We start from the raw sequence: 144,179 nt of genomic DNA on the forward strand, positions 1-144,179 counted from the left end.
TAGACAAATAGTATAACTTTAACACAAAAGGATGTAGTGTTGATCTTATTTGCAAATACATTTTCATTCATATTGCACATAAATAAAAAGACTTACTTTGTAGTTTGAATGAGCTAAAACATGCAGAGCCACTGATACGGTCTTAATGTGGAAGTGAGCTGCTGTCATTATAAATGGACTTTCAAGACAGAGCTGCCAACATAAACATTATGTACCCAAACAATGCCCTGCATTAAAGAGCCAAAGTAAATAAAAGTCACTGGATTCACAGAAAGATTAGGTGCCCCTAATCACATATGGAGCCCTTGGTGACTTGCTGTAAACAGATTTAGTTTTGTTATGATTACTGGAAAATGGCTGCATGCAATGTGAAGTGATTGAAATTTCATGCAACAAGAGTAAACAGAATATTTTGATTACTGGAAACCAAACTGCTACTGATGTTTTGACACATCACGCCCACTTCATATACCACCATGACAAACTGAAAATTATACGATCAACGTCAAACTTTGAGGCAACTTTAATGCTATTATAAAGGTAAAGACTAAAGTAGCCTTTTTTTGGCATATATTGTATACGCACAATGATGGACACTAGACTCCAGAATCTATAAAGGAGACATGAGAACGGAAACAGTGGTTTGTCCTGAGCAGCTGTGCGGAAAATAAGAAAGGCAAGCACAATGACTACTTGAACAGATGAATGTGTTTGATCAGTCAAGCAATTGCAAGTGTCTGGAACTCACAGGAAGAGCAGATAAGACTCCAGTAGAAATCAATAAAGGTGTACACAAGAATTACACTTGTTCATTTAATGAAAAACTGAATACTATTCTGACATTGAAGTGTGCTGGTTTCTTAACAATCAAGCAGAGAAAACAGAAGAAACACCAATAACTTTGAGTACTGAAGGTGAGAGAGAGAGAGAGAGAAACTTTTTGTTCCGTCAGTATTTTATTTCAGACCGTTCTCACAGACCAAATTGAAACAAATGGTAAAGTAATAGAAAGAGCAATCACTCCTGTATAAGAAGAGGGTTCTTCTTAGAAGAAAACACCTCTTGGGTCATGAGTATTCCTATGGGGATTTTGTGATTCAGTAGGTGATTCACCAGATTTATATCTCTTCTTTAAAAGGAATTGACAGCTCACTTCTTAAAATAACAAAAATACACAGACATGCCGAAAATACACAATCCCACTTTAGCCTTGTTGAAACCGTTTTAGCCGAGAGGCAATTTCTGCTGAAGCCAACCCCCAACGATCAAGAAGAGCGGATTGTGGAAACCTGTGGGGAACCCAAACAGGTCTAATACCAGCGATTATGATTTAAAAAAAAGCTACTGCTGTAGAAAATTGGATAAAAATAGACAAGGGTCTAAAAAATAAGAAAAGACCTCTAACAAAAGAGAGGGTGCAAGTATGTGGCCTTATTTTCTGCGGCACAATCATAACAGACAGCAGGTCAATATCTACAATATAAAAATAAATTACAGATATTGCCCGTGCAGCTAAAGTTTATGATTGTTGCAAGTACAACCGACGTATAAAATCTCACTTCATCGCTCTTCTCCTCCCCTCTTTCTTTCCCTACCCCCGCGCTCCCAATCTCTACTGCAGGGCTTCACCAAGCCAGTGGGCAGCGCTGTCACCGTCACCCATGGGTGCCTTCGGGCATGGCGGGGTCGGAGATGGCGTGTGCAGGGTCGCAGGTGAAGGACACGGTGATGGCGTATCTCGTCCCCCATGTCACCTTTTCTACGCGGTGGAGGTTCTCCGAGCCGGAAGAGAAGAAAGAGACTCGTCCTGGGAAGGGAGGGAAAGGAGGGAATGGATAGGAAAAGAGGAGAGAAAAATGTTTCAACAGGAATAGTTTAATGTTGTGGGAAGTATTTGCTTTATTTCCATAAATGAGATAAAAAGATTGATATTAATCTGATATAATCTGTGTATTGTACAGAGCTGGAGCCAGGATGTTTTATATATTGTTTAACTCATACATGAACATAAATGTAAAAAAGACCATTAGAAGTTATGTGTTGAAGCTATTTACAACAGTCAATAAATCAAGCTACTGTTTTTATGTTTGTATTTGTGTATCACTGAATGAGGAAATTTGGCATTTAAATTGAGTTTAGTTGTGTTAGAAGGCATATTTTTGGACTTTTGTCAGAACCTGCCTAGCTTTTCCCCTGCTTCTACTTTTTATGCTAAGCTACACTTCGCACGTACTGACTACAGCTAAACTTTTGTCTGTCATGAACATAACTCCCCTTAAAATAAAAACATAAAAAAGGTACATTTACATTCCTGACTTCATAATATTCTACAACATTAACAACTTTAACAGAGCCAAACTAAACGTTTACTTTTTCCACTTTCCATGCTAAGCTAAGCTAAGCTAACCATGCCCTGACTCCTGCTCTGTACTTAGTGCACAAACATAAGATTTTAAAAAGGAAGAAAGAAAAGAGAGTAAATAAGAATTTTTCCCAAAATGTGTGAAAGCAATTTGTAGAGACAGCGTGACAAAGAAAAAGAAAGAAGCTGGAACCATGAAGAGATGAAGTTGATATAAGGACACGCTCGATTCATTCCAGGACAGTATTTTAGCAAGTGCTGAAATGCATTCCTTTGACTGTCTGATTTTAAATGTTCTTTTCCTTGGATCTACACACAGTGTGAGTTTGGTGAAGTTGCCTCGGGGGGTAAATTCTCTTCATTTATGAGAGAGTTTTCTTCGCTGGGCCAGCTAATGAGCTATTGCCATTAAACAGCCAGCCTGGTTCCTTCTAAACAAAACCTGCTCAGTCTTAAATAGACATTTTCATTTATGTTTACATAGCTAGTCTGCAGCTGTATCCTATAATGAAGAGATTTATATTTGAAAAGTTTTCAGACACTTGTTTCGTTATAAAAGTTCTACTTTCTTTGCCTTTTGAAGGGGTTATCTCATTATGTGAATATGAATAAAAAGTTGGAATTATTGTGCCCCAATCTCTGTGTGTGCGTGTGTGTAAATCCCCCCGGTGAGGCATTAGTTGAGGATGTCAGGGGAAATCAATGCTCAGAGTTAAACAATGGAATTTACACTGAAAACCCAAAGAATGGGTAAAACGAAGAATTAATGCACAAACAAAAGAGTGTGAACAGCAAGACAATAAGTGGTGGTCTGCTTGTTTTCTGTCATTGAAAAAGAGGGCATTTTCAAGTGCTCAAATTAGCCACACGGCTTTAGATAACTGCACAATGAAATAATCTCTGAAAATAATCCCTTGCACTTGTCAGTGTAAGCGTTCCAAGTGTTTACTGTGAAGGACCCAGCAGATTCACTACATTCGGCAGAGCAGATTAGTTGCAACACAATGGAGTGTTATTCACAGAGGAATTCACAGGGTTCACACTAATTAAAATCACTTATTTCCAGGGCATTTACAGGACATTGTTCACAGATTCAACATTTTATCTCAGTATCAGTAGTCTATGCTACCGATAAGACCAGCCCTCATATGTTTGGATATTTTGTTTTTTTACCAACCCCAGATACAAATTTTTCATATATTAATATGTTATATATGAAAACTCTCAACAAAATATAAACCAAAGAATGATGCTAAAAAAAAGAACTCTTAAAAGGCCCCCTGCACTAAAAAATGTATTGTTACTTCACTTGGGTGCTGTCCTTGTCACTGTGAAGAATGATGTACACATTACACACATGCCTGCTGAAGGAGGAAAGTTTCTCCACGTTCATCTTAAATCTTAATGCAAGTACCTATGATCATACTGGTTTGGAGCCAATCGTGGTCCAGTATACAACTTATACAAGTGAGTAAATCTGAAAACCTCCTGTACTCATACTTCAGATTCTGGATTTTTCAAAGATGTAGAAAGAGGAGAAAAATTAAATTTTGAGAATTTTTTAACTACGTAATTGACCTTTTGTGTGAAAACAACATTCCAAGCACAATATTTGTATGAGTGTTAAAATATTGCCTGAATCAATCAATCAAATCAATTATATTTACTCCTTAAACACAAATTTGGACATACATTTCTAAGGTATTTCTATGGAGATACCATATTAGTAGGATTTCATGTATACTCTGCCATGAATTGGTGTGGTTTATTTTTTTTACGACAGGGAGCTCTATTTTTTAAAAAAAAGCCACACAACAAATAGTCAAACTTATCAATACATACATTTCATGCAACTTTTCATAGTTCTAGCAGGTCATATAAGCTGTAGCTCTATGGCAACGGTAAAAGCTTTACAATATCTACAGGATATTGAGGGATTTCAACCATCACTGTTGCAACAACATTGCTTCTCTCATTTAATCCCCACTCCAGACCTACAATAGCCGTGTGCCCAAAGGGAAAAAGGAAAAAAAAAGAAATACCTGATGATTGAGAAAATAATGTGGTAAATTATGTCTATTTCCTCCAGACAACAGCAGTATCTGATCATTATCTCTTCAAATGGAAAATATAAACTGTGTAACTGCTGTCACACAAGTAGTTATCTTATGTACCCAACTGTAATTTACCAAATAATGCCTGAAGTCGTTTCAATATATATTTGAGGGGTCTAGATTGCGTGAGAAGATAAACAATCTTACTGAGACTATATATGAAAGTATTTTCTTGAGTCATGTAGAAGTGGGAATTTTATTCCCCTAAGCCATGGCAATGTTTCCAGGAATCAAGGCTGTTTTAATAAACTCTGCCTCTTATCAAATGGCAGAGGGGAGCAGTTTGCTCGCAGTATAAGTCTAGAGGAGAAAAATCTATGAACCCTTGATTCCCAGTAATGGTTTTAGTTCATTTCCAAACATGTGTACAAGAGTCATTGTCTCAATTTTGCATCTGAGGCATGAGTTGTGCTGCTCATCTCATGGAGTCCTCCTGGTATAATAAAAAAAAAAAAAAAAAAACTGATGTTAGGTTAGGGGGACCATTTTAAAAGACTGAATACCAATATCAGCCACTAAAATACCTCTGGAGAGTTTTAACTTTTGGCATTTCATTTGTTAGTGGCATTTTAGCTGAGACGAACCTCTGTAGTACCCTGCAGTGCATCTGACTATAGGCACTTCATGTAATGAGTTGAAGCTCATTTGGATTTGTGAAGCAAATATTTTATTATTGTATGGATTTCTGATATGTGCCACTGCTCCATTAGCTTTCTGAAAGTGGTGGTGGGTGTCAGGATTTCTTAACCTACCCAAATGAGTAAACAAAGAGTACATTTCGTAAAGCAATAACTCCATTAAAATGGTCATTGCTGTTTAAATTTAGCTAACCAGATGTGGCAATTGTTGCAGTCTTTCTTTACATACACTTGTCATAGTTGCTTGCTTTACTTTATTGTATTCTGCACTGATGGGTAAGTGTTTACCCGTCACATTTCTGTCTCAATCAGTGTTGCACCAGTTACTTGAAAAATGTAATCACCGACTTATGTATGGTATGGTATATATAGTACTTCATTGTTGTTTTTCATGTTTCCTATTGTATGTGCTAGAGTCTTGTAGTGTATTTATCATATTCTTGTTTTTTTTAAGGTTACACATCTACAGTTGGAGAAATATATGAAATGCAGATGGTTGTGTGCATCAGGGATCTCTGAATGGTTTGGTTACTATGAAAATTATATAAATAAAAGACAGGAGCCTTTACAGTCACCAGATCTCAACTGAACTGAAGACCAAATAAAAATGTTGGACCAACATGTAAGACAATGCTTTCTACCACCATCTCCATTATACCATTAAATATAAACTTTAATCTTTAAATTGATTTAGTGATGTCGGTGAATGTCTCTGAAGCTCCATGTCCTTTTGTTGTGTCTGGCTACATTTGTTTTTCTTTCCATCAGCCGTGCTTTGGTCTCTCTTGCAAAAGACATATTGATCGTAATGAGATTACCTGATTAAATTAAAGTTGTTTATATAAATGAGGGAATGTCTTGTGAAAGAATGGTGTCCATCCTTTCAGTAGAGTTCCACAGACTTGGCTAGGTGCACCGAAGCTGTTCTGGAGGTTTGTGGTGGCCTGAGTCCATACTATGTTGGTTTTTGCCTTAATTTTTCTGTGGAAAAGAAAAAAAAAAAAAAAAGGTCTGACGAAACCTCTCAACTCCCCCCACTCCCCTTTCTCATTTAAGTGTCTGCCCTGCTAATGGTTCCTCTCATCACCAACACAGAAGTGGACGAATTTAGATTTGACAAGACGTAAGCCAATTCTGAAGATGTGATAGAAAAGCAATGTCATGACAAAGATAACCAACCACCGCCATGAGTGGATTTCAAAAAGTCTAATTTACTTTTGAAATGTGGAACAAGTGGTATATAATGGCTCTCTATGTAACATGGAAGACGTAACGTAGAGTGAAAAACAGATTACACAATATGAACTTGGGTGGCCCAGGCCCATTTTGCAGAGTATTTTAGTTAAAAGTAGCCAACTTATTTGTTTGTTTCAGAAATTCTCATGCCAAAAAAGCTATCTTGTTCCCAGAAAATTGTGGTAATGCACTCTTTTATCAACCTTAATAGGAAATTTCCAAAAACATGAATTGCTTAAGCTATTTTTAAGTAATTGAAAAAGTGGCCTGATTTTTTTACATTAGGTTTTTATTGACATTTGCAGAAGAGCTAATGCATTTTACATTTTTAGTTTGTATTGAGTGAACAGAATAATAGCTGGGAAGCAGCCACAGCTCAGAGACAGAGAGACAAGAGACAGAGAAAGACACAAAAGTCACCTACAGAAAATCTAATTAACAGGAATTGATGACAAACACGCCTTGAATCACTGATTGATGGATGTGATCTATGGGAAACGCACTGCAGAAATAGTATACTACTTTATTTGGAGCACTAAATCAAAGAGGTTTTTAAAATGTGAGTTTTTTCTTTCCTTCAAGTATAAACCGTGGTTAAGAATCATAGCTTCTAAGTTTTAATTCACTGTTAATCTAGTTGCTATCATTGAACAACTACTTCACTTTGTCATCAAAAAGACTCCTGCTTCCTGGTTCATGCCTCCAGTCTATTTTAGTTTTTAATAAAAGCTGCACATCACTGATTTGAACCTTCATGTTTCCGCTGGAGCAAAATACTCATTAACACTACAAGCACAGTCACAACATGTACAATATGGATGCACTGTCCAGTCATAGATTACTCCCACAGATTCATAATTAGTGGAGGATGAATCACACAGGCTGTGAGGCATCTCTAGGGAGGGTGGAATGAGGTTCTAAGAGAATCTCTCAAGAACATTAGGAAACACATGTTAAAAACTTAAAAGTAGATGACACAGCGTGACGTTGACATTAAAAGCCAGTTTAAAAATAGCATTCCCTGATTTATCTACCTGGTTGACTGTGTGACTTAACCCGTAGCTACAATTTAAAACCCTAGAGAGGGCTGATAATTATATAAGCCTGTAGAGGCTGGCGCTGTTCTCATCAGTGGTGTCACATGTTTACAATATTTATGCTTATGTATAAAATGAATATATACAATCAATTATCGGTTCACAAACACTACCTCAACAAACATCAAGAAGACAGATACAGTTTTATGAAATCGAAATTTGACATTTCGGTAAAAGAGCAGAGGTGCTATTATACAGGTAAAGCCAGCATGTTTAGTGGGCGTCATCTATCATCATCAAGATGACATCTATCAATTAAAGGGGACCTATTGTGCTAATTTCCAGCTCCATATTTCTATTTTGGGACCCCACTGGAGGGAGTAGCTTTGTGTGACTCACAGTTCAGTTGCATGCTTTATGCAGCCTGTCAGTTCAGCCTCTGTCTCTTAACAGGCAGTCTTAGCTCCTGTTTAATTCCAGTGAGCCCATGTGTTTTATATATTTATTGAATTGGGATGATTGTGTAAGGGTGTGTATTTATTACAGTCTATTTTATATTTCTCATATTCAGGCATGGCACAGGATGACAAAGTCTATTCTATTCTATTGAGTTACTGCCGAAGCAAACCCAATATTTCCTGCTTTACTGCTTCAGATTAAAAGCTTTTAAATGACTTTTATTGTGACAAATTTACATGATTACCCCCAAGACATTGGAAAAATGCCATAATAATAGCAGAGTGGTAGTGAACTTTTGCACTGTGTGTGGATTAGATGACCATTTAAACAAATTCTGTCACAAGCTGACATCAAGTAAGGCTAAAAGTAGAAAAAAACAGCATTGAGGGCAGTCTGAAGTCGATACTTTTTGCTTATGGGGATTCTACATATGTTGACTTCATTATTTGATATGTTGGCCACGTTTAATATAAAATGAATGAATCCAACATTGTAACATTTGATCATGAGACGAGAAGAGATCTGGGAGGCTTACCAACAAAGCAACTCAACTGAAGTCAGTCTCACTTTTTTGTGTTTAACATTTTGAATTTAATAGCTTTGCATTATAGTCTGTCGGTCGGTTAAACGAGGAAGCAATGTGAAGGAATGTGAAGACACCCTTTCAGTAATTTATGCCATTTTAAATGATTAAAGGGCAACTCCACCTATATATTTTTTAATAAGGTCAGTTTACCAATCATTAGGAGTAGTCACAGTTTGATATGTCTTCTGTGGTCTGAAGAAATAACCCTGGTGTGTCATCAGTTAACTTTGCTTGGATTGGATACTACAAATTTATAACAGAAAGCCTGAAGCGTCTATAGAGTTTGAAAGAAATTGATGTTTGACAAAGGGGCTAACAACAAAGAAGCTACAGGTTTCATAATAGAGAATGTGGAATGCTTTTTGAGAGGGACTCATAATATGGTTTGAAAGTCATGATTTCATGATGTAAATTTGCCTGTAATTTGATCATTCAAACTAATCAAAGCCTCTTGAGAGTTATCCAAACTGCATGGAAGTGCAGTAGTCCAGCACTTACGCTCTTAAAATAACTGCGAGATCAAGCGATAATGAAAATAACTCTTAGTTAGCGACCCTTATTTAATATCACATGTAGATGCAAGAGCATTACAATGTGAATCAGCCCTATTATGCACCATGAAGCAGTCCAGACACATTCCCACTGTAATCAGTTTCTGTATGCTTGCAGAGGCGCCGCCGCCAAGGTCAAGCTGGTGGTTTTAGCCCTGCTGAGGTTATCTAATCCCCCTGTGGTTCTCTAAGCTGGCAAGTTAACCCATATTGGCTCTCTTGACTGGCAGATGTGCCTTTTTTCGCTCTTTGCCCTTCTGTTGCTCCGCTTGTATCAGCCATTCCCAGCCAAACACCATATCTCTCTATCACATATCTACTCGTCGTTTATCTCCTGGCCATTTTCTGTCTTTGCCCACCCTTTACCCCATCTCTCTCCTTTCCCTATGGGGCACGCTTTTACATTCAGCAAAATCCATAAGTCATCTGTCTCCCTGTCCCCCTCCTCTCCTCTTATCCTCCACTCTTTTTCCTCCTCCATCCGCCTGATGCTCACTGTCATTAATTTCTCGACTTTTGCTCTTCCTGATAGCCAAGTCCTGATTGTCTTCCTGGAGTTATAATTACACCTTATTCGTCACTGTTACCTGGAAAGAGCTGTGATTATCTCAGTGAACTAATCAACTGTCCAGATATGAGGATCAGAATCTCAACAAGTCTTAACCTGTCAATCAACTGCCCAGCATGCAACAGCAAGAGATTGTCAATGAGGCAAAGGTGTGTTTTAGCAGAGCAAAATAAATGCTCTTGGCCATTGATGTATTATGCATGGCCTTTTTTTTTGCTGTGCCTCCTCCTTGATGCATCTCTTTAAATAAAAATCACAGTGACAGTGGATGGGTTCTTTGACAGGTCTGTCATATTTAGATTCTTTTAAATGCTCCACTGAGAATTAGAAAGAACTCGTTCTGCTCCCCTCTTGTCAAATCCCTTCCATTCTTCTTCTTCTTCTTCATCATCATTGGGTTTGGGACCAGCCTGTCACCATTCTCTCTGCTGTGTGGAGGTTATTCTCACTCCACTGATGCAAGCTGGCTACGCAATTCACACAAACCTGTCACGGGAGGTGAGGCGCCAGGCAAGTTGCAGTCACTCTTCATTACCGTATGTCCTTCAGTCAACATCCCTCACCAATCCTTCATAGGACACTGTGAGTTGCCCAAACTCTTGCTCACTGACTGAGTGAGGAGCTTGTGTCTGACTGGCACATGGGGAGTTAGATGGAGTGGATTGATTAAAAGTGGCAGAGGAACTGGATAAGAAGGTAAGAGCTGATGAACAAGAGGGTGAGATGAGGACAAGAAAGCAAGAGCATGGAAGGAAAGTGGAGGAAGGGACAAGGTAAAGGGAGATGTCAGAGGATGGTTTACTGTCAGATATGACAGGGAGGAAATAACACTCCAGGAAGAGGTAACATCCTTGGGAGGAGAGGTGCAATACTGTTTTCAGAGAACAGGGCAGGAGATATGATCAAGGACGGGTTATTTCATATTATACTTCTATTTATACAATGCTGACATCTTCTCTGAAAATCTTTAAAGGCTCAGTCACATCAGCATTTAAAAGAGTTGCATTTCTAAGTGTTTCCCTGAACATGTAAATTTGTGCCACTGACAAGTAGAAAACAGTATTGACAGAGCCGACATTCCACTTTCATACAACCCTCCACTTTTGTATAAACTGCTCCACAAAAGGAAGGCCCTCACCCAGAAAAAACATTGTAATTTAAAACAAATTTCATGCATTTCTACATCACATAATCTCTTAGATTTAATCAAGGAAACGGCCATTTCTACTAGTCTAGATTAGCTAGATTGAGGGTGCTATGAAAACCAAGAATGCATCAAGAACAGTATAGCATTGGTTGGATAAGGAGAGGAAATGGTTATTAGAAGAATGGTTATTTCATATTTGAAATTATATTTATAAAAACATTGTGCAGCCTAAAATGGTAGTAGGTTGCAGGTTACTTGGTTATTCAAGGTTAAACAATCACAATATAATTAGGATAATTATACCTGGCTTTTCTTAATACATAAAATCTGGATGAAAAGGCCTCACAAAAGCTCTCATGCCAGTCCCATCTGTTTATTTTACACACAGGTTCTAGTTTTTGATATTCTCAATAGCAGTACCAGCTGAAGTAGTTCAAAAGCAGATCATTATAACCTACGTGATCTCAAATCAAGGACTATTTTAATGCTCAACTCAAGTGACTTAAAAGACTTAACTTGTGCCTCTCTACCCTGTATGAGAAAATGACAGAATAACCATAATAATGAAAGCACAGTGCAGAGTGGCTGGGTGAAACATTATTATACAGAGTGATGCTTCCTTGTACAGAAAAATGCTTCCATTCAAAGTCTGACAAAAACTTAAACTAAAACAAAGTGGTCTGTTGAAGTCTAAGTAAGTCACTTCCCATCACTGAACATTTTACTGTTTCTTAATTCAGACACAAGCGCTGCTCTGTCTCTCACTGCACTGTCAGTCTAAAACATCTGTTTTTTCATAACTTGTTTTTATCAGTTGCTGCATAGAGTAGAATAACCATTGATGCAGGCTGCTTAAATATAATCTCGTAATTGCAGGGCCTGTATGATGATAAGTTTATTTTTTAAAAGACAGTGGTAGCAAGTGTGGTAGCAAAACCAGAACTTTGCTTCCACTAATTGAATAATGGAGATGCATTTGCTCCACTTGTTCCATTGCTCAGACACATATGATTACACTGATTTATGGTCCCCCTCCACTCAAAAATGCCTTTGTTTATAGTTCCTACAGCTGGATGTTTGACCTTGTTTTCACATTCATCTGCTGAAGGAGAAAAGTTTCTCTGTGCTCACCTTAAATCTGCTGTACATACAGCGTGATTTGTGACATTACAATTAGTTTGGAGCTAATCGTGGTCCAATATGCAACTTATACAAGTGTGATATGGAAACTTCACAAAGCCTCTAGTGCACACACACTGAGAATGGACTTGAGAGTTGAAGGAGTTTACCAGTTACACTTGTGAAATGAAAAATATTTGCATATTCTGGACTTTTAAGCAGAAGGGGGAGATGTAATTTTAGCATTTTAATGAGGACTTGAACTTGAGGAAAATACACATTGCACTCAAATTATTATTCATATTTTCATATACAGTACCAGTTAAAAGGGTTAGACAGACCTTTCCATACTCTTGAGTAAGAAATTGTGTCCAAAGGCTTGACTGCTACTGTATCTTAAAACATATCTGCAGAGGACCTTCATTAATATTATTATGATAAATACATGTTTACATTGTCATTCTGTTTCTGTACATTGTAATTTGACTATTGTAATTATTCTGTCTACTCTCATTAAAGTAATTTTGTGGATTTTTTTCTTTTTCCCCTCAATCAAGCATAGAAGGATAAAGCGTGTCGTATGTTATTCAGACTGTAAAACCCACATAGAAAATGTTATGATTTTAGGCTACAGTAAATGCATGAAATTGACTAGACACGAGTTATACAGAGGATTTCCAGCTTGGCCCTCATGTGAAATTCCACATCTTTTCTTTGACATTCAGTAAGTAAACCAGAATGCTTCCCAGATCTCTCTGTGTTGGTTTTGAGCTCAGAGACATTGCAGAGGTGTGCGTGATCTGTGTATCAACTGGCTGCTAGACAGACTTTCCACACCGAGGACAATAACGTTGAAAAGTTAGACCGGATCGCGTGGTGAAATTGGCATAGCAAAAAGGGCTGAAAATTAACCATTCAATTCCACGGTCATCTTAAAGAAGTTCGCAAACTCAGTCTGGCACATTCCTTTAAAATGACCAGAACGGAAACTTTCCTGATTTCCCACAAGCTCACCGGAGAACTGGTCCAATTCTCTTGGTTTTTAATACCTCACATTTACCTCTGAAGTTCCACGGTACTCCAGGAAATTGTCCCTAAAACTCTGTATGACTTCTTTTGTCATGACCTTTTTGCATAAGAAACTTTAAAATGTCCATTTACTCACACATTTTCTTTACGCTCTCTCTCTATATATAGACTGTATTAACAGACACAGACCACTGTATTTCCTTACAGATCAAAATATGGTTATGTCTAACCCTCCGGGTACTATAAGAGAGGTTTAGCCTAATCCCCTGCACCTCCACAGTGCAGTAGTCCATGCTGCTGATTACCCACTTACAGAGGATTACACCCACTTTGCTACACATGTGTGCACTAAAACCACCTCCAGATTCCCTAATGCAGCTGAATAAAGCTATTACAATTTTAAACCTCACTGTGTTCATGAAATCCGTTATCTGTCCTGCATCAGTTACTTTAAGTGTAGTTTAATAGATTTATACAGCCTATGCAACGGGTTACAAGATGTCACCACCTATAGACTGGATTTACTATACCTGGCTTTACACCAGGTCAAGCATCACTGTCTAAAGCTGAGGCTGGAAACAGTTTTACTTGTCTATTTGATCAGCTTTACTCTTTAACAGCTGGTAGTTACCTGCCCGTGGTTCCACTGTCCGGTTGGCGTTTTGGTCCATGAAGATAAATCTTCCTCCAGTGAAGTCAGAGCCATAGTCAGACAGGTAGAGGAGGGAGGTGTAGTCAAAAGAGCCATAAGTCACCTAACAGAAAATGAACAATAACAGTGTTAACATGTGCATGTTTAGCAGGTAGACTATTTACTATGTTTGACATTTTACTTAAGTGTGTTAGCATAACACACTATAAACAAAGCATAGCTGAGGCTGATTGTAATATCAAGTATTGGACAAATTCGGGTTTTGACCTAATTATGGTGCTAGAAAAGAGACAGGTTCAACAAAGTGATTGCAATTCATCCTGAGAGGATACAAATGTCTGCACCAAATTTCATGGCAATATATCCAGTATTTGTCAAATTTCACTCAAAACCACAAATGTGAATCTCATCATGGCAGTAGAGGGAAAAATCATCATGATACATCGTCTGGAATAATGAATGTGTGTGTATACAAATGTTGTGCCAATGCATCAAATAGATGTCAGGATAAGTGAAAACGGATGGAAAAGTAAGGGGATCACCAAAGTCCAGAGACCAGAAATGTCAAATTTCATTGCAATTCATTTCATAGTCGTCAAGATATATTTCAGTCTGGACCAACGTGGTGGACCATCCAATCAACGGACAAACATTGCTTTAACATATTTAAAACTTAAAAATGAACACTGGCAGAAAATTCATGACCACCAATTTAATCAACATTTGATACAACACAACTATTTTAAATAGAGTAATGTTTGGTTATTGGAATCTCTCAGAGGATACCTACTGCTCACTCCATACTTGAACCTGAACTGTTCTTCTCAATATACCATTGGGATTGATTAAATACAAGAAGGTGGTTTATTTGAAAAAGAAAATCAGCAGTTAGCTGCTGCACTAACAAGAACCTTGTGATAGCCAAACATAACATAAAATGGGAATATACTTGACTGTTGCACTTGTGCAACCATTTTATGCAACTAAATGGATTGTAGTCTCAAGGCAGCAGTGTAAGCTGGATCCTTAAGCTGTAGCAAAATGCATTCATGCAAAATTAACTCTTCTGTGGCCCGTTTATTCTGCACAAGCTACAACAGCACTAATAAGAGAAGCTTAGATCCATGAAAGCCCAGAAAGTTCCAATATACAGTGTGTAGTGTTAGTAATGAAACATCAAAGAATACGTTGACAGGAAACCAGGAGTGGCTTTATGCGAGTCAGAATGTAATTTTAGACTTTCACTTGATGGAACCTCAAAGAAAGAAAAACAAAGTGAACTGCAGAGAGTTTGATGAATCACCAAAACAACTTCAAAACCACCAAGTTTGAAGGTTCAGCCAACACACTGTGTTTCCAATTGAGTTCTAAAATTTCAATATGCAATTTTTTACATAAAATCATGATTAATACAAATTATCATTGGGCATCTGTCTGGAAGTCCATGCCTTTCTAAATGTCTTAATTAGCTGCAGCTGCGTTTTCGGCAATTACTGGGATTCCTTAGGTTGTATAGGCATGGGAAGCAATAAACTGGCTCATGGTTTACAATGTAAGACAGCAAGTGGGAGTCATACCAACAACAATTACGGAAATGAGTGAGAAACTTAAGTACTGAGGGTTGAGAAACTGCAGGGTTAGCTTCAAAACTGGTAGACAGCTAACATGATATGATTTTTGCCCTCTTGGGGAAACAGTGGAATTAGCTAGAATCACAACACTGACCCTACAAAGTCATTAATGCGAACATGTTAGCAAACAGCCAGCAGACAGCAACATTAGCATTAATTTGGAGTCATGTTCCAGGTCTAATGTTATTTTAAAATCGCCATTTTAGCACTGTTTTGGTCACCTGAAGGAAATGTTTGGATTTTTAAATACTACACTCTCTTTATAGTAGGCTGTTTACAATGTAAAGCAACGAAACATTAGTAAGTTAGCAAGTTGCTAACTTTGTCATTTGGTGCTAGTGAGAAAAAGGAGCTGAAACGAGCTGAGGGAAATTAAAGCGTCAGATGATAACCCTCATCGGGTTTGTCTCTGCAAGCAACTATTGAACGCCAAATGGTTCATTAATCGCCTTGTGTTTTTGCAGTCACCAGGCATGTTTTCCTTTAAAAAAAAAAAGCATTTAATAGCACCATACACCAAGTGGTGTTGTATACATCTGCAGCAATTTCACTCTTTGTCCTCCCTTCCCAAATGGCATTGCTTGGCCTCTACAGTGCCTCAGGTAGTATAATTTGTCTGAAAGTTGGGGCTTTCATGGTAGAGGCTTTTGCATTTAGACATTTGGCTTCATCTAAGTTTCTTTTGCTGCTTCAGTCCTGCAGCAGTGCTTCATCCTTTAACTGAACAGGGGGAATCGAAGCCACCCAATAACCACGTTCAGGTGTCTCATGTGCCACTTACAGTCTGCTGAAAAGCACTAGGTTACGGAACAAAATCAGATGTCAAAAATCAGTTTTTTGTCATTTGACAGATTAATACTAATGGTATCTTCTTTTACAGCAAGTATACTGTAAGCATGGCAAGCACTACAGTAAATCAGCCTTAAACCACAGAGGTCCAGTTCAGAGTGCAAAGGTATTTTGAACTAGGAATAATATGTGAGGCTATCCTAAAATTGATTAATTTCTAAGGAAAACATCTGCTTGTAAACCTTTGGATCAATTTAACACCCTAATCCCTGCTTAAATCTGTTGAGTTAAGTGTGAAATATTACAGGAGAGTACACCGTCACATATTTGATTAAGGAATTGATTTGACTGACCTAAAGGTAAACTTTGATAACATGCCTCTGTCTCTGCTATACCTCTAGACCAGAGAGACATTAGGGATTTCATTCACATTCAATTAAATAGACAATTTAAAAAAAGGCCTTGTTTGTTGGTGTAAGGCAAGCAACTTCGATGATATTTAATAGATAAAGTAACGTTAGGAGCCAGTGTTTACTTCAGCACATAATTTGTAGGTATGTATATGTCAGCTGAAAGTGTGGGATGGTTGTTTATGTGTACAAATTTAATAGCTTGCAATTTCTAAATGTAGCAGCATCCACCCACTGGAAAGGTGTAACAATACTGTATTGAGAATTGCCTCTTTCCTTACAGACATTAAGTGCAAGAGGTAAATTGCCACAACAATTGTCAGAGTGATTTGTAGCATTTGTGTTTTCAGTGCTAACTCTCTTGTCTGCAATAAGTATTTAAGGCTTATTAAAATGAATCAAAATTAAAATGGACAAATAAAAATCATGCCAGAAGAGAAATTGAGGTGTTCAGCAGCAGATTGGGATTTGGTACAGGATTAGTGCCTAATAAGTCAAACATTAAGACAAAAATTAATTAAACAAAGTGAACATAAAAGCACAAAAAACACAAGAGAAGAGGTGATAAGAGAGGAGATTTGGCAGGGAAGAGGTAAGAAGATCATCTTAGGCTCTCCTGGACCACTTCAATGAGTTTTCAACAAACACGAACACATGTAATGTTACATCCATGTCCATTGTATGCTGTTTTTTAACAAAGACAGCCAAAAAACAAGGCGATAAATTACCCAATTGGCTTTTGATAAGCAACCCCTTCCACAGTTCATGGAGATGTGGAGATACAAAACTTAACACAAGGTAAGACTTTGGGGGATAGACCATTACATGTTTTGGCAAATTGATTCAAGGTCAGCAGTTCCAATCAACCCATCAGAAAGCTAAAATTTCAATCCAAATCAATCGGGTCTAGAGGCTGATGATCGCCATATCGGCAAGCTGATGGATTTCTTTACATCAGAACCAAGACAAACCAAGGTCATGAATTAAACATCCACAATTTCACATTAGTGCCTCCACCTCTAATTCAGTTTCATAATGTATTGGAGTTTATTCCTGCCATGAACGAGATAAAAATCACTTTCAATGCTGTCATACTACAACTGGTGCTGTGGCACTGTAACAACAATATGATCGATGGGGAGAAAAAAAAATCACCACCAAAGACGTCATAGGCCATTTACATTTAAATGAGTGTTGGGTTGGCCAATTAGCCCCAAAATGGCGGCAGAAACAGATGGGGAAGAGAAGTGGGTCCTTCCAGATTAAATTATTCCAGCTGTCGAGGGCCAGCGGGAGAAGATGAGGTGACAAATATTAATATGACCGTGAAACCCATATGAGATGATAGTGAAAACAAAGGACAAAGCAACAGCACACAAGCTATGCTCTGAGGAATACTAAAAGCAAAGTAAAGTAATGTTGGTTTCTCTCTCTCCCCTTTTTCTGTTTTCTCATTTAACAACAGAGGAATATAGATACTGAGATGTTTCACTTTTATGACTGATGCCAGTAAATAAAGCCTCCAAGCCTATGTCTACGCCTCCTAACTTCCTTCAATCAATTCTGGGGTTGCCCCCTATTATAAGCTGTCTTTTTGAACTAAATAACTTGTCAAGTATTAAAACTTTTTCTCCCCAAACCAGACAACCCATATGTTTAAAACATGCCTCAAGGTCTTCTCTCAATCCCACAGCAACTTTAACGTCTCATGACAATAAACAAAGTAAAAAGCGAACAACTAAGATTAAAAGCAGGGACAAAAAAGCAGAGCTTAATGAATATTTATAAATTATGAGCGGTGTATGACGTCAAGAGTTTACATAACCAAACAGAGGCATGGGCTACAGTAAATTAAGAAGCTGCCTTGAAGGGGAACACCAGTTATATTAAGAATTTATGTAAAAATGGCTGTTTCACGGTTCAGAAACATCTGAAACTTGCAGGAGCTCCTTGTTTGAACTGATGGCAAAAGTGAATGTGAGAAGACCAAAGGGGTTTACTGTGTGCAAAGGTATAAGTATGTGTGTATTCAGTGGGAATTTCTGAGGCTTGAATCTGAAAATCAGGTAATACTGTCTACACTACTACGACTATTCTTCAGAGGGTGCTAATTAGACACCATGTAAAATTCATATCAAGATAACCTTTTAAAAAGATATCAAAGCATATCATTCATCCTTTTTCTGCTGTTATCCGGGTTCTGGTCCCAGTGGTAGCAGGCTTACGGTCAGGTTATATTTGAAATTTGTATGATGTGTGGTCTGACCACACCTGTTCTGAATGGCCACACTTGAAGGCGAGGTGAAAACCTGCTGTCTAACAGATTAGGGAACTTTGAGACGGTCTCTCCTTGAAGAAGACGTTGACGTGTTGCTGTGCTGGGTTGAACACGTGAAAAATGACGGAAGTAACAGTGTGAGGGATGAAAAAGGAGACCCCCAGAGAGAAGTTTAAATCCTGCCTTCTTTTACACCTCTGCAGACATCCCAAATCACTGCATGAAGTGGCTGTACTCATCAGATTGACAGTTTCGGAACGTTAAAAGAAATAGTGTTGGACTCAAACTGCCTACGATCCGACAGGCACTTCTTTAAACACACTGACACCAAAAATAAATCAGCCTACAAGCTCTTCTCCAAAGCCAAGTCCTCCCACGTGATCCCAAGGAGTTCCCAGGCCATATGGGATATACACAGTAATTCCTCAGGCAATTCCAGATGTTACATGGTTATGCCTGAAAAACCACCACACTAGCATCCTAAGCAAACACCAGTAACACATCAACTTTAATTGCAAATTCTGTTTTATTCCAAGCTCCTTCTTGATGTCCATCTGAGTTTTAAGAATGAGCCTAGCCATCTTGTGAAGGTAACTAATTTCAGGCACCTGTATCTACAACCTAATTTATCTTGGTCAATATTCAAAAGGTCATAACCATAGGTGAAAGCTGAAATGTACCTCGTGCATCAAACTCAACAATCCATCAAATAATCCATCGGTCAATTAATAGTGAGCAGATGACCAATCTCCTTCTTTTTTTTTTTTTCCCTGCTTTTCCTCCGAATACCAATTCAACATCTAAACTAACGCCAACATACACCATGCATTTTTTGAAGTCAGTACGGTATCAGCACTTTTATAATCCAGTGCGACAGACTGGTGCATGACTACATGTTATCCGTTACCTTATCTATGTGTGGGTGCCAGTACTCGTCATGCTGGGTCTTGGCTTCCGTGCTGTTGATTCTGGAGAAGAAGGTGGGCTTGGTGAGGTACATCAGAGTTGGGTCCAAATCAAATGTCTCGGCAATAGCTGCTTGAATTCGCTTGCGTACATTCCTGGCGGTGGGAAAGACACATAAGATAATTAGTTAAGAAAGTATGATTTATGGATGTGATACTATGAGGGGCTTTGGGCGGCATTGTCAAAGCAATGCTCGTCAAGAGGATGTCTCAACTGCAGCTAAGAGTTTATGAGGATCAATACAAACCCTTTAGATTGAACCTGCTATAATAACGTAATTTTTTAACAATATTGGATATCTTTTCCACAATGATAAGCAAAGGAATGACTGAACAGGTGTATATCAAAAATCCAAACATTCATTTTGTAGACCAACAGCATCATTATACAATATTACTCATTTAATGCCTCATCAAATATAGAAGAATGCTGCCAAAGGCGTTATAATAAGGATAGTATTTACTGTAATTTTTCTGTTTTTTTTAAAGAACGCGTGTCACTTTTTCAAAAACTGTCTGTGTTTTGGCACTGAACTCTTAGAAAGTACAATACACGCATGGCTGGTTTTTAATTAAGCTTCCTTAGTCACCTGTAAAGCTGGAAATCCTCCTGAGTGAACACCTCCCCGATCTGATCCCCAAAGTACCTAAAACCACATCCCCACAGCACATTCACAGACAGGCAATTCCACACACAGACAAAGCCAATCAGAGGCACAAGAGCAGACAGATAAAAACACAAGCACAGTCACAGCGGTGGGGAGAAAAGAGAGCAGAGGAGATGGGCTCTGTTAGCATAAATTAAACGTTGGCAGCACGGCACAATGCACCCGTAGGTGTGTGCCACCCAGCCTTCCAAACATAGCAGGCAGTAAACTTCTAACTGCTACGTTTGAGGAAGACCCCCAGTGGAGAGTGGAGGGTGGGAAGCGGTAGCAGAAGTGCTATCATCATCATTTCCTGATTAATATCAGCCAGATGGTCCCTGAGGATCCAGTGTCAACCACCTGCTCAGTGGAACGAGAGAAAGAGATGGTAGGAAACTGAGGGAGACGTGAATGGAGGGGGTAGATGTGTAAAGGTGGGAGAAGGAGAGACAGGAGCAGATGATCCAAACAAAACTGAGTTCGGCTGGCAGTGATAAATGAGGGCCATATGGGTCACTGGACCTGTAGAGGACAGCTTACAAGAACTGACTAAGATTGATGAGTAACTCAATTTTTGGCAAATATATTTCTGGAAATGATACATTTTTTGCAAGATGTTCAGCTGAACATACAATAGATGCACCAGGCACTGCAAGAAGGAGGCAAGGAGAATCATTAAGGATCCCAACCACCTAGATAGCCTTTTCTCCCTGCTGCAGTCGGGAAAAAAGGTACCGGATACACCAGTTCAGAACTGAGAGGCTCAGCAAGAGCTTCTACCTTCAGGCCACTAGGATCCTTAATGAGGTCAGCCCAAAAATGCCCTCCCCCACCCTTAAAATATGAATTACACATATATTAACACTATACCAATTCTATTTAAACTCTTTTCAATGGAAAAGTTGAAGGAAATAGTGGGATTACATTTCACTTTACCTTATATGATCACATGGGACACATAAACTTTATCTATTGATAGAATGATTGATTGAGGCACAGGAAGAACACAGAGAAGATCAAATACAACAAGATGCATTCTCCCACCTGTAGATGTTGACAAACTGTTTTCCCATTGACAACGCTCCAGAGTGCAAATCCAGTATGGAGGCCTAAAGGGGTCAAAAGACAAAAATAGGACTTAGTGCAAAAGACAAGTAAAAAAAGTAAGGACAAATAAGTGCTGGCTGTTCGATGCAGGTCAGAGCATGCATGGTATAGTCATTGTTTCGAGGCTCTGCGCCGTTCCCTCGGTGGCCTTTCATAGTGTGCTCACTCTGCCCTTTACTTGTTATTGCTTGTCAACTCTGTTGGGACACTGCTCTGTTTTTCGCAAGCCAGAAAAAAAAGAAGTCATTTTCTTAGAAGTTCCCCTGTTGGTTCCCCTCCCTCCACTTAAATGTCTTAACACTTCGTAAACAGCTCCTTCATTGGCTGAGGACCAGGCCTGCTGGGAATGGAGAGCAGGGGTAGGGCATGCCAGGGACATCCAGACGTCTTAGGACAAGAATATGATTTATCTGCCAGAGCGGCTCCTCAAGCCAGGTCTGTGCTTATTGTACCAGCCTGCCCTCTAGTGTCAAGATAGGTCAATTACAGCAGCAAGTCTAAATAAGGGAACAAACTGTCATGTAACAAAATATAATATGGACAAATAGATTAGAATAGATTTCTATTCTGTATTTTCCTATTGTCATCAAATCCCATGAAGACCAAATGCAATAACTGAATGGTCCTTTTCACAAACATTGTTTGTGTATCCAAAGCCTGATATATCTCATCCCTCTGTGCTGTACACCTCTGCTGTTTTCCACAAACAATTAAAAACACATCAATGAGCAGCACTGTTGCACCAGGTGACATGTTCCTTCATCACGATGAACGTGGGCACTGTTGTTTATTCTGACTCAGTTGCACAAACTCTGTCCTGCTGCTGTAAATACTCACAAGAGTAGCAGTTGTTATTAATCCACAGCTGAAAATAGAGTCCAAACAAATACACTGTTTACTGTTTGAGTAACATTTGCTAAAAGCTGCACAGCCCAGCTGTCTTATGAAATTACTGAGCCATATGTATATGCCATATGTATATAAATGTATATATATATATATATGAAAAATAAATAAAGTGCCACAGATAGGGGTTGAGATACATATTAACTTTATTTTGGTTCTCATGAGATTTGTTAAAAATATATTGACCTTATCTTGTATAAAAAATTGTTTATAGATCAATTAATTATGTATTTATGTCAAAGCTCTGGCAGAGACTATTTTTTAAAAACTTTCAGTGTTGGCAGGTTCAAGGGTGATTTTACATCTGAGAGTCCACAAACTTGTAAGAAATAAAATTTTAAAAAATCCTTTCAACACGTGTGTATCATCTGGACTCTAATATAATGTTTCTCAGCACCACTAGTTCATGAAGGTCTTCTTGACTATGATATAATGATAATGAACAAACAACAAAAGGCTATGAACATTTTTTTTCCTGTAGACAATAACCCATGTCAGGCAAGTTTAAAGTCTCTACAAGTTTAATTTCATTAAGAACTGACATGACTGAAAGCTGTACAATGATTGGTTAATGGGTAAAATTAGCAGAAAAACAAATACGGACTCTTTAAAATACAGTTGAGAAAAGAAAAATGAAATGAAAAGTATTTGGAGATATACTCACTCCTCCCCCTGAGCCAGCCAGCGCAAGCCCCCTCTCAGCCAGCCTGCGTATCAGATAGACAGAAAGTATTAAAAATGATTCACATCAACCACACAGAGAGAAGACACTGAATGGAAAAACAAGAGAGGAAAATGACACACTCTGTACTCTTGTTTCACAGTTTTTACCTCCTGAGGACCTGAGCTTCCTCCTTTGTTACCACGTTGTCTGTAACTGCACGACCACACTTCAGAGGGGTGCATCCTGGGAGAGAGATAAATATTAGAGCTTCTAGAGGAAGTATCTCTAGTTTTTGAGGCTTTGGGTAGAGTGACAAAGTGGCTGGTAAACAGACAGAGTGCAAGGTAAGGAGTTCATGGGAGTTCTATTCATTAATGCCACAAAATGCAGGGTTCCCCTCCAACTTCTTGACAATGATAATTTATTGGGCTAATCCTGAGACACCCACAGTGTTTTCTTTAGACACTGGAGATGCACAGTTTGAACTCCAAGCAGCCCACATGTTTAATAAGATAAACTGCCAATTTGTACTTTTATTTCTGCCAACAGTTTCTTCAAAGGGTTTCAAATTGTATTATTTCACAGGAGATTTGGCAGGCGGGTTTATCCTGTAATTCTAGATGGGTCTGCATTAAAATAAGTTGTGTTTGGAATTCTATGATTTTTTTTTTCTTTCATATTATTCATTCACTATTTCTGTTTATTTCCAGCACATTGGGGATGTATTGCGTATGTATGTCAAAATAACCGGCCAACAAAAACTGCCTCTGTCAGCCATCGGCAGTCTTACCCCATGGTCAAAAAATCTGAAAGACGTCACCTTTGGCTTCAGGAAGCCTTAATGGATATTTTGACTATTTCTAAGGTTTAATAAATAAATGATTGTTCACTAATTGAGAAAATATTTGGTTGCTCAGTAAGCCCCACTCACCCATTAGCTTTGTTCAGTGCATTCAGACCAGTTTCAAAAAGTGTTAGTGATAGAAAATAAAAGGAATCAGAAGTGTTAGGGCTGCAACTAAAGGATATTTTTGTCACTGATTAGTCTTCTGGGGTTTTCTCCATAAATCAAGTAATCGTTTAGTCTACGATATGTCAAGAAGTACCGGTAGTAAAAAATGCCCAACCCTTTCTTGTCTTGTTTTGTCTGACAAACAGTCCAAACCCCAAAGGTATTATATTTACAAGTAAAAATGAGACAGAAAACAGAAAATAGGTTAAAAATCCTCACATTAGAAAAGCTGGATCCAACACATTTGGGCTTTTTGCTTGGAAAATGACTTAAATGATTAATCGATTTTGCAAAACAGTTCTAGATTAAGATCATTCAAACAATCAACTTTAACATTCGATCGTTGTAGCTCTAGGCTGATCGTTAGGTGCACTTTTTTATAGCTGCAGTGAGGTTGAGCACAGTTACACAAGTTATTTTATTATAAAATGCACAGATAAGTTTAAGTTTACTTTTTAAGTATTATAATAAGGGTTATTTTATCTGCACTTTTTCAGTTAGTTACGCATCCTAAACTATGTCAGGATTTAATTTTAGAATTCATTTTTCTATGTCACCATTTTTATTTGAAGGTACCTCATCTAGTTCTTGCCCATTAAAAGCTTTTTTTTCATGAGCAGGTTTACCAAAAATACACTCAATGTGTTGTTCAGTCTTCAGTGACACACACACACAATACATTATAATGAGAAAAACTGAATGTACTCCGACAAACAGGAAGAGAGTTATCAGCTGTCTGCAGGTGTACAATCGAAACATAAAAGCACCATGAACAAACAGGATAAATCAGACCCCTTCGCCACACAATATATCCAAAATTACCCCACTGATGGGAAGTTCTGGACTATTGACCTCACAAGCAGTGATCTGGTTTGTCAATTAGCTTGAAGTCAACATGGCAATTACTCTTTTATCAATAATGCGAGCCATTATTGAACCATTATTGTTTTGTACGCACCATTTCAAAGTATTTACCATTATTTACTGTCATTTCCTGCCTTTGCTCTATTTCTAGATGTGTCAGAATAAACCTCTTGATGCTGCCTGAGGTAGAGCACCAAGGATTCCTGGAAACATAACTCCTGTTTACATACAGAAAAACTCCGCAGGGCTCCTTTAACTTCAAACCCTTCAGCTCTTACGGGCTTTTTTTTAAGCTTTCTGAACTGCACACACTGTTTTCAATCAGCTGATGGAGCTTGCTCTGGTCTCATGGAAATGGATCTGTTGGCACACATTCTCTGCTGATTTTTTGATTTAATCTGTAGCATTTTTAGGATATCCTAAAGTCATGCCTCTACATGACAACAGAGCGAACTCCATCTGCCAATGAGGCTCCGAAAAAAGGTAGTAAGTAGATTTTGAGGTAGGATTGTTTGTCAGACAACTATTTTCAAGGACAAGCATGATGCTTAAGTTGATTTTTTTTTTTCATAACCTTATTTAAGTTTAGTTTTAAGATTAAGTCATGCCACAGTACATTGTGATTGCAGGTTATCTCACACTACCTTGTAGACATCCTCACTTCATCAAATAAAGTCATTGGTACTGCCTCGTTCGTCTTATACTCTTCTCACTGCTATGTACATGGTAACTTTATATGAGTGTCTCTCTTCAGCAGCTTTGAACAAATCTTCAACAGGTCAAGCACTCCTAGAGTACAAGTCATATTATGATAGGCCTGTGTAATATTGCCATCTAGTGGCTTTCTTAAGTTGCTGCGTCACACTGTAACTCTTCCACAGTTTAAGAGGAAATATTTTTAATTTCATTTTAAAACATTATTTGAAACATATTTTCCTCTTTAGGTTCCAGTTTTAGTTTTTGTTATAATATCATATCTCACCTTGACTCCCTGTCTCTCAAAACTAAGAGCCAGGCTAGAAATATTGGTGTTATCCAAATCTAAATTGTATTTGTCATATTAAATCAGTAACCTCATCAGCTCACTTCCATATAAAGAATATTGCAAGAGACACACAATGTCAAAAGAAGGCCTGGAAAGCCTTACCCATACCTTTAATTCCAGCAGACTGGATTATTGTAATGGTCTATTTACACTGGCTACCAGTCACCCAGAGAATTGATTTCAAAATGTTATTGCTTGTTTATGAATCACTTTGTGGCTCTGAGACCATGCTTATGCCATGTAACCCTTCTAGAACCCTGAGGTCATCTGGGGCCTGCTGGTTGTTCCAAGGGTTAGAACAAAAAATGGTAAAGCAGCATTCTGTTATCATAAAACACGGACCTGGAATAACCTTCCAGCTGAAATTAAACAAGCCTCGACTCTACTGCTTTTAAGTAAAAAACGAAAAACTTTTCTATTCTATATTGCCTACCTTTACTAGTTAAGTCGAAGCTTTTGTTGTGTTATTTTATTTAGCTTGTACACTTTTTTGTTTTAATCACTCTTTAAGGCACTTTGAATTGCCTTTGTGTACCAAACTTTATACAAATAAAGTTGCCTTGCCTTGCCTTGCCTATAATGACAATGGGCAAAGCAAAATCCAACACCATTAATGCAACAGTGAATTAACAAGTTACTTATAAAGTAGGTTTCATTTTGTACCAGTAGTGTTTACACAGCTGTGAGGTAACGCCTAACTGTCTAACTGTCTAAACTGCCTGACTGCCTGATCCAGAACTCAATCCAGAGCCTCACCTGGATAGCGTTGGTAGTTCTGATAGTCTTCAGAGCACTGGACACTGTAGACTCTGGGCTGCGGAGAGACCAGCTCACTCTTGCTGACCAATGTTTCTGTGATGTCACTGTCCAGAGAGGACACGTACAGCCACCCAGCCACCCCAAACACAGACAGAGCAACCAGCAGCAAGGCCATGAGGCCTCGGGAACTTCTCCATGTGGATCCCTGCCGTAGTGCGTTACCCCTGATGAGGACAGAAAATGAATTGATAAAAGCGACAGAGTGAAGTTACTGCCACCCACCTCATTAACACACAGAAACACAAAAACATAAAAACATAATGCATGAAGAAATCACAAAAATACAAAAATAAATTAATGTACAAATGTACAAATGTATAAATAAATAAATGCAACTGTTCAGAAATGTAGAAATAAGAATGTAAATGAATAGAAATTAATTATTTATATCCTGATTAACAATTATTATGTTGTGCTTATTGATCCTACAGTTGGATATTTGAGCTTCACTCTGCAGAATGATGTACAGTGTGTGCAGTGTTTGTTTTCACATTCATCTGCTGAAAGTTAAAAAAGTTTCTCTGTGCTCATTGAAAGTCAGATGCATAAAGCATGATTTGTGACATCACAACTAGTTTGGAGCCAATCCTGGTCCAGCATGCAATTTAGACAAGTGCAATGTAGAAACCTGAAACCTCCAGTACACAAACACTGAGAATAAACATTACACTGAAGTAGGAAACATCTTGTGTCCAGCTGTTAAACTTCTGGCATTAAATACAGTCACCACCCTCTTTATTAGGTATGCCTGTGTAATCTAATTCAATCCAATACAACAACTCTGCTTTAAATTCTACATTCATGAAAGTTTATACATTGTTTTAGTTTTTGTTGACATTGGCAAGAAGGTGATAATTTATTGTTGAGGTCATAGTGGGTGATAGTGATGTATTATGGTGCATTATATTGAATGGCGCTCCTAATATTTTGACCATTCCATTAACATACATGAGAGGGGCAAAATATTAGGAATACCATTCAATATAATGCTTAGTATGACCTCAGTTCTAAACATAAAGTAAAAGTAGAATCATCAACATGTCAACAAAAACTGAAACTTCAAAAAAGTTGAATATACAAGGAGTCAAGAGCAGAGCTGTTGCATTAGATGGAATTAGATGGAGTGGCCAGTGACTGTATATTTGCACATTCACTGTATATTTGCATATTCATGGTTTTCAAAATAAGGAAGAAGGAGCAGAGGTCATTTAAAAGGATTTGAATGTGGTCATCATTAATTTTCTGTGGAAAAAACATCATTCATGCATTCATGCATTACTGTTCTAAGCAGAGTAGTATCTTTACACATGTCTGGAGGTTATCTTGTATTTACATGTGCATTATTTTACTTTTTAAATGACCTTATATATCTATAGATATAACTATGGTCACTTTTCGTCCTCAACACTAACAGGAAAATGGGACACAGTATGTAATGTGCCAGTGAGTGGAAAATATTTTAAGCACCAAGTCACGACATAGTAAGCAAACACAACTGTAGCATTAGTATGTTTTACCTTCTCTCTGCGTTGCACCAGTTTGACATTCATTTCTAGATATATCCTGGTTTCCACCTCTTTGTTCTTAGTGATAGACCTAGCACTAACACACACTAACACACACACACACACACACACACACACACACACACACACACACACACACACACACACACACACACACACACACACACACACACATATATATATGTCACACCCTCGTTTTTTTGTTGACTCACCTTTTAATTTTCTTCTCTATCTCAGTTGCATTGGAGCCTTTCGCATTTCTCTGTCGCGGTAACGCCATTTCGACTCAAAACTTCTGCTCCGTAGCATTTAGAAAACCCAGTCCAGCACGTCTACTCCCTGCCTGCCTGCTAACCATATTATACACCCCGCCACCACCACCTGAACCGCTGCACTTCCTGGTGAACGCCTATCGGCCAATCCGATTAGCTGTCCTGAAGAGAAAGCGGCGTTTTCATTGGACCACGTCCAGGTACACGCTGCACGTACAAATGTAGGGTACAGTGTAGGGTGTCGTCATATAATGCTGTACTTGATGCTCTTTAACTAAACTACACAAAGGTTAAACATAACGCATGTAGCGTCATGGATTGTGGCATGCATTCTTCCATCCATTGCTCTGTGTGCTTAGACAGAAATAATCGATTACCTACACTATATTTTGGCGATCGTAGAGGCGGAGAATAGGTGATAGGCGACAACAACATCCTCCTCTCAGTCATTCCTCTGTAGTATCATTCCACTGGTTCTTGGTGTCTACTTTGTGGTGAGTCAAACAACTGATCCATGGTGCATTCACAAACATTAACACACACTTGTTTCTTATGTGGAGTTTTTATTTATGCTCACAGTCTGCAGGGCAGAATGAACTGCCCACCTTGGCCTAAGGGAAAGAAATTGGTTCACCTGGATTTAAAAGGTGCCCCTCCAAGAGTAGAATACCTTCACAAGGTAAGAGGACAGCTGCATCTGTGATCTGCTGCAGCACATGTTTAAAGTCTGTGTTTAAAGATATTCATGTTTGCTGTCCACTAATGTGTGTTTCCCTTTCCTCAGCTGATCGATTTGCTCTCCCAGCTGGGAGCCGATGGCCTGCTGGTGGAGTATGAGGACATGTTTCCTTATGAGGGGGAGCTGAAGCTGCTGCAGGCCACAGTGCAGCCGGCTTACAGGTGCAGTTCGGGATATAAACACCAGATCATGTTTATTCCTTATCGTTAGAAGCTGTAATAAAACTGTTATTCTTCCTTAGTGGGACAAAGATCAGATGTATGTTCCATAAAGATTCCTTTGTTAACTTCAGTAAGTTGTGTCTGTATATGGTATGTTCTGTTTGCAGCAAGGAGGAGATATTATCCATACAGGAAGTTGCCAAATGTAAAGGCATGGAGGTCATCCCACTCGTGCAGACTTTTGGCCACATGGAGGTGGGGCAAACATCCCAATCCCTCGTGTTTATAACTGTTTGTAAAAGTTACAAACACTCTATTTTTAGATGGAGATCAGTGCAGTGCAATGCTCTCTGTTGTAGTTCGTGTTGAAGCACCGACCCATGTGGAGCCTGAGGGAGTTGGCTCACTGTGTCGGCACCTTGAATCCCCACAAAGAGGAGGGGGTGAGGCTGGTGATAGAGATGCTGAGGCAGGTGGTGGAGCTGCATCCAGGTCTAAACACGCTGCACATAGGAGCAGATGAGGTAAAGACTAGTCTACTAATGATTAGTTGTGTTTTTAGTATTATAGCATCACTAATTCTCTCATTCCCCAAGGTGTACATGTTGGGTGAGGGTGAGGAGTCCAAACAGTGGTTGGCTTCACCTGGACGCACAGTGGAGCAACTTTTCCTGAGTCATGTGACCAAGGTGGCCAAGGCTATAAAGGATACATGGCCTCATATGACTGTCATAATGTGGGATGATATGATGAGAGGCATGAGCCAGGACACGCTGAAAGGTGAGAAGGAAATAGAGTTCTTCAATTTACTTTTCAAATTATATCATATATGTTTACAGTTCAGATGGGTGGATAGTAACGGTAGATGGAGCTAAAACTACAATAATAAAAGTCATACACCAGTTTTAGATTTACTTACACAACAGAAATATTATAAAAATGGATTGCTCAAGGATTCCTTACATAAATATGTATAAAAAGAAAAATAATGATAATCCCAGTATTAGAACACAAAATGAAGAGAGAATTTAAAGAAAAAGTACACATTATAAAAAAAGTTTAACAAAGAGATTCAAAAGATGATACTAGCTCAACTGGCCTAATGTCCTTATGCATGTTGCGTTTTGGTAAATTCGGATGTCTTCTGATTTAACAGTTTTCATTCCGTCTTCTGTTTTGTTATCCATGTGACAGCTAGTGGTCTGGTAGGACTCGTCCAACCTATGCTGTGGGACTACACACCTAATCTGGAGGTGGACAAAACTGGTAGGAACTGTGTATGATGGAAATCAATCTACAAAAAGAACATCTCCAGCAACATCTCCATTGTCTAAGTCTGAAGCTGCATCTCTGTAACATAATCGTGACGTGTACTGTATCTATCTTGTCCAGTGTCTCTGCTGGAGAAATACTGCAGTGCCGGTATGTCAGACCTGTGGGCAGCCAGCTCTTTCAAAGGTTCCACTAGTGTTTACACCAACATAACCAGTACACAGAGACACTTAGAGAACCATTTGCAGTGGCTGAACGTGGCAGCTTCTTTATCTGCTGGCATTAACCTGAAGGGCATCGCCATCACAGGCTGGCAAAGGTAAGACTCAGAGGATGTTTTTCCATGTCTTCATATGTGTTATTAGACAAACTAACACACATTACTGGGTGCAGGTATGTGGTAATGGGAGCCTAGAAGGTAGAAAAACCTCTTTTTTGCAGTTCAAGAATCTGGATTCAGTGTTAGTCAGTCAGTTGTTAACATGGTCCATTATTTTCTCATTGCCAGGTATGACCACCTGTCAGTACTGTGTGAGCTGATACCCGTGGCTCTTCCATCACTGGCAGCCTGTCTCCAAACTCTCATCCATGGCCAGTTAAGTGCTGAGGCTCAAAGCAAAGTGACAGAGACGCTGGGTGTCTCCTCTATGGAGGTAGAGGAAATGGGAAGGTGAGGCCCGGTACTGTTTTATGAACAAAACAGACACATACAGTATGTATCTCTAAGTTAACAGGATTTTGTTTCATGTGACCTTTAGCGCTGCTGATGGTACCTTGCTGTTCCCAGGAAGAAGGCTGGCTGAGTTAATTGTGGAGCTTAATTCACTCCTTAACTCAGATGACATAAGATTTTTTGAAAACAACATGTAAGTTGTTGGCAGCAATCCTAATATGTACCTACTTTAAAGGATCAGTTAAACAATCTGGGTAATACACTTGCTTTTTTTGTAGAGAGTTAGATGAGAACATTGATACCATTGTCACATCAGTGTGTAACTATGAAGCTAGAGCCAGGAGGTGATTATCTTAGCTTAGCATAAAGACTGTAAGCACAAGGAAACAGCTAACTAGGCTCTGTCTGAAGGCAATAAAATAAACCTACAAGCACTTCTAATCTCTATAAATAACACATGATATTTTGTTTGTTTAATATGTACAAAAACCAAAGGGGGTTATGTGCTAGACTACTTTTTGGCCAGGTGCAGTGACTTCTTTGAGTCTTGTCAGCACCATGAGGTTGCACTGTAAGCTTTAGAGAGGCTGGTAGGCAGAATGTGTTTTCAGTCTTTCTGCTAAGCTAGGCTAGTCAGCTGCTAGCTATAGTTTTATATTTACTGTACAGACATAAGAGTGATGTTAATCTTCTCAGCTAACTCTCAGCAAGAAAGCAAATAAGCACATTTTCCAAAATGGACACAACTTTTCTTAAATTTCAAACATAGCTGAATACCTCTGTATGTTACTGTAGGTTTGTAAGAGGATGGTTCAGCCCCTACCAAAGACAGAGGAAGATGGTAACCCCTCTCATCACCATGCAGATTCACAGTGAAGCATCAATGTGAGCATTTGTTTCTTACATTACAGCTACTCTTTCTGCTCAACATCTGTTCTTTGCAAGTGAATTTGTTCAAAACCCCCAATTTAGCTTCTTAAAGAAACCTCATCTGATCTCCTCAGGTATTTGACAATGTTGCAACAGAAGGGGGAGGAAGTGAGAGGAGAGATGTCCAACTTTACCCAGATTCAACAGCCCAGGAGTGGATAGAAGAGCATGTTAGCCCTGTAATGGCTCCTCTGCAGAGGATTATAGATGAAATTGCAGCCTGTGTGAAGGAGATGGTGCCATAGAAAAGTTTGCCAGATCAAGAATCTAAGTGCTTTTTTGATGACTTTCTGAAAACACTGATGTTTTAATGTGAAATTGTGTGATTTCAATAAGCTAACGAATGTATGTACTAATTGTAGCAAAGAAAGGAAGATGAGTTGAGTTGGGGTTTACATACAAAACTGTTTTATATGATTCCTGCAAATGTATCAAAGTAAACAAAAATAATTAAATCCAACAGTTAACCAAAAAAAAACTCTGATTTTCTTTTCAAGCAGCATTCACCGACATTTAACATTATCAGCCAATACTGACACAACCTGATTTAATACACTTTGCAGACAGAAAAAAAACTACATAGAAGTTTGACCGAAGCACCAAATGGTTTGCCTGAGATTCAATCTTTGGTTCACAAGAAGTATATAAATGTTTTAAAAAACAGAACAGCAATAGGCCAAAGCATTTCACACATAATTCACTCTTGAATACGCCATGAAAATCCCTCATGCTTGATTACAGTTTGCACATGCTTTCACCCGGATTGCCTTCTGCGTATGAATAAACATGCAAAAGGTGATTATCCAACGGGTGGTCTATGAAATGGTGGGAAAAGCACTTTCTATTGTCATAGGGCTAAACACATAAACACTTATTAGAGTTCAGTAGGAAGGCACGGTAAATCTGTAAGTCTGGAGTGTATTCTCAAACAGTAATTAGGTCAATAAAAGGTAAGACATGATATACATTTAGAGAAAGCTATATATACAGTACAACGCAGGAAAAAGTCTCAACATGTTGCCTGGAACCTTCTTTTTAAGAAAACTGATTAATCTATGAAACATTTGCATGGTAAAACACATAATCGGATGATGTTTTGTTGCAGATGACATGAAAATTAAATAAAAATGTAGTCTCCCAAGGCTACCTGACATATCACAGAGGGTAGAAGTCTGTAAGGAGACACAGAAGGAGGTGTCATCCTTGGTTTTACATGCACATGCTTGAAGTATACCATGTAAATGAAGGCATTGCAGAAACTGTACTCTCAGTCATGTTTTAGCAATGCCCCAATGCCCCAACTCCATCCACTCAAAGTTACAGTATGACTGAGGGTCACACAGAGATCAGAGTTCGCCTGCTTCACCCTCTGAACCACTGCTATCCATAGAATCGACTTCGTCCTCTCCATACTCTGCCTCTTCCTCCTGCTGCTGGCGTCGCTGCAGCTCCTCCAGTCCCAGGAAGCGCTTCAGCAGTACAGATATAGCTTCCACATCGCTGACAGGAGACAGATGGCATAAAAGGACAACAGGAATATTATCTTGTGTTATTTGCACCATGTATATTTATTTTGCTTTTTTGCTTCGAACTAGTGTTTGGCTTTAATAATTGATAGGGATGCACCGATCGTGAAATGCTGGGCCAATACCAAAGAATTTGGTCACTAACAAGGGCTGGGTATCTTTTAAAAAATGACGATACCAGTACCATTCCACATACCGTTAAAGTGATACTGATACCAATTGAGTACTTCATTAGATACCCATTCCACATTTTGTGCACTTGCTTTTATCAGGTGTAACATGCATGTAGTGTAGACACACTTTAGAGTGTTTAGGTGGCATCTTGGCTGTTGAACTGCTAAGCGTGCTAACTCAAATTCACCACGACTTCACCACCATAGACGAGTTGTAGCTATAGTGGCAGTGAACCAATCACATGTTGCCTTAAATCGAAGAACGCTTGCGTTGATTGGCTGTGAGCAAGTCCATACAAATGATTATTTTTTGTAGCTCTGGTTGCAAAAAGGATCGATTGCAGGTACTGTTTGACAGCAAACATTTCAATACTACTTGGTATCAATTCATTTCAGTTCATAGCTTAAACGCATCGAGTACCAATACCCAGCCCTACCAATAAGAGATATATACAGAAAACACATTTTTTTGGGATGATGTTATTATGTTTTGTTATTATTTATTCCACAGGGAAAGAAAGAAATCAGTAATTCACAAAACAAACTAAAACTAAGTAAAACAACTGCTTCAAAATCCCTTTAGCCTGCTATACGAGGAAGAAATAAACACACATTAGGTTTGCGTAAAGACTTGATAATCAAATGACGTCTGAGAACAGAACCTTAATCTTTCCTGCCCCCTGATGATTTTAACTATTGCTTAAGTACCACCTCCTGTTGTGGCCCTTCTCAGTTAACATTGACGTTTGACAGTCTAAGAGCCATCTTCCCCATTACAAAGATTGCCGTGGTTCCTGTCTGAATGCAAATGCCTTTCCTTCCTGTCTTTTGTTTCTTTTCACTTGCTGATTACTGCTGATTACTAATGTGACAACGGAAAGGGATCCAAATAAATGAAAAGCAGCACTCTTAAACCTGCATTCATTTATCTCTTATGTTTGTTGGAACATCATTTGGATCCCACGAAGGAGAGATGGAGCCTGATGTAACAATGACAACTGCTACATAAAGAGACTTGTTGAAAAAACGCAAGCGTGAAACAGTCTCAAGAAGCATTTGATATAACTAAAAACTTGAAGGTTATGTATTACATTATGTATTATAGGTTGGTACTGTCAGCAGCAGCAGATATCTACCTGCGTCCTCCCAGCGTGGCATTCTGAGTGAGGGGGTAGGAGAACCCTGTAGCCAGCCGCAACACCAGCACATAGCCTTTCCCCAAATAACGCACCCTCTCTTCCTGGACGGAGATATCACGTAGATGTGTCAGGTCCAACACAACTTGAGAGAGAAAGAGGACAAAAAACATAAGATTCTGACCTCTCAGATCATTTAATATGGACAACTGAACTGTGCTAACCCAATCTCTGTCACTGACTTTTCTCTTGGCCCTTCCGTCTTAATGTCAGGATTAAAGTGTACAAGCTTATGGTCTTGAGCTCGATCAAGTTCTTGGTTTTGTCAAACACAGCCTCCTCCCATTCCTCCATGTTCTGCATGGCCACAAAGAGACAGCCAGTAACGTAGAAAAGCTTCCATAAGATGCTGTCTGTGAAGTGGAAATCAAAAGGAGAAGTGGTATGAGATGCAGTGCAGTATGCAAATATGGACCGTTATGTCAATGGAAAGATGCAAATTGGTTAACAGATTATGAACATTCACTTTGTGTACCTGAGCTGTAGTATGCAGCTGCCAACCCAATAGAAGCTATACCTGAAATTAAAAAAGAAGCGTATCATTTTGGAGATAACACAAGGAGAGAGGAGATAGACTCATTTCACATTAAGTGGTATATGTGGTATGAGCAGCAGCCACACAGATATACACACACTTACCGACAAGAAGAGACCAGGAGCGAATGCCAGGGGCTCTCTTCAGGTGGAGCAAGGTGGAGGTGTTCACCTCTACTGTCATGTAACCCATCTGCACAGAAGGCAGAAATGTGAGTGAATCTAGCACTTTATATATTTACCTGTCAGACAGATATCAGATTACTGCTGATAAATAAAAGCCAAGGTTACCTGATGCTTATATAATTGCTACATTAAAAGGATCAATTCACCCAAATTACAACAAAATAAATGTTCTCACTTATCTGTGGTAGTACCATGCAGATAATTTTGGTTCATTTGAGACATCAACACAAGAGAGGTGCTCTCAAATAAAATATGGGGAAGTTGTGGTCTAACTGTGTATGTGTGTGTTGAAGAGACAGGGATTGTATCTAATTCTAGTTTTCAGACCTGTTTTGTTGCATAGGCTACTTGTGCTAAAATACAGTATATCTTACGTAAATATATATCTATACATACACATAAGAAGGATTGGAATTATTTTCTCTCATCCAGGGGTGGGGAGAAAGTGGGGAGTGGTGAGTACAATGCATTTTAGTAGGATTAGCTTTTGTTTTGTATACTTGGGTATGTTTGTATGTCATTATATAGAGTGCATGTGTGTCTATACATGAAAATGTATATAACTCCAATTTTACATATGTGGGACAGCTAATACATATGACCACTTATATGTATGTTTTTTTCCTTATTTAAAACAAAAATATTATTTCAATTTTGTGCTTATTCTGTATACTGCATATTTCTAAATGTTTAAATCAATTGTCAACAGCAAATCTGGGCCTAATCAATGGTCTAACATAAAAAAATGTGGGGTCAGTAGTAGTTTTCACCTAACAGGTTAATCCAGAAACAATGTCCTTTTTACACAAGATGATCTGCCACACCTTGCTGACAACATCTTACACTGGGACCATCTTCTACCAAGGAAATAGTCCCAAAACTATACAATGTTAACACAGTGTTCTTTGGATCAACCAGAGTGACCAATTACCTCAATAATAAAAACCCACGCCCTGATATCACTAGAGGAAAGACAGAGAAAAAACACATTCTCTTTAGTGATTTTGGTGAACTAAGCCTTTAATTTCTGCTGGACGCACAACAGGATGCCACTGTTGTTGTTACTGATGGGAGGAGACACACCACTGTCTCACCAGGACTGAGTAAATATAACCCATAGGAGACCATTTGGAGACACTTACCTTAAACTTGTTGGTCTTACTGCAAAGTCTTCGTATAGGAAATGTAGAAAAAGAGAATTTGTACGAAGAAACACGTGCAGTGAGTTATAAGGAAGTTCTGTTCATATTATTGCAACAACTGTCATGAATGGGGGATACTTCCTTCCTGGATGCCCCTGCTCTGATTGGAGGAGCACATTTTCAGACCGCCTTCGAAATAAAAGCTCAAAAGGCGCTAGGTGAAGAGGTAAAAAAAATCAATTTCGCAGCGTTGTCTGTTTATTACGTAAGAGGACTTTCCGTTTTTCATAACAGCTGTGTGCTAAATTAAAGATGTACGGAAGTAGGCCGGAAGTAGGCCGTTACGACAATAACCACGTTTTCTTCTTGATTTCACACATTCTCTGAAAAACTAATATCAACTTCATGCGGGATATTTAACCCTGTAAATATACAATGTATTAATTTTCATGCAGTGACAAAGTGTAAATAATTGTTTTAAGGGTTTTAAAAGGGCTTCTTTTTTTTTACTTAAGTCAATGATTTTTAACTGAAGTCAACGCTTCTGGAGCGTTCTTTCCCCGCATTCGGCCCTACTCTGCCTCTGATTGGGTAATATTCGTTGGCTCCTCGCAGAGCCCTATAGGACTCGTCTTTTCGCTTGCAGTAGGGCGGGTCTTCGAAGAATGCGGGTGGGGGGGAACAGAACGCCACCTATATGCGCATGCGTGTGGATTCACCGGGGTCCACAACACAATGGAGTCGGACATACATACATAACTAAAAAACGTAGAAATGACTGGTTTCAATACTAAAAGCCCCAGCTTTGAAAGCGCTGTTCTCTGTAGACTATGAAGTAGTAGCGGAGGATAGTTGCAGTGACGCCGTCCACAGGGGACTTGAGCGGGAACTGAAAGAGTGCTGAGTAACTTAGGTTAGCTTGCTGGGTTTCACCTGCTCTGACTGACTGTCCTCTACATGTTTTACATGTCTTTGTCTGAAAGAGCAGAGAAATACAAACCGTCCGGTGAGTTAACTCAAAATTCAACTTTGTAATTTAACCACAGGGACTGTCAGTTAAACATTTAAAGCGAACTGAGTAATTCTATTCACAGCTAACTAAAGAGAAAAGGCCTGTAGCGCACTAGCATAGTTTTAAATCACGTAGTTATAGCTCATAAAATCCTACGTAACAGTTAGCTCATTAACGTAACACACACGGGACTGTAATTATAGACAGCAGTGATCAAATGTTCACCACAGGAGGCTTTTACACCATTGGAGACGAATATATGCTGTTTAAACTATTGGTGTGTTTTTTACAGTATTATAACCTCTAGCCACACTTACCCCCCCATCCCCCTCCTCCTTATACAAACATGATGTGATGTAATGGGCTTTGTGGCTGTTTAGTGTTTCAATACAGTTCTCATTGTCATTATTGTGTCTATAATTAACGTCAGCCATTGGATTTTTAATGACAGCCTCCCTCCTTCCTAGCATGAGGCTGGTGTGTTTATGATAAGCGGGCTGCTTGTGATAGGACGTTGGAGGACAGTCAGAGGAGGGTGGAGTTGGCAAAGCAGTGACACAGCTGCATGCTGCAAGCTAGTCATCATGCCGGTGCTGCAGAGGGAACAAGCGATGTGAGGAGGTGCTGATGCTGTCTTGTGTTTGTCATCCACTATGTACAGACACCAACCGAGGAAAATGTCAGAGGTCAACATAGGGAAGCTCAAGGAGAAGTGTGAGAACTGCACCAAACAGGTGAATTTCTGTTATTATTGTTATTACTGTGATGTTGTGGAAAAAACCATATACACCAATGCTTAATTTTTTTATTTTTTTTTTAATCTACTCACAGTGCAACAAGAAACAGACTGATGATGGTGCCGGCTCACAACAGGAAGGGGATGAAGTCAATGGACAGGTAATGGCTGTTTACTCCATTGATCTTCAAAATCAATCTTCATTAGGATCACCTAACACTCACGTCTCCATTCCCTCAGGTGAATGAAGGACCGCAGCTGCTGCTGAGTGCTTGCCTGTCCTGTGATGGCTGTCTGTCAGAGGAGGAGAGCCTGAAGATCTCTCAGCAGAGCCTGGAGGAAGTGGAGCGAGTTCTAGCACTCAACAAGGTGCGATGCACGCTCAGTCAACCTGAGGAAGTCAGGGAGTTTGTCTTGTTGCACTTTGAGAAAAATAACTTACTTTATTTTTTTATCCGCCCCCGTCAGAAATGTGACGTAACGAAGCACAAGGTGCTGGTGGCGTCGGTGTGTCCACAGTCTCTTCCTTACTTTGCTGTGAAGTTGGGTCTGGACGTCAATGAGGCCGCCCACAAACTCTGCAGCTTCCTCAAGAGCCTGGGTGAGTTTCAGGAAGAAGTATTAAAGTGCATTCATCTGTTAGAGGTCATGAAGGTTGTTTTTGAGTGTATGTGGAGACATCATGAAGTTGAGATTTATCCAGATCAGATCGAGGAATAAGCAATATCCTACTTTTTCAAGTCAGAATTTGACCCGATTTCCTCCTGCTTTTATTACGTACAATTGATCTTAATTCACATTTTCTCATATAAACCTCTTTAATTTGTCTATCGGCCATCTTTAGATACATTCCTATATCGCTGGTGTGGAGAAACTGCCACCTACTCATTGGTATCTATCACAGATGCGCGAAATTTCTCCCCCATTACTTATGTCACCGTTTCTCTTTCCTCTTGCAGGAGTGCAATATGTGTTTGACACCACTCTGGCGGCAGGTTTTAGCATCTTGGAGTCTCAAAAGGAGTTCATCCAGAGGTATCGCAGGAGACACCATGACTCCCACGCCATGCCCATGTTTACCTCCTCCTGCCCAGGTAAAAAGCCTTCTTCTTCCTTCCACCTGTTCTCTTTTTCTTTTCATTACCCATCTGCCAGACTAATTTTCTAGCCAGCTGAACTACCCTCCACTCAAAGCTGCTGCTTGTCAGGTCAACAGAGCTTGTTTTAGAAGTAAAGATAGCACTGGAGTGCTGGTGGGGATAGATAGAAAGCTCTTTTTCCACCACTCCCTTCATCAGAGATATGAAGGTACAGAGTTACAAACTATCTTGACCTCTCTTCTTTTCACTTATCATTAACATCCATGAGTTCATTCAGTGTTTAGGAAGTGTGTTCAGGTGAATTGCAATAAATGTCAGGAAAGTATTTAGTTATCCATATGTTTGACAAATGTGTCTTTTTTTACAGGAATCTGCTAAAAATGCTTTATTTATAGTTTTCTGTGCTGATTCTCTGTTTGAGCTATTTAAATTCTATGGATAGGTTTTAAATTTGGCAACAGCCAATTACACATGCTGTGTATAAATGTTGTTATTTTGTGTGTGAGTGCGCTTTTCTATCCATGTAAATTTAACCTTACTAATATACACTCTCTTGTTGTAAACATTTGAAATTGGGACGCAATAAACCAGATGTTCCTCTAACAATATAAGTGTGTGTGTGTGTGTGTGTGTGTGTGTGTGTGTGTGTGTGTGTGTGTGTGTGTGTGTGTGTGTGTGTGTGTGTGTGTGTGTGTGTGTGTGTGTAAAGGGTGGATCCGCTATGCAGAGCGTGTACTGGGAAGTTTGGTCACCCCTCATATCTGCTCAGCCAGGTCTCCCCAGCAGATCATGGGCTGCCTGGTCAAAGACTTCTTCACTAAACAGCAGGTGAGAATTTATTGTACTTCACCTCTCACAGTCAAAGGTCTCCAGTTCTACAGCAGCACTGTTATTTTTGAGCCACGCCAAAGGCCAAAGCGTGGCCAGCACATACACGTTGCTTTTTTTAGCCTAGTCAGTTTCTACACAGATGTCATAAAGCTGTCATAAAATGGCGAGGACTGCTGAAAAGACAGAAGTGTGTAGAGGTCCTTGAACAAGTCATGAATGTGCACAAAAATGATCAGACTGACTGGTATGTGAGATTAGCTGTGGACTGATACACATGGTCCTCTCCAAGCTTACACCTGGCACAGACGACGACATCACAAATTATCATCAGAGCTAAATGTAATGCTATTTCACATCTGTATAGTTTCAGTTCACCATTGAGACCGAGCAGCCTGCAGACAAAACTAATCACATTAACTGAGTGCACTGGACGAGCACTGGGACCAGCATTAGCTTCCAATTTCCAAACATCTCTCCTGCACCATATGATTGACTAGTTTACCGTCATTTGATTCGTTCAGTAGCAGAACTCTGTCTCTGCATCCTGACCAGCAGATCTCCAGAGACAAGTCAGACACTGTCACAGCTGTCAGGTGGTGAGGTGGTGTGGTGGTGTGGTGGTGTGGTGGATTTTAATAACACATCAGCCACACCGCACTCAGTGTTGTGGTAGAGTACAATTATAACAGGAGTCTCTGACACTTGAGTGAACATTGTCCTCTAACAAGAAGTCCAAATCTGTTGACGGTACAAGTTTTTTAAAGTAGTTCAATTCTGCCATTGAAAAAATATAAAATCTCTGTTTACGTAGTTGGTGTATCAGTCACACACTGACGTACTCTGCTGTCAGGTTCTGGGAAACTGTCAACATCATTTTCTCTTGCGGTCAGCATTTGTCAGACAGCAGTGTTACTTGGCTGGTTGACAACTGATTTAGTCCATGGTCCATGTCCATGTCTACAGGTGCAAGACCCTTTGGACTTGTTCTCACTCATTGTGAATTTATGGGGTCCATTCCAGGAAAACCTTTAGAAACCTTTGCAGGTTTAACACAGCTGTTAAAACACTCTCATGCCTGACGAACTTTAAAAGATACACAACAAACAGACATGAAAACACTTGCTAGCAACATTAGGACTGCAAACAACCGTAATGAACCGATACTCAATACTCAGTCATCCAAAACAATACACAAGGTTCTGCACAAGATCTGCCACGTCATGTTGTTTTTCCTCCTACCTTGCAGAAGCTGAGTCCAGAGAAAGTCTATCATGTGGTGGTGGCTCCTTGCTTTGATAAGAAGCTGGAGGCGGTCAGAGAGGAGTTTTACAACAGTCTGCTGGAGAGCAGGGATGTGGACTGTGTCCTCACCTCAGGTTCAGTCCTCTTTATCTTGATGCACTGATTCCCTGTGCTTAATAGACATGCTAATACTTATTTGAGTTCATTTTGACCCATTGGTAACTTTTACTGCCCTGAGGTGTCATAGTGTAGGAAGATACTCATTACGAATCATTTCCAACCAGGCAGAGAACCTCCACGTTCCTGTACATAGAGGGTCTCTTCATGTTAAAATAAAGTTAGAAAATGAGTCTTTTGGATATGATAGCTTGTGTAATTTGTATTAATTGAAGCTCATAATCAAAGCCAACAAGCTGGACTAGCCAATAAAGTTGATAATGATGTGGAGATGTGACGGTAACAGTGATGTTTCATGGTTCAGGGGAGATCTACTACCTGATGGAGCAGAGGAAGGTTTCAGTGGAGAAGCTGGACTCAGTTCCGTTGGACCACGTGTGAGTAGTAAAAGACCATTTCTGCAATCATGAGGTATCGTATGAAAAATTAGATCTATGAGGACAAGAAAGGGTGTAATTATCAAAAGAGATTTAACGAGTCGAAAATCAAGCAGAAAGTCTTTTTATAATGGATCAACAGTTTGAGTCATTTTCCAGAAAAAGGGTCAAACATTTGTTAGATACTGAATGTCACTTTTTAAATTAATGATTTATCATGAAACTTGTTGACAGATTAATAGATAATGAAAATGATCCTTAGTTGTAGTTTGAGTCAGCAAGCTCAATGGCTAACAGTGAAGCAATAGACCGTAAGAAGCTTCATTATTCAGTTTATGTAGAAAGGACAACTTTGCATGTATTGATCATATTTGGTACTGCACATAAAAAACTACAGCTGTGTATATATAATACATTGCAAGAAGTTTATAAATTTCTGATACTTAAATTGTCTCCTCTTATTTAATCCGTCCTCTAAACAGCTGTTGTGGTTGTCTCTGCAGGCTGGGAGAGGCAGGGGATGCAGCTCTGGTGAGGCACGAGGGCCGCGGTTCAGAAGGCTTCCTGGAACACGTGTTCAAACACGCTGCCAAAGAGCTCTTTGGTCTGGACGTCCAAGAGATCACATACAAAACCCTCAAGTGAGAGACACTGAGACTATACAGCATCCAAGCAACTTCCAACATCCATATCACCCTATTTTTTTTCTCTTTTACTCACCTGTCTCATGTTGGTTTTGTAGGAACCGCGACTTCCAGGAAGTGACCCTGGAGCGGGACGGGGAAACGCTGCTGCAGTTTGCCGCCGTCTACGGTTTCAGAAACATCCAGACTCTCGTTCACCGCATGAGGAAAGGACGTGTGCCTTACCAGCTGGTGGAGGTGCTGTCCTGCCCAGGAGGTAACATCATCACAGTCATTTTCTCATGTCTTTTCTAATCTGAAATGTCTCCCATCAGTGGAAATCTGTCCGTGTTCATGCCTTCAGTTCACTTATGTGTCCATGTGTGTCTCTCTCAGGGTGCTTGAGCGGTCGCGGACAGGCAGAGAGCGAGGCGGGAGGACGGACGGATAAAACCCTGGTGCAGCAGATGGAGGAGGCCTACACCAGCATGCCGGTCTCTCTCCCAGAGGTCAACCCCACCATGCACACCCTTTATCAAGACTGGCTGCAGGGCCAGGACTCCCCACAGGCCAGCACACTGCTGCACACCCAGTACAAGAGTCAGACTCAGACCCACACACAGCCCCCACACATGCAGTGGTGAGAGAGAAGGACAACAGATTTTAGTTTTAAGACTTGATAGAGGCGGGAATAAAAGAAGCCTCCGCTTGGCTCCTGATTCTGCTCGGACCACATTTCATCGTTCCTGCTGGCACCATGAAGGACAAGTAGAGGACCACGATGCTCTACAGACCACTGAGTGACAACTGAAGTGTCAGTGGGTGCAATTCTTCCATTTGGCCACAAGGGGGTGACATCTGTAGATTGAAAAAGTGGTGGAGCCCATATTCCATATATGGGCCTGAGGAAGGAGTCAGTCTAGAAGAACAGACTTTTTATGATGCTAATGAGGACAGACACAATTAAGGTAGCAGGTGTACAGGATCTATATCATCCTGATTTGAGGAAGTGTGTCACAAGCATAAACTGTTTATCATGGCCAGTTTAAAGAGCAATAAACCACTAAAAAAAATAACTTTTTAGGTGATCTGAACTTGTGGATACTTAATGCACACTGGAGGAATCTAATGTATTCCAAATCCAAACTGTCCCAACATGTAACATGCTGTTTTTTTGTTTTGTGTCAAAGTTGTGTCCACTGTTCCTTGCTCAAAGACAAACCAATGTGGTATCACACAGGGACAGGTCTTGCTTTGAGGACTATGCAACAGTGTGATTGTGTAACAGTCAAAAACGAAACTGAGGTTGAAAGTTCAGACTTATCAAATGACGTAAGCTTATTACCGGCTCAGTGTTTATCCGTCCCAGTGAAGAATCAGAGTGAGTATTTTATTATTGGTACATATTTTCATTTGTCTTATTGCTTTAAGTCTTTTGATTCCATTCCTCAAAGACAACCAGGAATAGTATTTTTAAGTTATATGTTGTTTGCATTCTTTATTTTACAAGATCAAAACATACATGTCATACATGTTGAGCACTAAACTATTGTGACAAAGCAGTGAGCGCTGTCGTATCATTGGCCTTCATTGACCGTCTGCAAAGTGAATGACTTTGTTAATATGTGAACGTGTAATGTCTAAACCTTTCCAGTTAAAGGATGACGTGCAAGTCAAAAACAGCAGCCTGAATTTCAGAAGAAACTCATTAAAATCAACATTCAAAACAGCTTTTCATTGTGATGATCAGTCAGTAGATGTGTGGGTTTGTTTCTAGTCCCCTGATTTCATTTGAACTGTGAATTTGTGAAAGGTTGCATTTAGTATGTATGTAATGTTTCCAATGCTGTGAGTTCCTGCATGTTTAGATATCACTGGAGGTAAGTGAGAAAGTCTTTTGATGGTGAACTGACAGTTTAAAGGCTCATTTTCACCCACCAGTGCCAAAACGATTGATAAGCTGATCAACAGAAAACTGATCAACTATTATAAATTGCATATTTTGGCTCTGGGATACCCAACAAGCAATTGGGGTTTCTGGGAGTTTTCAGTTTTGTTATGTTTTTAACAAAATGATGAATTGACAATTAAAAAAATAAATCTGTAGTTATGTGTATATGCATCAACCTCTGCACAGTGGTTTCCAGTTGTTCTGAAGTCAACATAAAATAATGACAATAACAATTTTAACTAATTTGCAATGAAAAACTGTCAAACTAAATAATGACATGAAAATAATGAAAATTTATGACCTTGTTTATGCTTGTTTATCATATTTAAAGCCATATCAGCCAGTTATTATCAATACATTAACCTGGTTATGGATGAAATCTGATTTATGACCCTGTTTAGTCTGATTAGTATCTTGGACCATACACTGATTTGAGTTGACCTATATGCAGCTGCTGGAGAGCCGTGATCTGTTTGGAGAATGATCATAAGGAACATTAGAGAGAGAGAGATTTTTTTAACACTAGCCAACATCACATCCTGTACTTTATATTTTGTAGAAACATTCAGATATGATGGGTTATAGTGGGACTTACCCAGAGGAGGATTCTGAGTTTACCTGATATGTTTCATTCCTGTGATGGGAACCATCTTTTTAAAGTATGGTTTGTTATAAATGACATTTTATAACAGCAGTATATTTACAGTTGTAGCCCTTCATTCCTGTTGTTTTCTTTAGGCCTTTTTACATGGAATGACCTGAGATTGAATCCACAGCAGTACATGGGTTGGTATCACTTTCCACTAAACTTTCATCTGAATTCATTGATAAGTTTTATGATGGAAAATTACTCTTTTTATGAGTGTTTACTGTGGATGTTTATGGCGATAGTTTATGTTCCATTGATAACACACAACCTTTGACCCTGATTTATTTCCCGCCTTCTCATTTTACCTTTATTTCCTGTCCCTTGTTGTTCATTTGTGCAGTCTTCTCTACTGTCAGCCATCCTCTGAAATTCCTCTGCTGTGGTACCTGGATATAAAACTGGATTTATATTCATGTAAGCAGTCTACAAGGTAAGTTCCTCTCTTTCTAAAAAAGGTATTATAGATGTTATTACTCAGATTTAAGGACAGAGGATGTTGTATTGTTGTGTTGCTGCACACTTCATTGAAGACATGAAGTCATTTAGTGTCACTACTTATAGATTCTCTTTGTGGTCTCTTGAGGTTTGGGATTTTGTTTCAGGATCAACACAAAGTATTATGGACACGTAATGAATATAGTCATTAGTAAATAATGAAGAGTTCAAATATAGAGTTTGAATAGTTGCAGTTTAAAAAGTTACCAACTTATCACGAGGACACATCTGAGACTGACCATTGAGCTAAGCTAGTTGACTGTCGGCAGTAGCTTGTAGTTTACTGTGCAGATATTAAAGGTGCAATCAGAGGTGGAAAGTAACGAATTACATTTACTCGCATTACTGTAATTGAGTAGGTTTTTTGTGTATTTGTATTTTTTAAAGTAGTTTTAGAAATCTATAATTCGACTTTTACTTAAGTATGTTTTGTGTGAAGTATTGTACTTTGATACATTTTAAATCAGTAAAAAAATATTGACCAATATTTTTTTAAAGCAAAGGGGATCATAGATCATTAACCAGCATGATATAATAACTTAACATTCATAAAGTGTTGCAGCTTGTGACAACCTGGCAGCTAGCTCTTATAGCGCCATATAAACTGTAACAGGAACAGAACACAACTCACATGTTTATGGACGCATACTAAATGTCCACTAGACGTTGTGGCGTCATCTGTGTCACTCTGCAGTTAAAGGCATTGAGCATGATGCGTTCACGTGAAAAGGATAGTGTCTGAAATGAGATAATTGAGCGAATGGTGCACGGGGGCACAGCATTCTTAAAGGGGTACTGGAAAGTTTGTTCCTCTTTGGGTCATTTAAAGAAAAGTTATTGCTCTTGTGAACTTGAACTGTATTGATTTATAGATTTTCAGTATGGTTGTTGGTTTACAGCTGGGGCGATTGTAGGACTAGGATCAGACTTTTAGAGGGGCTCAGCTCCTAATAAGAATTTGGCATTCAATGCCCTGCAAGTGTTTAAAAAAACAAAAAACAATAATAATTCAGTGTTTCCCACAAATTTTTTAGACTATGGAGGGTTTATTATTTTTAGGGGTGCTGAGATAAAATTTAGGGGTGTTAGAGAGTCCCTAAAAAGGGTCTAAAATCGACCCTGGTTTACAGAATCAACAATTTATGCCACCTTCAATTCACTGGTTGTGTTTTTTTGGAAATATTTTATGAGAGGTCTTCACTAAAATGACACATATCTCCATAAATGTTTTAAATGTCGTGTGTCGCCATATTTCATGTTATCATTGAAGTTGAATTTGTAAATGTATACCTTTACCTTTAATTAAAACAACTAGTTAGAGAACAAGCTACTTTTTACTTTTACTTCAGTATATTTTTAGACCAGTACTTTTACGTGTACTAATTTCAAGTAGTGGTACTTTTACTTGAGTAGAATATTTCAGTACTCTTTCCACCTCTGGGTGCAATACATGACAGTCATCACTAGATGAAAATCCATGTGCCTTGTTTACTCAACAAAGTTGGGGAAAAAAAGAAAAGAAAGCAGACCCTGAACTAAACACAGATCAAACTGTCAATCTAAGCCGTGCTGATCACATACGGATGAAGATTGTGTTTTTGTATTGTCTGTTTCTCACCTCAAATGCTTTCAGAAACAAATATTTTAGTTTAGCTGTACTTTGTGAAAGTTTGTGATACGACCACTAAGCAGACGTAGAGGACACAGAGGGACTCACGTGCACGCTCACATGTAGTCTACTAACCACCTACCAAAACAATTAACAGAGAAGCTCAGATAACACACACAGAGTCAGTGTGACATCATTCACTACTATGTCTTTACATAGCAAAGAGACGTTTGCTGACAACTAGTGAGGCTGAATGTTATTTATTGCACCTTTAAGAGTTGCATCAATCTTCTCATTGGTTCTTCTACAAGAAAGTGAATAAGGATCAAATATCAAAGTATTCCTTTCATCATTTTGATCAGAACAGTGTGAGGAAGCAGGAGGACATATGTGTAAAATGTCATGAACTAGTTTGAACTCTGACAATTTTAGGTTATTTTAAGAAATATTTCACTTAAGACAAACAAACAAAACAAAAAAACTCTGTCCTAAAAGTTCTGTTTCTTTCTTTCTTTCTTTCTTTCTTTCTTTCTTTCTTTCTTTCTTTCTTTCTTTCTTTCTTTCTTTCTTTCTTTCTTTCTTTCTTTCTTTCTTCCAGTTTGTGACGACAGCAGAACTTCAGGATGTTTTCCATGTGGTCATGTTTCAGTCTGTTGTGTGCTGCTACTATTCTAAGCAGCAGTGCTTCAACTGATGGTATGTTTACATTGTTTGTACCAGAAATACATTTACAAATATATTGAAAATGCATTAAGTATAATTAATTATATCAATGATTGTCTTCTTTTCTCATTCAGAAGTGTCACTGAAGTGCAACGACACAGTGGTGGTTGATGCTGGAGAAGATGTGACACTGAACTGTAGTATAACTTACATTACTGGAGATAACTGTGAAGGTGTACAATATCAGTGGAGTAACTCACATGGTGTCATACAGTGTAACAGTGACATCTGTGGTTGGGACAAACTGACTTATGTGTATCTGACCATCTCAAATGTCATCAAAGAAGAGAATTACACTGTTACAGTACTTATAGACTGTGGGTTTATTTATCTATCTACAATCAAAGTACGAGTTCAGCCACGCCACGATAGCTTCCATGGTGAGTAGCTGTAAATGTCTTAAAATATTTTAGCAAATATATATAAATTAATGTATGTGTTCTTCATTTTCGTCATTTTTATGAAGTTCTTGTCCAGATATGTAGTTGGCTTAAACCCACATGTTAAGATAATAACTGATTAATTACATTTTATCTTGTCAGGTGCCACAGAACCATCACGCAGCCATGTACCAACCATACTGGGTATTCTTGTCACCACTGCTGCTGTTGTTGGTTTTTTGTGTTTCCTGTTTATTACTAACAGAGGCAGACAAATCATCAGCCGTATGAAAAAGGAAAATACTCAAAGAGGAGAAGATAATGAAGCAGAAAAGGAGAAATGTGCTGAATCACTGACACATTCTGATATGTGTGTATAAGTATCTGTGTATGTATGTGTTAGTCTTCACCCAGCTGACTGTGTAGCTTCCTGTCTCTGAAAAATCTAATAATAATGTTCATATTTTATTGAACTTCTTTTTTTTCTCCTACTGACATTTTCAGAGTTTGTGCTTATTGTGCCTTGTAAATGTCACACTTATTGTTCTTACTGAATGAGCCATGTAAATATTATATTTTGTCTTTGTAAGGCGTGAATCATGTGAATAATATGATTCATTTAATTAAAGGGTCACTCCACCAATTATACACATAAAGTTCAGTCTACTCATTATAAGAAGCTTTATTCCACTTGTGAAAACAGCATTATAATGTATTCTGTGGCTTTAGTTTCCATTCCACAAAGACAACCAGGACTAGTATTTTTAAGTTATATGTCTTTTCAGAATAAACTCATTCAAAACATTCAAAACAGCTTTTCATTCTGATGATCAGTCAGTAGATGTGTGTGGGTTTGTTTCTGATATGTATATATATATATGTAGTTATGTGTATATGCATCAGCCGCCACAAAGTGGTTTCCAGTTTTTCTGAAGTCAACATAAAATAATGCCAATAACAATTTAAACTTGCATACAAACATAAACATCTGGAAAATAAGTGAAACTAAAAATGTGTACAGTAGAAATTAGCAATAAAAACAAAAATCAAATTGACAAACTAAATAATGACAAGGACATGGAAATCATCAAAAAGCCAACAATAACATCTTTGTGGTATTCATCAGTATTTGTGTTGAATGTAGGTAAGCAACCAGTCAGAAGAGACTGTAGAGAATATATCATACATACATACATGTATATATTATAAATCCGAAGCGTTTAGATGGTGTAGACTTGTGCAGATTCATCATTCTATCAGTCATCAGTCATTCTATCACTGTGTAGTGAGTGATTACACAATGATGCCAGGTCTAACAACTTTCAGTTTGGCAAACATTGAGATGAATAGGACTGCTATTTCCTCTTCATTTTAACTGCTTAATGTGCCAGATGGCAGAATCATATTCATAGTCATATTGAATATATATTGATAATATTGAATCACATTGGTTGATGTATATTTTCCCACTTTTTGTTTTTTTGTTTTTGTTTTGTTATTTTATCATAAGAATATTTTCCTAACTCTGCCATATTATTGCGTTCAACCAGTTATTATCAATAAATGAACTTAGTTATGATTGCAGTATAGTAAGTGATAATAGATAAGACCTACCCTTTTTAAGTCACGTATCATGATGCAGCTATCTTAAACTACACACTGGTTTGAGCTGAGTTATATGCAGCTGCTGAACAGAGCTGTGATCTGTTTGGAGAACAATCATAAGGAAAATTAACATGCACATTTAGATTTAAAAAATGAGACATCAGCAAACATCACATACTGTACTTTATATTTTATAGAAGCATTCAGTCAAAGGTAAAACATCATAGATATGAAGAGTTATAACGGGACTTACCATGTCCACCCCATTAATTTAAACTAAAGTGTCGCCAAACTCTGGCATCAATGCAAAAAATGAATGCACAGTCACAGTGAGGTCATGACCCTTTCTTCTTTTATACTTAACTTGTCGAGACTAAATACAAGAGACATGTTTTCACTCCTGCGACAGGAACCAGTATATACTAGATTTTCATGTAAACAAGTATGATTTGTTATATCAAATGACATTTTTTCATTGGGTCTTTTTACATGGAATCACCTGATATTTAAACCACAGCTGAACACATTCACACAGTTGTCTGAAAGTTGTGTATAACAAAAAAATAATTTAAAAAGTATTTAAGTATATAAATCTTAGATGTTAACAAAGATCCTGTTATTATGTATTCAAAATCCCAGCTTATATTTGAGCAGTAATACTCCATAATATTAATGTTAGACCCTATAACACAATTACAGTATAATACTGTAAAGCACAGTTACAGTAATGCTATTTACTGTAAAATGCATTTCCAGTAATAACAGTAACTTACTAGCAATCATGTGACAACAATTGACCTGGTTATGATTGCAGTGTGGTAAGTGATAATAGATAAGACCTACCCTGTTTAGTCACGTATGATGTTGCAGCTATCTTGGACTACACACTGATTTGAGCTGAGCTATATGCAACTGCTGAACAGAGCAGTGATCTGTTTGGAGACCATTCATAAGAATAAATAAACAGATTTAGATTTTTTTTTAACAACAAAAAAACATCAGCCAACATCTCATACTTATTTTGTAGAAACATTCAGTCAAAGATGAAACAGCATAGATATGAAGGGTTCTAGTCGGACTTGCCATTGTCACTCTATCAACCACAGGGCTAACTTTCACTGCTGTACCAACAAAAAATGTCATGTTCAGCCCTAAGTATCAAAAGGGAAAATATTTATACATGTCATAATATACAGTGCTGCTTGAAAGTTTAGAATTTGTTCTACTTCTCCATAAATATGAACTAAAACATGACCAAATTTCCATCTAAGACACTTTTTTGTTCAATCAATGGGATGACAATTGAGGGTGAGTCTGGGGGCCCCTGTTTTATTTAAAAAAGAGAAATCTGGGTATTAACTATAAAAGCCTGAGCTTCACAACACCAGTTTGTGGAGGTGTGTCATGGCTCGAACAAAGGAGATTTCTGACAACGTTAGAAGAAGAGTTGCTGGTGCATAATAGACTGGAAAGGCTTACAAAACCATTGGGAAAGAGTTTGGACTCCACCAGTTTACTACTAGGCAGATTGTGTAGAAATGGAAAACATCAAGCAGCAGTGTTACCCTGCCCAGGAGTGATTGAACTTCAAAGACCAGAAGGTGACTGAAAAAAGGTTCTGTGGACAGATGAGACCAAAATCAAACTTTTCAGCTTGAATGAGAAGGAAACACAGCATTCAAACATGAGAACCTCATCCAATCTGTGAAACATGGTGGTAGTAGTATCATGGTTTGGGTCTGCTTTGCTGCATCTGGACCAGGACAACCTGCAATCATTGACAGAGCTTTACGTTCTGTGTTGTACCAGCAAATTCTACAGGAAAATGTCATGGTATTCATCCGTGACCTGGCGCTCAACAGAAAGTGTGTCATGAAAAAACACAAGGATGGTTAGAGCAAAAGAAAGTTGTGATTTTGGAATAGCTGAGTCAAAGTCCTGACCTTAATCCTATAGAAATACTGTGGAAAGACCTAGGGCAGGCAGTTCATACCAATATCCCTGTTGTAGATATGTAATAACAAATTCAAAGGCACATGTTCGATTGATAACACACAACCCTTGACCCCAATTTCTCTCCCACGCTAGCTGCCTCTCTTGCTGTGCAGGAAATTCCCTCGGTGTGGTGCGTAATTATAAAACTGGATTTTTATCTATAAGGTAAGCTCCTCTCTTTCTGAAAGCGGTGTTATTGATATTATTACTGAGATCTAATCACAGAGGATGTTGTATTACTGTAGAGAATATAAAGTTCATTGAAGACTGTCATTTAGTGTCACCATTTTTAGTTTCTCTTTGTGATCTCTCAAGGTTTGGAATCTTGTTTTAGGGTCTACACACAGTATTATGGACCTGCAATGAAGAAACAGTAACTTTACAACTCACTAAAATAACAATACTGCTTTAATTGTTGCAGTTTAAAAAGTTACCAACTTATCATGAGGAAATGTTCACTGTAGACATAAAAGGTGCAATACATGACATTCACCACTAGATGTCACCCTATAGCACCAAAAATCTGACCACGACAAATGTGTGCCTTATTTACTTACCAAAGCTGGGAAAAGCCCCTGAACTGAAAAGATTCTATTACTATTCTGTTTTTCATATTTGTTATAAAACATATTTGAGTTTAGCTGAACTTTTTCCTGGAAATGGATGTGGAGGATACATAGGGACCAACGGGCACGTTCACATGCATCAATGTGTAGGTACAGCTGGACCAGCTACCAAAGCAAAGAACAGAGAAGCTCAGATAACAACACACACAAAGTCAATGTGATGTCATTCATTGCTCAGGTCACCATTACACCATACTATATTCTATTCTATATCTTCTCTACAAGAAAGCGAATAAGTATATTTGCCAAAATGTCAAAGTATTCTTTCATCATTTTGATCTGAACAGTGTGATGAAGCTGGAGCACATATGTGTAAAATGCCATGCACTCATTTGAATGGAAAAATAAATCTAAGAACTGTTGGACTTTAGCTCTCTTTCAGTGGTGTGCACACCCCCCCCCCCCCCCCCCCCCCCCCTCATGGCCCAACTGTTGAAAAATGCGCGCTAAAGTGTCCTTTTGGGAGCCAGAACGTGTTCTAAGGTGCCCTCTTGAGAGCCAAAACACGTGCTAACGTGCCCTCTTGAGAGCCAAAACGCGTTCTAAGGTGCCCTCCTGGTTGGCAAAACACATTAAACTGCCATCTTGGGAGCCAAAACATGTGCTAAGGTGCCCTCCTGGTTGGCAAAAACACACTAAACTGCCCTCTTCAGTGGCGAGACGTGCTGTTCACCCCTGCCCTTCAAAAGTCTGTGCATGCCACTGCTCTCTTTACTAACTAATCTTACACTATGTGATCATTTAATAAAGCAAATAGGAGAAGATATTCGGTCTCAATATGCCATTTATTTAGCAGTAAATGAACAAAGCATACAGAGCTCTGGGTCAAGATCTTCCTATCCCTGACAAACAACAAAGTGTGTCAGTTCACGAAGTCTGACTCACTATGCTCTCCCTGACCCAGTCTTATATGCAATACAAAATGCTTATGGAATGTATAATGTGTTGTCTTCTGATCTGACTCCATCCTTGCATCCTCACATTCCAGGATCTTCTGACTTCATGTGACTCCATCCGACCCCCTTGAACAGCGTCCGGTATGGTAAGATATTTCCTGTTTGAAAATTATAGAACACAAAGCAGCCCCCCCCCCCCCCCCCCCCCGCCCCCCTTGTTGTTATCATATTTTCTTTGCAGTCAGAGACAAGTAGTTCTTTGTCATAGTTAATACATACTGGTCCATCCATGCTTTTACACTCAATGCACAGCTTGTTGTTTTCATAATATCACACACAGCACCACATTATCATATGAAGTAAATAATAAGATACTTCATCCCATTAGCTGATACTTTAACATTTATCAATTCATAGCATATATTTACAGAACTCTACAAAAACAAACAACTTAAAATGCAAAAAACAAACTCTGTCCTAAAAGTTCTGTACTGTTCTTTCTTTCTGTCTTTCTTTCTTTTTGTGACAACAGCAGAACTTCAGGATGTCTTCCATGTGGTCATGTTTCAGTCTGCTTTGTTCTGCTATTATTCTACAAAGCAGTGCCTCAAATAATGGTACTGTTATTGCTTATACCAAAAATACATATACATATCAAATATATATTACATTACATATTATTAATTGTATCAATTGTTGTTTCCTTTCCTCTCATTTAGTTGTGTCTCTAACATGCAGAGATACAGTGGAGGTTATTGCTGGAGAAGATGTGACTCTGAACTGTAGTATAATTTACTTGGCTGGACTGATCTGTAAAGGTGAAGAATATCAGTGGAGTGACTCACATGGTGACATACAGTTAAACAGTGACGTGGTGAAATATACCAGTGGTTGGGACAGTCTGGCTTATGTGTATCTGAACATCTCAAATATCATAAAAGAAGAGATTTACACTGTTAAAGTGGTGACAGACTGTGATACTGTTGATGCATCTATCAAAGTACGAGTTAAACAAGGCAAGACAACCAAAACAACAACCACGAGTGAGTATCTTTCAACATTTTAAGTCTTTTATTAAATATATATGCATTATTTTCTGTCACGTTAAAATCACTGGTTAATAATGATTTATCTTGCTAGGTGTATCTTCCAAGTCCTCTGAGCTATCGCTGAGCCGCAGCCACGTGATACCCACCATATTGAGTATTCTTGTCATCACGGCTGTAGGTATTTTGTGTTTCCTGTTTAGAACTACCAGAGGCAGACAAATCATCAGCCGTATAAAGGCTAAGACTCAAGGAAGAGATGGCAGTGAAGCAGAAATGGAAAGTATGCTGATTCACTGACAAATTCTGAAAGTTGTGTATAAGTGTCTATTTGTGTTCCAATATGTCTTACTCTTCACCCAGCTGGCTATGTAACTTCCTGTCTTTGTATAATCAGTTTTATTTCGTTTTTATTGAGCTTTTTTTTTGTAAAAAATTAAATGAATGTAAATATGATGAATTTGATTAAAGGGTCATTCCACCAATTATACACATGAAGTTCAGTCTGTGCTGTGAGTTCCTGCATGTTTAGATATCACTGGAGGTAAGTGAGAAAGTGTTTTTAAACTGACAGTTTAAAGGTGCTTCATGTGTACAGTGTGCAGCCACTATAGTACTAAAACAATTGATTGATAAATTGATCAACAGAAAACTGATCATGAACCATGTATTATTGTAAACTGGATATTTTTAGGTTTTGGAGACTTGGGAAGACAAACAATTTGACGAGGTCAGTTTGGGTTTTTGGGAGTTATGGCAGGCCTGTTTCACAGTTTTGGATGAATTCTATATGCATGTGTATATACTTTCACTTGCACAAATTGGTTTCCAGTTTTTCTTTCATGTCAACATGAAATAATGGGAATAACAATTTAAAAATGCATAGTATTAACTGAACAAGAACAAGACAAACAGAAAGATCTGGAAATTAAGTGAAACTAAAAATGTAAATGGTAGAAATTTACAATGAAGACAAAAAACAAACTTAATAATGACAAGGAAATTAAAATTACCTAGAAGCCAACACAAATAACATCTATGTGGGATTCATCAGTATTTGTGTTGAATGTAGGTAAGCAGTAGGGAGGAAGTTGCAGCACATGAATGACATACAATGAAAAAAAACATGCAGTACTAACATATATCAGGTTAAAAGACAGTGTTGGAATAGACACTGGATGATCCTACACATATACTGCCATTAGTATACATCCATACCACCTCCCAACCCTCCATCATAGCATTAACATAAGCATTCGCATCACATCACATCACCTCACATCACCATGTCAACCTACCAAAACATTCATTCTGTCTTAAATATAGATTCAGTCACACATCTCAGCACTCTATCACAGACATTCATTGATCCATTCACTCACATACATCCATGCACTAGCCGGAGTCATAAATTAATTTCCATATACAGAACCATCACATTCATTTCTGGCTGTTAAGGATCTTGATTGATACCGGAACACAGGACTGTTTGTATTGATCGTGCATGCACAAGCGAAGCCCATATATAACTATGCTTGAAATCTCAGCTCTAGATTTAACTGTTAAATCTCCAAACCAGCTGGTGATACCATAATGGAGGACTGACTCAATTGTTGCCCTGTGGAAAATTAACATCATAATTTTACAGACTCTAAATACTCTGAGCCTACGTAAGAAATGAAGACGCTGATGACGCACACACATAGTAGTAGTGTAGTAGTAGTAGTGTAGTGAGTGATTGCACAATGTGGCCAAATCTAACAACTTTCAGTTTGGCCAACATTGAGATGAATAGGACTGGAATCTCCTCATTTATGACCCATCATTTAAACTGCTTAATGTGCCAGATGGCTGAATTATATTCATAGTTATATTGAATATGTATTGATAATATTGAATCACATTGGTTGGTGTATATTTTGTATATTTCCATAACACTGGCATATCATTGTCGGAGCCAGTTACAATCAAAGGCGTCAATTCTAGTCAGTGATAATAGATAAGACCTACCCAGTTTAGTCACGTATCATGTTGCTGCTATCGTGGACTACACACTAGTTTGGGCTGAGCTACTATATATATATGCAGCTGTAGAACAGAGCCGTGATCTGTTTGGAGACCAATCATAAGGAAAATTAACATTCACATTTAGATTAAAAACATCACATATTGTATTTTATATTTTGTAGAAGCATTCAGTCAAATGTAAATGGGTTATAGTGGGACTTACCAGGTCCACCCCATTAACTTCAATAGAAGTGACACCAAAATCTGGCATCAATGCAAAATTGGAATGTACAGTCACAGTAAGGTCATGACCCTTTCTTCTTTTATAGTTAACTTGTGGAGACTAAATGCACATTGGAGGAATCTGAGCTTACTTGACATGTTTCATACCTGTGACATGAAGCAGTAGCCTAGAGTAGTTTTTTATATTAAAAAGTATGATTTGTTATATCAAATGACATTTTACAACAGATTCTCCACAGTTATAGCCCTTCATTCCTGTTGGAAAGAGGTATCTTTGGGCCTTTTTACATGGAATGACCTCAGATTTAATGCTCAGCTGAACACCTGAGTTGGTTGAACTGTCACTATAGCAACTACAGTACTTTCAGCAGTACTTTCAACTCAATTAATTGATTAGTTATATGACTGAAAATTACTCTTTAATGAGGGGTATTGTCCACATGTTTATAGTACGAATTCAAAGGCCTTTGATAACACATAGCCCTGGATCCTGATATCTCCCTCTAACTCCCGCCCTCTCTCATTTCACTTTTATTACCTTGTTTTTTTTTTATTTGTGCAGGCTTGCGTAAGGTCAGGCGTCAGGAAATTCCCCCGCTGTGATATCTAGGTGTAAAGCTGGATTCATATTGTCACCATTCATGTAAGCAGTCTACAAGGTAAGTTCCTCTCTTTCTGAAAGATGTATTACTGATATTAATGCTGAGATCTAAAATAATACTCTCTAAAATAATGAAGGGTTCAAATATAATATTTTAATTGTTGCAGTTTTAAAAAGTACCAATTTATCATGAGAGCACGTCTGAGTTTATAGCCATTGCACCGTTTTTGTGCTGAGCTAAACTAATTGACTGTTGATAGTAACTTCATGTTTACAGTACAGACATTAAAGGTGAAATACACAACATTCAGTCACCAGAGGCCTGTACTACGAAGCTGGATTAACATACCCAGGATATCTCTCCGTTACCTGGGTTGATTTATCCAGATATTCGCAGTCCAGGATAAGCGGTACTACGAAGCTGGTTATCAACTCAGTAAATCAACCCAGGGTTTTCCAATCTGGATCTCTGCGCGTTCACATAAAGGGGAGGTGTTTGCAGCGTCTGACCAATCACAAACATGGAGAAACCCTGCAGAGCAGCCTACTTTACCATGGAGGAGCAGACAATTATTCTTCATAAATATGAAGAATTCAATCACATCATCCAGGCCAAAAGCAAAAAATGCTGGCAGAAAATTGCCGACTCTGTTAATGTGTAAATTCATGAGATCATACAATATTAATTTATCGGACAATATAAACGGACAGCACTCTGATCACACAATGCCACTTTATCACGGCACAGACGTTTGGGGCAGATCGCTTCCTCAGTGCCCTTCCTTTCATAGAGACATCAAGTTAGTTTAATATTCAACATTCAAAATACAAACCTATTATGCGCTTCAACCATTTGAGTGAATGATTTCAAACCAACTGTATAACATACAGAATAATATCCCTCATGTGCCTCAAGGCTTATTTTACAAATATATCTTTTCGTCAATTTTTTACAATTACAATAAATAAATACAGTTATTATGCTCCCTGACACTTTGATCTCAGGATGTCAAACCTACAGAATAATATCCCCCACGTGCCTCAATGATTATTTTTTAAATATATATTTTGGCCAATTAAAAAATTGCATCTATCCCTAAAAACTCTTTCTCTCCTAAGCGCTCCTCTCACGATCCACGCACCAATGTTGACAGGATCTTTTAAGAATGGGCAGGTCATTTTCTAAGAGAGCTGATTGGTCAGGAGGTGGTGCTTTTGTACTCATTGATCTCTTATCCAGAACATAACCTGCTCCGGAGCAGGTTAGCCGTTCAGCATAAGTTACCATGGTGATTTACCCCGGTAAGAAGTGAACCAGCTTCGTAGTACGGAAAACCCAGGGTTAACCCTGAAGTTATCTCGATAAGAGAAAATCCAGCTTCGTAGTACAGGCCTCTGATGTCACCAACCAACATGTGCCTTCAGAGATGAGTTCCACCTTTTCCATTCAGTCAACACCACACGCCTGAGCATCACAAGAGGAATTGATAAGCATGGAGGCATACAATTCCAATGGATTGGACAATATGGAACTGGAACCAGTTCTTGATTCCCCTAAATATAACCATTATTTATTTCCATGTTATTTTTTGTCAAAGCTGAAAGGATTGCAGAGGGGCTGAAGAGCTGCATGTTGCTGACCCCCATGTTAGACAACAAAGAAACAAAAAGAAAGAAAGCAGACCCTGAACTGAAACTCAGATCAAAATATCAGACTAGGCAGTGCTGATCAAATATGGATGAAGATTCTGTTACGGTGAAAGTTTGTTATATGGCTGCCATCATTGAAACAGATGTGAAGGACACATAGTGACTAACATGCACTAACATGTATGTACAGCTGGACCAGCGACCAAAACAAAGAACAGAGAAGCTCAGATAATAACACACACAGAGTCAGTGTGATGTCATTCACTGCTCAGGTCACCATTACACCACTATATCTTTACATAATTACATTTCTATCATAGTTGTTTGCTGACATCTAATGAGGCTGAATGTTAGTTATTGCACCTTTAAGAGTTGCATCAATCTTATCATTGATTCCTCTAAAAAAAAAAAAAGCGGATAAACATATTTGCCATTTCTTTCTTTCTTTCTTTCTTTCTTTCTTTCTTTCTTTCTTTCTTTCTTTCTTTCTTTCTTTCTTTCTTTCTTTCTTTCTTTCTTTCTTTCTTCCAGTTTGTGACGACAGCAGAACTTCAGGATGTTTTTCATGTGGACATGTTTCAGTCTGTTGTGTGCTGCTATTATTCTAAGCAGCAGTGCCTCAAATGATGGTATTATTACATTGCCTGTCCCAGAAATACATATACATATACAAATATATTAAGTATATTGTAAATGTATTATATATTATTAATTATATCAATTATTGTCTTCTTTTCTCATTCAGAAGTGTCACTGAAGTGCAACGACACAGCGGAGGTTGTTGCTGGAGAAGATGTGACACTGAACTGTAGTATAAGTTACACGACTGGAAACAACTGTGAAGTTCAACAATATGATTGGAGTAACTCACATGATATCATACAGTGTAACAGTGACCTGAAGGAATACATCTGTGGTTGGGACAAACTGACTTATGTGTATCTGACCATCTCAAATGTCATTGAAGAAGAGAATTACACTGTTGCAGTACATACAGACTGTGATATTGTTGAATCATCTGCAATCAAAGTACGAGTTAAAAAAGAAAAGACAACCCCCATTCCAAGTGAGTACAATGTAGCAGTGATGTGCATTATTTTCATCATTTTTATAAATTGAACTTCTTGTTTGGATTTATAGAACAATAATAACTGACTAATAATATCTATCTTGCCAGGTGATCCACCGAGGGACCGCAATGTGGCTTCGAGACCCACTATATTGGGTATTTTATTTATCATTGCTGTTGTGGGTGTTTTGTGTTTCCTGTTTAGGAGGCAGACAAATCATCAGCTGTATGAAAAAGGAAAAGACTCAAAGAGGAGACGACAGTGAAGCAGTCTTCACTCAGCTGACTGTGTAGCTTCCTGTCAGAAAGATAATGTTCATTTATTTGTTGAGCTTCTTTTTTTCTTCTTCTAATCCCAGATAGCAAAATTCTTTTGGCCCATATCTGGCCCACACCTGACATGTTCATCCGGCCCACATACAGCATATGTGGCACTTGGGCGGTCCGCTCATGTTTGCCAAAAGTGGGCCATAACCAAGCCATCACAATGCCAGATGTCAACCAAAAACACACCAAATAAACCAGTTCGGCCAAGACTGGCCCAAATATGTTTCAACAAAGGTGGGCCAAGTATGTTTCCTTATATGTGGGCCTCTTTAGGCTCACATCCGGATTAGTCATTGCCATACTTGCCATATTTCGGCCAAAGATGGGCCATATTCGTTTTGTGATATTTGGCCCATGTAGCATTTACTACATGGGCCAGTCTGTTTTGTCCGGGCCAGAAGAATGCCTACAGTGCCGGATCATTGCCTCAAGTGGCCCACATTCGCATGCTATCTGGGATGATATTTTCAGAATTTGGGGGGGGTATCTTTGTACATATTGTGCCATGAAAATGTGACATGTTTCTGTTTCTATGAGCCTTTAAATATGGCATTTTGTATTGTCTGCTTCTTTTTTTCAGTTAGAACACCTGAGAGCTATTTGTAATCATCTGTGATAGGATTTGAGGAAGATATGGAGGAATTGTCTGTCTCTCTCAAACCACTGCCTGTAACACTGATCAGGGAACTTTTCTTGTTTTCCTCAGCACATTTTTGAGTGCTGAGGTTTTGTTGGGTTAGTTTGTTATTTTAGTTTGGGATGGAGATTACCAGCAGTCCAGCTTTTGATTTTGCTTGGTTGAATTAGGATTAGATCATTATTCCCTGTATGTAGTTTAGAGGGAATATTTAGGTGTGATGGTCCACTGTGTGGCTGATCCAGTGATTTCCCATCTTCTGTTTATTTCGGTTATCATATCCATCCCCCTTTGTACTTTGTTTTGAGTTTTCACTGTTGATATAAAAATAAAACATTGTTTAATGGTCAATTCTGAAGTCTGAACGTCCTTTCAATATGTTCTCTAGTTGAGCGGGTGTGTTAGAGGGACAGTAACAATGGTTAATTTGATTAAAGGGTCACTCCACCAATTATACACATACAAACACACAATAAAAACTACAATAAAAAAACTAAAACTAAATAAAAACTACAATGAACAATGTAAAACTAACTAAAACTAAACTGAATTGCAGATAAATTCAGCTTTGTTTTCTCCCTCGATGACTTCCTGTCCTGCAGCAGCTGTGGTTAAAGAATGAAATTAAAAGGACTTGATGATAAAACATATTTGGTGTCACACATTATTTCATCCTTTTCAGCTTCTACAAGTCAAGGCTTTCTCTTAATACCTGAAAAACTAAAACTTAGACTAAAACTAACTAAAAACTAAACTGAAACTACTAAATCACTTGTTGAACTAACTAAACTGAAATAAAAACTTCAATTTCAAAATTATAATAACCTTGATACAAACTACAAAATAACAATCATTATGCCATTACATGCATCCTGTTACTCCCCAAATAGCAATTTCTCAAGTAAGTGTAATAAGAAAAACATTTCACAGTTAAAAATGAATTCTACGTTTCATTCTCATTTAATTTCTTCATTGTTTGTTACGTTTTCACTTCATAAATGAACTTGGAAATCACTGAACAGCGTCATCTACATGCGTTCACTCCTGTAGAAGACGGAAATTAGGTGCAAAGGTTGATAACCCTCTCATGGTTGTTCCCGTTTCACCGATGAGGATTTCATAGTGTTCCATCAGAGTTTATCAACTAAATTTACCAAGTAAGTTGACCTTTTTGACACTGTATTTTATCATGAACTGTTTACATTCTGGTAAATTGTGCTGCTGATGTTTAACAGTCACATTTTGTTGTTGGTATTAACTCAGGAAATTACACTGTCCCAACATGGCTATACCTTGGACATTTCCCTAATATAAGAAGCCTAAGCGAGCGAGGTATGTACAATAAGGTGTATAATATGTTTGCATTTACTGGGTGGTGTAATGGAAATTCTTAATATTCATCTTGTCTGATCAAATGAGTAGTTATGGTATTTGATTAGGTGTATGTGTGTGTCATAATCTGCTGACCATGACATGAAATGCTGATTTAATGAACATCATTGATGAAGGAACATCATGTATGTTATAATCTACTGATTAACTATTGTCTCCATTGTATACACGTGATGATGTGCCTATTGTGCTGACATTGGTCTGATGATAGAACAAAGTCATCCTTTCTGTGATGATGTATAGTATATAATCTGACTGTTTCCTCTGCTCCGGGCTCGCTGTGCCATCTCACGCTTGAGACAGCAAGGAGTCCATCTGCAGACGACTGAATAAACTAGAGAGAGACAACGTACCAGCTTTGTGCTTTTTGATAAATAAAAATTGCCAGAACAGTGGTTAATTTTTTGTCATTGAATCTAATGCTGCTTTTAATATGGTCAACTAGGTTATTTCATGAGCCAAAACACAAAATTGACCAAGGTACGTGTTATTATAGTCCGCCTTGGTATAAAGTTTATTACCTTGGTTACGTTCATAATAAAACAATAAAATGAAAACAATAAAACATACCCTGGTCGTTTAACTTTTATCAGTTTGTTTTCTGTGAATAATTGACAAAAGAAGAAACCAGAAACAAGTCAGAAACAAAATCCTTTGCTCATTAATTCTGTTGAAAACTAATACCTATATCAGGTCTCAGGATAGTTTAACTTTATCTGTAGATGAGATGCCTTTATTATCACAGTGCTTAAAATACAATGAAATTACAAATGTCCATCACAGTGGTACTTTGACATAATACATACACACATACATACATACATACATTCGCCAACACACACAATCATTCTCAACCCTTTATAAAATTATACAATAAAACAAAACAAAGGCAGGTAAAATTAAGACAAGGCAGGTAAATAAAAAATAAAAAATAGTGCTGTGAGTGCAAGAGTCTGTGAATATTGCATTAGTATATATTGCACAGATATATAATGAGTGGTGGAAGAGTCGCAGTGTGTATTTATTGAGAGTCTGGATGGCTTTGGGAAAGAAACTGTTCAATAGTCTGTTGGTGCCTGTTTTTATTGAGTCTCTCTGAAGGCAGAAGGTGAAAGTAGTGGTGACTGGAGTGAGAGGAGTCTTATAATGTAATTTGCTGTAGAGAAGTAGCAGGTGTCAGCAATATCCTCAACTCTGTACAACTTGTACAAACAGGACTTGGTAAACGTGGTTTCAAATATTTTTCAGCACACAAATGGAACGAGCTTCAGAAGACTTTAAAACTGGATTGTCTTATTTTATTAGAACTTTTTAAAAGGTTGTATTTGCATGTTGTCAGCCATGTTTGCATGTTTCTCTTAATGTGTAATATAATAATAATAATAATAATAATAATAATAATAATAATAATAATAATAATAATAATAATAATAATAATAATGATAATAATATAATGTAATAAATATGAATGAATTCTATAAACATTTAAACAGTATACCCCTCGCAATTTACAGGTTTTTTTTTCACCGATTATATGAGTAGGACTAAAAATGATCTGATGCAGATTAAGCTCTAAACAATTCTTGCAATCTGGCAGATTTATTTGAGAGTCAGTCTAAATTTTGATCAGCCATAACTAGCTCAGACCTTACATATGTTGATATTACCTTCTCTAGGGTAGATTAACATCACCATGAATTTCTCACTGCCTCCCAGACAGATGTCCAACACAGTATATTCAAAATGATTTGTCATTAAAGCTGCAGCAACAGGACAGGCTGTTAAAGAGTTTTACCATAAATCAATACTCCACCTCATTTTAATTTCCTGTCTGTGTGGAATGTATTGTTACCATCTAAAGATATTTCCAAATCTGATATTGTCTGTATTGGAGCTATAATATCATTTTTTGTTTCTTCTTTTATTTTTGTTTCTATTTTTTGTTTCTTTATTATACTGAGGGTCATATATGACGTTTCCTGTATGTGAGTGGTTGGTGCAGCACCGGAAACGCATAAAGGGAACCCCTAAGGGATGATCACGGTGTGTGTGAAGGGGAGGGCACACAGTTTTTTGACCGTGTCAGTGTGGTAGCATGACGTGTCTTTTCCTGGAGGAATGAATGAATGAGAAATTAAACTGATGAATGGAAACTTACCTGTGCTATGATGGACTCAAAGGTTATACCTGTGCTCAGAGAAGAAAAATAATGAATGAAAATAAATGGGTCACCGCATCAAAATATAGACCCCGTATTGGACATGGTTTTTTATTTGTTGCCCAGAACACGCGTCTGAACAAGTTCTCCCCGTTCACCCCTCAGAGGCCAAATGTAGTTTGATTGAAAGACTCTACAGTCTGAGTAAGCCAAGTTTCAGTAAAGATGAAAGTGAAAATGAATGGAGGATGTTTGTGTAAAATGTCATGAACTCATTGAATGGAGACATAAATCTAAGCACTGACTAATTTAGATTATTTGAGGAAACTAAAAACAGTAAAAACAAACAACAAATTAAAATGCAAAAACCAAACTCTATCCTCAATGTTCTTTCTTTCTTTCTTTCTTTCTTTCTTTCTTTCTTTCTGTCTTTCTTTCTTTCTTTCTTTCTTTCTTTCTTTCTTTCTTTCTTTCTTTCTTTCTTTCTTTCTTTCTTTCTTTCTTTCTTTCTTCCAGTTTGTGACGACAGCAGAACTTCAGGATGTTTTCCATGTGGACATGTTTCAGTCTGTTGTGTGCTGCTACTATTCTACACAGCAGCACCTCATATGAAGGTAAATGAAGGTATTTTTATTGCGTATACCAGAAATACATACATATCAAATATATATACTAAATGTATATAGTAAATTATTGTCTTCTTTTCTTTTTCAGAAGTGTCACTGAAGTGCAGCGACACAGTGGAGATTGTTGCTGGAGAAGATCTGACACTGAACTGCAGTATAACTTACATGACTGGAGATTACTGTGAAGGTCTAAAATATCAGTGGAGTAACTCACATGGTGTCATACAGTGTAACAGTGACCTGAAGGAATACATCTGTGGTTGGGACAAACTGACTTATGTGTATCTGACCATCTCAAATGTCATCAAAGAAGAGAATTACACTGTTACAGTACATACAGACTGTGATTATGCTCAGTCATCTGCAGTCAAAGTACGAGTTAAACAAGAAAAGACAACCCCCATTCCAAGTGAGTACAATCTAGCAGTGACATGCATTATTTTCATAATTTTTATAAATTGAACTTCTTGTTTGGATTTATAGAACAATAATAACTGACTAATAATATCTATCTTGCCAGGTGATCCACCGAGGGACCGCGATGTGGCTTTGAATCTCGTTATATTAAGTATTATCATTACTGTTTTGGGTATTTTGAGTTTCCTATATGTTATAATGAAGAGGCAAACAAATCATCAGCCATATTAAAAAGGAAAAGTATCAAAGAGGAGACGACAGTGAAGCAGAAATGGAAAATGGAAAAAACAATTTCTGACAGTTGTGTATAAGTGTCTATGTGTGTTCAAATATTTGTTAGTCTTCACTCTGACTGTAGCTTCCTGTCTGAAAAATCTAATGATAATGTTCATTTATTTTGTGAGCTTCTTTTTTTATCTTCTTTGTACATATTGTACCATGAACATGTGACAGGTATCTGTTTCTACAGAATGAGCCTTTAAATATGACATTTTGTGATTGTACAGCATGAATTGTGTAAATGATATGATAGTTACATGTGAACCTGTAGGGGGCGATTTTGTGCCCTGCTTGCTACTTGGTCTCTCTCTCTCTCTCTCTCTCTCTCTCTCTGTCTCTCTGTCTCTCTCTCTCTCTGGCACTCTGGCACCCTGTCTCTATCTCTACCTGTCTGTCTGTCTGCTTCTTTTTTCAGTAAGACACACCTGAGAGCTATTTGTAATAATCTGTGATAGGATTTGAGGAAGATATGGAGGAATTGTCTGTCTCTCTCAAACCACTGCCTGTAACACTGATCAGGGAACTTTTCTTGTTTTCCTCAGCACATTTTTGAGTGCTGAGGTTTTGTTTTGTTAGTTTGTTATTTTAGTTTGGGATGGAGATTACCAGCAGTCCAGTTTTTGATTTTGCTCGGTTGAATCATTATTCCCTGTATGTAGTTTAGAGGGAATATTTAGGTGTGATTGTCCACTGTGTGGCTGATCCAGTGATTTCCCATCTTCTGTTTATTTCGGTTATCATATCCATCCCCCTTTGTACTTTGTTTTGAGTTTTCACTGTTGATATAAAAATAAAACATTGTTTAATTGTCAATTCTGAAGTCTGAACGTCCTTTCAATATGTTCTCTATTTGAGCGGGTGTGTTAGAGGGACAGTAACAATGGTTAATTTGATTAAAGGGTCACTCCACCAATTATACACATGAAGTTCAGTCTACTCATTATGAGAAGCTTTACTCCATTTGTGAAAACAGTATTATATTTATTTATTATAGTATTATATTATCTTCTGTGGCTCTGGTGGGAGCTTCCTTACCAGCTCAGTGTTTGGTTTATGTGTCCCAGTGAAGAATCAGAGTGAGCATTTTTGAATGTTTTATATTTTCATTTATATTATTACTTCTTTCATTCCCATTCCACAAAGACAACCAGGACTAGTATTTTTAAATTCTGATGATCAGTCAGTAGATGATGTATGTTTCTGGTCCCCTGATTAAATCTGAAATGTGAATTCTCCCACAGTAGCAGTAACTCCAAAAGTTGTCACACAGTCAGTTTGTAATGTTATAGCTGGACATGCCTAAGTAAGTGGCTTAGAATTATCTGTCGGATAACACATTGCTGGGAAACCACACACCTCTAACCTTTCCTGTCTAATACTGAACCCAGAACTCGTACCAGCAGTTCTTATTCTTGTATTAACAGGCTGGACAGAATATAGATAATGACATAGATGATGTGTCGCATTCCAGACCATGACACTATGAGAACTGATGTTAATGTGGACTGGTCGTATCAAACTTATGTACCTTAAGTGAATAACTATATTCTCCAAGTCATGTCTAATGAAATAAAAAAGCAATAAAAACACATGCTATCAATAACACATGTAAGCATATAAACTGATTTAACCACATTGTTTTATATAGGACAGATCAAATAAATGAATAAAGTGAAGATGTATGTATGTTACACGAGGTAAAGTAAAAGAGATAAGCATTCATTTTAATTTAAAATATATATTTAAAAAAAATAAAATCTACTCATTCATCACCATCAACCTTTGAAATCACTAGGCCAGATGTTCCAGCCTGCAGCCAAGAGATCAGCTGTGGACCCGCATTTTTTTTATCTGAAAATGTAGAAGGTAGAAATTTTCCATGGAAACAAACTGTCAAAGTTAATAATAACAAGGAAATGAAATTCATCAAAAAGCCAACAAAAATAACATCTATGTGAGATTCAATATCATTCATTCCTGTTAAAGAATGTGATCAACACAATAAACAATATAATTCCACATGTTATAATAACAACCTGCTCCACCAGTTTTAGATCAATAGATAAATGAAACTAAGTTGCTTTAACGTTTTATAGGTCACACCAAGAAAGTGCTATTTCCTATCTCTTTAGGCCATGACAATATAGAATATGGGCTTTTTCCCTCATTGACCCTAAATGGCCTATAAGGACCACATTCACACCTTATTTGTTCCAAACATTTTTAAAAACAGGTTTGAGACTCATTGTTTGTGTGCAAGATGAAAAAAATGAAACACAAAGTGACAGTTGAGCAGACCTACAAAGGGTTAAAACTAGGGCTGTCAAACGATTAATTTTTTAATCTAGATTAATCACAGGATTTCCATAGTTAATCGTGATTAATTGCGTTTTGAATTGCATGTTAAAAATCCTGTTATTTTACATTTCAAGGCAGTTTTAAGCCCATAATGTAAAGCATTTCTTACCAGAGTGTCTTATCTGGGAATCAATCACGGCTCTGCTGCGACTCCCACACTCCAAAATGGTCCTTTGGTGGAGCTGAGGCTGGCTTGGCTGCACCTGGGTGTTTAGCGCGGAGGTGCTAACTCAAACTCGACACAGGTTGCATTTTACTTTTGACTTGTCAACTGAAGCGTCTGGAAGTGTTTTAAAGTTAAACAAGCCGTTCAATAGTCCAGTAGCTCTCTTACTTTCCATCAGCGAGGTATGTTTACTGCAGGAGGCCACTTCAAAGCATAGCGCTACAGCTAGAGGAGCCGTCTACGGGGGAGTAGAAAGGACAAAAAGGCTTGCAAAATTAAAATGCGATTTAAAAAAATTAACGCGTTATAGATTGCATTAATCTAATCACGATTAACACGTTAACGCTGACAGCCCTAGTTAAAACACAGCATCTGTCAAACGTTTGAACACAACTTCCCATTCAATTAACTTTTGACTGGTTCTGTGTAGATTATTTGTATTGCTGTTATAAGCTTTTGCAAACGTGGATTTATTTGCTTTTCGCCGGTTAATGAATCACTCAGAAGTGTATTCATGTGTGTATGGAGGAGAAGTTAATATTTACACTTATGTTTATGTATTAATTATTTACAGTTTTCTTGCAGACAGATTCTCTCTCCGCTCTACTTCAGATTCAACAGTAAGAATCAATTACAGTAAATATGTTAGAGTGAAAGTGAAAGTATTCAATGATGTCATAATGTTTTTCCAAGCTGCTGAGTGGATGTGTAATTTGCTATCTTTAATAATTTCTCTCTATCTGTCGATCTCACTCTTTTCTCTTTTTTTTTGTACATCCAGGGAATTCCCCCGGGGTGTGGTCGATATACTTGGATACTACCGTTCACGTTTTTGTCATTCTGATCCTCACATCAGGACAAAGCAGAAGGTAAGTACTTTTCTTTCTACATTTGAAGCCGTTAATGAAACACTTAAAAGTTCATTCATGCATATATGGTTCCTTTCACAATGTTATAATAATATATTACATTATTGGATTATTATTGTTGATACATTTATGTGTAAGCAGTATTGTAATTTTTTTTATAATTATTCATTTTATATTCACTTCATGACATTTCTGCAGATCATAACTACTGTTCACAATAAAGTAAAAACTAGCAGTGAAATATAAAATGTAACTAAAAATATCATGTAAAATATCCCATTAACTAGTCTCATCAAATATATTCCTAGTGATGTTTTGACAAGTTTCTTTTTATGAGTAGTTTAGGAGTCCGGTAAACGTGAGAGTAGGAATGTCTGTACTTCCTGTAAACTGCATGCCTTGATGAGAAATCCATGAGTGATGATTCACAGTTCATTGTGTAATAGTTCAACACGTAGTAGTTTATCAACACGCAGTATTACCATTACCTGCCTCTATAAACAATAGACTGCACAATGTGAATACATTAGTTAACAGCAATGTATACAATGCATTATGCAGGCTTACAGTGACTCTTAACATTACTGTATGCATGCATGTGCTGCTGTATGTATTGTAAAGCATTGAGAAAAAAGTTGAGAAAAGTACCTCCATCAGTGTAAAGTGTAATCATCATCCTCATATCTGTATATTGAATATAATGCAGGTGGTTAGCAGATATCTAAAGCTCTCACATTAACACATCTGTACAAAAATCAACATGTAAAAATGATGTGTGGTTTTACAGCAGATTATATGAAGGAGTGTCTTGGCTGAACACAATGAAGAAATAGTAAAAACTAAAATAATGAAGAGTTCACATATACTGCTTAAATTGTTGCATTTGAAATAGTTACCATCTTATCATGAAGAATATCTGACTATAACTGTTTCACTGTCTTCAGTCTTTGTGCTGAGCTAAGCTAACTGTCTGCTAGCAATAGCTTCATATTTACTGTACAAACATTAAGTGTTGCATCAATCTTCTCATCCATCTTTCTACAAGAAAGCAAATAACCTTATATTATTATATATTCCCAAAATATCAAAAATATTTCTTTCATCATTTTGATCAGAACAGTGTGATGAAACAGGAGGACATATGTGTAAAATGTCATGAACACATTTAATCACATAAGACAATTTTAGATTGGAGAAAATAACAAATTAAAGGTTCTGCATTTTTCTTTCTTTCTTTCTTTCTTTCTTTCTTTCTTTCTTTCTTTCTTTCTTTCTTTCTTCCAGTTTGTGACGACAGCAGAACTTCAGGATGTTTTCCATGTGGACATGTTTCAGTCTGTTGTGTGCTGCTACTATTCTACAAAGCAGCACCTCAAATGCAGGTATTTATACATGATTGTACCAGAAATACATATATATATATAAATTGTTGTGAATCAGAGTGATCAAATCAGACTGTAACTATCAACTAGTTTGGCATGATCTTACATTATAGCCTTTTATATTTAACAAAAGTAATTTAATACAATTGTTCTAAATATTACATTTAATCTAGGGAATCATGTCAATCAGGAACCATTTACATTGTTTTGTTTTAATGAAGTAATTATTTGTATAATTACACTTAAATACACTATAGGTGATTTAAATATTGTATGTGTCATTCTTTTGTGGTTACACAATTTGACATTTTCAGTCTTACTTTTGGTTTTAAAAAATGGTGCAAATATCATTTCAAATGACATAAAACCAACAAAAATATAAAATGTACATTTTAACAAACCTGATGCTGCTTGTAAAACTATTTTTTAAGATATGTTTGAATTGCTCATCTTGCCAACCCTTATTTACCACTGACCCACACACATATAACTTACATTGGGTATTTAAAGTCAGTTATAAATGTAATGTAAGCATAGCAAGACGTGGGTTTTGCTGTTGTGTGTAATGAATTAAAAATATACATCAGAAGTAGTGTCTATACTGCATATAAATCTAGACCATTGCTCAGTTCTACAAAACAAAACAAAACAACATCAAGAATATTAGTAGAAGATATAAATCAAAACTTAAACTCAAAAATATATGTAAGAAATATTATCAGATTATTAACTCATCAAAATTTAAAGCAACTTGTGTGTACAGAGTATTGTCCATTTTTATTGCAGTAAGAGCTATTATAGGAAATAGAAAGCTCATATTCAGTCCTGTGTTGTTCTTAAACATAGTAAGTCGTGTTCAAGAAAAAAAGAAAAAGATCATGAACATAAACGTTGTCATCAACAATACTTCACCCTTATGTGCATTTTTACACATTCTGAGACCTTACAATACCACAACATACACTCACTGCCCTCTTTATTAGGTACACCTGTGTAATCAAATTCACTCCAATACAACAGCTCTGCTATAAATTCTACATTTATGAAGTTTATACATTTTCAGTTTTTGTATTATTATTTATTATATTAATTATTGTCTTCTTTTCTCATTCAAAAGTGTCACTGAAGTGCAACGACACAGTGGAGGTTGATGATGGAGAAGATGTGACACTGAACTGTAGTATAACTTACATGACTGGAAACAACTGTGAAGGTCTAAAATATCAGTGGAGTAACTCACATGATATCATACAGTGTAACAGTGACCTGAAGGAATACATCTGTGGTTGGGACAAACTGACTTATGTGTATCTGACCATCTCACATGTCATTGAAGAAGAGAATTATAATGTTACAGTACATACAGACTGTGGTATTGCTGGTAAATCTATCAAAGTACGAGTTAAACAAGGCAAGACAACCCAAACCCGGAATCAAAGTGAGTATCAACATCAAGTCTTTTAGCAAATATATATGAATGAGTGTATATGTGCATTATTGTCATCATTTTAATAAACTGAAGTACCTGTTTGAACTTATAGAACAAGATGGATTAAACCCACAATTTAAGATAACATTACAATTTATTTTGACAGGTAAATTACTAAATCCCATTGAGCCATCGCCACGCCGCAACCATGTGATACCCGCCATAGGTATTCTTGTCTCCATTGCTGCTGCAGGTGTTTTGTGTTTCCTGTTCATAACTGATAGAGGGAGACAAATCATCAGCCGTATGAAAATGGAAAAGATTCAAAGAGACGACAGTGAAGCAGGAATGGAAAATGTGCTGAATCCCTGACAAATTCAGAAATCTGTTTGTGTTCAAATGTTTGTTACTCTTTGCCCAACTTCCTGTCTCATGATAATCTCATTTCTTATTCTTATTCTGCTTTTTTTTTCTCCCAATAACATTTATTATAGTTATTATTTATCACTTTAATTATTGTGTAGAGAACATTTACCATACATACTGTATATACACATATATAAATATGTAGTTATATAGAATTATATGTAGCTATATTTTAACATCTACAATACTGCTGAGGAAGAGAACAGCTACTGAATGAACCTTGTGGTGAGACTACTTTGTCAGATTTGTTTTCAAACCTTTCATAAAAACTGTGTATTGTAGTTTTTCATTTAAAAAAGTGTAATTTGTTATATTAAATGTTGTTGCTAGAGCCATTTAACTTTATTATGATAGGCTTTATTATATTATGATATTATTGTTTGATGAATTACATAGATGGCTGTAAGAATACTCACCAATTATTTTGATATTAGTAATGGATATGTATGGTTCAATGTCTCCCCCTGCTGTCCTTTAATATATTGCACCTGTGATGGGGAGGTCTGAGTGGCAAATACTATGAATGAATGAGTAACTGGTGACAGGTGGGTTGAACAAATGATAAGAAGGGGACATAGTGTCTTTTGGCAGCACACAGAAGCTCTTTTGTTATTTGTAGTACAGTGAAAGTTTATGTTTATGACACTGAACACAGCACACTACAAAAATAAAAAGATGTGATGCAACGCAACAGAGATCTCTGTGATTGTTTGAAACAAAGAGTGGCTCACATCCACTGACAGAGGCAAGTGTGTAGAACTCTTGAAAACACGACAAGAAGACACAACAGTCATTTTATATCAGGATAGTAGATTCTCCACACTTGGCCATGATGATTAATGCACCTTCACACATTAATATAGACAGATATAATGTCTCTGGAACTTTGAGAATTTCCTCAAAACATGAAATAATGTGATCAACACAATAAACTATAAAATTCAATAATCTGCTCCACCAGTTTAAATGAAGTTAAGTAGCTTTAGAAATACAGCATCAGTCAAGTGTTTGGACACAACTTTCCATTTACTTGAATGAGAAAGTTTGTCCAAACTTTTGACTGGTACTATAAAAAATATGTATTTCGTCTAACAATTATATTCATTCATCCATTTAGTATAGCATTGAGATCAACATGTAGATTATTTGTATTAAAGTTATAAGCTTTTGCAAACATGGATTTATTAGCTTTTCTCCACTTGAGCCAGTTAATGAATCACTCAGAAGTGTATGGAGGAGAAGTTAATATTTACACTTACGTTTATGTATTAATTATTTACAGTTTTCTTGTTGTCTGTGTTGGGATCATGTGGGAGGCAAATCATGGGGGAGAGCACGGTTTTAACTTTGCTGTAGGTGGTAGCGGACCATCACCAAATAAACACCAACTGTCACAGAGCTGTGCTGAATCCTCTCTCCAATTACCTGATGGCATTCCTTTTCACACACACACACACACACACACACACACACACACACACACACACACACACACACACACACACGTGCGTGCCAAAGTGGGGAGTATTCCAGAAAACAGGTTATGTGAAAGTTAACCTTGAGATGAGGGACAGTGCCTGTGTAAGCTCAGGGTGACACCAGAGAAAGCATGTGCCTAACCTTTCTGAATCATGTTTTTAAATATCATTTTTCGCTGCTTCAAAGTACGTTATCCCCCTGTTGGATTGCACCCAAATGAAATCTGATTTTATTCAATACACTAGTTTTTCACCTGTAAATTACTATTTTAAGTGTGGTTAAATGTTAAGTCAATGGAGTAGTGCATTCAAACTTATGCACTGACGCAAATTACTGCCCGCAGCGGTCATATTCACCATAAGCCAGCAAGTTGGCCTTCAGTTCCAGTTGGATTAAGTCAACTCCGTCTTGGAATACTTCCCAGTAACAGTAGGAAATCCCCACAGTGCAGTGCAAGCTTTCGGTTTACAACTGGATATATATCTACCATCACCATGTCTGGTTTCCTTATCATTCTGAGCCTCACATCAAAACAGAGTAGTCTATCAGGTAAGTACTTCTCTTTCTGAGTTTCTGAGTTTTTGCAAGTTTTTGCTTTTCTGCACTTGAAGCAGTTAATGAATCACTTAAAAGTTGATTCATGCATATATGGAGCAATACATGCATCAGAATGTTAACTTAAGGAAACAACTATTATATGTAAACTATAGAAGCATTGAGTAAAAGTTCTCATTATGCAGAATGGTTCCTTTCACAATGTTATAATAGTATATTACATTATTGGTTTATTATTGTTGATGCATTTATGGGTAATTAATTACAATAAATTGAACAATGGTTGAACATTAGTGTAATACTTACACTCTAACTGAAGACAGAGTCACGTTAACCATTTGTTAAGCTTTCTAATAAAACTCCTGTCTTCTGACTGTAGCTATGAAACACAATGCATTAATGCATGGTTAGAAAGAAAGAAAGAATCTTTATATGCAATACTATATGCATGTATGTACTGTATGTCTTATAAAGCAAGTTTGTTGACATTAAAACGGTCCAGATGCGGACTTAATGGAAAAGGTAAAAGGGTTAGTAGGACTAAAAAGGTCAAACTGCTCTGTAACTGAACAAAGAATGACCTCAATCAGTGTAAAGTGTAATGTAAATACACAAATGCTTTTTTTTTTGGCTAGGAGTTAAGAACATTGACATAACTCTCATATCTGTGTAATGAATATAAAGGCTGGCAAGCATAAAGACTATAAAGAAGAGGCAGCATCTATTGTCCAAAGGTATCACAATCTGCCAATGGCTAAACACATTCTATCTTGTGTGTTTAATGTAAGAACAATGTGTGTGATGTGACTTCTGTTTAACCATCTTCAGCCTTTGAGCTGAGTTAATCTAATTGTCTGCCAACAGTAGCTTCATGCTCAATCTTCTCAGGCATCACTCTACAAGAAAGGGAACAAGCTAACTCCCCAAAATATCAAAGTATTCCTTTCATCATTTTGATCTGAACAATGTGAGGAAACAGGAGGGCGTACGTGTAAAATGCCATTAACTCATCTGAAAGGAAACAAAATGCAAAATCAAACTCTGTCCTAAAAGTTCTGTACTGTTCTTTCTTTCTTTCTTTCTTTCTTTCTTTCTTTCTTCCAGTTTGTGACGACAGCAGAACTTCAGGATGTTTTCCATGTGGACATGTTTCAGTCTGTTGTGTGCTGCTACTATTCTACAAACCAGCACCTCAAATGAAGGTAAATGATGGTATTTTTATTGCGTATACCAGAAATACACACATATCAAATATATATACTAAATGTGTTATATATAGTAAATTATTGTCTTCTTTTCTCTTTCAGAAGTGTCACTGAAGTGCAGCGACACAGTGGAGATTGTTGCTGGAGAAGATGTGACACTGAACTGTAGTATAACTTACATGACTGGAGATTACTGTGAAGGTCTAAAATATAATTGGAGTAACTCACATGATATCATACAGTGTAACAGTGACCTGAAGGAACACATCTGTGGTTGGGACAAACTGACTTATGTGTATCTGACCATCTCAAATGTCACCAAAGAAGAGAATTACACTGTTACAGTACTTACAGACTGTGGTTTTGCTCAGTCATCTGCAATCAAAGTACGAGTTCAGCCACACAGTGCCCTAATTATTGGTGAGTAGCTGTCAGTATCTTAAAGTATATATATATATGAATGAGTGTATGTGTGCATTAGTTTAATGAACTTCTTCAGACATTCGTAGAACAGTTTGGATTAAATTCACGTTAAGATAATAACAAATAATAATTAATGATTATTTTTCTTGCCAGGTGTATTCCCCAAGCCCACTGAGCCATCACAGAGCCGCAGCCATGTACCCATACTGGGTATTCTTGTTGCCATTGCTGTTGTGGGTGTTTTGTGTTTCCTGTTTGTAACTAACAGAGGCAGACAAATCACTGGCTGTATGAAAAAGGAAAAGACTCAAGGAGGAGACGACAGTGGACTAGAAATGGAAAATGTTCTGAATCCCTGAAAAATTCTGATCTGTTTGTGTATTTGTTAGTCTTCACCCAGCTGGATGTGTAGCTTTCTGTCTCTGAAAAGAATCTCATTATAATGTTGAATTATTTTATTCAGCTTTTTTTTTTCTTCCAATGACATTTTTATAATCCTTGATTAATCTTTGTACATACTGTGTATGACATTCTATTTAGGACAGAATGTATCCTGTAAAAAATATGATGAATTTGATTAAAGGGTCACTCCACCAATTATACACATGAAGTTCAGTCTACTCATTATAAAGAGCTCTTTTCCATTGGTGACTGTGGCTTTGGTGGAAGGTTCCTTCAGTCAGACTTAAAAAAAACCCAAAAAATCAATCAATAGTAATAATTAAAGCACCCTGTAATATAATACCTTGCACCCCCGCGCTGTACACGTTCTGTGCTGATGCTCCCTTCAATTATTTACCTGTACTCCATTCAGAGAGACAAGCAAACACATACCTAACAGTTCCCTAACAGACATGATGCAGGCTGCTTCTCTCAGAGTCCACCATGTGAAACTTCTGCCTCTAGCTGTTTTCTCCGTTTAGTAACCTTCCACTTCTCTCTCTCCTCCTTTGCAAGAGTCTTCTGTAGTGTCAATACTTTGTTTGTCAAGGCTTTCAGCTTTTCTTCACAGCTCACAGTCTCCAAGCTCACAGTCCCGCCTGTACTTGATGCATTTTTCAGGGCGCTGCACATCTGATCCAAGTCTTCATGGTTAGCTTTGATATCTGAAATGTCCTCCAGAATATCCTTTTGCTCATCATCTGTTTAAAACAATATGAAAGAAGCGTGATAATAAACATCTGGTGTACACCTGGCACACACATGCATACTACCTAGATATAGATGGAGTTAGGTGTGTACGGATTCATTTAGATCTATCAATGCAGTGATATACCTGATTAGATATCTAATGGTGTGGTGTCAGTCTGTCATATTCTGACTTAAAGCTCTCAATTATAATTCAATTAAAAAGAGATAGTGTTTGCATGGTGCTGTTTAATGATATGGGCTACACACTGGTGTACTGTCACTTTGACATAGTTGATTTCTAGATTATATGGTCATATTTTCTCAGTTTAATAAACTGCTTTGGTTGAAGTAACTTGAAATAGCTTAGACCATTTGTGTTTTATTCCCATATAAAAAGTATATAGGCAATTATTTAAAACATATTACCTGTAGAGAAGCTTTACCTTTGGGAAGCATTTCATCAATTCATCCTTTTGGCAATTTGATATAGGCTACTTTGCCTAACTGTAACCTTGAACATAAACATAATTACCTGATTGAATTCCAAGGGATGTAGAACAATAGGGATGGTCCACAGGTATGGTTTTCGATCCACTAGACAATTCAGGTGCTGGTTCATATACTGGACTCCTTCCTTTTGTAAGTCTGACAGGAAGCTTTGGCGTAAAGACGAACTGCGTTGGTACAGCATTTGGCTTGAGCCTCCTCAAGCCATCAAGTCTGTTACACTCATACTGTGTGTCGTCAAAGTGATCCTGCAAAAGAAAAAAAAACAGACAAATTTTAACTTTTGATTGGGTCTTTAGAAGCTCTCTGTGTATGTGTGCACATTGCAGCAAATCTTGATGCAACTGTTGATGTAACTTGGACGTGTTGTGGGTTAAAACTCTTGTTAAATTGCTGTGACAGATGAAGAAAAAACCATAACATAGTAACATCTTCATTCAAGGTTATTATACACATCACTTGATTGTGCTCAGGTGAGAATGTTGGGTCTCTTTAAATTCAATGTGTGAAGTGCCTTGAGATGACTTTTGTTATGATTTGGCTCTATATAAATAAAGATTGATCGATTGATTGATTGTTTAATCAAACACATACAGTATATGAGCGCATTTGCGGTTCAGTTCATCTTATACAGTATGTGTGTGATGGAAAATGTAAATACATGAGTAGAATGCAGACCACATGCCATGCTTGCACTACTAACAAAAATCATATGCATTTTTCTACTTTGTAAAAATGTCTATCAACCTTTGAACTTCTGAGTAAAGTAACTCACAGGCTTTTTTTGTCCATAATGGCCATACAGTACCAGCAGCTCTTTCACAGCTAAATGCTTATCATGTACTCCTAACATCAAGCCTTCCTCACTATTCCACACAGACCAAATACACATTTACACATCTGCTCATTTTGTATGGAAATCAACCTCATATCACTTAAACAGCACCAAAAAATATGTATTCACTACTATACAAACGCATGCATGTAACATTAGCAGTGTTGGGTGTAACGCATTACAATGTAATGAGCAACCTACCAGCCAAACGTTTATCTCCAGAATCTTAATCTTTCAGAAATAAACTCAGCAAAGTACCGATAATAGTGAACGGACTATATAATATATAACAGAGCAAAGTGAACGGGCTGTATAATGTATAACAGATAAAAGTGAACAGACTATATAATATATAACAGATAATAGTGAACGGACTATATAATATATAACTGATAATAGTGAACAGATTATATAATATAATAGTGAACAGACTATATTCTATGTAACAGATAATGGTGAAAGGACAATATAATATATAACAGATAATAGTGAACAGACTATATAATATATAAAAGATAATATGTGAATGGACTATATAATATATAACAGATAAAAGTGAACGGACTAAAAACAGATAATATTGAAAGGACTATATAACATAATACATAACATAATAATGAACGGACTATATAATATAATACATAACAGATAATAGTGAGGACTATATAATATAACAGATAATAATTAACAGACTGTATAATATACAACAGATAATAGTGAACGGACTATATAATATAATACATAACAGATAATAGTGAAAGGACTATATAATATAATACATAACAGATAATGAAATGCCAGTTATTATTTGTACAATATGGTGTTATTATGGTCAAGACTCATATTATTTTATCTGTTGATTTATTATTTTTACACATCACCGGCGTTGCTAAGTAACGCTAAAGTAATGTAACTAGTGTATTGCTTTCCACAGGGAGTAATTAAGTAACGTGAAACATAACTTAATATAGTTATGTAAAAGTAACGAGTTCTGTGTAATAACAAGCCCAACACTGAACATTAAGATGCTAAAATGAATAACTTAATGTTAGCAAGAGGCACGGATACTTACTGCACATAAGAAAGAGTTATCCTTGGCTCTCCAGTCTTTTCTTCGCACCTTTACCTCCCATGTTTTTCTACGTTTTGGGTCGCGGGGGAAACGATGCATTTTTATTCCATTCTTCCATTGGTTGCTGCAACCATAAGCTGAACAGCACGGCATTTTTATTTTTAAATGTATCTTAATAACGAATTAAATTGATCTTCATTTGTAAATGAGAATAGGCATATGGCTATGGTGACAACATGGCGCCTGTGAATCACGTGACAGCCCCTGAACCAATCAGAGTACCAAACTATTAACGGCTCTGTCTGCTTGGATTATTATGAGCAGATTCAAGCATATTTTTTCGCCTACATAAATTAGACCACCATTTTTTTTTTAAATAAGTAAATTGAATGTACAGTTGTATACCCTAACATTGTGGTTTCTCGGTATATTTCTTTTGTAAGAAGCCGGCTTCAGAAGGAAAAAAGTGTCGCGTAGGAAGACTCAGGCTGTAACGGCTATGACTGAATGGGCTGTAATCGGCTGTAATCGCACACACACATGCGAGGCTTTCAGATTTGTTTACACAATGGCTGCTATCGTCACAATGTTTGGATTTTAAGCGGAAACACGTCCTTCCTGAGTGATATGAATGATAGCGGTCATGTTTTGAAGGAGGTTGAGCAGCACCTCTGCTCTGTGAATGAACCACAAACAGACAGCTGTTCAGTAATGATTGAGTATGATGAGAACCGCTGAATGAAAGCCAAGACAGCCAGGTAAAACAGAATAAAAGAATAAGAGATCTGATAGTGATGAGGATGAGTGTGATTAAGGTCGTAGGGCAGGGGTGTCAAACATACGGCCCGTGTGTCAGAACTGGCCCGTAAAGGGGTCCAATCCGGTCCACTGGATAATTTATCAAAGTTTGAAGATTACAGAAAAATAATTCAAATGTTTCAACACAAATGTCTTTTACTCTGAAATTCCACGACTTTTCCTAAAGTGGCCCAAAATGCGCAAAAATGGAAATAATTATACTTTCATGTAGGTACACATTTTTGGCTTTTTGTGAAATTGTGGGTAAATAGCTTTAATAAGATTTCTATATTATAAATAGTTCTATAAGTAGTTATGAGGATCTCTTTTTATGATATTCATAAAGTTGTTGTAATTTTCAGTTACAAGAAATACATTTAAATAATTATTATATGTTATATTTTCATGTCTTAGGTAAACCAGAACATGATATTGCAAAAATATCTGAAAAAACAGATATACCTTTGTTGAAACTGCAAATGTTTCACGTTAAATAGATGGTTTATTATAATAAATATATTTTGTTGTCATAATCATGTTCCTAAATGATGGTAATTTGCTGGTAAGCTCTGCAAATGAGGCTCAACTTGAGAATGCACATAAAATAAAAGAGATAGTAAGTCTTAAGGTGGAGCATGAAAGGGTGGTGGATGTAAAGGAGTGATCACGAGAGTGCCAATGAGTGTTGGTATGGAGGAGCTCAAGAAGAACCTCAAAGGAGGAAAAATAATGAATGCACAAATGATGAAAACAGTAAGAGAAGGAGTGAGAAATAGTGAAACTGCGTTGGTTGAATTGAAAGGAGAAAGTCTTTATGAGATACCAAGTGGGAGTATACGTGCCAAAACCACTGAGATGCTTTCACTGTCAGAGTGTGGCATGCGGTGGGTGTGAGGTCATGAAAAGAGAAAGTGAAAGCTGAGGGAAAGTTGAGTAGGAAAGAAGAACATACAAAGTGCTGTAACATAGATTTTGACACATTTTTCAGAACCTTTCTTTAATTTTTGAGTTTATGTGAATTATTAGAGAGTTTTTACCTCTTTGAGCCTCAAACAGTTACTTATTTGGAACCACAGAAGGGGAAATATCTCTTTGGTGGAAGACACTGTGTTTCTACTGCTTGGTGGTGATTGTGGTGTTTTGATGCGTGTGTGCTCAAACACTGTCTCAAATTCTGGTTTTCCTTTATAGTTACAGGATGGATCTAGACAGTAGGGCAGAACCACAGTCAGTTTGCAGTGGAAGAGCTACAAACTTGTCCATGACCCAATCATTCATTCATATTTTTCCCCCAGGACTCTGGATTTCCACCCATGGGTGAACTGTGGGACCATAGACACCGAAGACTACGGTCCAGATATACAGAAATGTCCCTGCCGGTGCCAAAGTTTAACGTAAGACCTCCTCCTCAGCATTCATGTCAACACACACCACCAGTTCCATCTCTCTGAGTAATAAAAATCTTATTCGTTGCTTGATTTTTCTTCACAGCTTGACGAGTTCTACTTGGGTCCAATACCCTTAAAGGTGGGCGACCCTTGCTTGATTCAATGAAACCATGAAGGAGCCCTTCTTGGCAGAAATAGGTGCCCAGTTTGGAGAGGTGGAGGAGATGGAGATCCCATTTCACCCCATCACTCACGCTCAACTGAATATAAAAGGTAAGCTGGAGCACCTCGTCTTGCAAGTATGAGCTGGTTGTAAGTTAGAAGATATTACAGTGATGCTTCAGACCATTTTGGGTGTTTTTGTACAGTAATTTTGTCCAGTGACAAATAATAAGCCAGTATAAATTGATAACAACTGCCTGTTTTTAATAAGCACTGGAGTTCATGAGAAAATACTTAGGGATGCACCAGTCTGATATTGATATTGGATATCAGCCCCGATATAGACTCTTATAGCTAGATCGAGTATTGGATAATAGGACTGATCCATGGGGCCGATCTGCTCACTTTAATTCTATGTTTGCGACACATGCTACATCATGTGTCAGCAGGTAAACAACAAACACAGAGCAGCAGCATGCAGCGAACCTGTGTGGAAATACTTCTCACTGGCCATGTCGACAAGTTCTATGGCGACTTGTAATATTTGCTAAACACTCAAAAGTCTCACCGTTGACATTATTCCAGCTGTCACTGTCCTCAAACACATCCTGGCTGGGAATTTTTGATTGTTCTAGCAGCATTTGAAGAGCTGCATCCTGGTTAAGGAAAGTAAGGAGATTGGACGAGATTGTAAACATTACATCATAAAATCTTCCTCTCTCTCCAGATAGGGTATGAAAAGTGAATGTTTTTAAAGATGTCATGTTTTTTCCCAGATGAGTACACTGATGCCTATCTGTCTTTAATGAGGGGTGTGTATGTGAGACACAATTTCTGCGCCTGATCACTCTTTTCCTCCCTCTTTTTTTTTTTTTTTTTTTTCCTGTGCCAGCTTGTGTACAGTAATGGAAATCCCCCCTGTTTGTTGTACATATTGTCATCATTCTTTGTTTTTGTCTTTGTGATCCTCACAACAGGACAGAGCAGAAGGTAAGTACTTTCTCTTTCTAACAGGTGTTATTGATAGTATTACTAAGATCTGAGAACAGATGATGTTGTATTGCTGTAAAGCACCTCATTTGTCATTTGTGGTATTGGACTATACAAATAAAACTGACTTTAAAAAAAGAATTTGAACATTTTGTCCTGCTATTGACTCTTGTTTGGTGGATTGGATGACTGAAGTCTGAAGAAACAAGATATATTGGCAATTTAACTATATATTCATTTAACAAACAGGAGCTTCAACAGTGTGTGAAAATTTCCTTTTCTTTTTATGGAATGTGAAGTAGGAAATGTCTGCACTGAAATGTAAACTTCCAGTCCTTTGAGAAACCAATGGACTCAGGAAGTAAATGCAGCAATAAATCCTTCACAGTTCATTGTGTGTGTTTCACGGTCACTTTTTGGTGTTTTAAGGAGTGGACTCATCTTAACATTCCTCTATAAACAATAGATCACACAATGATTATACATTAGTTAACAGCATTACTCACAGCAGACTATTTGAAGAAAAAGTCACATTTATATGTTACTAACAAAACTCCTGGCTTGTAACTGTAGCTATGAAACACAATGCATTATGCAAGCTTAGAGTGACTCTTAACATGCATGTATGTATGCACATGCTGTATCTACATTGGTTTGTAGATATTATGAATACAGTCCAGATAATGGACTTCATGGAAAAAGTTACCAAACTGAGAAAGAAAATTCTGCTCTGTAATCAATCTGAACTAAGAAGTATTTCCATTAGTGTAAAGTGTATTGTAAAATAAAGTGCACAAACCACAGGATTTAAAGATGGACTTATAGTTTGCCCTAAAATGTTGCGCAGTCACTCAAACATTAAGCAGCTAAATTAAACCTTAAATCTACTATTTAATCTACTATACTATACTAACGGGATAGTTTGGGGTAAATGGGACATTTCTGTAAAATGCTGTTGTTTTTGTTAGTTTTTTTCCGCTAGGAGTGAGATAAGACGATCAATATCATATCTGTATATTGAATATAATGCAGGTGGTTAGCTAAGCTAAGCTGCTGGCCTAGCTAACCTAGCTTAGCATAAAGACTGAAAAGAAGAAGAAACAGTTAGACTGACTGACCAAAGGTATCACAGTCTGACTACCTGCAGATATTTAAAGCTCTCTCATTAACACATGATATCCTTTTTGTTTAATCTGTACAAAAATCAACATGTAGAAATGATGTGTGGTTTTACAGCAGATTATATGAAGGAGTGTCTTGGCTGAACACAATGAATAAATAGTAAAAAAAAATAATGATATACTATAATGACTATAACTGTTTCACTGTCTTCAGTCTTTGTGCTGAGCTAAGCTAACTGTCTGCTAGCAATAGCTTCATGTTTACTGTACAAACATTAAGTGTTGCATCAATCTTCTCATCCATCTTTCTACAAGAAAGCGAATAACCTTATATTATTATATATTCCTAAAATATCAAAAATATTCCTTTCATAATTTTGATCAGAACAGTGTGATGAAGCAGGAGGACATATGTGTAAAATGTATTTAATAACATAAATCTAAGAACTCAAACTATTTTAGATTATTTGAGGAAAATAAGAACATTACAAACAACAAATTAAAGGTTATGCACTTTTCTTTCTTTCTTTCTTCCAGTTTGTGACGACAGCAGAACTTCAGGATGTTTTCCATGTGGACATGTTTCAGTCTGTTGTGTGCTGCTACTATTCAAAGCAGCATGTCAAATGAAGGTATTTTTACATTGCTTGTACCAGAAATACAGTACCAGTCAAATGTTTGGAAACACTTTCTCATTCCCCAGGTCCCCAAACAAATAACCAATGCAAGGACGGTGAAAACAGCAATGTCGTCATCAATCACAACCCCCTACTTTTTATTGGCTTATTGGAGCTTTTACATCCATAAACCAAAGACGATTTTCAAATAAGAAATTCTCAACAACTTGTGTGTACAGAGTATTGTCCATTTTTACTGCAGTAAGAGCTATTATAGGACATAGAAAGCTCATATTCAGTCCTGTGTTGTTCTTAAACATAGTAAGTCGTGTTCAAGCGAAAAAGAAAAACATGAACACAATCGTTGTCATCAACCAAATAACAATACTTCACCCTTATGTGCATTTTTACACATTCTACTTTATGTATATCATTGAGGTCATAGTGGGTGATGGTGGTGTATTATGGTGGCATTATATTGAATGGTGTTCCCAATACTTTGTCGACTCCATTAACATACATGAGAGGGGCAAAACACTAAGAACACCAGTTAATATAATGCACCTTAGCATGCCACCACCACCTCAGTAATAAATATAAAGTAGAATTATTACTTTTTTAATAATGTCAACAAAAACTGAAAGTAGAATTTATAGCAGAGCTGTGCATTAGATTGCACAGGTGTACCTAATGATGGCCTGTGACTGAAGATTTTAAATGCATTATGTATTATTATTTATTATAATAATTATTGTCTTCTTTTCTCATTCAGAAGTGTCACTGAAGTGCAGCGACACAGTGGAGGTTGTTGCTGGAGAAGATGTGACACTGAGCTGCACGTTTGGAGATAACTGTGAAGGTGTACGGTATCATTAACATACGGTACATTTATTACAGTTATTACTTCTGTCTTCTGTTCACATTTCACATAACTTTAAATTTAAGGAAATGGAAAAAAGACAACAAATATAGTAGCTATGTGAGAATGAAAAACTAGAATACACAGTTTTTATCAAAGGTGTGAAACATGTTAAGTTAGCACAGGTTGTTTTAATAAAAAAAAAATCTGACAAAGTAGTCTCACCACAATATCATGTAAAATATCACGCACCACATTGCCTGTACTTCCTGTAAACAGCCTGCCTTGATGAAAAATCCATGGACACAGGAAGCGGATGCAGTGACAAAAGTTGCTTCACAGTTCATTGTGTAATACTTTCATCTCTGAGTTTCTCTTTTTGGTGTATTAGTGTAATACTTAAAGCAGGCCTTAAACTCACACTAGTTACTCTTATGATGTAATACTGTATGCATGTCTGTACTGTATGTATTGTAAAGCATTGGTTTGTAGATATTACTAATAGACAAACAAACAACAGATGTAAAGATACACTCATAGTTTTAAACATATTCACTGTTAAAGAGATAGTTTTGGGGAAACGGGACATTTCTGCAAAATGCTGTTATTTTTCTTTCTTTCTTTTTTAGCTAGGAGTGAGATAAGACGATCGATATCATCCTCATATCTGTATATTGAATATAATGCAGGTGGTTAGCTCTGTACAGATGTTAAGTGTTACATCAATCTTTTCATCCATCTTTCTACAAGAAATTGAATAAACATATTTTACAAAATATCAAAAATATTTCTTTCATCATTTTGATCAGAACAGTGTGATGAAGCAGGAGGACATGTGTAAAATATCATGAACTCATTTAATAACATAAATCTAAGAACTCAAACAAGGGGAAGAAACCCAGTTCATCATGCGTACATTCTATATTTAAACACTTATCACATCATTATGATATTGTAAGGCTTTGGCAAGTAATGGTCCATTTTTCACACAATCACCATTCTTGTCACAATCCATGGGGCCAAAAGTCCAGCTGGCTTCCTGTTATTCCATTCCAAACCCAAAATGACACTAACCCGAAGAATCAAAAGTTGTTGATGAGAGAAAAATATAAATAAAAAGTGAAATGACCGATGAGTCAGCCTGATAGACCAGATATCATGGACATTAGATTGTGGATAATGTTTTAGTCTTTGTGGGGGAGTACTTCCACAGACAATGTTATCCAGCATGTTCAATTGAAAAATGAACTTTAAAACCTTTGGCTATTGTATATTGTACTGCATAATATAATGGGTAGTAGGTCATTCTGATAGATATTTCCTGGCCTCTATCAGTCATGGGCCCTTAGAATCATCCTACCTTTTACCCCCTTAAGGCTCCCCTGCATTCATCCATTTAGTATAGCACTGATATCAACATGTAGATTATTTATTATTGTTATAAGCTTTTACATATGGAGGATATTAAGTGGACTCATATTTACAGTTTTTTGGCAGAGACAGATTCTCACCCCGCTTTAGATTCGTCAGCAGAGTTATCTTTTTACATGTCATCAACTGAGCTTTCCTACAGATCATGTGGGAGCTCACAGATTTAACTTTGCTGAGGGTAGCAACGAGCCCTCAACAAATAAACTCTGTCTGACTGTAGAATGTAGCTCAGATCAGAGCTCTGCAATCTGCCAACTTTATCAAAAACAGAAAACAGAAACAGGTTAGATTAGTGTTTTTCCTGCTGGATCATAAGACACTAAATCAATGCAACTCCAGTAGAGTGCAGGAGTGAAAGGTTAGGATGTTTGCGGTTGCAGACACCCACAGTGAACACACACATTGTGAGAGATTAAGGAAATCACAAAGAGTGTCATGTTCAGCTCAAGTAGCTATGAAAACAATAAGTACTTCATGGTGTCATAATATGTGTCCCCATCTGACAAATGAAGATAATGACTCTTTCATGAGGGTTACACAGAATAGAAACAAAAAACAAAAGTCAAGTCTAACCCAGTTAATTTTGGTGGTGTGCAGACTGGTTTTATATTCTTCTTTTTTTATATTCTTCTTCTTTTTTGTGTGTGTATGCACCCTGCAGATCTTGACTGGAATACATGATAAGACTGATATCTGCACTTGGCCAACATTTGACCTGGTTTTCTCTCCCTCCCTCATCTTACATTTGTTTATGTTTGCATGCAGCCAAACAGGGGAATATCATCAGTGTGGTGTCACAATTCCATTTTCTTTCATTCTGATCCTCACATCAGAACGGAGTAGTCGAAGTCTAAGGTAAGTACTTTCTCTTTCTAACACATGTTAATGATATTATTATTGAGATCTGAGGAAAGATGATGTTATATTGTTCTAAAGCACCTGAGGATCATTTGTGATTTGTGATATTGGACTATAGAAAATAAAACTGACGTGTGTTTAATCAGTATTGTAATGTTGTACCTAAAGTGAGATCCAGTTATAGTATATAGCCAGTTACATTACAACATAGAATGGTGTATAGTGCTTTCAAACCTTTTTTTCACAATGCACTATACAAGCTTAGAGTGACTCTTAACATGCAATACTGTAAGTACATGTTATAAAGCATTGGTTTGTAGATATTATAAATGCAGTCCAGATATGGACTTCATGGAAAAAGTTACCAAAAAATCTATTTAGTAGAACTGAAAATGAAATTATGCGTTTCAATTAAACCTTTCTAAAAGAACAGATTAACTTTATCTTATATATCTGCCACAGCTCAATAAAAGCTAGTGTCTGAAATATCAGTGAACCTGCCTCATATTATTTTTCATTTTTCTGTACAACCTACAGCAGTAACTTATCTATTTTCATTAGCTGCCAACACAGCTGGAGCACGCAGCTGTTTATAGGACATTATATAGTTCATAAATGTGGACACTCACATCATTATGTTTAAAGTTATAGTTATCATTCTTAGTGTGGAAGTCTTTTACATAGTTTACCTATGATCACATCCAGATCCAACCTCTTTCTGTATTTTACTGGTGAATAGGACACACTGGTGTATAAGACACTTAGAAAAAAAGTAGCGTGAAAGATGTGTCTTATACACTGATGTTTATGGTTAACCTTGAACCCACAATTCACTATTAAAGTTTGGGGGAAATGGGACATTTTGGCAAAACAATTTTTTTTTTGTTAGGAATCAGATAAGATGATTGATATTACCCTCATATCTGTATATTGAATATAATGCAGGTGGTTAGCTAAACTAACAAAAAACAAACAAACAACAAATTAAAATCTTTCTTTCTTTCTTTCTTTCTTTCTTTCTTCCAGTTTGTGACGACAGCAGAACTTCAGGATGTTTTCCATGTGGACATGTTTCAGTCTGTTGTGTGCTGCTACTATTCTACAAAGCAGCACCTCAAATGCAGGTATTTTTGTACATTGCTTGTACCAGAAATACATATACATATACAATGCATTATGTATAATTATTTATTATATTAATTATTGTCTTCTTTTCTTTTTCAGAAGTGTCACTGAAGTGCAACAACACAGTGGAGGTTGATGCTGGAGAAGATGTGACTCTGAACTGTAGTATAACTGGAGACGACTGTGAAGGTGTCACATATCAGTGGAGTAACTCACATGGTGTCATACAGTGTAACAGTGACCTGAAGGAATACATCTGTGGTTGGGACAAACTGACTCATGTGTATCTGACCATCTCAAATGTCATTGAAGAAGAGAATTACACTGTTAGAGTACATATGGACTGTGGTATTGTTGAACCATATACAGTCAAATTACAAGTTAAACAAGGCAACACGACCCGAAAACTAACCCACAATCAGAGTGAGTATCTTTCCATATATTTAAGCCTTTTAGCAAATGTATATTAATTAGTATATATATGCATTATTTTATGAATTTAAGTTCTTGTCTTGACTTATAGAACAAGTTGGATTAAACCCACAAGATAATAACTGATTAATAACATTTTATCTCACCAGGTGAATACCCCAAGGACCAGCCATCGCCACGCCACAGCCATGTGATACCCACCATAGGTATTCTTATCACCATTGCTGCTGTGGGTATGTTGTGTTTCCTCTTTAGAACTAACAGAAGAAGACAAATCATCAGCTATATGAAAAAGGGAAAGACTCAAAGAGGGATTGTCTTTGAATCTTGAGTCCCCTGTGAAGCAGAAATTGAAAATGTTTGTTTGTACACTGTGACATTTAAATATGACATTTTCTTTCTGAAGTCTGTTTGTGTATTTGTTACTCTTTGCCCAACTTCCTGTCTCACAGCTGGTTGTATAGCTTCTTGTCTGTATAAATGTTTTATTGTTTTTTTTTCTTCCAATAAACTTTTCTGAATTCTTTGGGAGTGTTTGTACATACTGTGCCATGTAAATATATTTTTCTATTTCTAAAACCTGAGCCATGTAAATAATATGGTGAATTTTATTAAAGGATCACTCCATCAATTATACACATGAAGTTCAGTCTACTCATTATGTTTATGAAAACAGCATTATAATGTCTTCTGTGGCTCTGGTGGGAGCTTCCTTACCAGCTCAGTGTTTAGTTTATCCGTCATAGTGATTTTTTAATATTATTACTTTAAGTCTCTTCTTCCCATTCCACAAAGGCAACCAGGATGAGTATGTTTGGGTTATACAGAAATGAAATGTAAGGACATGAAAATCATCAAAAAGTCAACAAATGGATATGTATGGTTCAATGTCTCCCCCTGCTGTCCTTTAATATGTATTGCATCTGTAGTGGGGAAGAGGGAGTGACACTTTCAACCACATGCAAGCTCTTTTGTTATTTTCTGTAAGGAGAAAGTTTAAGTTGATGTTTGTGATACTGAACATGGTGCACTACAAAAATAAATGGATGTGATGCAGACCCAGAGTCACAAGGGGCCTTAAAGGGGCATCGCCGTCTTGAAAGGTCAACCCTGCCCCCATACCAAAGTTTAGAGATAATTTGAAATTTTATTTAAAATTTAATATGTTATATTATTATATGCAAATGTATCATCTTACTTTGAAATATTAATAGGCCTACACAATTTTACACAATTCCCTAAAACCAAAAGTGATTACATTTCAAATCCATATAATCCACTTGATTGGTTATCTGGGTGAGCTTGCGCATTGGGTACAGACTCAGAGTTCGCAGTCTTTCAATCGTAGGAAGTGTCCATGGCTTATTATCCACATTATTATGGACATATGAAAAATTGAATAAAAAACATAAAGTGGAGGACCCAAGGCATAGCACATCCATCTTAACTGACCAGGACAATAAAGGCATTTGTAGCCACTTGGTACAGAGGAAGGGATTGTCTTGAGTGCTCTGTTGAAGATACGCTGCATTTCGTTTTCCATGTATAGAATTTTGAAGCAGTCACTCAGTGTTCACAACTGTAGGCTTTAGCAACTGGAAACATGCTGTGGACACGGTAAAATAATTTAGCAGACATGCTAATAGTAAAGAGCACGTAACATGTGTGGCTGCTTGGAAAGAAAGAATTTCAACAGGCAATGAAATTTCAAGGCTGGTTAATTTCGCACAGTTCTCATGAAACCACACATATATATCTGGAATTGTAGACATCATTGAATTCTTTGTCTCAAACGAATTACCATTGAGGGGTTCCATTGATTCAGTTGAGAACAGAAACAAGGGGGGATGTGGGCTTTTTCTGTCCTTTTTTGATTACATGTTGAGGGAGAATAAAGAGCTTGCCCAGGCTTATAGCACCATCTCCAAAACACAACATACACCTCACACAACGTACAATCATCACATCATTTAACTGATGGCTACGATGATAATGGAGGGGGCTGTGAATGATGTAAGAGAGTTGTGGTTTAACATCAAGGTTGATGGGATAAAGGATCCCACTGGGCATGAGAGTGTCTCTATTGTAATTCATTATGTGGACCAAGAATGCACAGTGAAAGAGCAACTGCTTTCAATGTTGACCACTGTTAAGTGTGATACTCCATCACTCACTGATTTGGTGCTTGAAGAGTTGTCAAAAGTTGGTCTGGACACAAGCAAAATACTTAGTCGGTGCTATGATAGGGCCAGTGTGATGTCAGGGAGAGAAGGAGGCATGCAGAAATGTATTAAAAATAGGCTACAGAGAGAGATCCCCTATATTCATTGTTTTAATCACCAGTGATCACCTTAGTGATCATTCATGCCCTGTCATCGGAGAGCACAGTCACAGACTTTTTTGACATTTGTAATTCACTGTACAAATTCCTGAGAAAACCTACTGTAGCAGCACAGTACAAAAATTGCTGGATCAATGGTGGATAGGACACTTTGACGCTGTATCTCCAATTGTGAAATCATATACGACACTTGTGGAGTTTATGACAGATATTGAAACTACAAGAGTAAGCACCAAACAGAACCGACTTTCCGATGGTACCACCGAACAAGATGCTGAAAGCTGAACACGTTGACCTCATCACCACAGTTTAGCTCATTAAAAGTGCCTTTACTAGCTTATGGACTGAGAGTTTGAGGGATTATCAGTCTGCTCCTCCAAAATGGCAGCACTAGGCACAGAAGGCACTACAACACTGCACAGTGGAGGAAACTCTTCGCCAGCAAGAAGAAAACAATGAGCAGGAGTGCAAAAGGCTGTTTTTTGGTATTATTGACTCTGTACTTCTTGAAATGGCAGTGCGTTTCAGCAAACACCATCACAAATACATGGAAGCATTGACAGTGGCAGTGGGGATTTTTTGAATGCCGGAAAAGGGAAACTATTACTGGAGTTGACCAAGACCGAAATGAATGAGGTACAGTTCACTGTTGTGTGTCAGTGACTTTAGGCCAACTTGTCTCTAGCTACAACAGTGTATTCAGTGCAATGCTTGTGGTTCTTACTGCGTTCAAACATGCGCTGACATTTGGGGCATCAACTGCTATGTGCGATATTTCTTTCTCCACATTGAAAAACGTGTTTACTGGTTTTACCTGGTTCGAATCCTGCGTGTTACCCTCTCTGCCTCCAGTTTCCTGTCTCTCTCTACTTGTCTGTCCATTAAAGGCAAAAAAAGCCCCAAAAATATACTTAAAAAAAAGATGCAGTATGATGTACAGATGAAAAGCTAATCTGATCAAGCTGACCTTTGAGAATGACCTGAGCAGAACATTTACGCAAGACTCCACCCCAAATCGAAGAAGTCAACTGTACTGAATTAAGAAAATTGTTTTAGAGTGCTAAGGACATACAGTTTATTGTTTAACCTAAGTGGCTCTACAGTTTAATGTTTAATAAGAACTTTAGTGAGAAGCTCTACGTTATGGGTGACTTGACCTGGAGAAGTTTGCTTTCGGGACCCATGCTACTTGTTGTTGGCAGCTGATGTTATTGGCTTTGTTGAAATCAAGCTCAGAGAGCATCATGTGAGTGTTTTTGAATGGTTGGCACTTTGAATGTTAGTTTGTGTCTGTAAAAGCAGTGCTGTTGTTCAAATACAAAATAATGTTTTCAGAGATTTGAATATTTTTTCAGCCTATCAAAACACTATATACACCTTCAAAATTGAATTTCAAAGTTTCAAATCTTTTGTACACTTTCAAACACGGAGTTTCAAACTTTCAGTTTCGCATCTTGGCCGTGTCTTGGCTCCATATGTTACCTCCTAAAAGAAAGAAAAAGTACCTAATAACCGGTGTTATCACGTGATGCAACATGCAGGCATTGTTTGATGTTTCTGTTTGTGTTACAGGTAAAGTCAGATTGCAGAAGCTGGTGGCACATATCTGTGTATGTGTGTGTGTGTGTGTGTGTGTGTGTGTGTGTGTGTGTGTGTGTGTGTTTGTGTGTAATGTAGGCTTGTGATGGGTTTGTGTACAGCTGCGTGCTGCTTTGCATGTTATTTGCTTTTTGACATCCCCTCCAAACTTTTGACTGATAATATTTATTTATTTTTAAATGCATTAAATTAACAATTATATTCATTCATCTATTTAGTATAGCATTGAGATCAACATGTAGATCATTTGTATTAATGTTATAAGCTTTTGGAAGCGTGGCTTTATTTGCTTTTCTCCAGCCAGACACAAAAGAAGACTGTCACAGATAAGAGCATGACTGAGTTTTCAGTCAACACTCCTGCTGCCCTCTGACACTATTACCTACTGGCACTCCTCCTCACACACACACAAACACACAGGAGGTAACAGAGGAGTAATAAGCTTAAATCAAGTTTCATGCTGTCATCATTTGGACTGCTACTTTTCAGGTCAGAGAGATAAGATGGTTCCAGGTTGTGAAGGATCTTGAAAGTGAGGAGCTGAATCTTAAAATCAATGTGGGATTTGATAGGGAGCCAGTGAAGTTGCTGCAGGGCAGGAGTGATGTGTTCAATAGAGGGAGTTCTGGTGATGATATGAGCGGCTGCGTTCTGGACCAGTCTGAGTTCATGAATAAAATAAGGAAGATCAAAGAGGAGAGAGTTACAATAGTCCAGATGGGATGTAATCAGGGTGTTTACAAGGATAGCAGTGCAGGTTGGTGTAGATTAAGTGAGGGACAGAGTCGATGGATGTTGTGTATGCAGACTGAGTGACATTACAGATCTGGGCTTCCAGGATGCCAGTCCAGGATGTCGCAAGGCTCTTTACCTGAGGATGGAGGAACTCTTGATTGTATTGTGTCTCTGCTGCCCACAGCTAGATGCTGTCTGGGCACGTGCGCAACACTTGACCTGATTTATTTCCCTCCCTCTTTTCTTTGTTTGTGCCAGCTAGTGTACAAATAAGGAAATACCCTCCGGTGTGGTTTAAAACTGGATACATATTGTCACGATTCCTGTTTTTTGTCATTCTGATCCTCACATCAAAACGGAGTAGTCTATAAGGTAAGTACTCTGTCTGAGAGAGGTGTTATTGATATTATTACTGGGATCTAATGACAGATGATGTTGTATTTCTGTAAAGCACCTGATGATCATTTGTGATATTGGACTATACAAATAAAACTAACTTTTAAAAAAAAAATCTGCACTTGAAGCAATTAATGAATCACTTAAATACCTATATGGAGGATATTAAATGGATAAATATGCACAGTTTGCCAAGAAACCAATGCTTTCAAACTTTTTTTGGCGATAATTCATTTTTATATGAAAGATAATATTGCAGTGTTGCAGATGCAGTGTGTGATTATTACAGGTTTTAATGACTTCATGATACTTTATTGTCTTTTATAACAGTGTGCAGATATGTGTTGTGTTTCTCTCCTCACTTTATCTCTCTGCAGATCATAACTGCTGCAAAAACTACTAGTGAAATATAAAATGTAACTAAAAATATCATGTAAAATATCCCATATTAACTAGTCTCATCAAATATATTCCTGATGACGTTTTGACAAGTTTCTTTTTATGGATAGTTAAGGAGGCAGATAAGTATGAAAGTAGGAATAAGAAGCTCTGTAATTCCCGTAAATTGACTTGAGAATCACCTTCAGGAAGTAGATGCAGCGATTAATGTTGCTTCATTAAAGGTCATGTGGTTTGACCTCTTTGAGTTTCTATTCTCATATCAGGTTAGGAATCTTGTTTCAGGATCAACTCACATAATTATTTTTGGCATCTGCCCCTATAAACAATAGATTACACATTAGTGTAATACTTGCACTTGACTGTAGCTATGACTTATGATGCAATACTGTATGCATGTAAGTGCTGTATGTATTGTAAAGCATTGGTTTGTAGATATTATTAAGTATTATGCAGTCCATATATGGACTTAATGGAAAAAGTTACCAAACTGAGAAAAAAAGTATTTAGTAGAACTAAAAAGGTCAAACTAATTATAACTATAACTATAACTATAACTAATTATAATTATCATAATACATTTTATTAACTATGAATTACTTCCATCAGTGTAAAATGAAATGTAAAATAAAGGACACAAATAAGAGCATTAAAATGTAAAAATGATGTGTGTCTGGGCTGAACACAATGAAGAAATAGTTAAAACTAAAATAATGAAGAGTTCACATATACTGCTTAAATTGTTGGATTTGAAATAGTTACCATCTTATCATGAAGAATATCTGACTATAACTGTTTCACTGTCTTCAGTCTTTGTGCTGAGCTAAGCGAACTGTCTGCCAGGCTCAGCAGTGTTGTTGGCCTTGGTTACAGGTTTTGCTAGCAGTAATAATTAATGATGATCAAGGGTAATATTAATGATCAAAATCAATACAATTATTAATAAGAATTAATAATAGTGGGGAACCACCCTGTCAAACAGGGAAAAGACAGCCAATTGGTTCAGACTCAGTAAACATACTGAGCTATTAACTTAATAACAATAATCAAATGACCATATGAATAAGAGTTAGAGTTGAAGGAGTTCTTTGCAGGACAGATGTTGGCAGAACTCATTCATGTACAACATTAAACAGACAGCATGTAAATTTAGCTCCAAAAGCATTTATTGCCCAGTTGACAGGCTAGATAGCAGACAAAAGAACTTCTATGATTCCCGCTACTTAACCCCAGCAGCCCTGCCCGGTGTGCAAACAGTAGCCACCACCCAGCAGTGAGTGCAGTACGGCTTCTGCCCTGTAACACCCACCAACCTCTGCTCTCCTGAGAGCCTTTTAAATCCTTACGCTTCCCTTCCCTGCATTTCTTAATTTTGCTTTTGTGCAATAGCTCTCTGTTCTAAAATAATAAATAAATAAATACAGTGTCGTTTTGCCTTAGAACACACACATTGTATGAGATTAAGGAATTATTTCCGCAGGGCTCAAAGTCTTATCACCTCATCACTGCTGTGTAAACAAGGAGTGTCATGTTCAGCTCAAGTGAGACAGAGAAAGTACTTCAAGGTGTAATTGCATTTGTTACCAGCTATCATTGAATCACCTAATAAGGGAATTAAAATGACTCTTTTATGAGGGGTGTACTGTAAATGATCATAGATACAGTTCATAGACATACGTTCAAAGCTTGACACTGATTTCTCTCCCTCCATCTTTCTCTCTTTTCGTCCTGCCCCTTGTTTTTCTTGTTTTGTTTTGTTTTTTTTTCATAAAGGCTGGCACAAAGTCAAACAGTAGGAAAGTCCCCGGTGTGGTGAGTGGGTTGAAACCTGAATATACTGTCACCATTCATACTGTCAGTCATTCTGATCCTCACATCAGCACGGAGTAGTCTATTAGGTAAGTACTTCTACACCTGAGGATCATTTGTGATTTGTGATATTGGACTACAGAAAAAAACTCACTTTCTGCACTTGAAGCATTTAATGAATCACTTAAAAGTTCATTCATGCATATATGGAGAATATTAAATTGACTAATACGCACAGTTTGCTGAGAGACTTAACTTAAGGTAACAACTATTATATATAAACTATTGAAGCATTGAGTAAAAGTTCTCATTATGCAGAGTGGTTCCTTTCACAATGATATAATAGTATATTACATTATTGGTTTATTATTGTTGATGCATTTAGGTGTAGTCAGTATTGTAATGTTGCACCTGGTTGAGTCAGAGCCAGTATTAACTATACAACATAGAGTGATGTATAGTTTAAACATATTTCAACTGCTTTTAGCTCATTATATCTGTTCAACCATTACTTTCAGCACTGTTTCAACTTTGTATCCATGTGTAGCAAACAAATGTTTATCTTTTAACTTTTAACAACTTACTTTAAATGTTAACCCACTACTTATATTACCTTTACCCATATATATTACCTTAATCCTGTTTATCCAACTGTTTAAAGTTGATGTGAGAGGTCACCATTGGCTGCACCTGCATGTTTTACGAGTCATGTATAAAGCCCTGCAGCTATTATCATAAGCTTACTCAATGTGATCCAACGAGATTTAAGACATTACAGGTGTGATCACCATGCAATTATTACACTTGTTTATAATTATTAATTTTTATATGAAAGATAATATTCTGTAGCTAAAGTGTTGCAGATGCAGTGTGTGATTATGACAGGTTTTAATGACTTCATGATACTTTATTGTCTTTTATAACAGTGTGTAGATATGTGTTGTGTTTCTCTCCTCACTTTATCTCTCTGCTGATCATAACTGCTGTTAACAATACAGTAAAAACTACTAGTGAAATATAAAATGTAACTAAAAATATCATGTAAAATATCCCACATTAACTAGTCTCATCAAATATATTCCTGATGATGTTTTGACAAGTTTCTTTTTATGAGTAGTTAAGGAGGCGGGTAAATGTGAGAGTAGGGCATTCCGGTAAACTGCCTCAATGAGAAATTCATGGACACAGGAAGTAGATGCAGTGATAAATGTTGATTCACAGTTCATTGTGTAATAGTTTCACCTATTTGAGTTTCTCTTTTTGTTGTCTCAAGGAGTTGAATCTTGTTTCATTATCAACACACAGTATCATCTTAACCTGCCTCTATAAACAATAGATCACACAATGCTTATACATTAGTTAACAGCATTACTTACAGCAGACTATCTGAAGACAGAGTCACACTTCTCTGTTACGCTTGCTGAGAAAACTCCTGTCTTCTGACTGTAGCTATGAAACACAATGCATTATGCAAGCTTAGAGTGACTCTTATGATGCAATACTGTATGCTGTATGTATTGTAAAGCATTGGTTTGTAGGTATTACTAATAGACAAACAAACAACAGGTTTAAAGATAAACTAATAGTTTTAAACATGTTGCCCAGTCACTCAAACATTAAGCAGCTAAATTAAACCTTAAATCTACTATTTAATCTACTATACTATACTAACGGGATAGTTTGGGGGAAATGGGACATTTTTGCAAAATGCTGTTGTTTTTGTTAGTTTTTTTCCGCTAGGAGTGAGATAAGACGATCAATATCATATCTGTATATTGAATGTAATGCAGGTGGTTAGCTGGGCTAAGCAGCTGCTGGCCTAGCTAACCTAGCTTAGCATAAAGACTGAAAAGAGGAAGAAACAGCTAGACTGACTGACCAAAGGTATCACAGTCTGACTACCTGCAGATATTTAAAGCTCTCTCATTAACACATGATATCCTTTTTGTTTCATCTGTACAAAAATCAACAAGCAACTCTTAATGTCTGTAAAGTAAATATGAATATTTCCTTTACAGACATTAAGAGTTGTGTCAATATTCAAATTGATCTCTCTACAAGACAGTGAATAAGCATATTTTCTAAAATATCAAAGTTCCTTTCATCATTTTGATCAGAACAGTGTGGAAATGGAAATGTTTCACTTAAGACAAACAACAAATTTAATAAAAGTACTGTACTTTTCTTTCTTTCTTTCTTTCTTTCTTCCAGTTTGTGACGACAGCAGAACTTCAGGATGTTTTCCATGTGGACATGTTTCAGTCTGTTGTGTGCTGCTACTATTCTACAAAGCAGCACCTCAAATGCAGGTATTTTTACATTGCTTGTACCAGAAATACATACACGTACATAAGCACTTTGAGCTGCATTATTATATGAAAGGTGCTATACAAATACACTATTATATACATATACAATGCATTATGTATTATTTATCATATCAATTTTTGCCTCTTTTTCTCATGCAGAAGTGTCACTGAAGTGCAACGACAGAGTGGAGTTTGATGATGGAGAAGATGTGACACTGAACTGTAGTATAACTGACACGACTGGAGATAACTGTGAAGTTCAACAATATCAGTGGAGTAACTCACATGATGACATACAGTGTAACAGTGACCTGAAGGAATACATCTGTGGTTGGGACAAACTGACTTATGTGTATCTGACCATCTCAAATGTCATTGAAGAAGAGAATTACACTGTTACAGTCCAAACAGACTGTGATATTGCTAAGTCTTCTGCAATCAAAGTACGAGTTAAGCCACACAGTGCCCTAATTACTGGTAAGTACAGTAGCTGTCAGTATCTTAAAGTATTTTAGCAAGTATGTTGAATGATCGTCTGCATCATTTTCATAATTTTCATCATTTGATAAATTGTTCACACATACATAGAACAAGCTGGATTAAACCCTGATGTTAAGATAATTATTGATTAACAATTTAACAAGTTTACAATTTATCTTGTCAGGTACCACTGAACCATCGCTGAGCCATAGCCGTGTGATGCCTGCCATATTGGGAAGTCTTGTCACCATTGCTGTAGTGGGTTTTTTGTGTTTCCTGTTTATTATTAACAGAGGCAGACAAATCATCAGCTGTATGAAAAAAGAAAAGACTAAAAATGGAGACGGCAGTGAAGCAGAAATGGAAAATGTGCTGAATCCTTGACACTTATACACAAAAAGTTGTGTAAAAGTGTCTGTTCAAGTTCAAATGTGTTACTCTTCACCCAGCTGGCTGTGTAGCTTCCTGTCTCTGAAAAATCTCATGATCATTTTACATTTTTTATTGGTCTTTTTGTAGGGTCTTTGTACTTACTGTGACATGTAAATATGACATTTTCTATTTGTACAGAATGAATATTGCAAATAATGTGTTGAATTTGATTAAAGGGTTACTCCATCAATTATACACATGAAGTTCAGTCTACTTATTATGTTTATGAAAACAACATTATAATGTCTTCTGTGGCTCTAGTACCTTCCTTACCAGCTCAGTGTTTGGTTTATACGTCATAGTGAAGAACCAGAGAGTTTTTATTTTAATGGTTCATATTTTCATTATTATTATTACCAGGACAAGTATTTTTGAGTTATACAGAAATGAAATGTAAGGACATGAAAATCATCAAAAAGCCAACAAATATAACATCTATGTGAGATTGATCAGTATTTGTGTTGAATGTAGGTAAGCAGCATAATCCAGACAGAAGAGACCCTGTAAATAACATTTATTATACATATATACATATATAGATATGAATTTATATATAATTATATGTATATTTTAACATCTACAATACTGTTGAGGAAGAGAACAGCTACTGAATGAACGTTGTGGTGAGACTACTTTGTCAGATTTGTTTTCACTAAAAAAACCTGTGCTTACTTAATATGTTTTAAACCTTTGATAAAAATGGTGTATTCTAGTTTTTCATTTAAAGAGAACATGTGATTTACATCACATGTTCGGGCGGCTGTGGGCAGGAGGTAGAGCGGTCGTCCTCCAATTGGAAGATTGGTGGTTCGATTCCCGGCTCCTCCAGTCCACATGTCGATGTGTCCTTGGGCAAGACACTTAACCACAAATTGCTCCCGTTGCTGTGCCAACGGTGTGTGAATGTGAATGAATGTTAGATCCCTCTGATGAGCAGGTTGGCACCCTGCGTGGTAGCCCCTGTCATCAGTGTATGAATGTGTGTGAAAGGGTAATATGACATGTCATGTAAAGCGCTTTGAGTGGTCGCACAGACTAGAAAGGCGCTATATAAGTACAGTCCATTTACCATTTACCATTTACATCACTTTACATCAGGATAGTAGATTCTCCACAGTTAGCATGATGATGTTAATGCACCTTCACACATTAATATAGACAGATATAATGTCTCTGGAACTTTGAGAATTTCCTCAAAACATGAAATAATGTGATCAACACAATAAACTGTTACATGTTATTATAACAATCTGCTCCAGTTTTAGTGGATTTATTTGTGTTTCTCCACTTGAGGCAGTTAATGAATAACTCAGAAGTGTATTCATGTGTGTATGGAGAATATTAAGTGGATTAATATTTACAGTTTCCTGAGAGACAGATTCTCTCTCCACTCTACTTTAGATACACAAACAACCAGGTTATCTTTGGCTTTTTGCCTGTTAACATGTTATCAACTGAGCTTTCCTCCTCAAAAAGACACAAAAGATATCAGACACAAATCTTAGGCATGTGATTTCAACTTTGCTGCGGGTGGGAGCGGCCGTCAACAAAAATATTGCAGGATTTAACCGGATACAATCTGAGTCTTATAGCTAATCCTCTCCAAGTGAGAGCTACAGTACATCCTTCCTGGACACCACCAGAGCATAACACAGCAGGCTGAATCTCTCCTCAGCGGAGACACACACCTGCCATAAAGGCACACCTGCAGGAACACTTAATCAACTCCCCATTTCCTCACCCTGGCACAACAGCTCTGTGTTACCTCATTCACAGGCTCTACGCAGCTCAGGTAAACACCCATCTGTCAATCAATCAATCAATCAATCTTTATTTGTATAGCACCAGATCACAACAAAGTTATCTCAAGGCACTTTACACATAGAGCAGGTTCTAAACTGAACTCTTCAGTTTTTAATTTTAAAGAGACCCAACATTCCCACATGAACAACAGTGGCAAGAAAAAAAACTCCCTTTTAACAGGAAGAGATCTCAGGCAGAACCAGACTCAGAGTGGGCGGACATCTGCCTCGACCGGTTGGGGTTGAGAGGAGAGAGAAGAATCATAGGAGAGAGAATCACATTGAAAATCAACATTGAAGTTAGAAGCTCCGGGGCAGGAATCTGTCATCCAGATGTTTGCAGGCCCAGATTACATGTGAGACAAGAAAGCACAGACAACTCCGGGAAGAAGTTTAGGTTATTGAATGCATTCATGTAACTCTCTCCCACCAGACATTCACACTTCTGAAAACACACCTATTCAGAGTGGCATACTCTGTCTCACACTAGCTATGCAATCACATTCTTGTTTATTTATTGTACTATTGCACTATGTAGTCATAGTCACATTTATTTATTTAGCTTTGCAAGATTGCAATGTTCCACATCAATGTTACCTGATTCATATTGTTTGATGTACTGTTGCCGTGTTAAGTGTGTTAAGGTGTCCTTGAGTGCTTTGAAAGGTGCCTTTAAATAATATGCATTATTATTAGGGCCCAAGCACTGACCAGCGCGAAGCCCTTTGTATCCGTAAACCGACATGCATGGGGGGGCGAGGGCCCGTTCACCGCTGCTGGCAGCTTTAATTATTATTATTATAATAATTATTATTATTACACTACTCTTACTCTCATTGAGGAGGTAAAAAGACAGGGGCAGGGCCAACGTGGTGGCCAAGGGTGGCACCATTCCCCCTGGAATCTGATTGGCTACCCCCAGTGCTCCACCCCACCACCACCACCCCCAATTGCTGGAATGTATTTTCTTTTATGTATAATGTCTCACAACTGTTGAATCTTCAAGTGTAATATAACATCAGGCAGGATTGACGATTATTACTATATTGTTTTCTCTTACTTTCAAACACTGTATGCTATACTGTGAAATTACTGCGATGTGGAAACAAACAGGTTTGGCATCAATACTGTGTCATTTATTATTATGTAGAGTCTAGATCTTCTTCTTTTTTTGTTACTTTTTTAATTTGACCTTTCTTTTGCTTTTACTTTACCACTCTTCCTGAGACTGTGCCCTGGCCTGGGCCCCCCATCAAACATGTCTAGATCCACCCATGGTAACAGAGGAGTTCTAAGCTTACATGCTGTCATCATTAGTAGCACTACTCTGACTCACTACTCACCATTTACAGGAAAACAAAACTAAAATAAAACAACCACAGCCAGCAACAGCGCCTGCTCTAAAATAATAAGTGGGCTACAATTAATACAATAAATACATATTTGCAGGACGATAGGAGACACTAAATTAATACAACTCTAGTATTGTGCAGATGATAATGGTCAGAAATCCAAGGGAGAGAGATTATGGAAACAGTGCCTCAGGGCTCTAAACCACACTAACTGTCACTGCATGCTGTGCCAACAAGGAGTGTCATGTTCAGATCAAGTATGAAAAGGGAAAGTATTTATTGATAGCCTTCTAATGAATTAAGTGATTTAATTGCAAAAATAAAACTGACTTTTTCCATCCCTGCCCCTTCTTTTCTTTATTGGTGCAGACTTGTTTACAGTCACACCATGTAGTGCGTGGGATGAAACCTGGATATATATTGTTACTCCAGTCATTCTGAGGCTCACATCAGAGCAGAGTAGTCTATCAGGTAAGTTATTTCTTTTTCTGAGAGAGGTGTTATTGATATTATCACTGGGATCTGAGGACAGATGATATATTACTGTAAAGCACCTGATGATCATTTGTGATCTGCACTTGAAGCATTTAATGAATCCCATAAAAGTTAATTCATGCATATATGGAGGATATTAAATTGACTAATATGCACAGTTTGCTTCAATGTATTCATATCCTCCACTTAAGTAAAAGCAGCAATGCAACAATGTGTAAAAGTTTAAAGTCATGCATCAGAATTTTAACTTAAGGAAACAACAATTGAGTAAAAGTTCTCATTATGCAGAATGGTTCCTTTCACAATGTTATAATAGTATATTACATTATTGGATTATTATTGTTGATGCCATTATGTGTAATCACTACGGAGGTGTGTCGTTTAAACCTGTCCATTTAAACCTTTTTTTTTTTAGCTTAACATCGCTATCAGAAGTACTCCTGTCTTCAGCCATACACACACAGGTTGATGGTAAGTTATTACATAAAACTCACTAGTTTCATTAACTGTAACTGCTTAAATGACCATAATCATTTTATCCAACTGTGTAAATCATATATTATAAGTCATGCATAAAGCACTGCAGCTGTTATCACCATTCATACATACATGGTCAAATATCACAGTTGTTTATAATTGTTCATTTTTACATGAAAGATAATAAGTGTTGCAGATGCAGCATGTGGTGCAGGTTTTAATGACTTCATGACATTTATTACCCCTTTTCTACCAAAATAACAGTGTGTAGATATGTGTTGTGTTTCTCTCATCAGTTTATCTCTCTGCTGCTCATAATTACTGTTAATAATAGACTAAAAATACCACTGAAATATAAAATGTTTGTGTGTGTGAGGAAATGTACTTAAGAAAAACAAAAAATAAACTAAAAGTTCTTTCTTTCTTTCTGTCTTTCTTTCTTTCTTTCTTTCTTTCTTTCTTTCTTTCTTTCTTTCTTTCTTTCTTTCTTTTCGTGACAGCAGCAGAACTTCAGGATGTTTTCCATGTGGTCATGTTTCAGTCTGTTGTGTGCTGCTACTATTCTACAAAGCAGCACCTCAAATGCAGGTATTTATACATGATTGTACCAGAAATATATATACACATAAAAAATATATGAAGTATATTTCAAATGCATTATGTATTATTAATTGTATTAATTATTGTCTCCTTTTTTTATTCAGAATTGTCACTGAAGTGCAGCAACAAAGTTGTTGCTGAACAACATGCAACACTGAACTGCAGTATAACTGACACGACTAGAGACGACTGTGAAGTTCAACAATATCAGTGGAGTAACTTACATGGTGTCATACAGTGTAACAGTGACCTGAAGGAATACATCTGTGGTTGGGACAAACTGACTTATGTGTATCTGACCATCTCAAATGTCATCAAAGAAGAGAATTACACTGTTACAGTACATACAGACTGTGGTATTGCTCAGTCATCTGCATTCATCCATGGTGAGTAGCTGTCAGTGTCTTAAAGTATTTAGCAAATATATACAAATGAGTGTATGTGTGCATTATTTTCATCATTTTTATGAATTGAAAGTCTTAGAACAAATTGGATTTAATCCACATGTTAATATAATGATAACTGATTAATAACATTTTATCTCTCCAGGCCAATCTCCCAAGCCACCACAGAGCCCCAGCCATGTGATTCCCACCATATTGGGTATTTTTGTCACCACTGCTGCTGTTGGTTTTTTGTGTTTCCTGCTTATTACTATCAGACAAATCATCAGCCGCATGAAAAAGGAAAAGACTCAAAGAGGAAATAAATTAGTAGTAGTGGAATAGAAATGGAAAATGTGCTGAGTCCCTGAATTGTGAGATCTCTGTGTGTTCAAACATTTGTTACTCTTCACCAGCTGGCTTTGTAGCTTCCTGTCTCTGAAAAAACAGTTTTGTTTAAATTTTATATCGAGCTTTTTATTTTTCTTCCAATGACTTTTTCAGAATTCTTTGGGGGTTTTTTGTAAATAGTGTGCCATGTAAATATGACATTTTCTATTCGTATGGAATGAATCATGTAAATAATATGATTAATTTGATTAAAGGATCACTCCACCAATTATACACATGGAGTTCAGTCTACTCATTATGAAGAGCTCTATTCTACTGTTTGTGAAAACAGCATTATAATGTCTTCTGTGGCTTTGGTGGGAGCTTCCTTCACTCTGAGAAAATAACTACTGATGATGTAATCAGGGTTACCACACCTTAGCCTTGAAAACTACTAAAAGAAAAACAATAATAATCAGGTACGGATCAGGACATAACGAAGCAATCGCCATCATGTTCTGATTTGTTATTTGTAACTGGAGCTGTCAGATGAATTAAGTGAAATATAGTTCCTGCTTGTCTGCTGCATGTCTCTGTGGGTATCTGTTTTGCTGCTGGCAAATTTACCTTGGAGAATTTCCAATCTTGGAGCACCTTGCAGTAAGTTGCCCAATTTATTTTCCTCATAGTTCCTTACCACACATCAACACAATATGCAGTCTTTTTTGATTACTTTCAAGAATATCAACTGACTTTATTTATCTTATATGGACTGATTTGATTTTAATATTCAGATTGATTGTCAACAGTAGTTCAGGAGAGACCCTGATGATTATCATAAGTACAATGAGATAAACAAAGTGTTTGGTGCTTGAACTCCATGAAGACATCATCCCAGAACAGCTGTGAGATAGATCCCCAATAAAAGTCCAAACACCGGTGGTAGTGGTGGTGGTGATGATGATGAGTCAGATGAGAATGAAGGCTACTAAACAGATGGGACTGTTTATCCTGTGGAGACTGGGTGGAGATGGGGAGATGGTGGAATGCATATAACAGCTGTATCCCAGACTACAGCAGAGAGAGAGAGACTAATTCAAAAAGACTGAAACTAGATAACAGGCTAAGTGTGGCATTGTGCTATTTGATAGACGTGAGAGACAGTGACAACTGAAACTCAAACTACATCTGCTAGAACATTGACAACCAGGATATAAGTGAACATGTGTGAGAAAGAGTAAAACTGGAAGGAGCTAGCACCAACTATGTCTGTTATAAAAAGAATGTCTTCCTGACTGAACTTTCTCTAAGCTTTATATTCACCATCCTACTCCAGTGGTTTATCCAACATGTATCAGGCCCCACCATTCATACTCATGGCCATGTGCTTGTTTTGGTTATTTCACAGGGCCTGGTAAAATAGCCAACCTGGCCATTACTTGTTTGAAATATAAGCCTATCCACACTGAATATGTGGCAAGAGAAGAATAACTACACCAGTGGTTTCCAACCCTGCTCATGGAGTGCTACTACCCTGCATGTTTTAGGTATCTCCCCATTCTAACACACCTGATTTTAATAATGAACTTGCTATCAAGCAGAAGAACCTTGTCAAAGCCTTGATAACGAGTTAATTGCAGGGCAGTAGCTCTCCAGTAACAGGGTTGGAAACCGCTGAACTAAGCTATCTGAAACCCTATGTTAATCTCTTTGCATCTTGCATCTTGAAATACCATCCCGATATTCCACTTGAACATTTTGAGAGTAGATGTATTGTAGAGTAACTCAATACATGAATGTGGCTGCACCTTTTAAATCTCAAACAATATCAAGGAAACTCAAATGTCCATGGAAACATACAGTTTCTAGGTCAAAAGGTTCTAGGTAAAAACTGACTGTAGAAGACCTGTAAGGAAATGCAAACCTGATACTGTATAAAGTAATTGAATGATTGTTCAAGTTACATTATTACTGGTCCTACCTCTACCTTGAACCTTTACCCACTAACTTTTTAAAGACTTTCCCTATCATCAAACATCCTTAGTATTGTCAATCACTCACTGCTGTTTGGCACAAGCCCTCAAAGTCTTACAACATCTGTGGACCCTGACCCCTAGCATCATCTTTTGTTATGCCTTGGGATTTCCCTACAGCACTCACCCGCCTCTGATTGCTGGTATGCTGGCACTGCTCTCTGTTCTCCACTTAATTGATTTGGTTTAGTTTAGTTATATTACCTTAGTTTTTTTTTTTTTACATATACACACATCTTGGGTCCTCCTGTCCATTAAAGTCCTCGACACCACCTAGGTTATAATGTGTACAAGCTATAGCTCTACTCTTCTTCTCATTGCTCATCACAGTCGTAATTGTAATACTGTATGTGTGCACTTTTATGATGATGATGATGATGATGATGGAGATGGGCATGTTCAATCGACAGATGAATCTATTTGTTGTTTTTATTGTTGTTCTTACTGTGTTTTTCTTTTGTACTGCAGACATTATGTAATCCAAGGCAGTTTTCCCACTAAGACAATAAAGCATCTTATCTTATGTCATCTTATCTTAAAAAGTGAAGACTGAGAGTGCTGTGGTAGCCAAATGATAACAGCACATTAATGATTAGCCACAACTTCAATCAGGGAATACCTTACCATTAATATTTGGCTAGGTTTAAAAACAGTTCTATATTGAAAACAGCCTGTTTTACACAGACAAAGCTTGTGCAGATTGGGAATTGAAAGTAAAAGTGATAGAGAAAGTTTCTTTATTGTTGTTTTTTTTATTTTTGTGCTGTTCTGGTACTTCTGCTTCTATCAGTGTCAGCCTTTATATCCTGTCTTAATACACATTTTATATGCCTGCCTACTGTGTGTGTGTGTGTGTGTGTGTGTGTGTGTGTGTGTGTGTGTGTGTGTGTGTGTGTGTATGTGTGTGTGTGTGTGTGTGTGTGTGTGTGTGTGTGTGTGTGTGTGTGTGTGTGTGAATATATTGAATGTATTTTGCTGTTGTTTTATACCTGTGATTGTATCTTATGTGGTTCTAAAGTGCTATAAAAATATATATTACTGATTATTGTTATATTGTATACTGTGAAAGGACTGTTGATTTAGCATGTTGAATATATTCTGCATGCAATTCATGGTAATTCCATCTTCTGTACATGAAACATTATGTGCAATGGAACTTCAAATGAAGTGTTGTCAATAACAAGTACAGTTTCATATCTTTGATGCAATGTCATAGCACCTAATTACCACACGGTTAAAACAAGTGTGAGTGTCACATTTCCTTTCTACCGCATCTCTTTCCTTTCTGCCACATCTCTTTTTTTTTAAGCCTTGACATTCAGCGTGTCATTCAGACATGCTGCTGCATCTTGGGCTGAGTCTGCAGTAGTTCACCTGCAGCACAGCTTGCAGGATGAGAGCCCACTGGTGGAGCTGCGTGTTGGGATTACTCTGCCTGCCAGCAGAGGTGACACTCAACACCTGGACAGGTAAGTGTTAATGTCTGTGTGTTTGTAAAAGACAGAAAAAAGGAATAGGTTTGAGTTTAAAGAACATAAAAGATGAAGCTGAGTCTGAGTCATCTTTTCCTGTTTGCTTGCAGCCTCATCCTGTTTTTGTCTTCTACACTGTTTCTCTGAAGCAATTACTTAGATCTTACTTTGATTTAAACTAATGTTCTACCACAACAATGTAAAAGCCCTGCATTCAAAATCCTACTCCAGTAAATAGAATTTCATCAGCAAAATGCACTTTATGTATTAATACCAATGCATCAGTGCATAAGTAGCATTTTACTGTTGTAGCTGGTTGAAGTGTTATCATGTGGTTCCCAACCTAAGGTTTAGGTTCAAGCCCCTTGATAAATCAGAGGGGTCAGGGGATGATTAGTGGAGAAAAACACACATTTTATATACTTTTTTGTCTAATCTGTGCTTTTTTAGGAGCGATTTTGATGAACTGCTCACAACTCTGAAATGTGACAAAAGTCCACGACTACACATTGTTTTTTACAAGCCAAAAAGTTTTGGGAACCACTGGATTAATCTGTGCATGGCATTTTATGAGCATATCATGTTTTTCAGTGTGACATTTAAAAAACTAACTTCAGCTGTCAAATTTAATGAAAAGTAGAGTGATTTCCACTGAAGTTTGATATGAAGTAAAAACTGCTTGACCCAATTTTACCTTCCACCACTCTCCAAAGCATCTCTTAAATGAGCTTAATTTCTTCCTGCTCCATGACATGGAGATGGTTCTATCATCTCATAAGTTGATTTAACTGCACTTCAGGTTTGCAAATGAATAAAAATGCATCTGTCTCCATCCCTGACAGCTTCTCAAAATCCTTCGACCATCTCCGTGGTAAGAGTCAACTCCTCAGTTGAGATAACATGCTCCACAACAGTGCCAGACCCAATAGGGCTCTACCTGGAAAGGCGATTCCCTAACATAGGGAACATTATGTTCCTGTCCCTACGAGAAGGGCAAATCACCAAGAATACCATAACTGACGAATTTAATGGTCGAATTCAAGTAACTCAGAAGGAAGACACATCGGGGGGCCATGAGTTCACCATGTCACTGTCTCTACGGGGACCAGAGGACACAAACTTGTATTTCTGCAGATGGATCTACTTCGAATCAAAAAGAGGAGAGGTCTCCAGCAATGGCACCGTTATCATTGTCACAGGTGAAAAGAATCAGTCATTTGAGTTTGGTAAAAGATAAAGTCCATTCATCAGCTCTGATTTAACTTTAGATTTCTTCTGTTGCTTTTCTTCCTCACAGAGAAAGATCCCCAGGAACACTGTAGTTTCCACTTCTTGGATCTCACCTTCATTACCTTGAGTGTGACAGCATTCACCATCATATCTTGCGTTGCTATTGGAGCAATGATTCTGAGATGCAAACGAGTAAGTATTAAGCAGACAGAATAATGATGCAGATGTTTTAGTGGCTGACACATTAGATAATGCTGTATGTTTTAATTAAATCTGTTTTCTGTGTGTTCCCACAGTTTAAAAAGGATTTCCAACCCATGAGAGTTGAGATAACACCCAGACCTTACAGGCCTGTCCATGTCTGTGCTGAGCAGAGAACTCTTCATTCTCCCTACCTAGTTACATCTCACAGCACTTTGGACTTCAGAGGCATTCTGTAATGCTAAGAGTTGGCGCAATATTGATATACAGAGTATTGTTTGAGGCAGCAGCGAGGTGTCTTACTTCTTACTTCTTGCTTCTGCTTTTCGTTTCCTTTTATAAACAAATTTGCGTTTTGTATGCAGAAAAGTGAGCTACCACATCCTGGCTGATGTGGGCTGTACAGGTGTGTATGTAAAGGGTGATGGTGAAGAAAAGTTGCATGGCAAGCATTGTTTTCCTCTATGTGATGCAACAGATTGACCTATTGAGTTTTGCTTCATGCTTATTCTGTTTCCTGAGTACATTTTGAACTTTCAATGAATGTTAACCATTGTTTTCTACCTGATATGAAATGCAAATTAAATCTCAACTTTTTCCCAATTGTTTCTTTGGGTCTTGAATTTAAGACTTAACTTAAGTTTAAAATATCTTGAATTGCTTAGAATCACTGTGCAGCGAAAAAAAAAAAGAAGGTATTCTGCCTCAAACAGCATGCACATGTTATATATTAGTATTGCATCATTCAGGCATCATTCAGGCTGTCTTGATGATCATGTCTTGATGCTCTCATATCTCTGAGAGGCAACTTTACAGTACATTCAACAACACAATGTTATATGAGGCTGGGTTATAAAACGACAAATTAATGCACATAAAAACCTGTGAAGAATACTTTCTCGATGATACAAGCTACTTTTCATACCCTTTTTCTCAGATTTAAATGTGTGATAAATAGAACAGGGGTTTTAATTAAAATTATATATATTATATATATTATAATTTTTGCTATAATAAAACATCTATTCACAAGACAGATGAACAGCCTGAGTTGTCTTAAGAAAAAATGTGTTCAATTTCAACAACATAATGTTATATATATATGTCTCAGTCTGGAACAGTTTTGGTTTTTCAGTTTGGGGTTACCCTTGTAAGAGATACTGATCAAATGTGTCCAAGCCCACGGAGGCAAATTCGTCCTTCAAATCTGAATCACACTGCAAGTCAGTTATCTCAAGTTGGACATCCACAGGAACATCAGAGGCCTTGACTGTGAATGGTGAATGGTGTGTGAAAATAAGTGAGAACAGCAGTGTGTTTTATGGAAACATTGAAATCAAACGTTGCCAAATTATCCACTGGGGCCAGATCGGACATGCTATATGTTTGACATCCCAGTTTTTAGAATTATTTATTTCTATTAAGAAAGAAAAAAACAAGTTTGCCTCGAATTCGTGAAGAACTGTGAATAACCTGTTGAAAAAAAAATTACAATTTAGTTTCTCTTCTGTGTGTACTTTTTGAAATTGAAAGAGACGAGCTGGTTTGTGTGTATGTGGTTATATTGTGTATGTATGAATGCATTTATATTTGGTGGACTAATAACCATAGCTCATGTTGGTGCTAATGGCTATCCTTATGAATTATAAATAAAGCTGTGTGGAACTATGTGCTGAATGCTCTGTTTTCCACGGACTCCCGTGAGTGTAACACACGGTGCAGCCTTGAAAACAGTCTTCTCTGGTGATAAACTATTCTAAAGCTGCTGTAATAATAATTGTAAGTTGAATTAAACGCAATTTACAACTCGTCCGTGCAGCTAACAAGCTAGCTTGAGAGCTTGCGGAGTGTGGAAACTTTCCAGCAAAGATAAACCTTCAGCTTGGTCACCTTGGCTTTTGCTCTCAGTCCTGCTGGCTGTCCAAAGCTCATATCAGTGGAAGCTGTGAGGAGCTGGAGAACAAATGCCAGGAGGAAAACACACAAGTGGATTTAACTTTTAACTACGTGTTCAGCCGCAAAGCTTGCCTGTAATTTGGCTAGCGAGGGAGAAGATGAGCTGCCATAAACTGCTGCTGTCCGAGCTGAAGCTGTGGTCGTCAGGTGGAAGTAGTTGGATAAGCCGACTTCGTTGTGGTGAGAATGCTAAACACATATTAACCGAGCTGTTTAATGTTTAACATGTTTAACAGGTGTCGTTTTGTTTTTGTATGGAGGGAAAATGCGCCAAAGCTAATATAAAGCTGAGTCCAATTTTGGCTAAGCTGCGTAATTTTAGATGAGCCTGACATTTAACAGTGACGCCACCCAGCAGCACTTGATTCAATAACACTGGTTTGGGGCTGACTTGCGTTGTTTTTGTTCTTTATTTATTTCACATACACATAAAGATAAAACACATGAAGTAAATATTAAAGTATAAGTGAGAGTCGGTGTAATAGAAACCTGTAAGCTGGGGTCAAAATGAGCTTTTTGTCCACAGGCTAAATGGCTAAGATGAATGAATGAATGAATGAATGTTGATTTGTTTATCATTGTTCTTTGGCTGATAAGTAAAGCAAACCTAGCATCCATTTGTATATTTTACCAGCATTTCTCTAGTGGCCGGTGTTCATTTTGTGCCCTGCCTGTGTGTGAGAACCACACCCAAAATACCTGCAAAAGGTCAACTACAAACATGCAAAATCAAAACTACATTTTAAAAAGTGTTCAAAAACTGCACTATATAATAAGTGTAGGATTAAAGTTAAATAATGCAGAGAAGCAGTTATGGCAGTATTAACAGTGTTGGACAGAATTTACAAAGAGTGATTGTTTTAGACAGCAGGACATTTCTGAAATACGAACACAACTGCCACAAAGGAATCCATTAAATGTACATTTTCATTCCACAAGATACCTGCATGATATTTGATAGAAAACTGACCCTGTGATGTTTTATACAAAGGAAGATAAGGATCTTTAGCCTGTCTAGTTGGGTTATTATGAAAATGTGATTTATTAACAAAATAATAGCTCAAACTGTGAGGTAAAATCTCATACCCAACTTTAACGACAAATACAGATTTAAGAACGTCAAAGAGGCACAGCACACTAAAACCTGTTGTTTGAGTTGAACCTCATTCCTTCCTGTTTTTTATATTCTGTAGCTGCAATTTGAACTAGGATTAGGTGTCTTTGTTTGCTTTATCCTCCCTTTTATTTCTGCAGGTGGGCGTGGAAAGGCTTTTTCTTCCAGCAGCCAAAATGTCCATATTGGTATAATTGGGGGCGGTCCAGCAGGATTCTACACAGCGCAGAATTTGATTAAGGTGTGTACTTCAATGAACTGGCATCCTGAGCGGGAGACATGGAAAAAATCTTCTTAGTGATGTAATCACATTTCTGGAAAGTTAGAAACTGTTTGTGGATAAAATAAGCGGGTAGGTGTGACTGTTTTGACCTGACTCTTCAAATGTTTATGCGAAAAACCGTTGACAAATTTACATGATCATAGGCCTGTCACAATAATTACATTATCAACTTATTGTACAATAACATTATTATCAGCATCATCATGTCTATATATGGACTCATCATATGATACATGGACATGATCTTGATCTTTTTTTTAAGTGTTTTGCCACACTTCATATTAGCAGCTAAGAGTCTATTCATGTCACATTGGCTAAACAAGTAGTGTCCTCCATTCCTCACTGTGTACGTCCTGAGTGGAGACTGCAGAAGAATTAAAGGTAAATAAAGCGTAGCACCCACTCTCCAATCACACACCCCACCACTGTTACATTATTATGCTATTATATTATCATTATATCAGTGATATAAAATTATCTTCAGATGACAATAATATCATTTATCATGATTATTTCTGAGACAATATATCGTCTAGTAAAAGTAGTTATCATGTCAGGCCTGCATGGTGGTAGTAGCTGATAATACAGGCTCATAAACGGGATTGTTCTCTGTTATTGAACTGTATCTCTATGACATGCTTTTCATACATGCCATATATTAATTTAGAACTTGGTTACATTAATATGTAAGTCTTTTATTTAAAAAACAAACAACTGTTATTATGTTAATGTGCAAGATGGAAACAAGCCAATTAATTAATCATGTTAATGTACATTTTGGTGGTGTATAATTCTATGCCTTAATTAGATAGAGGATAGTAGTGACATGACAAGCAATGAGAAGAGAAAGAATGAATCCTCAGCTGGACTAAAAACCAGGGACGTGGCGGTTCATGGTCAGCACCTTAAACCTCCTGGAACACCAGGGTGCCCCTTTGTAAGTTCAAGACTTGTCAGCCTGGCCTAAAAAAATATTCCTGCCAGCAAATCTCTGAGTCTGGGTTTTTTTTTTGTATTGTAATTAAAAATATAAATAGTCATAAAGTAATGTTCAGGCAGAATGCATTGGCTGCCTGTAGTTTCTAAGGGACACCAGGCCAAGAGTAGCAATTAGAGTTAGAACCCTTTCATAAAGTCTGCTTTAGATAAACACTCAGCTCTTTAAAATCCTTGCTTCAAAGTCGAGACAGTGAGAAGTTTACACTACACCCTACTTAATACTTACCTACACCCACTCACACTAATCATCTGCCCATAAGCTCTCTATTCAGCAGGCATAGTTTTTAAGGGACAGGAAATAACATGCAGTTCTATTTATGCCGACATGCTATTTCTGAGTGTCATCACTTGCTTAGTACACACAGAAAAGTGACAAGCTGTCCTACATATTGTCAAGTCTTTTGTATAGATGCTTTCATTTTGGTTGTCGTTGGTGATGGTCCCATCAGCTAATCAGGATTTGTTGTATAAAAATGAATATAAAAGAGCACCAATGCACCAAGACCTTTAATTAACTGCAGGTTTTAAACAACTATACTTTTCTTTTCATGCTTCCAGGCTCGTCAAGATGTTGAGGTGGACATTTATGAGCGGCTGCCCGTCCCCTTCGGCCTGGTCCGGTTTGGGGTCGCCCCGGATCATCCCGAAGTCAAGGTCTCGAACCCTAATGAGATATGCTTCAGAACAGTTACCTGTCACTGTTACCTGAGTATGGTGTGACTTTTTGCGTTGGAAAAGCAGACATCACAGTTATTGCAGCTCATGACCAATATCTTTCCATCAAATTAAATGAAATGGTGCAAAGAAAACCCTTTTGGTTTGTTGATTATAGTTGTTGCATCATGTCAACAATTTCCTAACCCTAACCCTAACCCTAACGCCCGCAAAATACTTGTTTTGAAAAAATCCCTGCAGGTGTGCATGATGGAAAATTCAGAGAGTGAGAAACTGTCAGCTTCACTTTCTGGCACGATCAATGGAAAATAACATCTAGTCAACAGATACTCGTCTAAGAGAAAGTGACTGCACGAGCGAGTCTGCTGTGAGATTAACGATACTGTGTGGCATCACGTGGCATGAGTTCACGTGTGTGGGTTTTGATACATTCTTGTATGGGAACAGGAATTTCTGGTTATGAATATCTCTCTGCTGGAAAATAAGCTTAGAAAATCTGCTCATTAAAAAATGTCCTTCAAGGCAGAGGAGTGAAAACAATAAGACAAAGAAGACGGAGACAGAGGGAGCAGTGTGTGTCTCCCCGTCTACCTGTCTCTCTGTCTGGATGTCTGGATGGCACACCCACAACTTTGGAATGCCACTGCCAATTTCACATTACAAAAGTTCACAAATATAAACATAAAGAAGTGTAACTGAGGATTTATTACTGTGTTGCTCATAATGTGTTCTAACAGTTTGATTTGTACTGTCAGTTAAAGAGGCAGTATGTTTACAGGCACTTAGGGGATGGTTTCCATAGTGTGGATAGCGGATTAAAGAAACCTGATTACTCCTGGTTTCATGTCCATGTCATACTTCTGTTAGTTCACTGTGTACACTCTGTACTTACTTGTGTAGTATGCCAATTTCGACAAATAAGTGTTGTTTCAATTCAAACATTGCGATTACGATTGCGCTCTTACCAGAAATGACAATTAGTTAGCCTTAGCAACCTAGCATTAACAGGCTAGCGTTAGCATTTGTGGCACCAAATCATTACAGACTGCTAAATTAACCTAATAAACCTACTGATGGCTTATATGTGACAACAGTATAGCGGTGCTTAGTGCAAAAAACACATGTAAGTGGTCCCTCCCCTTCTGCTACGTAGCCAATATGGTGACTGTGTAGGGTGTGAAGTGTCCATAGTTCCACACTCATCGTTTTGACCATTTTGAATGTGTCATCCGAGTACTCAGTGTACTGCATTTTCCCATACTCAGTGTGAACTTTTTCATTTAAAATATTAAGCAAAAACTGACACTAAGTAGCCACTATACGTCCAAATCAGTTGGCCTCCACAGCTAAGTTTTTGAAACACAAAAGCATTTACCTGTACTGAAGGGACTAATGAAAAACATTATCAAGTTGCATTATGGGGGAACCAGGTTTTTGGCACTTGCTAGACACTATAGGGACTAAAAGTCAAAATATATCCTTCTCTGCTGCTTCATTTCTTAAAATTGTTTTTGCAACTTCCAGCTGCATAGGAGTGTAATACTAGATTGAAGGTGTGACCCTTTTAAAATAAACTGTTGCTGATGTAATTATTTGTGTGAATTTGTGCATGAAGCAGAACAAAATAAGAGAATTCCTACACGTTGTCCTAGAAATCACTTTCCATCGGACTAGGAGCCACCGTCTTGTCTTATAATAGTATTCTCATAACAAACTCATGCCTGTATTTTCATCTAATTTGAATAAATAATGTAATAAAATCACTAAAGTTTATATGAATCATTAAACAGACTTATTTATAACCAAAGCTAAATCATCTTCTTAAGGTTTATTCACCACTACAGTTGGTCTAAACCCTTTTTTTGTCCTTTTCTTAGTCCACAACTGGAATAATTTAGTTCTTTTCTTCTCCATAGAACGTTATCAACACATTCACGCAGACAGCCAAACATTCACGCTGTAATTTCTACGGTAACGTGAATGTGGGGAAGGACGTGAGCATCGAAGAGCTGCAGCAGGCCTACCATGCAGTCGTACTGGTAAGAACATGAACACACACTGTTGTGTACACACCATTAAATAGAAGATGTCCTCACATGAGGATGTGTACACAAGCATCTTTATGTGTTGGAGTTTTTGTGTATTTTTTGGTAGAGTTACGGGGCAGAGGGAAACAGGAGTATGGGGGTGCCTGGAGAAGATTTAGCCGGCGTGTACTCGGCTAAAGACTTTGTCGGTTGGTACAATGGTCAACCAACTTGTCAAGAGGTAAGACTAAGGGCCCTATCTTGCGGTTGGTGCACAGTGGATGGAGGGTGTGACGCATGTGTCTTTGTTAGTTTTCTGCAGTTGTCATTTTCTTGCCCTGCACACACGTTGTCTAAATAATAAATGCACCAGTGTGTGTGCCTGTGGGCGTGTTGGTCTCTAAATGAGGTGTGGTCAGGCGCATTGGTGGCAAGTTGCTATTTTGAGGCAAAGGAAAGCGATTGCACTACTGACCAAAAAAACCAGGTCTAAAGTCACTGGCGCATAAGTTACTGTTATTAAACGGCCATCATCAAGAGTCCAATATGCTCCTGTATAGGCAGGTGTGCAGTGTGCAGACACTGTGCCTGTTATGCACACGGGGGTGCATCAGCACACAAACATGCAAAACATCACTAATAAAAGGACCACAATGTGAATTTGCATTATGATGTACATCAACATATTAAACAAAAGTCACAATGACGTACCACTACGTATCAGAAACAGTCAATCGCAGTAATGACCAATGAAACGGTCAATGTAGTCATGTGACCAATCCTGGTGAATCCATCATCAAACTTATAATCCGCCAAGGTGACAGTGCTCCTGAATATTAAGGGTAATGAGAGATGACACTGATTGGTTTACCGCGTGTTACGCCAAAAACACACCTATGATTAATGAGGGGACTTAAGTCCGACCCTTTTAGACCATGTATCTGGAGCAGTGACCATTGTTCCACTATTAAAATAGAAAAAGTGGATTTGGATACGCCCAAAAGGCACTTGCACCACACGCTTCACACCATGCGCTACAGATCATTAAAATGGGGCCCTTAGACTCTTTACATCATTTTGGTATACATCTGGTATACATGGTATTCATCTTTTTTGGATGTCTTTACTCCTGGTGTGTTTCACCTTTATCGTTAGATCTCAGTTTCTCTCTACTATCTGTCTCTTGCAGCTGAGCCCAGACCTGAGCTGTGAAACAGCAGTCATTTTGGGTCAGGGTAACGTCGCTTTAGATGTGGCAAGAATTTTGCTGTCCCCCCTCGATGTCTTAAAGGTGAGTAACACACTGCCTTGGTGATTTAGTTCATTTAAAAAAAACACAATAATGCATTTATGACAATCTAGGAGAAAACGTGAGGACTATAAAAGAAGATGAGATCTCGTCTTTATCAGTGTAGAGCAAGTCCAAGCGTTACACGTGAAGGCTCAACAGAGAGTTTGCTGACGTTTGTGGTATGAGATGTGAGAGATGTGACGCTCATGCGCCCAAGGTTTATCTCATAAATCGCGTTGACTCTTGAAAGCTGCCTGTGTTGAAAACCACTGAAGGGAAGTCAGAGCAATACCTTTATAGTCACAACTTGTATTGACTGTTGGTTTAGATTCAATTTTACAGTTGAAGAAAATACAATGTATTAATCAAGATGAGAGAAAACAGGTGCATATATTCCTGCAAAACAGGTGCATATTCCAATGTCTGATTACATGAGCACTGATCAGATTTTTGGATTGTTATGTCTATGAACAATCCTGTGTGTACTGTAAACACAGCAAACAAACTCATAATGAAAGTGAAAGGGTAAAGAAGCCTGACAGTCTTCATGTTCTTCATTCAAGCAGAGATGAGGGTTATAACGTCGAGGTACAGAAAGCCCTGGGAAAATTAGACAGTAGACCTTGAGATGAGTGGGGTTTTTTCGAACTACTGCTTCTAAGCTGAAGGTGAACCTCTCAGCTGCCGAGTTTGTGTTTATTGTCCCATAAAATAAACTTAAAGCCTGAATTTAGACTTTTTGAGTTGCAAATAGTAATTTTCCACAACTGACGTCACCTGTATCTGTCAAATTATTTTTCTGGACTAATTTCAACTGCTTTTTTTAAATACTGAACATCATTGTTGACCATTTTCTGGCATTGTATATAGGCCATACAACTAATCAATTAACTGAGAAAACGATCAACAGAAAATAATGGTTACTTGCAGCTCTAGTTGAGAACATGTCCTAACCTAACATGAAGTACACACCCTGACAAGTTTCCCATGGGTAGTTGAAAAGAAAAAAGTTGAAAATATATGTCTGCTTTGTACAGTGAGCCACTCACTGAGACTCATTTATTGTTATTGACAGTATTGCAGTAAGCCGTGTTTTGTGTGAACTGGTTCTTGAGTGGTGTGATTGCACACTGTGGGAAAAAAAGCACCTCCTACATAGCTTTCACTTCATCAACATCAAATCTATGGAATGACGCCATAAACAAACCACACACAGTATCAGAAGTACATCAACTTCCAGGGAAAATATGATTAAACATTGTGGTTTCTCTGCAGGAAACTGACATCACCCAGCCTGCCCTGGAGGCTCTGGCTGAGAGCCATGTCCGCAGGGTACTGATTGTGGGCCGAAGAGGACCCATGCAAATTGCTTGCACAATCAAGGTAGGTGTCAGAAGCAACAATGATACTCATTTAGTTAAAAAAACAACAACAAAAAAAACATTTTAAACATTTTAAAAAGTAAGATTTTCTGCCACTCCAGCATAATTGAACAATCAAACAATGCCAGGTTAAAATCATAATTGGTTTATTACTTTGGGTCATTTTAAGATCTGGAAAACACAAGCAGTTAAATCTCAGGTTAGCCAAACTTATTAAGAAGAGAAAATGAGGACAAATGATAAAATGATTATCCAGACTGTGTTATAACCATCCACAAACAGACTTCCTGGTTAACTTTGACCAACTTTATGTGCTGTAGCTGTGTGTACACGGTTCTTTTTCAACCACTATTCATCCAACATCTGTCAGTTATTTGTCCAATACCTACTAAACTAAAAACATTCATATTTCATCACCCTTAACTGTACTTGTTTGTGCTAATTATTACATTTACAAATTACTCCAACTGTTTATTTATAATTTTTAGCTAATTATTCCAACCATGTATTTATTATTTTAAGCTATTTATTTCAAATGTTCAAATGTTAGCTTTTCCAATATCTAAGCAATTACCGGTGCGTAGAAACAGGTGTATAAATCACACTGGTGTATAAGACCCAGTTTATTTTGGGGGGTCTCATGCTGGGGAAAACACTTTTCCATTAAAGACTGGTTTATTTGAATGCACCAGTAGTTATTATTGAAACACAATTTGGTTAATGGTGCTGTTGATTTTCTTAACTGAACTGGACCGGTTTATTAACTCTTTTATTACTCTATTACACTTTTATAAAAGAACAGATTAACTTTACATATCTGATACAGTGTGTACCTGTGTGCTTACTCCAGTCCCAAAAACTCTTCATCAGAGCTGTCACTGTGCACAAATACACTACTGTACCCAAGTCACGCTTTAGCAAAGCACGCTTCATCATCAGTTTGGTTTCTAAATACTGAAACATCACAACAACTAGTGTCTCAAAATATTTCGGATCAACACACAATCATTTTTCTGTACAACATACAGCAGTAACAGGTCATCAATAGTCAACACCGCTGTTTATACCTATAGTTCATAAATGTGGACACTCACATATTTATGTTAAAAGTTATAGTTATTATTGTTATAGTTATTATTCTTAGTGTGGACGGCCCTTTACATACATGAAAAAATATTGCGTTATAGGTGTGTCTTCTACACCGTTTTTTATGGTACTTTGGTGAGTTACCATTAGCAACAGAATGATGGTTCTACAACACTACAAACATCAAAATCAAAATAAACAAGTAAGCCCATTCACTGAGAGAGACTTGTTGTTTATCTTCCATCATAAAAGGTTTTCTGATTCAGACCAACCATCTCTGCTATGTTTCCTTGTCTACAGGAGATTAGAGAAATGGTGAACCTGCCAGGAACCAGACCAGAGATGATAGCAGCAGATTTTGAGGGTGTCACAGAGGCCCTTAAAGGTTAGAGTTGAGATTTCGTGCAAATAGTTTCCTCCCTTTGATGATGGTGTTTCATACTTCCTGCTGCTCTGTTCTTGAATCATGCAACTCAGAAGATCTGCACTTTACAGTTTCATACACGCAAAGAATTAAGATATTTCAGTAAAATATGTGTCATGCATTACAAGAAGCAAGAAATGTTTAAGATGACATCATTTTTTGCAGATAAGAGTTTAAGAGAAATGTGACCAATGTAGAGACGGTGGAAAATGTCACAAGGAAGTAAGACACGCATGTTGTGGTTTACAGCTGCAAGACATCCTATAGAGACCTATAGCCTCTGTAGACAGCTGGTGTTAGATGTTATGTTGTTCAAAAGGTTTTCTGCCAGCGTGAGACACAGCAGGTTTAGAAAAGGCTTTAAGAATTGTGCAAGACCCTTTTTCTGCAAGCTGTTCTCATGCTGCTGCGGCCTGTCCTCGTCCTAGAGCTGATTGATTCTGCTGAGCATGTTCCGGCATATAGTGATAACAGTCTGCTTGCCTTGTTTCAAGGCTAATTATGACAACCTTGATCTCATTTCTATTGCACATGATAAGCAATGAGTCAAGGATGACTTCTCAAACTGTATTTAGTGCTGCTTAATTCAGCCAGACAGTAATAAGACTGTGACCACTGCACCGCAGAAGTGACAGGTTTGTAAATATAGCAGCACATACATAAGTAGTGACAGGAAATTTATGAAGAAGTGAGTTTGTTGATGCAACTCAACTCTTTAATTTATGACAAATAATATAAATATTAGTTTATATTAGTTATAAACTACTATAAACTAACCACCTTGACTTTGTCAGTAGTGTAAGTCCTTGTGACATCTGGTATTTGATGTTCACACATCTGTGCACATGCACATATTTTCACAGATACACCCACGCACTTTTCCATATTTACTGAAATGTAAAGGCCACATGCATGCGTTTATAGAACACTGTACACACACAAATGATTGTTGATGATCATTCACACATGCACACATACAAAACTGCATAGTGTTCATTTTTAGATTTAGTCATACTCAGGTGATCAAGTCTTTTTTGGTCTTGTCAAAAGAGGCATCAACATTTTTGACTTTTGATGGACAAAAACAACAATATGATATTATTTTTTAATAAATACAAATGTGTATAAATGTGTCTACAAACTTTTTGTTGCTGTTTTTCCTTTTAGAAAGACGAGAGCTTTGGAGTCTAATATGTAAGCCAGATAATGAAGCTGTTACTAACAACTGGCCACAAAATAGCACAAATGTTGGGGTGTTTTAGAAGTAACTATTAAAGGATAAGTTCACATTTTTTAAAGTCTGTCTTCAACACAACAACAAACAATACTCCTATTCTTGATGGGATTCAGTAGAAGTGATGAGGTATGAAATCCACAGTCCTCTTTTTGTGCAAAAAATAGTTCTAAAGCTCAGCTGAAACTAAAATGTGGCTTTGTTGGACTAATTAAGTGAGTATTGTATAGTTACTCTCTTTTCAGAATTTCAGAATTCTTTTTTTAAAGAGGGGAATTTTGTAAAACTACTGTAACTTCATGAGATAATCACTTGATTTGAAGGCTGGTTTGAAAGCTTCACATCAGCATCAACTGAACTAGAATGTATATAGAAAGTAATTTTGATATTGTAGCCCATCTCTTCCACTGGAGACATAAACACAAGAAAATGCAAGACTATTTGTATCTCAAAACAGACAGGTGTCCCTTTTTTTAAGCCTGGGCGTCTCTGCTTTGTTAGATTTGCCACGGCCGAGGAAGCGTCTGACAGAGCTGATGTTGAAGACAGCCACGGAGACACCGGGAGAGAAGGAGCAAGAAAGACGAAACAATGCCTCTCGTTCCTGGGGCTTTAGATTCTTCCGGAGCCCCGTCGAGGTCCTGGCTGACCCCAACCGCAACAGAACAGCAGGCATCCGACTGGCAGTCAACAAGCTGGAGGTAAACAGGACTTGACCTCCTGTCGGTGGAGCATTTGTCCCGCTTTGTTCAGAACCGTTGAACAGTTTCCTGATTAACATTGGTTGCATTTGTGTATGCAGGGTTCAGGCGAGGCGGCCCGGGCAGTGCTCACTGGAGAAGTGGAGGATGTGTCTTGCGGCCTTGTCATTAGCAGCATCGGCTACAAGAGTCTCCCTATTGACCCCTCAGTGCCGTTTGACTCCCGCAAAGCCATCATCCCAAACAACATGGGCCGCGTTCAACAAGCTGCAGGTAGCCAGTAAATACCATAATTAACAAGACCATTTACAAAGCAAAAAAAACTTTGTAAGTATAACATTAACTGAAAAAATGAACTGAATTCTTTCTTTCCTAGGTATTTATTGTAGTGGCTGGGTTAAAACAGGCCCCACTGGAGTGATAGCCACCACTATGAACAATAGTTTTGACACTGCACGATCTTTAGTGGAGGACATAGACTCGGGAGCTTTGGATATATCTGCTGGCAAACCTGGCTCACAAAGCATCAGCACCCTGCTGGAAAAGAGAGGTACCTTTATGTCCTTTTGGTTTGCTTCACCACCATCTGACAGAGTCCTGTTATCTAATCTGGAAGTTTATATAATGACTCATCTCTCACTTTTCTCCAACTTAGTTTGAGCCAAGTCACAGCCAGTCAACACTTTATCAACTGATACAATGTTTAAATGTCATGGTATCTGATAAGAAGATCAAATAGATTTCTTTGATATTCTTGCCAGTGTTCTGACTGAGAAAAATGGTACGTTTGGCCCTCAATAATAACCACAATAATCCAAGTCATGATTACAGTGAGGACAGTTACTTATTTACTTGGTACAGAAAGGGATTGTAGCTAAAGAGGAGAGAGTCAGTATAGTACATCTACTCTGTATGCCAAAAACTACTAAAAGGATGTTTTGAGTCATGAACACACAATGTTGTGCTCCTCAGCCACATGACACTCATAGTGATTCAAGCATTTTATTCTTAGAAATGTAATGTTATTGCTAAAGATGAATAAAAACAAAAGCTGCATGACCAGACATCAGTGGTCACATTACTTGAGATGATTTTCATCTGAAAATTTCAGTAACTGCTTTGACACGTTCCAACTCCCACAGCGTAATCCAGGGTTGTTGTAGGATTTCATTTAGTTAACTGCAGGTCACTGATTTTCCCACAAGATAATAATAGATAATATTCACTTATCAGTCCTACAGTGGGGAAATTTACATTACAGCAGCAAGTGGATAGCAAAAAATAGCATCAATAGAAAGAATAAAGAACAAGAAATAATAAGTACACAAGAAATAAAACAAACAGACAATGGTAGTAAAAAATACAGTAAAATAATAGTAACATTATGAACACAGTACTATTGGTGTCAAATGATAATATACCTGAGTTGATACTGTCGTTGCACATGTTTTAAGTGAAATATATGTATATAAACTGCACGGTTCAAGGTGTCTATGCTCCTAAAACAATTTAAAGGAGGGGTTTACAGTTTTTCAAGTCTGTCTTAAAAACAACAGCGAGATGCCCAAATGTGCATTGAAACCTGTTTTTTCTTGATGTAATCATAGACACACTGTGGATTTTGGCCACATCACTTAAATTGAAAGCACATTTGAAGGACATCTTTTAATAGTGAGTATGAACAGGAGGAATGATTACAGCAAGTAAAAGCTCTTTCAGTGTTCATATGGACACATGTTGTTTTAGGGCAAGAAAAATAGTGAACTTGTCCTTGAAACTGATGTCCATAATATAAACCTGTAGCACTGTTGCAATATCCAGGTGCCTCCTGTGTTGCTGTGTAACATTGACAGTATTACCTTAAAAATAACATTTCAGTGGTTAATAGGTTTAAAAAACAGAAAAGAACCTATCCTTTAAACCAAAGCTGAATTTGGTTTCATTTTTACTCTTTGTAGGAGTGAAACCAGTGACTTTCTCAGACTGGGAGAAGATTGACAATGTGGAGATGAAGAGGGGTGAAGCCAGTGGAAAACCCAGAGAAAAAATACTGACAGTGGAAGAAATGCTGCGGGTGGCTCGGACATGACTGAAGTCAAGAAATTATTCACAGACAAACTCTGGATACTGAGTAGCTGTTGCTGTATGAAATACCAGCAGTTGATACCATTGTAATGGGGACCTCAGTGATTGACCACAATGGGCACAGTTGCATTATGAAGCACTAAACATGGACTATATTCATATTGTGCACACGATACAATTTAAAAGCTAGTAGGTAGTTGACCTGTATATGTCTGAGAGTAAAAATTATGTGGTGACTGAAATATTTTTACACTTACATTTCATAAAATACAATGTATCATATCAACCTATCCTTTTTTGGTGGGTGATGGTGGGTTTTGGCTACAGTTTTGATAATTATACTTTTTGTGTATCGCAATATTAAAGAAGGACATTACTTATTTTATGATTTTATTCATTTAGATTAGCCAAAGCCTGTAAGGAAAACACATCACTGGTTATTTGTTTACATTTTGACTTTTACTTTAATTTAAATCTTCAAGCTATATATATATTCTATATTTTTCTTATTGTGCCAAAACCAATAATCATCATGAATGATATACCTGATTCATCATATTGTCTAAAAATACCAAACACCAATAAGGTGCATTGTTGCACTGGGTGACATGTTCTGTCAGTATCATAAACACTCACCATCCTGTTGCTAGATACACTCACTCATGTGCCAAATGTGTGTATGTGCAGATGAAAATTGTTTATATAGAATTTGTCATACATTTAAATGAAATAAAATGAGTAGTGACTTTCAATTCAATGAGAACATGTATACAAAGTTTTACATGCAGTATAAACCAGTATTACATTGGAATTAACAGAACAGAAAGCACAGTAGGTTTGTGGCTACTAGTACCCTGCAGACTGATGACTAGTCTTGTTAAGGAAAAAAGTTGCCTTTAATATCAGTTGAATGTGCCTTGTTACTGGAATGGTACTTAGCAATGAAATAATTGGGGGCCTGTACATTTGGAGGCATAAGTGAGAATATTTGGATGAGAATGTGTAGAAGACCCAAGATCTAGCTGCTAGCTTGTTTAGTACAGTGCATTTACAAATGCTAATGGCTCACAAAAAACAGGACTAAAACCATTGAAAGCACTTACTGGGAAAAACTGAACAGCATCTCAGTACAACTGAACACTGACCAAAATGTGTTACAACTTGCATAAACTGAAAACACCACAGGTATGCCTATACTCACAGGATCCAGGGTTACACCATAGACATGTTACAATGTTTCTATGAAAATGACTTGTCAGTATGCCCTAAAGCATGTGCTGCATTTATTTTTACATATAACCATAAAAGGAAATTGAGGCATTACATGTGAGAAGTTACACCATTTACTCAGACCTCCATACAATCTCTTTTTGCAACCATTGGAGTTGCCCCATGGGTCACTACAGAGAACAGTAAGATATGTCAAGTGACATAGGATCAGCTTGTCAGTGATGACATGGAGTAAAAAGGCAGACAAGGATCTGGATATTTCTAAATTAATAAAAAGCTGACAAATTTTAACAAATTGTTATTTGACAAGGCAAATTATAAATCTGCTGAGTCCAGCTTCATAAAGTACTGAAGTTTGATAAATTACTATAATGCTTCAAACCAACATGCAAGTCACTTACTGTAGTTCATTGCATTCCATTTTAATCTTGAATTTTACAGTAAGCATTTGACACTTAACAAAAACCAGGAAACCATATAAGTTAAGAGTATAAGTTTTATTTTAAAGCAAGCAGATAGATTTGGTACAGGCAGAAATGCATTAATGCAGTTGACTCTTGCGGCTTTCTTTAAAATGTCTAAATTTCATTTTTGAACCTGACACAGAGTGCTTGTTAAAAGAGGAGGAAAGATTGGCTAAGGGATTGTGTTTAGCTGCCGTTAATTCAGGAGCAGCTCTCGTGGCTCTGTCGTGGGACCCGTGGGAAGTCGACGTGGCGTTGTCGTGCTCTTCGTGGGACCCGTGGGAAGTCGACGTGGCGTTGTCGTGCTCTTCGTGGGACCCGTGGGAAGTCGACGTGGCGTTGTCGTGCTCTTCGTGGGACCCGTGGGAAGTCGACGTGGCGTTGTCGTGCTCTTCGTGGGACCCGTGGGAAGTCGACGTGGCGTTGTCGTGCTCTTCGTGGGACCCGTGGGAAGTCGACGTGGCGTTGTCGTGCTCTTCGTGGGACCCGTGGGAAGTCGACGTGGCGTTGTCGTGCTCTTCGTGGGACCCGTGGGAAGACGACGTGGCGTTGTCGTGCTCTTCGTGGGACGTCGACGTGGCGTTGTCGTGCTCTTCGTGGGACCCGTGGGAAGTCGACGTGGCGTTGTCGTGCTCTTCGTGGGACCCGTGGGAAGACGACGTGGCGTTGTCGTGCTCTTCGTGGGAAGTTGAGTTGTCCTTGTCTTCCCGCACCTCTGCTGACGTGGCGTTGTCGTGCTCCTCGTGGGACCCGTGGGAAGTTGCGTTGTCGTGCTCCTCGTGGGACCCGTGGGAAGTAGACGTGACGTTGTCGTGCTCCTCGTGGGAACCGTGGGAGGACGACGTGGCGTTGTCGTGCTCCTCGTGGGACCCGTGGGAGGACGACGTGGCGTTGTCGTGCTCCTCGTGGGACCCGTGGGAGGACGACGTGGCGTTGTCGTGCTCCTCGTGGGACCCGTGGGAGGACGACGTGGCGTTGTCGTGCTCCTCGTGGGACCCGTGGGAAGTTGCGTTGTCGTGCTCCTCGTGGGACCCGTGGGAAGTAGACGTGACGTTGTCGTGCTCTTCGTGGGACCCGTGGGAAGTAGACGTGACGTTGTCGTGCTCTTCGTGGGACCCGTGGGAAGTCGACGTGGCGTTGTCGTGCTCCTCGTGGGACCCGTGGGAGGACGACGTGGCGTTGTCGTGCTCCTCGTGGGACCCGTGGGAAGTCGACGTGACGTTGTCGTGCTCCTCGTGGGACCCGTGGGAAGTCGACGTGGCGTTGTCGTGCTCCTCGTGGGACCCGTTGGAAGTCGACGTGGCGTTGTCGTGCTCCTCGTTCGACCCGTGGGAGGACGACGTGGCGTTGTCGTGCTCCTCGTTCGACCCGTGGGAGGACGACGTGGCGTTGTCGTGCTCCTCGTTCGACCCGTGGGAGGACGACGTGGCGTTGTCGTGCTCCTCGTTCGACCCGTGGGAGGACGACGTGGCGTTGTCGTGCTCCTCGTTCGACCCGTGGGAGGACGACGTGGCGTTGTCGTGCTCCTCGTTCGACCCGTGGGAGGACGACGTGGCGTTGTCGTGCTCCTCGTTCGACCCGTGGGAGGACGACGTGGCGTTGTCGTGCTCCTCGTTCGACCCGTGGGAGGACGACGTGGCGTTGTCGTGCTCCTCGTTCGACCCGTGGGAGGACGACGTGGCGTTGTCGTGCTCCTCGTTCGACCCGTGGGAGGACGACGTGGCGTTGTCGTGCTCCTCGTTCGACCCGTGGGAGGACGACGTGGCGTTGTCGTGCTCCTCGTTCGACCCGTGGGAGGACGACGTGGCGTTGTCGTGCTCCTCGTTCGACCCGTGGGAGGACGACGTGGCGTTGTCGTGCTCCTCGTTCGACCCGTGGGAGGACGACGTGGCGTTGTCGTGCTCCTCGTTCGACCCGTGGGAGGACGACGTGGCGTTGTCGTGCTCCTCGTGGGACCCGTGGGAAGTTGCGTTGTCCTTGTCTTCCCGCACCTCGGTCGACGTGGCGTTGTCGTGCTCCTCGTGGGACCCGTGGGAAGTTGCCGTGGCGTTGTCGTGCTCCTCGTGGGACCCGTGGGAAGTTGCCGTGGCGTTGTCGTGCTCCTCGTGGGACCCGTGGGAAGTTGCCGTGGCGTTGTCGTGCTCCTCGTGGGACCCGTGGGAGGACGACGTGGCGTTGTCGTGCTCCTCGTGGGACCCGTGGGAGGACGACGTGGCGTTGTCGTGCTCCTCGTGGGACCCGTGGGAGGACGACGTGGCGTTGTCGTGCTCCTCGTGGGACCCGTGGGAGGACGACGTGGCGTTGTCATGCTCCTCGTGGGACCCGTGGGAGGACGACGTGGCGTTGTCGTGCTCCTCGTGGGACCCGTGGGAAGTAGACGTGACGTTGTCGTGCTCCTCGTGGGACCCGTGGGAAGTCGACGTGGCGTTGTCGTGCTCCTCGTGGGACCCGTGGGAAGTCGACGTGGCGTTGTCGTGCTCCTCGTGGGACCCGTGGGAAGTTGCGTTGTCCTTGTCTTCCCGCACCTCGGCCGACGTGGCGTTGTCGTGCTCCTCGTGGGACCCGTGGGAAGTTGCCGTGGCGTTGTCGTGCTCCTCGTGGGACCCGTGGGAAGTTGCCGTGGCGTTGTCGTGCTCCTCGTGGGACCCGTGGGAAGTTGCCGTGGCGTTGTCGTGCTCCTCGTGGGACCCGTGGGAAGTTGCCGTGGCGTTGTCGTGCTCCTCGTGGGACCCGTGGGAAGTTGCCGTGGCGTTGTCGTGCTCCTCGTGGGACCCGTGGGAGGACGACGTGGCGTTGTCGTTCAGTGGACCATATTTCTTATGTTTCAGGTGGCCAATTGATGCCTCTTCCACTTCATTGGTTTCCAGTTGTACTAGTAGACACAAGCAATTGAGTTGTGACAAAGTTAGTGTGATCCACTACCTGAAGAATTTAAAAACTCAAATTTGTTAGTCTCTGGACATCAGTCCACTTGAACTTGGTTTCATTGCATTGTGACAATTTAGCCTTTAGTTAATCTGAGATGCATGTATACTGTAAATTGCATAATTCAAGTTAACATCTTTAAAACCTGACTGTCATTTTGCCAGTTCAGATGTCACAGCATTCAACTGAAAGCTCACTGCCATATTTCAAGGCTTTTCACCAACTTGCAATTTAAGTAAACCAGTAGAGCTGTACAGAACATGCTTACCTTCTTTAGCAGGTCGCGCCAACATGGGTCCCATTGACTGGAGAAGTTTAATGGTCTTCTTCATGGAGACGTCATTGGGAGACAGATCTGAAGTGCAGAACAGTGTCAGACTACAGTGTCTGAAAAATGGCTACAAAATGTTGTCAATCATGTCCTTACCACTGCTTCTTTTAAGTCCATTATCATGACTGCCGCTCTTGCCACCAGCCAGCCAACAAGAACCTGTGGAAAGTCCACTTCCAATTAATTCCATTTGTGGTTTGGTGGCACAACATATCACTCGCTTGCTATAGCTAAACATTTTTTCTGGAATCCAACATTTGTCTAAGCCCCTGCCAAAACATATTCCAGTCTAGTAAACAAAATGTTTTGTCTGAAATCACATGAACAATTGCTTAAACACAAGCTTCAAATAGAATGAACATACAAACCTTTAGTAAGCCAAACAGCCAACACACAGAACAGCAAGGCCCGAACACTTCCCATTGCTTTGCTCACAAAGATGAAATGCTACCTGTGCCACATGCAGGGTTTAAAAAACACACTGTGCAGGCGGCACAGCTGTTGCTGATCAGTACTAATTGGTTCCCTGTGTCTGGAAGCAGTAGTGGCTGTAACTGGGAAGATGGCAACTGCAAAAACTTAACAGCAACCTTCTAATCACAATCTAAGTACAAAATAAAACCCTCAATTCAGCACTTATGCACGTTCCGCTCAGTACTTAATATGGGTTGTTAAAAAGTCTCATAATCTTATGTAACCACAATGCAGCTTATATGGAAGGTAAAACCCCAAACTTTGGATCTAAGTGCAAATATCCTTTTCATCTCACAAAGAGGGAAGAATTTGATGCTAAAACAACTGTAACTGTGGCAGATATCCAGTTTTATGAACTTTTAAATGACTGAATTTTTCTTCCATCTGTGTTCATATGGACACCTGACTTGTTTTACACAATTGAAAAATGATGAACCTGTCCTATGAAGCTTCTGTGCTTTAAACTAAATAACAGTGACATCTAGTGGTTTGAAAAATGTATAGCAGCCATTTACTCAAGTAAAGGATCCAAGTCCTTCCACAACTGCAATCACCTCATCCCAAACACATGTACATACACACAAGTGGCATCGAAGACATATTCCACAATACCTGTATGTGAATCTGCATAGAAGGGCCATTAGTGATACATATTTATGGAATGCATGTGACAGAAAAATGTTTTATTATTCTTTTTCTTCTTTTTACTGTATGAATACTACCACCACTGCTCCTGCTGCCATTGAGACCACTGCTATGACAGTTCTTGTAGTTGCTTACAGACACACAGATTCAATTAGTTTATTTTTATGTGTTTATTCATAGAAATTTAATTTTATTGTTCATGGTGAATAAAAACAAAAGCTGCATGACCAGACATCAGTGGTCACATTACTTGAGATGATTTTCATCTGAAAATTTCAGTAACTGGTTTGTCACGTTCCAACTCCCACAGATTAATCCAGGGTTTTTGTAGGATTTCATTTAGTTAAATGCAGGTCGCTGATTTTCCCACAAGATAATAATAGATAATATTCACTTATCAGTCCTACAGTGGGGAAATTTACATTACAGCAGCAAGTGGATAGCAAAAAATAGCATCAATAGAAAGAATAAAGAACAAGAAATAATAAGTACACAAGAAATAAAACAAACAGACAATGGTAGTAAAAAATACAGTAAAAGAATAGTAACATTATGAACACAGTACTATTGGTGTCAAATGATAATATACCTGAGTTGATACTGTCTGTAAAAAAGGCTGTGCTCCCATGCACTGTTCGCTGGAGTCTCTGATTTCCGACGCTGCGCTGTGTACACAAATGCATCACTCACTCTGCGTGCCTGCACCTGTAGAGCGAGTGAGACAGAGAGACTACGGCAGGACCTGACTGTTTCTCACCACGGCAACGTCAAACGGACTTTTTGTGTTGTGTGCGTCCATGAATAAGTGAGTTACAAAGTCCTTTGAGTTTGTTATGTTGTGTGATCTTATTTTGTCGCCATGAGTGTAATAAAAGGTGTTTCTTCCATCCAAATTCATTGTTAAGAGCTCGCTGCTGCATTGTGCTAATATGATGATCATTAATTAGGGTTATGCTAGCTAGTTAAGTCTGTTGTACATTGTATTTGTTATTTTATGTTAATATGAATGTACACTGTAAACTTCTTGAATGTTATTTAGCATTTATTTAGTGTTTATTTTTATGCTAAGGTTAATAGCTCTGATGTTAACTGTTATGCATAATTATGTCTTGTATTGATGTTTATGTCAGATTGTAATTGTTAATCAATCTGTATTGCGGTTCTGTTTTTGCAGAACCACACGCACAAAAGTATTCAAATGACTAGATAAACGGTCAAATATCTACCTGGACTCCTCATCTTTTTCCCCTACACTCTCACCTGAATAATCACAATTAGTGTCCTGACCAGACACCCTGAAGTGTTTGCTGCCACACTTACACATTTTTCATATTCTTCCACACACTGTCGTTGCACATGTTTTAAGTGAAATATATGTATATAAACACACACACACACACACACACACACACATAAACTGCACGGTTCAAGGTGTCTATGCTCCTAAAACAATTTAAAGGAGGGGTTTACAATTATTCAAGTCTGTCTTAAAAACAACAGCGAGATGCCCAAATGTGCATTGAAACCTGTTTTTTCTTGATGTAATCATAGACACACTGTGGATTTTGCCCACATCACTTACATTGAAAGCACATTTGAAGGACATCTTTTAATAGTGAGTATGAACAGGAGGAATGATTACAGCAAGTAAAAGCTCTTTCAGTGTACATATGGACACATGACTGTTGTTTTAGGGCAAGAAAAATAGTGAACTTGTCCTTGAAACTGATGTCCATAATATAAACCTGTAGCACTGTTGCAATATCCAGGTGCCTCCTGTGTTGCTGTGTAACATTGACAGTATTACCTTAAAAATAACATTTCAGTGGTTAATAGGTTTAAAAAACAGAAAAGAACCTATCCTTTAAACCAAAGCTGAATTTGGTTTCATTTTTACTCTTTGTAGGAGTGAAACCAGTGACTTTCTCAGACTGGGAGAAGATTGACAATGTGGAGATGAAGAGGGGTGAAGCCAGTGGAAAACCCAGAGAAAAAATACTGACAGTGGAAGAAATGCTGCGGGTGGCTCGGACATGACTGAAGTCAAGAAATTGTTCACAGACAAACTCTGGATACTGAGTAGCTGTTGCTGTATAAAATACCAGCAGTTGATACCATTATAGTGGGGACCTCAGTGATTGACCACAATGGGCACAGTTGCATTATGAAGCACTAAACATGGACTATATTCATATTGTGCACACGATACAATTTAAAAGCTAGTAGGTAGTTGACCTGTATATGTCTGAGAGTAAAAATTATGTGGTGACTGAAATATTTTTACACTTACATTTCATATAATACAATGTATCATATCAACCTATCCTTTTTCGGTGGGTGATGGTGGGTATTGGCTACAGTTTTAATAATACTTTAATATATACTTTAATATACTTTTTGTGTATCGCAATATTAAAGAAGGACATTACTTATTTTATGATTTTATTCATTTAGATTAGCCAAAGCCTGTAAGGAAAACACATCACTGGTTATTTGTTTACATTTTGACTTTTACTTTAATTTAAATCTTCAAGCTATATATATATTCTATATTTTTCTTATTGTGCCAAAACCAATAATCATCATGAATGATATACCTGATTCATCATATTGTCTAAAAATACCAAACACCAATTAGGCGCATTGTTGCACTGGGTGACATGTTCCGTCAGTATCATAAACACTCACCATCTTGCTGCTAGATATACTCACTCATGTGCCAAATGTGTGTATGTGCAGATGAAAATTGTTTATATAGAATTTGTCATACATTTAAATTAAATAAAATGACTTAATAGTGACTTTCAATTCAATGAGAACATGTATACAAAGTTTTACATGCAGTATAAACCAGCATTAGTTTCAAACTGAAACCGTTACATTGGAATTAACAGAACAGAAAGCACAGTAGGTTTGTGGCTACTTGTACCCTGCAGACTGATCAAAAGTTGCCTTTAATATCAGTTGAATGTGCCTTGTTGCTGGAATGGTACTTAGCAATGAAATAATTGAGGGCCTGTACATTTGGAGGCATAAGTGAGAATAATTGGATGAGAATGTGTAGCAGACCCAAGATCTAGCTGCTAGCTTGTTTAGTACAGTGCATTTACAAATGCTAATGCTCACAAAAACAGGCCTAAAACCATTAAAAGCACTTACTGGGAAAAACTGAACAGCATCTCAGTACAACTGGACACTGTGACCAAAATGTGTTACAACTTGCATAAACTGAAAACACCACAGGTATGCCTATACTCACAGGATCCAGGGTTAAACCATAGACATGTTACAATGTTTCTATGAAAATGACTTGCCAGTATGCCCTAAAGCATGTGCTGCATTTATTTTTACATATAACCATAAAAGGAAATGGAGGCATTACATGTGAGAAGTTACACCATTTACTCAGACCTCCATACAGTCTTTTTGCAACCATTGGAGTTGCCCCATGGGTCACTACAGAGAACAGTGAAATATGTCAAGTGACTTGCACTTAGGATCAGCTTGTAAGTGATGACATGAAGGAATAAAAAGGCAGATAAGGATCTGGATATTTCTAAATTAATAAAAAGCTGACAAATTTTAACAAATTATAAATCTGCTGAGACCAGCTTCATAAAGTACTGAAGTTTGATAAATTACCATAATGCTTCAAACCAACATGCGAGTCACTAACTGTAGTTCATTGCATTCCATTTTAATCTTGAATTTTACAGTAAGCATTTGACACTTAACAAAAACCGGAAACAATATAAGTTAAGAGTTTTATTTTAGAGCAAGCAGATAGATTTGGTACAGGCAGAAATGCATTAATGCAGTTGACTCCTGCGGCTTTCTTTAAAATGTCTAAATTTCATCTTTGAACCTGAGGACACAGAGTGCTTGTTAGAAGAGGAGAAAAGATTGGCTAAGGGATTGTGTTTAGCTGCCGCTACATCAGGAGCAGCTCTCAGAACTCTGTCGTGCTCCTCGTGGGACGACGCCATGGCGTTGTCGTGCTCCTCGTGGGACCCGTGGGAGGAAGACGTGGCGTTGTCGTGCTCTTCGTGGGAGGACGACGTGGCGTTGTCGTGCTCTTCGTGGGACCCGTGGGAAGTCGACGTGGCGTTGTCGTGCTCTTCGTGGGACCCGTGGGAAGTCGACGTGGCGTTGTCGTGCTCCTCGTGGGACCTGTGGGAAGTTGAGTTGTCCTTGTCTTCCCGCACCTCTGCCGACGTGGCGTTGTCGTGCTCTTCGTGGGACCCGTGGGAAGTCGACGTGGCGTTGTCGTGCTCTTCGTGGGAAGTCGACGTGGCGTTGTCGTGCTCCTCGTGGGACCCGTGGGAGGACGACGTGGCGTTGTCGTGCTCCTCGTGGGAAGTCGACGTGGCGTTGTCGTGCTCTTCGTGGGACCCGTGGGAAGTCAACGTGGCGTTGTCATGCTCCTCGTGGGACCCGTGGGAAGTTGCGTTGTCCTTGTCTTCCCGCACCTCGGCCGACGTGGCGTTGTCGTGCTCCTCGTGGGACCCGTGGGAAGTTGCGTTGTCCTTGTCTTCCCGCACCTCGGCCGACGTGGCGTTGTCGTGCTCCTCGTGGGACCCGTGGGAAGTTGCGTTGTTCTTGTCTTCCCGCACCTCGGCTGACGTGGCGTTGTCGTGCTCCTCGTGGGACCCGTGGGAAGTTGCCGTGGCGTTGTCGTGCTCCTCGTGGGAAGACGACGTGGCGTTGTCGTGCTCCTCGTGGGACCCGTGGGAAGACGACGTGGCGTTGTCGTGCTCCTCGTGGGACCCGTGGGAAGTTGAGTTATCCTTGTCTTCCCGCACCTCTGCCGACGTGGCGTTGTCGTGCTCCTCGTGGGACCCGTGGGAAGTCGACGTGGCGTTGTCGTGCTCTTCGTGGGACCCGTGGGAAGTCGACGTGGCGTTGTCGTGCTCCTCGTGGGACCCGTGGGAGGCCGACGTGGCGTTGTCGTGCTCCTCGTGGGACCCGTGGGAGGCCGACGTGGCGTTGTCGTGCTCCTCGTGGGACCCGTGGGAGGCCGACGTGGCGTTGTCGTGCTCCTCGTGGGACCCGTGGGAGGCCGACGTGGCGTTGTCGTGCTCCTCGTGGGACCCGTGGGAGGCCGACGTGGCGTTGTCGTGCTCCTCGTGGGACCCGTGGGAGGCCGACGTGGCGTTGTCGTGCTCCTCGTGGGACCCGTGGGAGGCCGACGTGGCGTTGTCGTGCTCCTCGTGGGACCCGTGGGAGGCCGACGTGGCGTTGTCGTGCTCCTCGTGGGACCCGTGGGAGGCCGACGTGGCGTTGTCGTGCTCCTCGTGGGACCCGTGGGAGGCCGACGTGGCGTTGTCGTGCTCCTCGTGGGACCCGTGGGAAGACGACGTGGCGTTGTCGTGCTCCTCGTGGGACCCGTGGGAAGACGACGTGGCGTTGTCGTGCTCCTCGTGGGACCCGTGGGAAGACGACGTGGCGTTGTCGTGCTCCTCGTGGGACCCGTGGGAAGACGACGTGGCGTTGTCGTGCTCCTCGTGGGACCCGTGGGAAGACGACGTGGCGTTGTCGTGCTCCTCGTGGGACCCGTGGGAAGACGACGTGGCGTTGTCGTGCTCCTCGTGGGACCCGGACGACGTGGCGTTGTCGTTCAGTGGACCATATTTCTTATATGTCAGTTTCAGGTGGTCAATTGATGCCTCTTCCACTTCATTGGTTTCCAGTTGTACTAGAAGACACAAGCAATTGAGTTGTGACAAAGTTAGTGTGATCCACTACCTGAAGAATTTAAAAAACTCAAATTTGTTAGTCTCTGGACATCAGTCCACTTGAACTTGAGGTTTTATTGCATTGTGACAATTTAGCCTTTAGTTAATCTGAGATGCATGTATACTGTAAATAATTGCATAATTCAAGTTAACAGCATCTTTAAAACCTGACTGTCATTTTGCCAGATCAGATGTCACAGCATTCAACTGAAAGCTCACTGCCATATTTCAAGGCTTTTCACCAACTTGCAATTTAAGTAAACCAGTAGAGCTGTACAGAACATGCTTACCTTCTTTAGCAGGTCGCCCCAACATGGGTCCCATTGACTGGAGAAGTTTAATGGTATTCTTCATGGAGATGTCATTGGGAGACAGATCTGAAGTGCAGAACAGTGTCAGACTACAGTGTCTGAAAAATGGCTATAAAATGTTGTCAATCATGTTCTTACCGCTGCTTCTCCTTTTAAGTCCATTATCATGACTGCCACTCTTGCCACCAGCCAGCCAACAAGAACCTGTGGAAAGTGCACTTGCCATTAATTCCATTTGTGGTTTGGTGGCACAACATATCACTAGCTTGCTATAGCTAAACATTTTTTCTGGAATCCAACATTTGTCTAAGCCCCTGCCAAAACATATTCCAGTCTAGTAAACAAAATGTTTTGTCTGAAATCACATGATCAACAATTGCTTAAACACAAGCTTCAAATAGAATGAACATACAAACCTTTAGTAAGCCAAACAGCCAACACACAGAACAGCAAGGCCCGAACACTTCCCATTGCTTTGCTCACAAAGATGAAATGCTACCTGTGCCACATGCAGAGTTTAAAAAACACACTGTGCAGGCGGCACAGCTGTTGCTGATCAGTACTAATTGGTTCCCTGTGTCTGGAAGCAGTAGTGGCTGTAACTGGGAAGATGGCAAATGAGAAAATTTAACAGCAACCTTCTAATCACAATCTAAGTACAAAATAAAGCCCTCAATTCAGCACTTATGCACGTTCTGCTCAGTACTTAATATGGGTTGTTAAAAAGTCTCATAATCTTATGTAACCACAATGCAGCTTATATGGAAGGTAAAACCCCAAACTTTGGATCTAAGTGCAAATATCCTTTTCATCTCACAAAGAGGGAAGAATTTGATGCTAAAATAACTGTAACTGTGGCAGATATCCACTTTTATGAACTTTTAAATGACTGTGCACTCTGTGAATTGTTCTTCCATCTGTGTTCATATGGACACCTGACTTGTTTTACACAATTGAAAAATGATGAACCTGTCCTATGAAGCTTCTGTGCTTTAAACTAAATAACAACAGTGACATCTAGTGGTTTGAAAAATGTATAGCAGCCATTTACTCAAGTAAATGTTCCAAGTACTTCCACAACTGCAATCACCTCATCCCAAATACATGTACATACACACAAGTGGCATCGAAGACATATTCCACAATACCTGTATGTGAATCTACATAGAAGGGCCATTAGTGATACATATTTATGGAATGCATGTGACAGAAAAATGTTTTATTATTCTTTAGCCTTTTTTCTTCTTTTTACTGTATGAATACTACCACCACTGCTCCTGCTGCCATTGAGACCACTGCTATGACAGTTCTTGTAGTTGCTTACAGACACACAGTTTCAATTAGTTTATTTTTATGTGTTTACTCATAGAAATTTAATTTTATTGTTAATGGTGAATAAAAACAAAAGCTGCATGACCAGACATCAGTGGTCACATTACTTGAGATGATTTTCATCTGAACATTTCAGTAACTGGTTTGACACGTTCCAACTCCCACAGATTAATCCAGGGTTTTTGTAAGATTTCATTTAGTTAAATGCAGGTCGCTGATTTTACCACAAGATAATAATAGATAATATTCACTTATCAGTCCTACAGTGGGGAAATTTACATTACAGCAGCAAGTGGATAGCAAAAAATAGCATCAATAGAAAGAATAAAGAACAATAAATAATAAGTACACAAGAAATAAAACAAACAGACAATGGTAGTAAAAAATACAGTAAAAGAATAGTAACATTATGAACACAGTACTATTGGTGCACTGTCAAATGATAATGTACCTGAGTTGATACTGTCTGTAAAAAAGGCTGTGCTCCCATGCACTGTTCGCTGGAGTCTCTGATTTCCGACGCTGCGCTGTGTACACAAATGCATCACTCACTCTGCGTGCCTGCACCTGTAGAGCGAGTGAGACAGAGAGACTACGGCAGGACCTGACTGTTTCTCACCACGGCAACGTCAAACGGACTTTTTGTGTTGTGTGCGTCCATGAATAAGTGAGTTACAAAGTCCTTTGAGTTTGTTATGTTGTGTGATCTTATTTTGTCGCCATGAGTGTAATAAAAGGTGTTTCTTCCATCCAAATTCATTGTTAAGAGCTAGCTGCTGCATTGTGCTAATATGATGATCATTAATTAGGGTTATGCTAGCTAGTTAAGTCTGTTGTACATTGTATTTGCTATTTTATGTTAATATGAATGTACACTGTAAACTTCTTGAATGTTATTTAGCATTTATTTAGTGTTTATTTTTATGCTAAGGTTAATAGCTCTGATGTTAACTGTTATGCATAATTATGTCTTGTATTGATGTTTATGTCAGATTGTAATTGTTAATCAATCTGTATTGCGGTTCTGTTTTTGCAGAACCACACGCACAAAAGTATTCAAATGACTAGATAAACGGTCAAATATCTACCTGGACTCCTCATCTTTTTCCCCTACACTCTCACCTGAATAATCACAATTAGTGTCCTGACCAGACACCCTGAAGTGTTTGCTGCCACACTTACACATTTTTCATATTCTTCCACACACTGTGTGGAGGAGGGGTTTACAATTTTTCAAGTCTGTCTTAAAAACAACAGCGAGATGCCCAAATGTGCATTGAAACCTGTTTTTTCTTGATGTAATCATAGACACACTTAAATTGAAAGCACATTTGAAGGACATCTTTTAATAGTGAGTATGAACAGGAGGAATGATTACAGCAAGTAAAAGCTCTTTCAGTGTTCATATGGACACATGTTGTTTTAGGGCAAGAAAAATAGTGAACTTGTCCTTGAAACTGATGTCCATAATATAAACCTGTAGCACTGTTGCAATATCCAGGTGCCTCCTGTGTTGCTGTGTAACATTGACAATATTACCTTAAAAAAAACATTTCAGTGGTTAATAGGTTTAAAAAACAGAAAAGAACCTATCCTTTAAACCAAAGCTGAATTTGGTTTCATTTTTACTCTTTGTAGGAGTGAAACCAGTGACTTTCTCAGACTGGGAGAAGATTGACAATGTGGAGATGAAGAGGGGTGAAGCCAGTGGAAAACCCAGAGAAAAAATACTGACAGTGGAAGAAATGCTGCGGGTGGCTCGGACATGACTGAAGTCAAGAAATTGTTCACAGACAAACTCTGGATACTGAGTAGCTGTTGCTGTATGAAATACCAGCAGTTGATACCATTATAGTGGGGACCTCAGTGATTGACCACAATGGGCACAGTTGCATTATGAAGCACTAAACATGGACTATATTCATATTGTGCACACGATACAATTTAAAAGCTAGTAGGTAGTTGACCTGTATATGTCTGAGAGTAAAAATTATGTGGTGACTGAAATATTTTTACACTTACATTTCATAAAATACAATGTATCATATCAACCTATCCTTTTTTGGTGGGTGATGGTGGGTTTTGGCTACAGTTTTGATAATTATACTTTTTGTGTATCGCAATATTAAAGAAGGACATTACTTATTTTATGATTTTATTCATTTAGATTAGCCAAAGCCTGTAAGGAAAACACATCACTGGTTATTTGTTTACATTTTGACTTTTACTTTAATTTAAATCTTCAAGCTATATATATATTCTATATTTTTCTTATTGTGCCAAAACCAATAATCATCATGAATGATATACCTGATTCATCATATTGTCTAAAAATACCAAACACCAATAAGGTGCATTGTTGCACTGGGTGACATGTTCTGTCAGTATCATAAACACTCACCATCCTGTTGCTAGATATACTCACTCATGTGCCAAATGTGTGTATGTGCAGATGAAAATTGTTTATATAGAATTTGTCATACATTTAAATGAAATAAAATGACTTAATAGTGACTTTCAATTCAATGAGAACATGTACACAAAGTTTTACATGCAGTATAAACCAGTATTACATTGGAATTAACAGAACAGAAAGCACAGTAGGTTTGTGGCTACTTGTACCCTGCAGACTGATGACTAGTCTTGTTAAGGAAAAAAGTTGCCTTTAATATCAGTTGAATGTGCCTTGTTGCTGGAATGGTATTTAGCAATGAAATAATTGGGGGCCTGTACATTTGGAGGCATAAGTGAGAATATTTGGATGAGAATGTGTAGCTGACCCAAGATCTAGCTGCTTGCTTGTTTAGTACAGTGCATTTACAAATGCTAATGGCTCATGAAAAACAGGCCTAAAACCATTAAAAGCACGTACTGGGAAAAACTGAACAGCATCTCAGTACAACTGAACACTGACCAAAATGTGTTACAACTTGCATAAACTGAAAAAGCCACAGGTATGCCTATACTCACAGGATCCAGGGTTAAACCATAGACATGTTACAATGTTTCTATGAAAATGACTTGCCAGTATGCCCTAAAGCATGTGCTGCATTTTTACATATAACCATAAAAGGAAATTGAGGCATTACATGTGAGAAGTTCCAGTTTCTCAGACCTCCATACAGTCTCTTTTTGCAACCATTGGAGTTGCCCTGTGGGTCACTACAGAGAACAGTGAGATATGTCAAGTGACTTAGGATCAGCTTGTAAGTGATGACATGAAGGAATAAAAAGGCAGCTAAGGATCTGCCATCTCTTAAGTTCCTCAAAAAGAAAATATATATAAAGTTTGGTATACCACACAAAATGTAGATATTTCTAAATTAATAAGCTGACAAATTTTAACAAATTGTTATTTGACAAGGCAAATATTAAATCTGCCGAGACCAGCTTCATAAAAGTATTGAAGTTTGATAAATTACCATAATGCTTCAAACCAACATGAGTCACTTACTGTAGTAATTTGAATTTTACAGTAAGCATTTGACACTTAACAAAAACCAGGAAACAATATAAGTTAAGAGTTTTATTTTAAAGCAAGCACATAGATTTGGTACAGTCAGAAATGCATTAATGCAGTTGACTCTTGCGGTTCTCTTTAAAATGTCTAAATTTCATCTTTGAACCTGAGGACACAGAGTGTTTGTTAGAAGAGGAGAAAAGATTGACTAAGGGATTGTGTTGTCTAGCTGCCGCTACATCAGGAACAGCTCTCAGAACTCTGTCGTGCTCCTCGTGGGACCCGGCCGACGTGGCGTTGTCGTGCTCCTCGTGGGACCCGGCCGACGTGGCGTTGTCGTGCTCCTCGTGGGACCCGTGGGAAGACGACGTGGCGTTGTCGTGCTCCTCGTGGGACCCGTGGGAAGACGACGTGGCGTTGTCGTGCTCCTCGTGGGACCCGTGGGAAGACGACGTGGCGTTGTCGTGCTCCTCGTGGGACCCGTGGGAAGACGACGTGGCGTTGTCGTGCTCCTCGTGGGACCCGTGGGAAGACGACGTGGCGTTGTCGTGCTCCTCGTGGGAAGACGACGTGGCGTTGTCGTGCTCCTCGTGGGAAGACGACGTGGCGTTGTCGTGCTCCTCGTGGGAAGACGACGTGGCGTTGTCGTGCTCCTCGTGGGAAGACGACGTGGCGTTGTCGTGCTCCTCGTGGGAAGACGACGTGGCGTTGTCGTGCTCCTCGTGGGAAGACGACGTGGCGTTGTCGTGCTCCTCGTGGGAAGACGACGTGGCGTTGTCGTGCTCCTCGTGGGAAGACGACGTGGCGTTGTCGTGCTCCTCGTGGGACCCGGCCGACGTGGCGTTGTCGTGCTCCTCGTGGGACCCAGCCGACGCCGTGGCGTTGTCGTGCTCCTCGTGGGACCCGGCCGACCCGGAAGACGACGTGGCGTTGTCGTGCTCCTCGTGGGAAGACGACGTGGCGTTGTCGTGCTCCTCGTGGGACCTGTGGGAAGACGCCGTGGCGTTGTCGTGCTCCTCGTGGGACCCGTGGGAAGACGCCGTGGCGTTGTCGTGCTCCTCGTGGGACCCGTGGGAAG

The 144,179-nt window shown here is 38.4% G+C and overlaps 6 protein-coding genes and 1 long non-coding RNA gene across 8 annotated transcripts; 5 read left to right on the forward strand and 2 right to left on the reverse strand.

The window, feature by feature from the left end:
* Positions 1-1,136: 1,136 nt before the first annotated feature.
* On the reverse strand, positions 1,137-28,545 carry uts2r2 (urotensin-2 receptor 2). The gene is made up of 9 exons (XM_053341155.1): positions 28,374-28,545; positions 26,573-26,799; positions 23,063-23,138; positions 22,896-22,938; positions 21,263-21,327; positions 20,162-20,218; positions 19,514-19,667; positions 13,478-13,601; positions 1,137-1,807 (listed from the first exon to the last, which is right to left on the reverse strand). Exons 1-9 carry the CDS (start codon positions 28,439-28,441, stop codon positions 1,656-1,658), a joined length of 966 nt encoding a protein of 321 aa, XP_053197130.1. The 5' UTR covers positions 28,442-28,545; the 3' UTR covers positions 1,137-1,655.
* Positions 28,546-28,633: 88 nt separating this feature from the next.
* LOC128381205 (hexosaminidase D-like) lies at positions 28,634-32,686 on the forward strand. Its single transcript, XM_053341154.1, is given in 13 exon segments — positions 28,634-28,927; positions 29,013-29,112; positions 29,218-29,333; positions 29,501-29,588; positions 29,693-29,857; positions 29,930-30,113; positions 30,528-30,599; positions 30,726-30,924; positions 31,114-31,275; positions 31,364-31,471; positions 32,074-32,163; positions 32,283-32,332; positions 32,335-32,686. Coding segments are annotated over 12 exon segments (1,440 nt in total). The 5' UTR covers positions 28,634-28,927; positions 29,013-29,025; the 3' UTR covers positions 32,454-32,686.
* Positions 32,687-33,110: 424 nt separating this feature from the next.
* LOC128381207 (cytochrome b-245 chaperone 1 homolog) lies at positions 33,111-37,185 on the reverse strand. Its single transcript, XM_053341156.1, has 6 exons — positions 36,966-37,185; positions 35,743-35,830; positions 35,579-35,620; positions 35,286-35,456; positions 35,044-35,188; positions 33,111-33,708 (listed from the first exon to the last, which is right to left on the reverse strand). The coding sequence occupies exons 2-6, from the start codon at positions 35,828-35,830 to the stop codon at positions 33,555-33,557; spliced, it is 600 nt and encodes a 199-aa protein (XP_053197131.1). The 5' UTR covers positions 36,966-37,185; the 3' UTR covers positions 33,111-33,554.
* Positions 37,186-37,653: 468 nt separating this feature from the next.
* narf (nuclear prelamin A recognition factor) lies at positions 37,654-45,161 on the forward strand. Of its 2 annotated transcripts, XM_053341672.1 has the most exons (12): positions 37,654-37,971; positions 38,639-38,711; positions 38,809-38,874; positions 38,954-39,082; positions 39,182-39,314; positions 39,673-39,807; positions 40,523-40,641; positions 41,891-42,020; positions 42,368-42,440; positions 42,944-43,081; positions 43,183-43,340; positions 43,460-45,161. In XM_053341672.1, the coding sequence occupies exons 2-12, from the start codon at positions 38,655-38,657 to the stop codon at positions 43,705-43,707; spliced, it is 1,386 nt and encodes a 461-aa protein (XP_053197647.1). In that variant the 5' UTR covers positions 37,654-37,971; positions 38,639-38,654; the 3' UTR covers positions 43,708-45,161. The 2 variants fall into 2 exon arrangements, with proteins under 2 accessions (XP_053197647.1, XP_053197646.1); XM_053341671.1 differs by lacking the exon at positions 37,654-37,971 and having other exon boundaries at positions 38,005-38,711.
* A 12,740-nt stretch (positions 45,162-57,901) lies between these two features.
* Positions 57,902-60,480, forward strand: LOC128381709 (uncharacterized). The gene is made up of 3 exons (XR_008323576.1): positions 57,902-57,947; positions 60,071-60,168; positions 60,285-60,480. It is a non-coding gene; the product is annotated as an uncharacterized LOC128381709 (long non-coding RNA).
* Positions 60,481-109,361: 48,881 nt separating this feature from the next.
* LOC128381577 (uncharacterized) lies at positions 109,362-111,536 on the forward strand. Its single transcript, XM_053341614.1, has 4 exons — positions 109,362-109,503; positions 110,349-110,705; positions 110,804-110,928; positions 111,033-111,536. The coding sequence occupies exons 1-4, from the start codon at positions 109,428-109,430 to the stop codon at positions 111,174-111,176; spliced, it is 702 nt and encodes a 233-aa protein (XP_053197589.1). The 5' UTR covers positions 109,362-109,427; the 3' UTR covers positions 111,177-111,536.
* Positions 111,537-112,654: 1,118 nt separating this feature from the next.
* On the forward strand, positions 112,655-126,695 carry fdxr (ferredoxin reductase). The gene is made up of 12 exons (XM_053341171.1): positions 112,655-113,073; positions 114,148-114,248; positions 115,848-115,943; positions 117,881-118,003; positions 118,119-118,232; positions 119,181-119,282; positions 120,558-120,665; positions 122,051-122,135; positions 123,910-124,109; positions 124,211-124,382; positions 124,486-124,659; positions 126,068-126,695. The coding sequence occupies exons 1-12, from the start codon at positions 112,992-112,994 to the stop codon at positions 126,196-126,198; spliced, it is 1,488 nt and encodes a 495-aa protein (XP_053197146.1). The 5' UTR covers positions 112,655-112,991; the 3' UTR covers positions 126,199-126,695.
* Positions 126,696-144,179: the final 17,484 nt, after the last annotated feature.

The sequence above is a fragment of the Scomber japonicus genome, chromosome 20, assembly GCF_027409825.1.
Source record: "Scomber japonicus isolate fScoJap1 chromosome 20, fScoJap1.pri, whole genome shotgun sequence".
Classification (NCBI taxonomy): Eukaryota; Metazoa; Chordata; class Actinopteri; order Scombriformes; family Scombridae; genus Scomber; species Scomber japonicus.

Bases quoted from the DNA above. Each gene is read 5' to 3' on its own strand.
- uts2r2 (XM_053341155.1), bottom strand. From the start codon at position 28,441: ATGGCGTTACCGCGACAGAGAAATGCGAAAGGCTCCAATGCAACTGAG. The intron at 13,602-19,513 runs GTAACGGATAAC...ATTTTCTGTTAG, and splicing joins GGCACCCACACATAGATAAG to GTGACTTATGGCTCTTTTGA. The intron at 1,808-13,477 runs GTAACTACCAGC...CTCCCTTCCCAG, and splicing joins GACAGTGGAACCACGGGCAG to GACGAGTCTCTTTCTTCTCT.
- LOC128381207 (XM_053341156.1), bottom strand. From the start codon at position 35,830: ATGGGTTACATGACAGTAGAGGTGAACACCTCCACCTTGCTCCACCTG. The intron at 35,457-35,578 runs GTACACAAAGTG...TCCACTTCACAG, and splicing joins AGCTGCATACTACAGCTCAG to ACAGCATCTTATGGAAGCTT. The intron at 33,709-35,043 runs GTAGATATCTGC...GTCTCCTGTCAG, and splicing joins GCCACGCTGGGAGGACGCAG to CGATGTGGAAGCTATATCTG.
- narf (XM_053341671.1), top strand. From the start codon at position 38,631: ATGTACAGACACCAACCGAGGAAAATGTCAGAGGTCAACATAGGGAAG. The intron at 39,808-40,522 runs GTAAAAAGCCTT...GTGTGTGTAAAG, and splicing joins GTTTACCTCCTCCTGCCCAG to GGTGGATCCGCTATGCAGAG. The intron at 42,021-42,367 runs GTTCAGTCCTCT...TTCATGGTTCAG, and splicing joins GGACTGTGTCCTCACCTCAG to GGGAGATCTACTACCTGATG.
- LOC128381577 (XM_053341614.1), top strand. From the start codon at position 109,428: ATGAGAGCCCACTGGTGGAGCTGCGTGTTGGGATTACTCTGCCTGCCA. The intron at 110,706-110,803 runs GTGAAAAGAATC...TCTTCCTCACAG, and splicing joins CACCGTTATCATTGTCACAG to AGAAAGATCCCCAGGAACAC. The intron at 110,929-111,032 runs GTAAGTATTAAG...GTGTTCCCACAG, and splicing joins TGATTCTGAGATGCAAACGA to TTTAAAAAGGATTTCCAACC.
- fdxr (XM_053341171.1), top strand. From the start codon at position 112,992: ATGAGCTGCCATAAACTGCTGCTGTCCGAGCTGAAGCTGTGGTCGTCA. The intron at 114,249-115,847 runs GTGTGTACTTCA...TCATGCTTCCAG, and splicing joins CAGCGCAGAATTTGATTAAG to GCTCGTCAAGATGTTGAGGT. The intron at 115,944-117,880 runs GTCTCGAACCCT...TCTTCTCCATAG, and splicing joins CGGATCATCCCGAAGTCAAG to AACGTTATCAACACATTCAC.